Source organism: Papilio machaon, chromosome 10, assembly GCF_912999745.1.
Source record: "Papilio machaon chromosome 10, ilPapMach1.1, whole genome shotgun sequence".
In the NCBI taxonomy this organism is placed as follows: Eukaryota; Metazoa; Arthropoda; class Insecta; order Lepidoptera; family Papilionidae; genus Papilio; species Papilio machaon.
This window is the reverse complement of record NC_059995.1, coordinates 3198942-3304445: the sequence shown is the minus strand read 5'-3', so window position 1 is coordinate 3304445 and position 105504 is coordinate 3198942. Positions and strand designations below refer to the sequence as shown.

The window sequence follows — 105504 nt, the reverse complement described above, 5'->3', positions numbered from 1 at the left end:
AGAATTGTTTTTAGAGGTGTCTTTATAAAAAAATCTAATCTTGTATTTTCAAGGCCACTTGCATGTTACTTATGTTTTCTTATTTCAATCCTAGTTCACCACAATTTCTAGTTATTCAGGTTTAATTAATCACGCTACATTTACGTTGAAAATATATTTTTTTTTCGGCATGAAACCATGGCTGGATGGGATGACATGAAGAATTTCGGAATAAAAAAAATGGCGGCGTAGAACTTCGCCGTCACCTGTTAAGTTCGTTGAACTTAATTGACCCATTGTTTTTGATAAAACTAAAAAGATTAAATACTTTTTATTAACTCTTTTATGGTTTAAAAGAGAACGAATGGGACTGATGAGAGAAGGAAGAACGGCTAAGAAACAGTGGTTACGTGTCGGAAAGTAGGTACCCAAGGTGGGCCTTGGTTTTACTATTATTTGTCAAACCTTTTGCTTTTGGTCGAGATTTTGTCAACCCTTTGACATCTGGCGGCTGTTTTACAGGTCACTTCGTCATTGGTAATTTATCATAGACTTAACAATTTTAAAAACAGTTATACATTTACGAAGAACTAATATAAAAGTTACAATGAATGAATGAATGTGATAAATATATTAACAAGAAAAAAATTAATAGAGGTGAATGTTGCTGTGTAGTAAATCGTATAAAAAGTAACGTTAAATCGGACAAGTGAAATAAGAGCAAGTCGCTGCACCTTAAGACAATATTTTTTGCGCGAAGCAGCCCACTGCGACAGGACTATAAATTAGATGCGTTGAAATGTTTGTGTTGTGGCGTCCGCGGCGGCTGTCGCCAACGCCGCACGCGCATACATTAGCGCACAATGCCGCGGGGGGCGCCATTGTGCCTCACACTTTGGGATCCTCCTCATACCCCGCTCCCCGAAGGGCCCCGATGAAGGATTCAACCCAATATGAATCCGGTGACGCGTCTGACCATCTACAAACATGACACTCCTTTCCTGGACCTTATTTTTGTATTAGGGGGGAAATCTCCCCTTTCCAGGACCTAGAAGTATGTTTCTCTCTCAGTTTAGACATCAATGCCAGACAAACAATGCTCATTAGCAATTCGACTAAAATTTATTAATGAATGTTTGAATCAGATCATTGAACCAGCTTGCAGCTCAATGTTATACTTGCATAGAGTTACTTTGCGTTTCGTGCTGCGAAATGCGAGTCACCGGGCTGCTTGCGGCTCATCGGCTCACATAGTTATAGTATATATACAATTTAGTTGTTGAGCCGCAATTCAACTTTACAAGTCTATGTGACCTCAACTTTTGAACCGTTTCAGGGCGGATTTACACGCATCTAATGTTTATTGAAAACAAAGCAAATTTTAGTCATTCATTCGTATTTTGCATTTATTGAGTTAAGGCGTTGCTTGCTAACAGTTTAAAAAGAAACATCTTTTAAATTTATACCGGACTTGTATATGATTAGAGATACACACATACTAATTTGGTAGTTCCCGTGGGTTCAATGCCGACTAATGACCAGATAATCGGAAGGCAGGTGCACGAGGGCTACACGCTATGCGCACACGCCAAGCGCCAGACCCTCAATACGAAACCTATCAACTTTTTGTATTAATAAAAACTGTAATATCAACAGTTAGAGAACATTCGGGACAATCTGGAGCCGATCTGAATAGATACACACGACACACGCTTCCGTTCCGCGGACTAATTTTTTTTATCTATAAAAAAGCCTCACCCTCAAGTCCTGCCAGCGTTTATTAAAATTTTACATCTGTGCTTGATTGAATCATTTAAATTTTAAAACATTCATATTAAAATTATTCAATAGATAAGTAAATGTGACGTTGTGTATAACAATTTTTCGGTATGTCAAAGAACCCATAGTAATGTACCAACTTGTCGGTAAATCGTCAACCTACTAAACGGTTGCCGTGTGACAGCTGTCATATAAGTTTTGGCCGGGCCCGCGCATCACGTCATCATTCTGTTGCAATAAGCGTAGCGTTACGTGAAGCCGTCTTAAAGCTTCATGTAACGCTAAGTGCTACATGCGAAATAAGAACACTGCACTAATAAGTAATTAAAATAGTAATTAAGTAATTAAAAACAAAAAATACATACTCGTAATTGTAGATATATACATTTCGGAATTTGTCTTGAATATACATGTCGCAAATAGTACAATGATGATGAAACTGATTAAAGTTTATTTTACTTTCGTTATGCAAAAGAATTGCTACAGGTTCTTTTTTAGTTCATAAATTTTCTTATACTACCAAAATCACCAAAATACCAAATTATGTGAGCCAATTGAATATAATCCCATCTTAAGTTGTTTACTCTTTTTACAAAAGTACTTCGATACAATTTTTTTATGAATATTAAAATTACTTCCCCGCGATAAAAGCTTGGCTTTGACATCAATAGGACTGAATTATATAATCAAACATTGAACTTTATGCGTGTAATATTTACAGTCGTAGCAAGCTGTTACGGGTTTTTTCAAGACCACCTGGCTCGCACCCGCGCCAGTCTTAAACACAAAAACCCCAAGAAAAAAAAACTCCCTAATATTTGAATATTGTTACAAAAAACAATTAAGCTTGCCGCACGTCACCTGTCGCCGGCACGAGATACACATTTGCATAGAAACAAATTTCTAAGGCTGCCCTTTAACAATAGTCTTGATATTATGATGGGTGCGATAACAATTCCAACATTTTGAATAATAAATTAATTTTAAAACAACTACAAATCATTTTTATTCGTATAAACATCGTAAATAATTTTTGGTTAAAATATTCAAATAAAACGAATCGTATTCCAATTTATTATAGACAAAACAAACATTTATTTCTTGTATTGTATTAGTTATGAATGGACAAACGAGTTAATTCATATTTTTCGATGTTTTCGGTAAACAAGATAAACTTTAACAACAATAACAATGAACATCAGCTGATGATCGGTATCATTGTGTGTTTGGAGGTGCGGGGTGAGGGCGGGACGCGAGGGGGCGACGCGTGTTGGCGGCTATGTAAATACGCGCGCCCGTCGTCCCATTGTGATTTTGAAACAATCTACATGTTGTGGATTCCCCTTCGCTGACTAACCTCAAAATACAACTAGATGAGATCCACTTTTATCTATAACACTACAATATTTAGATTCGTTTCGTTTATATTTTAAAAGTGGTTAAAAGGATGTTAAACGATGTGTCTTTTTCAAAATTTTTAAATATACTCAATCACATTACAAACCGATATGACCCTTATGCTTTTTACGAAGATAGTCACAAATTTTATTTCTTTCTTGCGCAAGTAAAAAGCTTTCAAGTAAGCCATTATTAAATTGTTATACTGAAGATATAATTATCACAGCAGCTACATATTTGAACTGTGCATGCAAGCCCTTGCTGGGCAGTAGAAAGCGGTTAAAATAATTACAGTTTAAAATAAATAAGTACAGAAGGAACCTTAGCGCGTGCAAAGTGCAGTATTCTGAAGACTTCTAAGGAACGATTGATTCTATAATTCACTTCTCGGTATTTTTATAGAAATGGATAAAAGAGCAAGTAAACACGAGTATGTATATAATGTAAATAAGATATATATCTGCTAGTTTTTAAATAAAGGTATAAATAAAATATAATAAATTAATAATTTGTTTGTATCATTATTTCAATAAATCACCGAATTGAGGTTTGAAGATCATATGGCAAACATAATTGCAATACGAATTCATTCCATAGGGGTGCTGGAAAAGTAAATATGTACAAGTTTATTAAATCAATGCAGAGTATATAATATTTGTAGGATATCTGTTTACCAAAATACCTCTAACGAGTTACTTAAAATAGTTACCTTAATATGCCTCAGCTGCCGATGCGCTGCGCATTCCGCGGTTTTGCGGCTGAAAGAGCTTGAGACTTTTACTAAAGAAAATCGCACATAAATCAGAGCACTTTGTTATAAAATAATCTCTATATCTATTATTATAATGTTTAAAATCGTATGCATTATTATAATAATCGCAGCTATTACGAGATATCAGGGTACGGTAAGCAGGTGCGGCGGTCGCTTTGTGTGGTGATAGGCGCTGATCTACGGGTTCATACAAATTGCCTCGTTACAGGTACAGTCAGCAGAGCTGTCGCAATGAGCTGCTGAAACATTACTCTGTCACGGTTCTATGGATACGACTTACTATCTATGGCCAGTTATATTTATTATCTTATCTATAATTTAAATATATATTTTCTTTTGATCGGGAAACCTGAATTGTGAGTACCGTATCCCTAGAAAGCGACAGCTTTGACGTAGGACGTAGAATACTTATCGAATTCTTCAACATTGAACTTTCAATAATTAATAATAACAGAAATACACCTTTCGAAATAGTATTTGACAAAAGTAAACAGGATCGTTGATATTTGTAAAGTAGAGGTTATGTTGTTGTCGAGGCAGCACGGGCGATGCTCGGGGCGACGATGCGACGCGACCGACGAGTTTCGAACGCGCGTTTGACATGCGACCTACCCCAAGGCGATCAATCGTTATAAACAACTTTTAGAGTCAACATTTATTATTTTGTTACAGCATTTTTTTGTGGTAATCAGTTTGCTGGTTCCAATTTAATATGATTAAAGTATTTTTAGTACATCTGAATTCTTTTAAAATTGTTCATTATTAATATGTGTCAACTTAATGAAAATTCGTACAAATCATTTGTCAATTTAAAGCAACCTTAAATTAACATTTCTGAAACTATTAGATGAATACATCTAATATATATAAAATTCTCGTGTCACAGTTTTCGTTCCCGTACTCCTCCGAAACGGCTTGACCGATTCTCTTGAAATTTTGTGAGCGTATTGAGTAGGTCTGAGAATCGGCCAACATCTATTTTTCATACCCCCCCCCATTTTTTAAATGCGCGCGGACGGAGTCGCGGGAGACAGCTAGTAACTTGTAATATTGGAAAGCTTCATTGTCTACACCCCAGAAGGAACATTGACTATTGCAGTTATGAAATGCCATTTAATTTGTTCAGTAAAATTATTCCATACCTAGCCATTACTACTAGTAGTAGTACTTACTATTATTAACTTAAAATTTAGTAGAATAACGAACTTTTCGCGTTTGCAATGTAAAATTGTGCGGTCAGTAGCGCCGCCGCGGGCGCTCGTGCCGTTTGTGTTCTAATTTCGAATGCAAATTTTATTTAAAGGAAACAAAACGATAAATGTTACGCGCCAATAACCCCGTCGACCGAAATTTATCCGCGCTTGCGTGTCGGGAACGTTGCTCCTTACATCCATACCCTCGAGGTATTATTCAGCGAACTTCCTTTTTAGAAATCGATTTAACAAACACTTTCTAAACGGACAGGCTAATACCAAGTAGTTTTTAATTTGCACAATTCTCCCTATGTTATATTTAGCTTTAAGGAATTGACTGAATTTACGCTGGATTTTTAAAAGGAGTGTACAGTGAGCCGATCACGAATATTTGTGACAATCGCTATCGTATCGCTATCGACAAAATATTTATTAAAATTTGTACAACTTCGGGCGTAAAGTACACAAAAAATCTCAAACTATATTTATAAATACATATATAAAATATATTTACCTCTGATAAATAATAAAACAGGTCACACGCGACGCATTCTTACGAATATCAATAAAAATATAAACACGTAAGTAAATTATTTTCAGTAACACAGGAAATGAGGGCATTTTATAAATGTAAGAAATGTAAAGTACTCGTACAAGCACAACTGTGAAGTACTAACGCTGGAACACACGGATATAAAACAAACTGTCCTTACAACCTCCATGAAAATACGGATATAACTATGGTTTAATACGGATGTGTCGGCAGTGGAAACTCATGGGAGTTATTAGGCTTTTTAAAAGGCGTAATCATTATCTGTTGACATCCTTTGACGTGAGCCAGTTCTTAAAATAAGAAGTTGTCATAAAAATTATTTTACTTTCTGAGACCAAAATCCCTACATTAAGCATATCGTCATCCCTCTCATTATCGTTGACAAAACAAAGATAACAATAAATTTTATACTGGGATTTTGGTCTCAGAAACCAAAGATAAGTCACATTATTTTTATATGTATGTAAGATGAAAAAGAACTCACTGCCCAGCAACTAAATTCCAGTGAAAAATAACTTCATTCGTCATAAATAACCATTTCCTTTGACTACAACAAATGAGTCAAGACATTTTTTTATTTATCACCGAGCTTTATGTACAAATAAGTTTATAATCCATACAGTCTATATATAGTTCGATGACGTTCTTATTAAAAACTTAATATTATAAAAGCGGTAGCTTGAGAGATAAGTAAACATAGAGAAGATGCGCATGACACCGCAAGGCCGGCCACTAACTCAAGCCGTGATCTTAGACGTAAGGTGGTGTAACACGGACGTAGTGACTCACATCCCAATGAATCACTTTCACATTTTACCTCGCGAATGTACATCTCTATGTAGACATAGTGATGTTCATGTAAACACTATTATCGACCTTTGAAATATAATTAAAGCTCCTTATAAGAGTAGTCTTATCGTAATTTTTTTTTATATTATTCAAACTCTCGCATTACCTAATATTAACTCTAACTATACGTGAAATAGTTAACTAAAGAAACATTAATTAACCCGAATGACTACCTATAACTACAGGGATAAATAATAAGTCAACTATTTATAATTTATAGTTAGGTCACAATGAAATGGACATAATATGTACACGAAAACACTGACCAAAAATTAACTGAAATAAAGCTATTAACCGATTTCATTTATGATGAAAAATGTACGTTTAATTTTTAATTTTTTATGCGATAATGCTACATTTTTCCATTGTATAAATAAGTTTCTTACCAGTTTGCCCACCACGCGCGACCGTTCGACGAATTAACCGAACGAAATTACCGATCGTTTAACTGGAGTCCTTGTAACCGCTGACCGCTTACCGTCCAGTTTACGTATACGAACATTGTAATGACGTCTGAACAATGTGGAAGGCCCAATTTGTCGGCGTTACTAAATCATCCACACAAAGCGCCGCCTGATCTAAATCGATTTGTCCAAATTATGACCGGAAGGCGGTTAATATTACCGACACAGTGCGTCGCTCGCCGCTCGCTTAGGGATGAATGCCTTATATACACAAATATTTTACCCTAATTACGTTAGATATTTTTATATATACGTACACTATAATAACCACTTGTAATAAAAAGAACATATCGCCACCAAACCAGACGCACCGATTAAACCTACAAATCAAAATTTGAATGAGATCGAACTAACAATAATTGAATTAGATTAAATGAAATGACGAAATCTAATGATCAAACATTACGGAATCATTAACATTACAATATTTTTTCTTTTTTTACTTTCACGCTTAAAGAAAAGTTAACGTGCTTTTAAAAACTCATACTCTTTTGAGTTAATTGTAGTTTAAAAAAAATCGTACAAAAAATTAATCATTTGGCCTTAATTTCAACCGCTCCTTGTAACATCCTCCTTTGCGCAGAGTTAACAAGACAGGTAACCTACAAGTTAAATCATCTATAACATGCAATTGTATTATTAACTGCACTATTAATGATTAAACACTACAGTAAATACGCGAAGTAAAAAAAAAATTGCCATAGAAATCTAAACTTATGCATAGATGATAAGGGAAAAATATTTTTCTCATTGGGAAATTGTGAAAAACAAAGTATACATTTTTCTATAGTATAAAAGTGTAGCCATAAAAAATGTTATACCTCGATTTTAATAGATTGCTTTCACGTTCGAACGTTAGTAACATTTCATATACAAAATTATAAATCAATTTAATAATACATATTTACTCGTAGATTTTGATTCAACCTACTTATGTGAAAAATTAATTATGTTGATTTTTTTTTTATGAAATTCAACAAAAGCTTTCAGATCATGAGTTAAACTTGATTAAAAATATTCAAGACTCATACTTTGAAGCTATGAATCTGATAAAAAACACACTATTCCACGTGACCTAGTCGAAAAGAATCTATGATAGCACAGTCTAGCAGGTGGGCGCCATGAGGTCCGTTAATTTGCTTAATATTTATACGCAAGATGGCGTCAGCACAAATCGTAGGTCATTACGGGCGTCATTTGGCGAGGTGCCTCTGTTAATGAGCTTATGTTCACGTAACCGTCTGCTAGGGTCAAACTGGCAGGGGGCGGTTTTTTTACGTTCGGTCCCTCTGTGTTTTGACACTCGCAGAAATTGATACTAAAAAACGATAAGGTTTTTACATGTTTTTGCCATTTTGTAATTAATGGTGATACATCTTATTTCATTATTTTATTTTGGGAAACAATGTTTCCTGAATTTATTACTATAAGATATAGGTTTTAATTTAGGATAAATTCTAGGATCAATCATGTTTTTTCAAGCTTTACGCGTTTGTTAAATTATTTAATCGTACAATTTTGTTTGAAGTGTAATTTGAAATCAGCTAAAAATGTCTTCAAAATCAAATAAATTTAACAAAAAAGAAATGATGTTTTACCGGTCGCTTAAGCAGTTTCTTCCTATATCTTTCATAATTAATAACAAGAATAAGCAAGCAGGGTTATTTCTAGAACAAAGATCATTTAAGACACAGCATTCTCTTTGGCAGGTAATTTGCTTTCATAATTTTTAAACTAGCATCGTTTCTATTGAAAACCTGTAATTTACAATGGTGCTATTCGTAATTACCTTACGCCATATGGTCACCAGATGTTTCGCAACAACTATATAAAAGAAAAGGCTTTCACGCAGCGCCTGGGATAAACACCACCCTAAAACTTACCCCGAATATGTTGTAATAAAATTATTGCAAAATTAACGTTAACTCTTAATACAATAGCATTAAATTCTTACAAAATAATAAAACCTTTATTATATTAGTAAGTAAACTTTAAAGAACAAATTAGAATTAAAACAGTATAAATATCAAAAAACTGAGGCTGAATGGATGGATGGATGGAAATATCAAAAAAACATAAATTCCCTTATTTTTAACTATTACTTAGATTTTATTTTATTTTATTTATGTAAATATGATTGATACTCCTATAGGATATCCCTACGTATTAATTAAGCATTTTCCGCAGCTAATCTAAACGTCAATTTACATAACAATCGTAAAATAAACAGGCTAGTCGAAAATGAGAATTATATATACCCTGAATGAGGTTTTGAGATGCAGCATGTTGATTACTGAGTCACTTGCCTTAGCCACTAATTATACTATTAAAGTGTAATATTTTATTCATGTGTTATTTTGATGTAATCACTAAATTTTACAAAAGTTTTAAAAATACTTTAACGGTTGAATTAATTTAACATTAAAAATATTAAAGTGTGTTTACATTATATTATGTTACTGTTGGCATAACAGAAAGAGTTATAGAACCTTATGAATTTAGACAATTGTTTAAATAAAAACAATTGACATCGACGTCGGAAACGGAACACTCCTCAAAAAACAACATAATTTATCCACCACTTCTGAATCATAATAAAAAAATGGTCTAGTGTTCGACCCGACGAAAACCAAAGGAGACCCAACGCACGTCCAGCGTTCGGAACCGTACGATAATTATCGTACACATACGATAATTTTGTGCCCACATACGATGTACGATAGCATATTATTATCGTACGCAGATTGTACGATAATTTCTATCATGATGCAAAATTTGAGAATTTATATTATTTCACTCATGCGTTGATAGTCTAAACCGCAGTAGCATGATTTTATTTTGTCCAATAAAATCTTGAGAAAATACCGGGAAATACAAGTTCTTTATTCCTATTGGTCCTTACGATCCGCTCTACTAAGTTTCACCACTGCCAATACTGTAACTTTATCCAGCGCCTGCTGTACACGCTTTCTTATTGGTTAGTATAGCATCTACCAATGCGAACAAGAGAATATACCAAAACGGTTCAAGATTTATATAGTGACGCGGATGTAGAGGAATTTAATAATATTTTAATGCCAAACGATTTCTAAGTGGTAACACAAATAATTAATCTTTATGAATACCTTAATTATATTAAATTATTTTTTAAAGACTATATTAAAATATAAAAATTATATTTTCTGTTTTTATGAATATAAGTGTATATCGATATATAAAAAAAATTCTTTGATTTTTTATTTCACCACCCATTCATATCCATTTCTTCTTTATAAATACAAAATTTTGACGTGTTTCATACCCAACTTGCATGAGAACAGTGAAATTTTGTCTAAGTGAATTTTAAGTTTGGCGCGTTTATTGAACTTAAAGTGGAAAGGAAATCAGTTCAGGTCTGTACCACGTGTAAAACATTTGGGTTTCAGTGTTCTGTTGATTTGACAGCGGTGGTTTAAAAAAGATAAACTATAAAGTACTTGCATGCATATCAATATTACAATTTATATGATTAATTTACCTATAATAGACATTGTCCTAAAAAATACGATAATTTCGATCCATGTACGATAATTTTTACGCCCCTGGTACGATAGTCAGTCCACTTCAGGTTGCTAACGCTGCGCTAAACTAAACCTCAGTCTGGCAGGAGCGGTCGTGGAGTACGCATGTCGCTCCGGTTAAGCGTCCCCCTAAGATTCGGTCACGTAAAAATATCGTACTGATAAATTTATAAAAAAGTATTAAAACAGTTAATAATAATCTACCTCGGACTAATATTAGTGAATTATTAAGTGCACAATCGTTAAATACTCCAAAAAACAATTGATAATATCCAGTAACATTTCGAAAACTTTTTTGAAATGATGGGTAAGTGACAGTTTTGACTCAATATTATTATTTTTTCACTGTAATCAATAGTTCGTGATTTTTAGTGTTTTCTTGTCCGTATTATTGACATTCAAACTTTGTTTTAATTTTTATTTAGATTGCAAAATATTTTCTTATTATGGTGCGTTCAAGTAGCTCACGTTTTCACGTTAGGAGTTTTCATGTAATTGAATTTTTGTTTTGTTTAAAATTTATTACAAAAGTTGAGCCACCACTATTATTTTTTGACACAAACTGGTTTATATAGAAATAGTCTAATAATTATATAGAAATGTCTAGATTAAAAAAGACATTTCATTATAAATCGTAAATACGTAAAACTGTACACCATAATTTTATGTAGTAAAACCTACACATAATCGCAAAACCGACATCTAGCGTCTTTCGATAAGTTAGAAAAATACATAATTATGTATTTCATAAGGAGGTGCAAGATTACTGGCATGCCAGTGTAAGTAAAAATAACGTTAATAACTAAATTAATAATAAAAATAATAACTCTTTAGTTTTATATTTCGTATTAAGATACATGTAAATAGAAAATTACATTTCCACAATGTTTATTTCCAAAGCTCTATTATAAAACTAAAACATCGTTATATTAATTTTATGCTATTCGATATCAAATCGCAAAATACAATTCCATTGCATTTATTACGAAAAAAATATCGAAACCGTTCATTCATAAAATCGATTTGAAACTCATCGATTGTGTATCGATGTCAAGTAGCTAATTCCTTTTAGTTGGAAATCACGAGCGTGTATAATCGCCTGGGAAGCCGCAGCCTGATTTATGCTCTATTTTTTATGTGGATCGACCGCTAGTAACTTCACGGTATGACACCGGGTGATATGGATCGCAGTATACTAGCTGTTGCGGACTGCGGATAGCCGCCCATACATCCGAGTGAAACAATCCGGCACGCGAAACCGTATTCGGATAATCATATTAATTAAAAAATATAACAACATTTAGAACGATAACCTCAAACCCTACATATGCAGTTAAGACATGGAACACATTACATCCTCAGTAATTAGTTTCATTTTAAGGCAAAAATCTTCAATACTGAACTTACATATGAAACGGCATTGTACCTATACTTCAGAAGAAATCTGAAGAAATTCCGATTGTCCCAAACCTTCAATTTATCAGGTTGAAAAATAGCACTCTCTGTGGTTCGGCATTTTCCCGAAAAGTAAAAAGTTTTTTATACATCTGGATTACTTCATTGTTAAACATTGTTCTAATTCCCTGGCATGGGATTAATAAACTGGCCGACGCTATTACTACATATTAAGATGATTTGCAAATCAGAATCTGCGAATCATATACATTTAACAGGTAGTAACACGTCGCGACGAGCCGTTGTATGGATCAATTGAATAAATAGCTATTATTATGTATAGCTCATCGTCATTCATAATAATATATTTATGTATATTTGATATTACACAACCTAAAGCTCCCGTGTTGCAATAAATCTAATATTGAAGGTTATCTAAACAGAATCATCGATTTAGTACTCAAAAAAACATAATTGCTATCTGCATTTAAAAGTTTTAGACCTCAATATCATATAGGGATATAAATCTATTGCTTTGCTAATGAACTAACTTCTTAAACGTTGCGTATTTGTGCCGGTGTAATGTTTTTTTTTTTCCTAAAATTAATGTAATATTTTTTTTCTTTTTTTCCAATATATGTTGCCCAATGTTGCACGAAATAAATAAATAAATTAATAAAATAAATAAATAGTTTAAACAAGCCAAGTAGGCTGTAGAAAAATAAGTTAACAACTCTTTTTACCAGAACAGTAATAAAAATAACAACTAACATAGATGTTTTATTTTTATGAAAAGTTGGAAATACCGTTGATACGAGACGGTAAACCTCTTATTACCGTAATATTCTTTTCTAGCTTTATTTTTAATATTTTTTTCTAAAATTTGAGCATTTGAGAGATTTCTCTAAAAAACTTGTTAACTATTTTCTTTAATCGTCATGAGTCGTCTGCAAATATATTATAAACACTATATTATAAACTAATAATCCTTTTCCATCAAATTAAATAGGTATATAATCTTGTCGTTGGAAAAATAGGACAAGAATGCAGTTTATTTTCGACGGCATTATATATTTATATTAATCAGTCTGTTCCGAATAAGCGGTCCCTAATGTAAACAAAATTTAAGATCCAAAAATAACACTTCCTCCCTTGCAGAAATAGAGTGGCACTATTTTCAAACTACATTTGGAGAAGTTTTTACCGTCGTTTTTTCTTTACGAAGCGTTGTCAATAGTTTTTTGATTTTACGTAACGTATGACAATGAGTATTTGGAAACTGGTATCCTGGTCACATGTCCCTTTTGATAACTACTTAGACAACATACCCTAATTGACTTCTTTTAACAATTCCATAGAATTACCCATTACAAACGTTGGGGAAAATAATTTAAAATGATTTCCTCATCGACATTCGTTCCATTCTTCTGCGTACAAAGACAAATTCCGCAATTCGTTCGCTTCCCGCTTGCAAAACACATACATTGGTTACTTTCACGGCATCGTAATAATGCAAAGAGTTGAGGAGATTAGAACATAATGGTGTCGTAGTGGGCGCGTGGGAACTCTCCCAGCGCTCACGTGCCGTTACACTAAATCCAACATTAATATGCTTGATTTAGATAAAAGCCGACTCTAATGAAGACATCACTCCGCCGGAGAAAAATGTACCAATAGATCTTGGTGACGATAGAGGCGACAAAATAATGTACCGAGTTTCCGAAGAGTCGATTAATTATGAACAAAACAAAACGTTACGGCGTTGTTTAAATAGATAAAAAAAGCATCGACTTTTTCGTTTCCAACGATGGCCACGCTAGCCTGTAAATATTTATAAGGCGCTGTTGAATAATACAAGTGAATGAACCATCCGATTCGTATGTTGAGACATTCAATTATACTCCCATTCATAAATCGGCAATGATTCTATGCGGGCGTAGGTGTTGTTCATAAGTCACCGGACAATAAATCAGGCGCCCATACATTAAATGTTGAACAACTTAGTAACTAACATTGACTACAAAAATATAGTTTATAAATGTTTTATCTTTCGCAGAACACTAAATACCATATCCTGCCCATTTCGAAAACTGATGTTTGAGAAAAATTTATCACTGTGTTATTTTCAATAATATGTAATGACACGGGGTTTCCGGACGCTAACGTTGTTTTCATTTACGGCCGTCGGAACCTTTTTAATGTTAGGAACATCCTTAATTTAGAATTACGAGGATTGTTGATATTAGTGTATTGAATATTAATAAAAGTGATCATTATGTGTGGTGCGTCGCGTAGGCTCGCGCGCGTTTGACGTGCGCTGGTGTAGCAAACAGCTTTGTAGCGGGTGCTTCGGACAATTATTCACGAGGGCAGAACAGTAGACAGTGCAGTACTGCTACTATAGTACGAATGCTCTCTTACTGTTAAAACAATACTGTTCGCTCCTCGTGTGAAACTAGCATTAGTTATTCCGGATATATCGGACGTGTCGGATGTCGGGTGAGTCAGCGCGCCCACGAATCCGCGCCCACGGCCCGCCGGCACCCACAGACCTCTGCGAATCCTCGCACCGAAAGCTTGAATTCACTTCACCACACCGGTGATCGCCCACCACACCATTATACTTAAACTTTGCGCTACAAACGATAATATATGGAGTTTTATTTTAATTATTTAAACATTCATATATGTTACCGTCTTCCTTTAGAACCTTACAATTGTCAGATATTTCGATTACAAAACAAATCAAAGCGATTTTAGTTCTTTATGACATAGAGTATCATGCATATCAGTCCGAATAACATAACAAGGTAGACGAGTCTGAAAATAAATATTCCCGAAAGAACCTACGCGTTGTTAACGAATGAGATACATTGTGTCTATACAACAACTTTTAGTAGGCACAGGCATGAACATGAGGTTTGCTGAAAAGTGCAGAAACCTGATCTGAATGCACCGCGCCGAGAGGGTACAGCGACTTGTCGCCTGTACAGGCACACATCGCCGTCTAAATTAGACTCAGACTTTGTTACCGTGACAGATTTAGCGACGGCGTCTGCGACGCGTCTAGGCTATTTGTATTTGGGTTTTGGCATTGGGCATTTCGCATTTAGCAGTCTCGTGGGAACCCGGGTTGAACGACTCTGGAGACAATGCGGTCGCGTGGTGCCATCTCTTACCGGCTACCCGTAAGCCTGTCCACGCCCACGCCGCATCCACACACTATCTCTTATGAGAAACACTGCCGTTTATGTTTATTGCTAAGTTATACACTTAGAGTGGTTTATCTTATTGTGGATTAAAATTTTTGTTGCATTTTTATATCGTAAGACATAAAGATTAGAATCGCACTGTTTTGTTTCAATCTAAGTCACCGCCACGCTGGTAGTGCAATACATTTTCGATTAAATTGAAAAACCAAAAGTAAATCAATTCTATTGTGCTCGAGATTACTTTAACTTTTGACTTTGGCATTAAACACGTGCCGGCTTCGGCTACTTTATTAATTTCACTATCACATTACAACGGTGTAATAGCAAAGATACTGCTGACTTCACCGTTTAACGACAAAATTACTACATATAGCAGCGATGAGACGCAGTCTGGTTTAAAAAATGTATATAACAAAGTTTTATTTTCCGTAGTAACTACTAGTCTTTTACAGTTCTGTTAATTTTATTTTAGCTAACATCTATGTTCACGTTAGGCACAGAACAAATAAACGTTAAAACGCTAAAGTCTAGGCAAATATCCAAGGGCAGTTGCTGGCGGGCGGGGTCGATAGTTGGGCAGCGACTGGACGCGAGCCAGCGACCGCGACGCCGTTAATCCACCCTCGCAAAACTATATCACCGGTATTACTGGCATTACCTGACTGTCGAGCGATTACAATAGATTTAAACAACCAGACGGATTTAACCCGAGCCAAACGACTAAACTTCAGCGGTTTCCTTTCCTACTGTCAGGTGTTGACTAACTAGAAATATATTCCACTACTAGTTGTTCCCGTGTGGCTGAGAATTACTGTTACCATGGCGACCATCCATCTTTGCTGTTATTGGCTTGCAATTTTTTTTCCCTTTCTCGCATAATAATTCAATACTGTGGAAATATATAACCTAAAGATTTTTGTAAGTATGGGGCTTTTTATTACAAAAAGAATTACTCAAAAATATGCCGCAATTGCTACGATCTTACGTTATAAAGAAGTGTTTGTTTACGCTTTATTATATTAGTAGACATTTCTATTCCACCGCAGATCGGCTGCGTGCCATTGCTATTTCGTCAGTGCAAAACGAAACACCTTATGTGTTGATACTAAACCTTATATTAATTAAACATTATATAGTTCTCAGTTGATCGATGGTTGTAAACAACTATGCGTGATAAAGTGCCCCCTATCGTATGGTAATCGAAATCATCGCGACTTTCTAAAAGTCACGTTTCGGAACAGTTTCGGTGCGATTGCAATGTTTCGTGCACATTTGAATTTTAAATTACCGAAAAGAAAATCGTCACCGTGTAAATGATTCATTGTTGATTGCATGATCTTTTCAATACATTAAATGAGAAAGTCGCTTTAATCTAAGATTATTATAATATCATCTGTTTGGATATAAATGTTATTTATGAGTTATCATTAGTTGACTCCTTATATTTATATCTTCCCTGTTTATCTGTAAGAACTAACAAGAGTTAAGTATATTCATCAGTAACAGTCATCGGTACGAAACATAAATATTTATGTTTTATATAAAGATTAATATATTGTTTGCGATCCATTAAAAACGAATGTTTTTCTTGTATTGTTCCAGATGAGTGGCAAGCGCACGCGCAGCTATAGATGTGCCGTTCATCACAGAGATCGCGAGGTCAGCTCCGAAAACGACTTCCATCTGCTTCTTGAAGATCCTACATTTTTTGCCAGGTAGGTACAAAAACATTTACATGTTATCTGTTAAATTTATGTATTTTTCTAAAATTATGAAACATATTTTGTGCAAGGATTTTTGATAATTTATTATTTAGACCAAAAAGTTCGACCCAAAAAAGGCTTGTTGTGTTGGCTATTTAAAAAGTTTCGATACGGTATTGGTCAATATCCGGTAAGCCATGGCGTCTTATGTCATTTTCTAAATTACTCGTCATGTTAAATGCATATAAATTTTTCGTGTAATAAAATTTAAAATGTAATTGCAAATAAATATTTAAAATTTGCCAAAATCTAGAAGTGATATAGTTCATTATTTCAATGTTTCAAATCGAATTTATGTCTTTCTTATACTTTTTATGTTCAGTTATCGTGTCACGATGACATGTGGTGTTGTTGTAACGATGTAATAGTTTAGAAATTACTTCAATAAGAGCCAAGTGTATCGTGAAAGTAAGTCGATTGAATGCGATTTGCAACGCACTCTTACGAAAATCTCATTGTTATAAATGCTCTCTTGTTGCGACCGCCTTTGCTACATCAGCCAATGTTCTAAACGACTATAGAAATGATCTACTTTCAAGTGTATCATAATGTGCAAGGTTACTGAAAAAGGTTTTTCAAAATAGGGTAAAGGGGGCAAGTTTTTTCAAAAGGTAAGTAGGGTAAAGCTAGGATGTAAATTCCAATTAGAATCCTAAAAAATCTCATGTTTGTATCAGTTCTATTATGACCTCTTGTAGCCTAACAACTTGAATAGTTTTTAATGTGAATGTTGTTGTATTTTTGTATAGGATGGTGCACTTGGTGGCGATGGAGGTGCTGCCGGAGGAGAGGGACAGAAAGTACTACCAGGAGCGCTACACGTGCTGCCCGCCGCCGCTCTTTATCATCTGCGTCACTCTGCTAGAGGTAAACATACTTTATTATGAATAAACTATTGCTTGATCCAACCCGATGTTACGTGGTGATGTGGTCGAAAGATGGTAGTAAATCCTATAATAAATAATAATTCAATAAAAATTCAAAATAAATCCATACACATAAAATGACATTGTCAGCCAATTAAATTTGTAAATATAATTTCTCATTAACATTGAATTCGACTATAGTTTAATAAATGCCTATTCACCTTACTCTCCGAAACACTCGTGTCAGCACCTGTAGGCTAGGCTCCAGATACACTTAGAGGCTTGGCTAGGCTTGATTTTAGGTCTTTTCATCAGAATTAAATTAATAAGTGATAAAGACAATTTCAAACAATGTTAAATCTTTGTTAACTTTTTTCTAGATACAGGCTAGCTGGTAGTTGTTTATTTCATTACGGGATATAATTATTGTTTTTGCTTTTGCCAATTAAAAGGAAACGTTCGTTTTCATTTCAACATTTTGTCCTTGTAGAGTATCGTAGCTCTCAGTAAAATTGTTTCTCAAGTCATAAAACAATGCTTTATTTCGTTGGTTCTTGGGATAAAATTATCTGCGACAAAAACTGGTTAACAATATCTTTTCGTGTCTGCATCGTGGACTGAAAATGCATTTCATTTTTTTTATGTCAAACAATCTTTATCATCAACAAATCGCCCTAATGATCCGTCTCTTGACATCTTAAACCAGTAGACTCCCTCAACCAATTGAAGGTCCTTTATTAAAGTCTTAAAAGACCTTTAAATAAAATTATAAAGTTTATCCGTCCTGCCACGAGGATTGTGTTGACTCTGCCGTAATTTTTTTTATTTCATTTCGGTAGGCATTGTCTCTGTATGTGATGCTACACGGCAAAGAACATCACTTTCTACGAGCACCTAATGCCGTCGATCCCCGCTCCAGTTGGCTCCGTTAATTAAAATGTGTAATTGCGGATTTCACATCGCGCCAGCGTTGCTTTACGTGAATCAACAAACTTCGCACGCATCAAGACTACAAGTTGATTCATTTGACCACAAAACGATTTGTGTATGGCGTGTAGTGTTTCCCCTTGATAAATAATATAATTTAAAATTATGGCATTTCTTGCCGTGGGTTTCTGAGACCAAAATCTCTGTATGAAACATATCATCGTTACCTTTGACAAAATTAAATTTGAGATAAGATAACAATATGGTTTAAAGGGACATTTTGGTCTCAGAATTTCACGGTTAGTAGGGCAAGCTTACAATTTATCAAAAAGCTTAATCAACTCAAAAAGAAAACATGTTAAATTTTATTTAGTCATAATTGTCCTTTAAACATTAGATTTCTTACTTAAATTTCTTGCAAATCGTGCAAATATTGAATGAAGATAAACACTTTCTAATTACGATTTTAATTGCAAATTTCAACGCTAATTTACTGCGTGTTATAAACGGTTGAGGAAAACGTCGCCGGGAAATATGCATGACACAGATATGAGACATGTGAAACTGACAGGCTCTGAAGATTTGCATCGGGACCACTAACATGCAATGAACTATGTTCTATTACTTAGAGAGGTTGGCGCTTAGTATTGTAAAGTAATAACATATTATCCACAACTTAATGAGAGACCTCTTCCTGTATTCCGAGTCGTTTTTTAATTACTTTTATAAATTTGTTCATGCTTGCTTGAGAAAAATATTGAGATGTTTTTGTTATGTATTCGTGTTGATTAATATATGTATATATAGCATATAATTTTTTTATTTTTAAGTAAATTTGTACTTTGTCATGTTAGCTGGGCGTGTTCGCGTGGTACGCGTGGGGCGCGGGTGGCGTGGCAGCGGCGGCGGGCCCCGTGCCAGTGGACTCCCCGCTGGTCTACCGGCCCGACCGCCGTCGTGAACTATGGCGCTTCCTCACCTATAGCGTGGTGCACGCTGGCTGGCTACACCTCGCCTTCAACCTCCTCGTACAGCTAGCGGTGAGTATTTTTTACAAAACGCATTCTCTGTTATCATCTCGTGGTACTTAAACATTTATTTATTAAATAATAGGATGGTACATCTAAGGTTACTACTGTGTATTTATGTATTTAGTACTTTTGCACTCTTGATTTATAGGTTTTTAACACTACTTTATCCAGTTGATCCTCTTTTCTTCTTGGTTTTTACTTAACAAAATTGATATACGAGAAATAAAATTCGCAAGACCTCATTTACCAATGAAATAGCTCAGTTGTATTTGAATCTTGGAATCGCGGTATTGCTGTGTGTGTAACCGTTACACACATGATGTAGTTCATTGCTAATGCGGACACTGCGGAAGAAAATATGACTTATACTAAAACTGACTTATACTATCCTCATGCCTTTATCGACCGATTAAAAGGAATTATTAATATTAAAAGGAAATAAAAAAAAAACATTACACCTGTAATATTTCTCTTTCTTCCCCGATCGTCCTGAAACCAACATTTTCTTATTAACAGGTCAAGCAGTTATTGACTACATACATGCATAAAATTAATGATGCCTTTACTAATTAAACGAAAATGATACCTGAGTAAAGTTCAAAGTACCACAAATGATTAACAAAGTGGGATACAAGTGGTCGTTAATCACTTGACGGTCGCCGCGGCTACTGACGTTTGTCGACTTCGCTTTACTGTTGCGGTTTGTCATTGCCTCGTGTTTACGTGTAATCGGCATAAATAACAAAACTCTTATAACAGTTTCAATTGCGAAATGTCTACAACTGTTATTGTTTCAAAATGTATTTACTGTGTATCCACTTTGTCCGTTATTTCTATATTTGATTAGCCTCGGATTAAAAAAGGTGCAGGAAATTTAATGCAAAAAAAATGTCTGCGAATGACAACATTTATAATAACTATGATGCAATAGTCCGTCGCGTATTTAATTTTTTGTTAAATTTATTTTTGTCTTTTGATGATTTATAGATCGAGGTTATTATACGATCTATGTTAAGTACATATAATAATTTGGTTTGTCTTAAACCGAACCTTTAACCCTAAAAAGTGAGATCGTATTACTTTAATGGAGTGTACGGTGAAAGGTTGTGTTGTATGGTCTTAGCTTACTTGATGGCAGATAGTGAGGTCATCCATGTCGTCAGGTCGTCACGGCAGACCAATAAGGCTAGATCAAATTAAACTTAATGATTGTCTTAGCAATTACGCGAAATCTTATAATTCCTGAATTTATACAAAAGCTTCAAAGGAAACAAAACATTATAATATCAATTAGTTCAATTGCCATTTTTATTTTAATATTCAATTGATTGTTCAAATCATTAATATTTCTAGAAATCTCATGGATGTAAAAAAACTACATTGCTGCCGATATATCACGCAAGTCTGTTTGTTATGCATTGCGCTGTACAGTTAGTGATCGATAACCTTGTATGGTATATATTTTTTACGTAGATAAATCACGATCGACGTAGCAGTAAAATATACGCGGACACACGCCGCTATATCGGTAGACCGGAACGCGGATACCAAACCTAGCGGATTACAAACGGATCACTTACGGATCTATATCAACGTAAAGTGGAAACTGAGAGTAAAAATTCAATACACTAGTCATAGTACGAGTGCGAAATGAAATCGAAATCTCATACGTTATACACTTTGTGTGCGACACTGAACTGCGTGTTACAGTTAAAGTGTTCACGTATTGCACCGCTGCACTCGTAGCGCTGTGTGCACCCGACTGAGAACACTTACCGTTTAGTGCAATGACGCTTTTGTTACAATTTTTTTTGTAATTTTATTTTAACAGCGTTTGTACTAATATGCTATTTTGTTGGTGTGACAGGTGGGTCTTCCCCTTGAGATGGTACACGGGGGCGTGCGGTGCGGCGCGGTATATCTGGCGGGTGTGCTGGGCGGCTCGCTGGCGGCCTCCGTGCTGGACCCGGACGTGTGCCTGGCGGGCGCGTCGGGCGGAGTGTACGCGCTGCTGGCGGCGCACCTCGCCAACGCTCTCCTCAACTTCCACACAATGCGGTACGGCGCCGTACGCCTCGTCGCCGCACTCGCCGTTGCTTCCTGCGACGTCGGCTTTGCCGTGCACGCCAGATACACTAAGGTGAGTGTACGATGCCAAATATAGGACTAACCGGCGAGATAGAACCGATACTATCATCATAATAATGAAAGTAATGAGCAAGAACTTAAGATCCTGTTTTTCCGCCTTGAATTAACCACTGAGATTAATATAGTATATAGCCTTCATAGCATGTTGTTAATTTAATTATTTAAACAAACATTTTAATTTGATACAATGTTTTTAAAGCTATTTTCTATAGTGAAGTCTTTAACGGTCCTGTTGTGTTGTTGTGTCAGGAGGCGCCGCCGGTGTCGTACGCGGCGCACGTGGCGGGCGCGCTGGCGGGGCTGACGCTGGGCCTGCTGGTGCTGAAGCACGCGCAGCAGCGGCTGTGGGAGCGGATGCTGTGGTGGGCGGCGCTGGGCGCGTACGCCGCCTGCACGCTGTTCGCCGTGCTGCACAACCTGCTGGCCGGACCGGCGCCCGACCTGCACTACCTGCCCCCCGACCCGCCCAACGCCGGATTCTGATCGGTCAATACTTACTTCATATTATATTATCGGCGATCGCTTAGTTTCAATATACATTTATTCATAATCTAATAAATCAAATAAAGCACTAGAAGAAAATACACACTTGACGGGAAATGGTTCACCATTTCGCTTTAAATGTAGAAAGTTCTTTTGAATTCTAACTTGTGGCTCAAATTTAAATTTAACGTTTGTTTACTTAATTTCCAGCAAGGCGCTGAGTAGCACGGATCTCCGCTGCACTGAGCCCCCCCCCCCTCCCCCCCGGGCCGCGCGTATTGCTGCCAGACATCATACCTCATCATCACATTTACCAGGAAATTAATTAAAAGAAAAACTAATTCGATGTTAACTGGCAGCACTTTGGCACTCGCGACAAAATAAAGGTCGATGAAGATTTGTGTAAATATATTAAAGGTGCCAACAATACGCGCAGTTCTACCGACGGCTTTGAAAGTTTATAATTCACGGCTTTGTAGACTGTTATTTAAGTTGATAATTTTAAGGGTATTATGAATGATATTAGTAAAACTTTTTCGTTCAACTAGTCTCAACAACGTTATAGGTCCGGTGATTTTTCTATTCTCATTTTCAACTTTCATATCTTCTGATTTCACAATTTTAATTACTAGTATCATTTATATTATTCACTAGATATCAAAGCCTAAATGAAAAGTTCACGAAGCCAGCGTGACTGACTCAAAACACGCCTAGTCAATTTACCTTAGTGTGATACGCATAAGTAGTGTTATGATTGCAGGAGGCCCCTCCCCTTCCCTCCCCTCCCTCTACTCTGACTGCCCAAATAAGCTCATAGAATCAATCTATTATTTTTTTAGTCAATTAAATCTTTACTCACAACCTCCGATTATAAAAGGTCAAAGTACGTTCCCCAGCCGCCGCCTCCTCGCGATACTTAATTGTTAAGTAGTCTTAATTGTATTGAATAGGTGAACTATTTTTGTACCAACAGTCTGCGTCCGTAGTGTTTAGGTTTGAAGGCGTTACCGACTAAATACGTTCCCGTGTGGACCGCGGCCTTACTGCCTACTGTGGGCCTAACAACAATATTTGTGACAATCGCCATCTTAACGTCATCGACAAATACTAAATTTTATGCAGCCTTTTTCTGCTGTAAAATATACGAAAAATGTCATTCTAATTTTGACATGTTTGATGAAGACAATACGAAGGCGATTGTCACAAATATTCGTGCTAGGCTCACTGGATGCAATGTTGCTACGTCAGATGTCTTTTGTACTCAACATTGCGTTCAGGCAAAGGTCGACATAGTTACGGCCGACACACCAAAGATTAGAATTAAAAAAAAAAGTCGTCCAAGCTTAAAATAACGAAAAATGACACTTTTCCATCCTAATTCGATCGATGTTGTTTCAACGATAAACGTTTTAAATTCGATTTTTGCTCATTTTTAACTTTATCATAGATGCGCTTCACTGATTTTAATAAAAGTATTATTAATTAAGTAATACATTATGCTCAATTGCAATGATTTATTAATCTGTTTGCAATAAAGATTATGCTCAAAAGTGAGTTTTTGTTTTGTTTTGTGAGATCGATTGATTTATTTATTGTATTGTTTTTTTAAACTGTCAAGTGAATTCGTCCACATTCGGAAGACAACGCTAATTACCTATTATTATTTTTAGGTATTTCCATGTTTTAGTGAAATATCCTTCTACTCATTAGTGAATAGATTGTATTATAATAATGTGCCTGATTCCTATTACTGTAAACTTCATTGTATACATTTTATTGTAATCGAATGTCAAATACCGACTGAATTTTTGTATAAATTATTATTACAGAGTGTTTTCATTTAATTTATTTTAAAATTTATCTTAAGTGTGAATCAAATATAATAATTATGTGATTGTAAAAAAATAAGAATGATTACGATTAAAATAATTAAAAATTCAACTTGTTTTTTTTTTCAACTTTTTATGCCTTACTATAGTGAATCTTCGACATGATTTAAATATGACACTCTTAATAAGTGATTTTCGTGTTATTTCCAAATTATAAATATAATTACAAAATATAAATGAAAGTCAAAAATTATGTTATAATATATTTCAACAACATAATTATGTATTTACATCGTACTTAATACATCTCATGACGTCACAAACAATTACTATGAAACAAGTAATAAATATAGTGAACAAGACAAAATTAATACTGGAATAAATAAAAATAAAAAATCGGTAACAATAAAAAAATGTGACCCTGTATTTACTTGATACCCAATAATTTCATGGAAATCAACATTCTGTTATCTAGTTTTTGGAAATGCTTAGACATTTTAAAAATCACAGCTAAAATTTGTACAATTTTAATGCTACGATTCAATTTTTTATATTTATGTGTCACATTTGGTGCAGGTTAAGTTGGGATCTCAGAGTAAATAATTGCACACTCTCTTACAACATAGTTCGTGTATCTAACTGGCAAAAACTTGTGTTATTTAACAATTTCAATGCTACTGCAACTTTCACGTAGCAACCTAAACTGGAAGGGCGAGTAGATGATAAGCGCGTACAGCCGAGGACATTTATTTCCTACCCATTTTGGTGAAATGTCACTACTCTCATAATGCACAAAGACAATAACAACACAAACACGCTAAATGATAGATGGCTCTTTTGCTTTACAATACTAGGTCGTGAGTGGGAAAGAAAATTAATTAGTAAACACTAGAAGTATGTTCTAAATAAGCGGACAGTGGCTTGTACCCACAGCGGCGTCTCCCGGCTGTGCAGCGCAGCGCTGCACTCTGCCGCGTGCTGGTGCAGCATGTCACACTCTTTGTGGAGCCTCTCCTGAATGACAACCAAATGTTTCCAAAGTTGACTAGACTCATCATCATCAGCAGCAGCCAGCCCTTTCATATGTCAAGATTCTCAACAAAAGTAAATGTGAATGCCATAGAAATATGTTACAAAAGTTTTGTAATGCTAATCTCTGTAATTGTAAAATTTCACTGTTATCACTGTTTTTGGATGACAGTTTACATACTAGAAATACATTTCTTCGGTGGAAACTCATAGTTATGATGTTACCTGTAATTCTGATGAGGTGGTAAATATGGCAGCCTGCGCCTCGAGGTCTCTCTTCACGGAGCGCTCGCCGAGGTTGGCGGACCCGATCACAGTCGCCCATGGCCGGCTGCTGCCAGGTGGGTAGTACCTGCAAGTGGACATGAACACATGAATTTTTCTAAATTTATAAAATAAAATGATCTTTTAAAAAGGTACTTGGCGTAATGAAAGGCACCAAACAGTTGCAGTACTAGAAATTTTAAAATATAAGATTTGACCAATTTATCACAGTAAAATGTTTACAACATGAGTACCTTGACACTTACCATAATCCTTTAGCATGAAAAGTCCACTCTGGTCTCTCATACTCCAGCATTAATATTCTACTTGCTTGATTGGTATCAACAACTCTTTGCCAAAACCTGCAACATTAATATTAATGTAAGAATTAATAGTAATACGTATATTAAAATAGGGTTGACAACAGACAGGAGTCTGTAAAACTTGAAGGTTTATAAAACCTTGTCTGCCGACCCCACAGATTGGGAAAAGGACATGGAGATGATAATAATGAATACATAAATTAAAATAACACAAGAAATAGCATACAATCTTCTAATATAATAAAAAAACATAGAGTACATACTTTTGTGCTATTAATGAATATGCATGTGGAATTCCACCAGCCGGCCATGCTGCTCCCAAAAATCCATTTGCCTGAAAATATTAACAAAACACTTATAGTTTCAATAAATAGCCATTGTGTACTTTTGATTGCTATTGAACACTTTTAGTACCAAATACCCGAGAGTTACATTTATACAAAAAAAAACTGGCATGGAAAGTATTGTCACTTACATTTGGATGTGCCATTAATAAACTGATATTAGCCTTGCAATTCTTTAGCAAAGTATTGACATAATTTTCAGTTAAATTAAAATAACCAGTAGCCAATCTGAGGTAAGATCCTTTGGGGGCAGAGGAGAGAATGTTGCATGTTGCATATTCATCTTGAGTGATATCAAATTCTCCCATTTGTATTAAAGGAAACACCCATGTGTCTTTTGTACCTACAATAAATATAGATATGTGTATCTTTAACAAATTTCCTTGGAAAAAAAATAGAATTTTAAATTAAAAAATAATTTACCATCATCAATTGATGTCATTTTTGTAATTTGCTTGCTCTTCCATTTTTCAATTAAGCCTACAATATTTCTATTAACATCCTTAATTAATGTTTCCTTAGAATACTTGTTCACTTTTTCACCGGACTCTTGTTTACTAAACTTTGTAACTTCATCTGAAATAAATGGTTAAAAAAATTATTTTAAATCTAAATAATTATAAAACATAAAAACTGAAACAAAACCAAAAATAAATAAAACTTACACAGCTACGTCATACCTATGAGTTCTTGATAAAAATTTGCAAGATCTACATCTTCAATTTCAATATAGCGATCCTGTCTCTTTTGAAAATAATCATTGGAGCAATTAGCACCACTCAATAAAACTGAATCATCAGTAATGTATAATTTCATGTGTTGTAGTCCCAAAATTTCATTATAACGAGCAGGTAAAATTTTGGACCAGGAGCCTTGAAGACGAGGAGTCTGGTACAAGGACAATTTACACTGATCTTGTGCAACCTTCACTAATTCTTGCACCATACTACGAGAATTGACTTCCCCACGAGTACCTCGCTGATAATCCAATAATACATCCAATTGTAATTTTTTATTTGAGATAAGATTTTTCCGTGTAACATCCAGTAATTTCTTTTCCAAGTCCCCTGTACCAATGTACAAACTGGCCACTGATATGCGACGATTGGCATTTTTAAATCTTTCACACAATGTATCATAAAATTTCCTTGGATCCGTTATTATATTCACTTTACTACTGTTTACAGGAAAACATGGTGAGATATTATAAAACCAATTGAAGCAATGTAACTCCGTCGACTTAAATCTAAGCGACATATTTTAATTGAACAACATATTTAGTATGTATAAGGATTTTCAACACTAAGTTTATAGATCAATTTGAATTCTCTTTGGCGTTATATCACCCTAAATCATACATTCAGATTAAAATGATAATTTTGAAACCATTTTATATCGATTTGACCTATTGACATTTGAGGTTAACATTTGACGTTGACATCTGTGGTTGACTTTGACACTGATTCTGAGAGTTACCAGAATATGATCTTGAGTTCTACCTAAATATTAGGTCCTTACATATGAAATTGGCGTTTTGTATGGGAGGAACAAAAAGTCGAATATTTTTTCATATAATATATTTAATTAATCAAAGTATAAACCATTATTTTCTATGCACTTTAGCCATCTCATAGGTAGTTCATTGATCCCTTTACTAAAAAAAACAGTCGGACGGGAATCAATAAAATCTTTGAAGGCGATTTGGACTGCCCCATCGGAGTTGAATTTTTTCCCTTGCAAGAAGTTATCCAAATTTCGAAAAAAATGGTAATCTGTTGGAGCAAGGTCCGGGGAGTACGGAGGATGTCTTAGACTTTCCAATTGAAGCTCTTCTAATTTAGTAGCCGTCTGTTGCGCAGTGTGTGGTCTAGCGTTGTCGTGAAGCAGCAGTGGCGTGGAGCGATTGACCAGCCTAGGTTGTTTAGCCGCTAGCTTTTCCATCATGGTTTGCAATTGCTGACAATAGACATCAGCCGTAATAGTCTGGCCAGATTTGAGAAAACTGTAATGAACAATACCGGCACTAGTCCACCAAACGCTTACAAGTAACTTTTTTGGGGTTAATTTTCGCTTGGGGCAGGATTTGGCTGGCTGGCCAGGATCCAACCATTGCGCTGAGCGCTTCCGATTATCGTAAAGAACCCATTTTTCATCACAGGTAATGATTCGGTTTAAAATACCTTCATTATTGTGCCGGTTTAGTAATGTAACGCAACAGTCGACGCGCGTTTGCCGGTTTGCTTCAGTCAATTCGTGAGGTACCCACCTTTCAAGCTTTTTAATCTTGCCAATTTGCATCAAGTGAATTAAAACAGTTTTATCACTAACATCGCAGCCTGCAGCTAACTCGGACGTGGTTTGCGATGGATCCGCTTCCACAATAGCCTTCAACTCTTCATTATCAACTTGAGTCTCAGGCCGTCCACGGGGCTTGTTCTGCAGATCGAAATTTCCAGAACGAAAACGTTGGAACCAAAAACGAACTGTGTTTTCTTTTGCATCACGACCGCCATACACATCATTCACCCTTCGAGTCGTTTCCGCAGCACTAGTGCCACGGCGGAACTCGTACTCGTAAATAATGCGATATTTTAAGTTTTCCATTTTGTAAAATGAGTGACGCAAACAGAAAAAAACAGAAGAAAAAAAACAAATGAATGACGGTCATCGAACCACAAATACATGAGTCTATAGCTGTACAAATTTGAATTTGAAATTCCTTACCAAAGAGGAGAAATTCGTGATTAAAGTGACCAGTACGAAAAACGCCAATTTCATATGTAAGGACCTAATATTTGAAAACTACACAAGTTCGATGTTTTGAAGAAAAGTTCTCAATTTTTTTATCAAATCCTCAACTTCTTCTTTCCAGTCACGTGACGCCCACTGCTGGGCATTGGCTTCCCCCAAAGATCGTCGCGATGGTCAGTCCTGTGCTACCCGCATCTATGATACTCCCGCAACCTTGATTAGATCATCGATCCATCTTGCGAGAAGCCTGCGCACGCTGCGTTGATCTTGTTTTTTTCAGTGGGACAATGCTTTATGCATTCGTTGAGGGAGGACGCAGTAGTTATGTTGGGTTATCTTCCGGATGGGAAGCATACCTACAAAACCTCTCTGTTACTTTTACAGATGGTGGCGAGGCCACGATCACGAGGCACGCTTGTCCTCGCCAGCGTCAGCTGCCGAAGCAGCTCCCACTATGGCCGAAGCAACTCCCACTATGGACGCTGCTTTGACTTGTCCGTGGCCGCCATTTCAGCACTTTGCAGCCCCATCGGCCGTCCGTTCTACTATATATCGCAGTCCTGAAGGGCTTTATTTGATTTTTCATAAAATATACTCATTTTAAATTGAACAACAAAAATTTGAAGTTCAACTACTGAACATTTCATACAACTGAAAATCGATTAGATAAAATAATACTTCATAGTTTATCAGTCCCTTAATTGATTTATTATAAATAATTTCAAATATAACACACATTGATATTTATATAAATCTCAAATTTATTAATTAGTAAATTCGCTTTATCACTTATTTGCAAAAAATAAAAATAAAATGTAATGCATATAAATCTGTATCTTCAAACAAAATATCACTTCACATAATTCTCTTCAAGAACTTCGCCCTGTTCAATACCATAGAACAACTTTTCATCTTTAATGTAAGCCCAAGACATTCTCTTAGAGGAAAAATATACTCCGACATCGCCATCCTTTGATAAAGTAATTGCACCAGCTGTGTTTTTCAAGCGTGTTGTCATAGCTGTAACAAATTAACATAAGCAAAAAGAAATCAATTAAGAAAATGAGCCTCATGTTTAACAATACTTATTGTAATTTTACCTGTAACTGCCTCTTTTGTGGCTGTTTCTGCATCAACTCCACTTTCCATTAGTTTTATAATACTATGAGCCAAGCAGACCTTCAAAATTGATTCTCCATGACCTGTATAAATATGTAATAACACTGTTCATCATTTGAAAAATTAAAATTTTCTCATAACTCTTAAATAAGAATGAAGATTATAAGTAGTGTAGCACATCTACAAATGCGGATTTCTATGGGCAGGCCAATTTGCTATTTTTAGTAAATTCAGGTGGCCGCTTTTGCTCATTTGCCACCTTATACTATAAAAAAATATTGGAACCTCCACATACTAATAAAACCAAAAGTAAGGTCATTATATACGATTTTATGCATGCACTAAGTTTTGTCCGCGACTACGTTAGCGTGGAATTTAAAGAAAACTTAATAAGTAGCCTAAGTGTTCCTCCAGACTATGTTCAACAGATGTGGCAAATTTCAAATAGATCCCCTGAGCCGTTTCGGAGATACCTCCAAACAAACTCCTATTAATCCATCCATCCATCTACACTTTCGCATTTAATAATACTAAAGAGCCAAAAAATTTTTCAGTAAATATAATAAAAAAATATAAAATCAATACAACTACAATAAATTTTGCCAACTTAGAAGAGACCATGGCCTTATTTATACACAGAATGTACATGTCTGATAAGATAAATTCATGAGAGCTTATTGTATCTCGTATCATATTTACTGTGATCACAATATTTGTCAGGAAGATTGACAGCCTTAATTCCATTACTTATGTCAATAAAACACTTAACATGAGTTTATCAATCTATAGTTTTGTTGATATACACACATTTATATTGAAGTTAAAATCTTCACAGCAACCAATAGACTATTAAGGTAAATATTTGTTCAAAGTTGTCATATTGTCTTCTGACCATATGACATAGACATAACACTTACAAAGATAACAATTAAAATACCTTTAAACACAACAAATAAGTTACTAATGTTCTGGAATAAGGTTGGCAAATTAAATAAAAATATTTGTTATTTTGATACCTGTTGTAGAGACACCTCCAATATTGTCATCAGCATAAGTGCCACTGCCGATTTGTGGAGTGTCTCCAATACGACCAACAACTTTACCAGTCATGCCGCCCGTGCTTGTTGCTACTGCTATATGCCCATTGATGTCAATGGCTACAGCACCCACTGTTCCAACACCACCCTGTTGAAAACATTCAAACTTGTGAGTTTCAAAAAATCAAACAGAACTTTTAATGATTGAAGTAAACAAAACAATTTACTGTAGTATTTTAAACCTCAAGTCTACTGTTTAGGATACAAATTGTAAAATATAAAGTTGTAGATATTTTACAATCTGTATCCTAAAACTTTATTTATTATTTTTCACACAAATAAATCGTACATTTTTAAAAAATAATAAACATACTTGTTAATAAATTAAACAACTTACTTCTGCAATGCCAACTTCTGTCTTTCCAAATTCACCACCTTTCTCCAAAAACTCTTTTAATGCAGCTTGTGCATTTTCACTTATTAATGATTCTTGAGGTACCATTGGGAAGCCCTAAAAAATATTTGCAATCAAATTAAAAAATATGTGTAATACAGTATTTTCTGAAAGTTTTTGCTACAATTACACAGATAATTAAAACAAACATGCTATAAATTAATTCTACCCTTACTTTATCTAAAGCAAACTGCTTTGCACCTTGTCCACCAATCAATGAGTGCGGTGAGTCTGTAAGAACCTTATGAGCAATGCTAATAGGATGAAGAAAATCTTTTATTAATGTCACTGCACCAACATCAAGATTTTCTCCGCTCATTATGCTTGCTTCCATTTCCACTTCACCAGCTAGATTCAATACTGAGCCATATCCTAAAAAAAAATATGTTACACTTTAGAATCCTACTCATGTTTTAAAAGTAACTTTCTTATTTATTTAGTGGAGAAAGCAAAGCCAATATTTTAAATTACATAGTAACCTTAGGTTTATTTGCCTGTTTCACAAAAATATTAGTGCCACTGAACTGGTTTTGAATGCTATAGTTACTAAAATTCTACATGCTAAAATGTTAAGCAAACCTGCATTAAAATTTTCATCCTTCTCCATAGATACAACAGCTGCTTCAACTGCATCAAGAGCACTACCATTATGCTGTAAAACTCTGTAGCCCTCCCTCACTGCTAATCTCACCCCATCCAGTTTGCCCTGCACTCTGCTTTGGGCTATGTCACCTGCACCCCCATGGACTATTAAAATTGGTTTCATTGCCTGAAAATCCGTTGTAAAACAGGTAATATAAGATTTTAAATTATATCACAATAAAAAAATACAAATAAATCTAGTTTAAAAATATCCAAAACTACCTTCAAATCAATCATTCAAATTCAAAGAGATCGGAAGGATGAAGTTAAACACTTCACACGTTAAACATAAAGCACCACGAAATATTATTCATTTATATAATATATTAACAAGATATGCACCTTAAATAAAATTAGGTCGTAAAGTATTAAAATTAATGTTGCGAATAAATCAAACATAAGTTACTTATCGTGTTTCACCAGCGCTTCTTATGCGTTCGTAAATATTTACATATAATATAACATATTAAACAGACATAAAACTTACAGAAAGTTGTTTTATACATAACATGGCAGTAACAAATAATAATACATTTCCATTCATGGTTTCCTTATTTAATGTTTATAGTTGATTTAAAAAAAAAAATGTATCAAGCAACAGTCCAGTTTCTGTGCACTGTACACCTATAAGTACACCTGTGCACACAAAGAATTACAAAGATAGAAATAAATATACGCATAAGTAACCGAACCGCATATTTATCTTACATACATAAATTGGTTGAATTTCGATTCCTCCAAGAATATTTAATAATAAAGCCTAGAGATATGGATACGCATCTGAGATAAAGTCGCAAGAGCTTGTTTGCAAAGATAGGAAGATAAACATTCATCTTTATCGAGGACGAATGATGAAAATGGACTGTAAAGTTAAAAAAAAAAACTATCGGTTTCTTCATTGGTATTATTTAGTTGACTCTAGACTAGGAAAATAATATAAATCTTAATATATCCATTATAATATCCGCTACCCAAAGGGGTATGCAGAATTTTAGACTTTATCTCTGAGTAAACTGGCTATCACTATTCGCTACCCTGTTTGATACCAATAATTCGGCTATTATTTTTAATAGTGAAAGTTTGACCAACTGTGTTATGTTTTTTACATTTGAAAAATTTTATTTAAAATTCGTCTTTAAACATCAGGTGATTTATTTTTCTTAAATATCAATATTAAACAAATATGGTATAGAAAATCAACATGTGGCAAACTGGCAACACTGATGTGATGGGTAGACAATGTACAAAATGAATGAATAGATAGAGGCGAATATTGCATTGCATTTTGCATTAAAAAAAACAAATTGTAATAGAAATGGTGGGCAGACTTACGAAGTAGAAATAATGTCAATTATTTACATATAAAGTTATTGTGATGTGTTGGTGAATCATTCAAAACAATGTCCACACCAGTGTCAAATCGAAAATATGGGGCACAGAAAATTCGACTCACAAGTATGCTCTTCCTTTCACAAATTTTTACTATGTTGATATTTTTGATACATTTTCTAATAATTTTATTATTTGATTTTGATTTTTAGTACTATGTGCAAGAAACTTGGTCCGGAGGGATCTTTTCCGTAAGTAAAACATATTTAATAAACCTTGTTTTGCAACAATTATGCTGTTTCCGTTGTATTACATCAAAGTTAGCTAATGCATTGAAATATCTTGTACTGCTGATTATATTCAATTATGTTACGATTTTATTATTTTTAGTATATTTACAAAGTTATTGTGGACATGATAACGTCGACTAAATATTTATTTCGTCGTGAGATGCGATACTTTTATGTCCCCAATTATAAATTCATTCTTATTTTTATGTTTTATTTAGTAAAACCGCAAGTTTTAATAACCTGAGTACTTTGGGATAACAATGTCTAAAGAACTTCTAGTTTTATGAGATCATACATGATATTTACTAATGATTTTATAAACATTTAGAGGAAGTAATATTTCATGATTGCCTTTTTTGTATTACACTTACTGTACCTTATAACTATTTCAATATCTTGTAATTATTTTTCATGTTATTTGTTTTCAATAAAAGTTGATAACTAGAGATAGAGACCTTGACCAATTTTTTTGTTATTTCAAGGCTTACCAGACCCATTTGTGAAAATATCAGTTGATGGCAGTGGTCAAGTATATTCTACAAATGCAGTGAAAGCGACTTTAGATCCAAAGTGGAACACCCATTATGACTTGTATCTCTCTAAGGGTGATGGCATCACAATTAGGTAAAAAAACTATAACTTATTCTTTATGTTATTTCAACATTTGTTATATTCTTAATAATTGAAATTCTGTTATTTAATTGGTTATTTTATAGTAATGATTTAAATCTCTGAATAAAATAGCATGATGTTTGTGCTGTACTTTTTATTAATAACAACTATTTGCTCAATGAAAATTAACCATAAAAGAAGTGAAAAGATTAGAGGAAACCTTCACAAATAAAAACCATTCATTCAAACAAATTATTGCAATTAAAATGTAAAAGAATTTTGTATTTTCCAGTGTGTGGAACCAACGAAAGGTACACAAAAGACAAGGGTCTGGTTTTCTTGGTTGTGTACGCATTCAACCATCAACAGTGCACAAATTAAAAGATACAGGCTGTACGTAAATTTGTTTTTTTAACAACATTTTACATATTTAATGTAAAGAAGGACAACTCCCATTCAGTACAAAAACTCCATCTCATAATAAATGTCATTAATAAGTTTATTAATAAATAATAATAATATTGAGTCCTGTGCAGATACAACTTTTGCATACCATTTCTACTCTTGGCTGTGATTCGATACTTTATCTTTTATTAGATCAATGTTTGGAGCTATGTGAAGAAAATCTAGGAAAAGCTTGTGGAGTTCGAGGCCAAGTTATTGTGTCTCTGCTATCAAGAGATAGTACAAGAGGAGAACCAGCCTCAGCTGCCGGTGAGGGCTCCCCACTGGCAGTAGTGGGACCTGCCGGAGAAGTTCGTGCACCGAGAGACCCACCAATTAATAATACGAATGTTTCACATTTACCTCTGCCCCCACACTGGGAAGAGAGATTTACATCAAGTGGCAGGTAATTGTGTTAAAATTATATTCTTGTATAGATAAAACATAAAATCTAATTTCAAAAGAGTTATTATAATGAATCTACAAGTTAACGATAATTTTCAGGCCATATTATGTTAACCATGCACTCAGAAGGACCCAGTGGGAACGACCGACGTCAGAAGACCTGAGCCCTGCGACCACGCAGCCCAGCTCTCCCTCTCCGCCCACACTCGCCTCACCCGCCTCCCCCGCCTCGCCCATGTCCCCCAGCTTACCTGCATCCCCTGCGTCACCATCATCACCTGTCACCGAAACGGATGTATCACTTGTCACATCAATTTCCTTGAGGTAAACTTATGACTTGTATTCACATTTTTTCATTTAATACCTGCTATGTTGAATATCTGTAAGTGATGGTTCTAAACTACAAAAACCCAAAAATGGGAAAGGCCTTTCAAAATAGTTAAAATTATTATATTTTCCAATCATGACATAACATGCCAAATTAAAATTCCAGACCGGAGCCTCAACCGCAAACAGCAGTGCGTTCGCGGCAAGTGCAGAATCCGTCTACGCCCACAACTCCGTCGACCACGCCCTCCCCCACGATACCTATAGCAGCTACGGACTTACCGCCTGGATACGGTGATTACAAATTATCTGATTATACTTCCAACTACCTTAAAATTCATTTTTATGTGTAATTAAATTCAAATTCAGCAAATGTATCATTATTATTATGTATAATTCAACAAGAATTTTATGGCAGTCGGAAAATATGTGAACATATATAAAATAAAGGAATGGCACGGTTTAATGTTGCCATTTTCACAATTTTTAAATTCCATAAAATTATCACCCATGATATTATTGGTCCGGGAGCCAGCGACAGATTTGGCCAATGGCCAATCCCCTCCCAATCGAAAATTCGTAAAATGCATAAAGGACTTATACTATGAATACTCGCGACCGTCAGCTGCGACTCCGTGGGTGGGGTGGGCAGTGGCAGCCTCCCAAACATGGAGAGAAAAAAAAATTTCAGTCATTTCCTCTCATTTGAAAATTTATCAGAGTATAGTTTATGTAGTATTTTGAAAGAAAAACATAGTCAGCGGACCATAACACGGTGGATTATACGTCAGCTGGCTCCTTAACATGAAAAAAATAAATTTGTTTTTCAGTGATTTCCTCTCAAATAAAAATTTACCTGGTGATCGTTTATATGCTACTATGAATGAAAATTAATGTCAGCTTGCTGTACCTCGGTGGAAAGTTTGTCAGCTGGCACCTTGAAATGACTTATGACTTGTTGGATGACATATGATTTGTTGGATGGTTAATTTGCTACAGTGTTTGAATGTATCAATTTAAGTATGTATAGTCCGGTCGCGGAGCAGGAAGAATTTCGTACAATGACCTCTTTACCTACTGACAGAGGTTACAAATATTTTTGTATTTAGTGCGGTTTACATGAATTATTTGAAGGAGAAAGAAAAATTACCAACTTATAAAATATAGTTATTATTATTATATAAATCATTTATTTAGATTTAATAATACAAGTTATAAAAATCTAGACAAGTATCTAATAATAAAAAATCAAAAATCAGAATCCGATTACTCTGTTTCGGAGTAACTGTTACTTTGCTCTATTGTTCAATTTCGAGAAGTGAAGAATTCATTTGCATAATATTTTAAAACCAAAAAGTAACTATCGGAAAGCCGGCAATAAAATAGATGATGTTGCCTGCACTTTCGTCTTTCAAATATTCGTTTCAATTGTTCATTTCGAACTATCCAATAATTAACTTTTTCGGTAATCCTTCTAACGGAGCCCATAAAATTTTTATTATGCAAACAAACAAACTAAAGGTTTACAATCCCTGAGTATGGCGGCCTTTGTTTCTGTGCGAGCGAGACTAATTGTATTTACGCGGGAGTGACAGAGACAGGTAATGCGAGTTCAATGTACGAAATTCTTCGTGCTCCGCGACCGGACTATAGTATGGAATTACTATGAGAAATTAAGTCATAAGTTGCAAATCATTTGCTTTGAGTTGCATCATGGACGAATTTCGGAAGAATTTTTAAAAAAATTTGCTCACTGGTAATCCTTAAATCTAGTAAGTAATTACAAAAAAAAACTTCAATAAGACCCATGATGATGTCTAAGCATAATTTGTTGTACATCAATAATTTTTTAAATTATTTTTTTTTTTATTTATTATAACGCGTATTTGCATAAATTGTTGCAGAGATGCGTACAACAGCGCAGGGTCAGGTATACTTCTATAACGGTGCGACTGGTGCGTCATCGTGGCACGACCCTCGCGTGCCTGCAGCGCTGCAGCATCGCGCAGCTGCAGCCGGCCCGCTACCTCCTGGCTGGGAGATGCGTCTCGCGCCCTCCGGCAGACCCTACTTTGTGGACCACAATCATCGCACCACACAGTTCACTGATCCCAGGCTGGCACTATCTGCTCGACTGGTGGGTTTATGTAGTAGACATGTATGCAAACGTCAGTTAGAGAATCTTTATTTTAAGTTTTGTGATGATTATAGGTTTTTTCTGTGATTATGTGCGATGGTTACATTCACAATTAAACCTATTATGGGTATTATTCGTACTTGATACCGTTTTTTTTTAATTGTGTCTTGATTAACAAAAGATCGCTTTACAGGGTAATGTTTTAATTTCGCAGCCGACATCTGACTCGTCTCCAGCATCGGCGTCACCTGCAGCTAACGTCACTGCGGTAGTCAGTGCTAATGGAGCTGTGCCCGGTGACCCGGAGCCCGACGCGCTGCCTAAATACAAGCGCGACCTAGCCGCTAAGGCCCGCGTACTCCGAGCTGAGCTGCAAGCGCTGCAGCCACAAACAGGGCACTGCAGGATTGAGGTACAAATTCATACCGTCCTGTCCGATACTAGAATCAAGCTTAGCAATATGCTTAGCTAAGCTGTCAAAATGTAAACGTGTGTCATGTCAAGCTGTCAAAGTGTTTAAGGGATTGAATCAAATTCACTTTTTTGGAAAATGGGTAAGCATTGTATTATATATGAACAGGAAAGACGAAGAAAAAACATTTCACATTGATATTTACAAAATTTATTTCTTTTTCGATGTGACATCTAACTCTAAACTATTGAAACTCTTTAGACAAACAGTCTGTTCTACGGCATCATCTGTTTTAGAAATTTTGCTACTAAACTTGCTACTAAGTATCTCTAATCATTAACATGTGCTGTAATAGCAACAAACAAAAAAATTGAAAATTTAAACAAAACGACAGTAAATAATTATATTTGTATTTCAGGTATCGCGCAACGAAGTACTAGAAGAATCGTACCGTCTAGTGATGAAGTTGCGCGGCAAGGAGTTGAGGAAGCGGCTGCTGGTGAAGTTCCGCGGCGAGGAGGGGCTGGACTACGGCGGTGTGGCGCGCGAGTGGCTCCACCTGCTGGGCCGCGAGCTCTTCAACCCGCACTACGGGCTGTTCCAGTACGCCAACTCCGGCGATGACAGATACGCGCTGCAAATCAATCCCGATTCCGGGGTAAGTGGTTACAATTACGTTTATTAGGTATATGTATATGAGAGATAAAAAATCGAATTTTGTTAATACCGTTTCTCTATTTTAAAGTATTATTTAAATTTATGTCGCAGGTAAATCCCGAACATCTGTCGTATTTCCACTTTGCGGGGCGTATCCTGGGCGTAGCGCTGTTCCACGGTCACCAGCTGGACGCCGCTTTCACTGCGCCCTTCTACAAGCAGCTGCTCGGCCGCGCCATCACGCTCAGGGACATACGCGATGTCGACCCCGAACTGCATCGCTCCCTATCTTGGATGCTGTGAGTTTCAACATTCTAACCATCCAACTACAAGACCGAGTATTCTGTTTTCTGACTGGAAGATGTATATACTAATTATTTATTATGTTCTGACATTTTTCAGAGAAAACAGCATAGCAGGCGTTATAGACACGACATTCTCGGTGGAATGTGCGTCGTTCGGCGCAGTGAGGAGTGTGGAGCTGCGGCCAGGAGGTGCGGCCGAGACCGTCACCGACGCCAACAAGCGCGACTACGTGCGTCTCTACGTCGCACACCGCTTCACGCGCGGCGCCGAGCGGCAGTGGCTAGCTTTGCAGCGCGGATTGGCAGATATTGTACCACCGCAGTTACTACGCCCACTATCCCCTAAGGACCTCCAACCCCTACTCGCAGGTCGCGCCGACCTAGACCCAGTCGACTGGAGGCGACACACGAGACTCAAACACGTAGCGCCCGACGCACCCATTGTCAACTGGTTCTGGGAGATCGTCGAAGAATTCGATCCAGAAATGAGAGCTAGGTTGCTACAGTTCGTCACCGGCTCCAGAAGAATTCCTCTAGCTGGCTTCAGAGCGTTACAAGGCTCGACCGGAGCCGCGGCGCCGAAGTTGTTCACTTTGCACTTAGTGGCCGACGCCTCGCCCGACTCGCTGCCCAAAGCGCACACTTGCTTCAACCGGCTCGATCTACCGCCATATCCTACTAAAGAGAAAATGCATGATAAATTAAAACAAGCCGTCCTCGAAACTGCCGGCTTTGCTGTTGAATGATACAAGGTTTTTCTAACTTGACTCTTATTTCTTTTAGGAATCTATGATAAAAATGGTGATAAAATTAACAAAGGCAGCAGAATCTTGTTAGAGTCAAATTTATTTTTATTTCTAAATAAAGGACAGACCAAGTTCATATAGAAAAATATAAAACATCTTCTACACAAGAATCACCTGTAACCAACAGGACGATCATTTGTAATTGTGTGTCAAAATCGCGCCAAGAGGAAGTCTATAATCTACCTACCCCTATTTTAGCCGATTGCCGTTTACTGGATTTTACTGCCTTTGTTAATGTTTCATATAAAAGTAATTATTTTTTACTACAATCTTAAATATTTGAAACAAACAAGCAAAATTATGTAAAAAGTATGTGTAATACGAACAATAAGAAACATTAGTAATAGACATAAATTATTTGTTCTTTTGGTTGTCGAATTCATAAAAACTGGATTCCATCATTGTTTATATGTAGATCTTTGGTAAAACAGAGTAAAGGTTAAGAGACTGATTGGACAGGGAACATGACAAAATTATTATTTTTTATAATTTCGATTGACAAATTGTGTTCAAAATTTACTAATTAATAATATGGTGAAATGCACATAAAACTAACTACAAATATTTAATATAAGTAAATTAAGATTCATCGAAAGATGTATCAAAATAAGAATGAAGCGTAAATTCATTTGCATGCCAATACAGAGAGCTTACTAAAATTCAGTTTTGGAGTTAGATCTTAGAATGTTGGACAAGGACATGTCTGCTCTAGGTATGTAGGTCATGATTAATGCTTTGAAGTCTAGAATCTATCTGATGAAATAATGTACGCATAACATAGTACGTAATTACTCAGGAGGATTATGCTAAAAATTTTAATTTTGAAAAAAAAAATTAAAGGAATTTATGCGCGAATCGTAATTTTGACTATATAAAATTAAATTTAGTTTGCCTGCACATCTAAGGTACACTTTATTAATTTAATTTATAGTAGGTATGTAATAAATGGTATTCACATTTTTGTTATAATAACGGCACATGTGCGTTTATTGCACGTATACTTTATGTTAATGTAAGTTAAAGCTGCCATGTTTCGAGTATTAACGCAGTGGCTACGTTTTACCTTAGTTTGTATAACAATTTATATTCAAATACGAAATAAATTAAGATTTTCATGTGTTCGATTCATGCTTCCGTTTTAAAAAAAATATGTCAAATTGTTTTGTAATATTTGCATACATTAAATTTTTATTAGATTGTACTTTTTACTTTTAATATAACATTAAAATTAAAAAGAAAACAAGCTCATAATAAATAAATGAAATTGTCTTAATAAACAAACTCCAATGTTAAAGTGAAATATATATAAATAAAAGTTTTTTAATAGACTAATAATGTATATGGACTTATGCAATTGACTTTAATAATGCATGATAAATATATAAATATTTTTGTAGACATTACTGCCCAGTACAAAGCACAAATAAATTGCACTTAAGAGTATATGCAAAAGGAAATAATCTTACAGAAGCTATTGCTCATGCTATAGGTGCCTTATCATTTGAAAGCTGGATTTTTGTATATATAGATTAATCAGAATTACAAAATAGATAAGTGGATATTCCATTTATAATATTTAATATGTTTTTTGAATGTACCGTAATTAATTTTATATAATATATAGTAACTGTGAATGTATTTATAGTGTTAAAATAAGTATACATATAATTGATACTTATTAATATTTATAACGAGGATGAGTGCCTTTTTACCTGTTAATGAGTAGTCGTATTATTGAATTGTATGACTGTTAGTGATATGAAATGGTTTATTAGCTAATTATAATGGATTTTATTGTATTGAAAAATATATCCTGATATTTTTGCACAATATGTAAGTAATAGTTTTATTTCTTTCCCTCTAGGATTAATATATGATAGAGGTTATGGAAGAGTAGTACTTGTGCCGACCCTCCATAGAGAAAATTGAGGATAATAATTTCACTTCTCTCAGAATTTCATATTATGTTGCTCTCGAGCTCTAAATGTAATAGTCACAATTTTATAATCTAGCATGGCTTATAACAATTTAATCAAGATACGTTTTATTGTGTTACTGTTTATCTATCCACTTAACTTTATTTTGATTGTTGAATACTGTAATGAAAAGTTGTCGGGATTTTTGTTTAGCATTAAATACTCGTTATTTTAATTAAATTAACTGTACTTTTCAGAGATTAAAAAAATAATCTATGTTGCGTATTAAATGTATTTTCACTATGATTTGAATAGTGTGACCAAATTAAGCTGAGTTTGACGATTTTGCTGAATTAGAAGTCATTATTATTTGTCAAATTTTGACGCAGATCTTTGCAGGATCATATTAAAACCTTTAAAAATAGGAGAATTAGACATAGCAACTATATTATTTCGGTACTTACGCTGGATCTTAGATGTTGGTAGGATAATTAACAAAAAAAATTTAGACAAGTGGTAGAATGTTGAATTTTAGGACTGGTCACACCGTTACTTTACCATAAAATTTCAAACTTTTTATTTTTTTAACTTTCAACACTGATCAAAGGTATTGTCATTTTACGTTAGTCATACAAATCCGTCTCATTCGTGCAATCGTTTATCGTTTTATGTTGCTTCTGATCGTTTTTAATTTTTATAATTACTAATCGGCAGTTGCACAAAGAACAGTTAGAATACATGCAAATGTTAACTTATATGTGAAGTGGTCTTAGTCCAAGTTGTATTTTGTAGTGCAAACAATACTTTTGTTGTTAACGTTTCCTGAGAACCTCTACAATGCCGACCAGTGCCGTTTATCAACCTACAACAGTGACTTACGAGCAACAACCAAATGATCAGCGATGGAATTGCCCCATCAGCTACTTTTCACGGCGTGTGACAAGTAGTCTGAATAGGGGTGTTTGTGTGCGACTTGGATTATGTCTTTTAGGAAGCACACTGTTTATCATTGGTAAGTTTTGTACAAGTAAACAGTTTATAATTAATAGGTACATACGTTTACAATGCGTGTTTAATTATTGCTTTTAATTACATCTTCTTAAGTTTTCATACAGAAATATGTTTATTAATCTTATTGGCACATTTATTCAAATGATCTTTAAGTACTGCTGAGATGGTTACTTAAAGTATCTTGTTAATCTATATTTTTCTACAACAAGGTGTTAAAATTTTTTGAATAAATAATCTTAGTGCTCCTTGGCATCTGTGACTAAAGCCACAGTTGAATATCTGGTTGATGGTTGAAAATTATTTATTGCCATGTATAGATACATCAGTATTTGCTGCCCTATGATCTGCACTGTATTGATTATAACCTCATTGCAAAATACAAAATAAGCCATCCAGATTTGTTATTAACTTTTATAATTTGTATTTTAAATGTTCTAAACTAAGGATTCCTAAAGTGGTTGATATTGACCACTTACATCAAACTTAAAGAATTGCTAATCACTCTGTCTTCTTTTTCTTGATTATGGCTCTCCCTCAGCGGATTGGGCCAGTGTCGAGCTGTCTTCTTCTATTGACCTAAGTCAGAATGAAAAATAATAATAATTCATCTTAAAAGTAGGTAATTTGGCCTTGGGGCTCTGAGGTAACAGTTAATTTTGGAAAAGGGGTCACTTGTCCAAAATAGTTCGGGGATCCCTGTTCTAAACCATCCAACATAAGGAGATCTTAATCTATTTTGATAAAAAAAAGTAATTTAGAACAAGAATTTGTGATTAACTACAATTCACATAAGTGCTACGTAACAATAGGTATGCAATAAAACAATTCTTTATTATATCTCCAAAAACTTATGCCATACTTTAATTTTTTTACCTAACTAAAGTTTGAAATATCAGAATGTAGCAGTGAGTAGACGCATCCTATGAAATATAAAAGACATATAGACATTTTTTTTTGTAGAATGTTGGCATTTTTACTAATAACTAAATGTGAGAGGATAGATGTTTCAATAAAAATAATAATAGGACTTCAAGGTGCCAGTCCCCTTACCCTTATTGTCTATTTATAGTTGTGTATTTGTGTATTTTTAGGGTGAGTATGTTATCTTTATGTATTTCTAGTATTTCAAAATTATTTTGTAAATTTTTATTTCTAAGTTTTATAAACAAGTTATGTATTGAATTTGTTTTGTCCACATTTACAGTAATATACCACTAGTAAATGTGTTTGATAGGGGGAAACAATTTGTTGTAAAATCTCAGTCAATGAATGTTATACAAAATTAACATTTTCCTACAAATTCTTTTTCAAAAGCTGTAAGTCTTAACTTGATTGATTTTTCAAATGGATGATTTTCAAATTATACACCTCATATATCAATATGAGTGTGTTACATTTAGCATTGTACAATATATACAAATTTATTATAGTCCACAGAATCTGTAACAATTGTAGATTGATACAGTGGGTGGTAAATAATATTAGTCATTCACACTGCTTTCACTTACATTAAACTCATGGCATATCTAAGCCTAAGTTACATTACAAATAGAGAACTAATATTTGATATTCCTTTGCATTTTTTAACTTTCTATCAATGTTTACATGTTTTAATGATGGGAGTATATATTAATGTGATCTTAATAGTTTATTTGTGTATATTATTCTCAAGAAATAAATAAAATAACCAATTTAACATTTATAATGCAAATTTTGTAGGAATATATTAAATATGCCGCATGCAAAGGCAACTTACTATAGACAATGAAAATCTATAATTCTAGACAGTTCATCTAAAGAAAAAAAGTTTTTTTTTTTAATTATTAAAAGTGTTAATATGTTGCATATGAATTAAACACAAATATTGAAAATTATTTATGTAGGATCCAATGACTAGCGAAATGTTTTTGGACGACATAACTCTTAACCGGTTATAAAAAATTATGAAAATCGTTTACGTCACTCGCCCAACACAAAGTTCGATGTTTTAGTGAACAATAAAATCATAAGCAAGATGAACGAAAGAATGTGGGCAAGATTAACGTTCACGAATTAAAAAAATGACTTCACGCTAACCGTTTTCTTACAGTACGAAACTTTTTAATTTGTGAATATAAATATCCTTCTGTCTCTAATTTTACATTACAGAACTCTTGTCTAATTTTTCTTATGGAATAAGGAATTTCTAGACTATCTATTACTCTTTATTAATCAAGTCCAAGTAGTCATAGTCCAAGTAATAGGGTTAGCAAATTAGTTTTTTTTTTTCCTTATAATAGGATATAGTAAGCTTTGCCTGAAGGTTAATAAAAAATAGATGAGGTAAAAAGTTATTGGAATCTATTGTATTAAATCAGCATTGTGTCATTTTTTTAATATACATAATTACCTTGACGTATCTACTTCAGAGTTTGAAGGTGATGGTTTTAAATAGTTAAATTTTCCGCGGTAAAAAAAGCCTCAATTGGAATATCGAGATCAAATTTTAATAGAAAAATTGTTTAAAATTTGTTGTTTTACTGATCAGAACGATTCTTTATACAATCTGTTTTAATGTCAAAATTACTGCGCGTAAATCATTAAATATATATAATATCTTCGTTTTGCTCAAGTTTAACAAAATAATTTATGCGATTCTGAAGTGTTTTTGGCATTGAAGCTCTGTTTTAAAATAACGTTTATTATAATATTAAAGTGTATAATAAACATAATAAAGATGCGCACATTTGCGTATAGTTTAGTATAACCTACAATTTCTCAGGTCATAGGATAAAATTTATGCAGTAGAAGAAATTGAATAATTTCGTTAATAAAACCCAATTCAATGTACACAATGGCTCTCGGTCAAAATATATTTACGTTAATTAAAATGGCTATGAGAATACTTCGGATACCGTACAATCGTCACATTGTATCATTTTGTTTGATATTGGATCTGGGCGTTTTATTCCTTCGAATAGTAGGACGTCTGAATCAAAGCCAATTCCTTCAAGGTACTGTCATACAATACCATATTGTAATTTATATCTTGTACTTTATATCACACTAGCTTTTGCCCTCGACTTTGTCTGCTTGATTAAATCTTTATCTAGTAATGAATATAGCCTATGTTACTCTGTGATAATGTAGCTTTCTAATGGCAAAAGAAATTATGAAATAGGTCCCGTAGTTTTTGAGTTTAGTTTTTACATACAAAATATAAAAATGCAAATCTTTAAAATATTATTATATAGATATTATATACTGTAGATTGCTTGAATTGATTCCTTCCAATATCCATCCATCCACCTAAACTTTCGCATGTATAATATTAGTATTAATAAGATTATAAAGGTACTAAATCAAGTGACAGGTTTGAAACGCGCTAATTGATTGTCTAGACAGCGAAGAAAGCGGGTAACGACTATTCAAAAGATATGTAAGTCCTTTCGACTTAAATTAAACGGTGTGTTCCTTTTTTTGCAATGGGTTGACATACAAATATCAGAACGAAGAAAGCGGTAGTTAATTTGCCAGTTTGTCAGGTACTTAAGTTCGAGAAATCAATTTTGCACCAACCAATTAACGTCTTTCATATCCTTAAACTTTAATAGCACATCTTACTGCGGGTTTCGACTCGTACGCAACATATTGTTGTCTTAGTTTCTTTTCAAGAGTATGAGAGAGATGACTAATGTGTTTTAGACACGGTTACGTACATCTATAACAGTCCTAGTTTTATTATTAAATAACGATAATGAAATCACCTTCCATGTTATTGAGAAGCCGAGAATGAATCTGACCTCGATTATCAATTAGTATTAATGTTCATTCAACCTACTTATTTCTTAGCCTAGTTTTTTACTTCCAGACTTTTATTCTCAGTTGCTAATATATTCCAATTTACCTAATTTCAGTTTCAGGAATATTAGCATGCTTTTCAAAGAAATACTTTTTTTAAATAAGTTAAGTAAATTAACCGGAATATTTTTTATTTATAGATAACAAAAATTTATAGTTATTGTTAAAAAAAATCTTATATTAAACAAGTTTTAAGTTACAGTTAAATCAAATTTAAAGCTCGTTTGATACTTTCGTATAAAAATTAAGGAAGTATTAACCTTTTGCGGTTTTTTGCACTTTAAACGTGGCTTAAGACATGGAAGTCAGGTTAAGTTACTACGCGAGTACATTTTACGGAAATGTGGTACCTCACTGACGGGTTTGTCGACCTTCGAGTTGGTTGTCGTTGTAGACATACGATTATCACAGACATCACAACTTTAAAAAAATTAACGTGTAAATGTTTATCAAATTACTAAAAAATAATAAAGTTGCTTAATAAAGCTTCTGTAACTCGACTATAAACTTGAATATTTTTCCGTGTGATCTTTCTTGGCTAATATTAAATAAACATTATTAATATTTCTTTAAAGCAATTTAATATATAAATGCAAACTAAAGGAAATGTTAAAAGGAAACTTTATTTTTTATTTAATAATAGTAAAACTTGAAGTAAATATTGCTCTATAAATACATGTCATAAACATTACTTGAATATAATTTTGAAATCGTTTCGAAGTATCGCTTTGTAACGAACGTGTTAATACAATAAATGTAACCAATTATGAAACTAATAATCATCCTGTGAATACCCTACATTTCGTCCAGTACATGTGAACACACCTTAACGGACATACTCGCCATAAACATAACCCTCCTGTTGTAAAAATGTATTATAAAAATTGTGTTTGCCGCCTCTGTGAGTTTCGATCTATGGCCAGTCTCGGGCAGATCACGCAGCCGCCGAATGAGTCACAGCGCGGGCGCCGCTCCGTCGCACCACCGCGCCGTGCACCCGCCACTCACTACCCGGCATCGGTTGCAACGCGCTTTGTGTCAAATACTAGCCATCGTTACAACCGTCGCTACTGTTCAATGTTGATAGCAGCTTTGTAGATATGAAAGTACCCGTTGCGTTATTTATGTTACGATCTTTAGAATAGCGATAGAATGAGTGGAGTGGCTTTGACTTACTAAATCAAATAATATAAAGTTTTGACTTTCATATTTTTATTAGGCTGTTAAAGTGTTTTTCCCATTTAACTTATAAAAATGAGATGATTCATACATCATTTTTAACCAAAAATTAATTTATATTTCTGCCACCATCATTTTAAATTTTTCTTCAACAAATTGGCATTAAAATAAACTTAAAAACTATCTTTTTGAATTATCAACATTATCCATGAACGAGTCGTTGCACTGTACGGTCACAAACAGGATGTTTTTTTTTAGTACGAAACGAACATCGGTAATTATTACGACTGATATGAGCAGTGTTGAAGAATGAGACGGCGAATGATTGTAATTAAATATGTGCCCTATCCACTTTTTACGATTTCAATCATGGCAACAAATAGATACATTTATGGTAGATGTACCAAACCGTTGTGAAGAAAAAAGCAACTAGTAAAGGAAATGAGAATATAGTTTGTTTAACGTTTACACCGAGACACCCATCAGTTTTTTAGAATCTGTTTGTGGAAAACATTTGTTGCATGGCGGGACTCGAACCCATGATTATGTACATTCCAAATCAACCACTGCGCTATCGACGCATTTACTTTTCCTTGTGATGTAACTTTTTTGCTACTAATTTATCTAGTTCTTTTAATTAAAATGAAATATGAAAGCGCGAGCGTGTGAATATTTAGTAAGAGACGCAGTGCGGTGTGGGTTGGGCCAGTCCGGACTGCAGATTACCTGTAAATAGAAACTTGCACGAGCACCTTTTTTATTTGTAACCATATAGAGTATCGTGTGTGCAGTATCTTAGGCCTTCGACATATTAATATACCTTGTAGCATGTATATAGCAGTGGAAACTGGTTAATATGTAACGATCCGTCATTTAAAGTATTATACAATGATTCATGACTCTTAATCATTTTCAATATAAATACTATTATGTATAGACAGTGTAATAATAACTTTTTTTCGCCAAGCATTTGTGACTAATGCTAGCTAGTTGCATGTCCTTTTGTCATCTTCATTTGTGCAAAAATCTCTGAAATTTAGACTATTGTGATTTATTATAACTTTTAAAATGTTTGTTGAACTTTATTTGATTGCACTTAACGCATAACTTACTTTAACACGGTTAGAGGATCTCGAGGCGTTCGTCTTAAAGGTCGGCGTTTTTCGAAACGCTTAAGATCTTATTACTTTTTTTTATATCACAAGGTGGCAAACGAGCGTGCGTGATGTGATTGCTACCACTGTAAAATCCACTATATCATCGATCTTTAACAACAATATCAGAGTATCAATATAATAAGTATTTTTCGATACGTTTCAGTTCAAGCCAATCTGCACCAATTACTTGCAGAGCTCTAATTTTGACCCTCGTTATTAAAGGTTGGAGAGAAATCGTAACTTTTATAAACCTAACTGATCACGTATCCGATCATAAAAAAATAAATGAAGGCACGCCAAATCTTACTGCTGAGTCACAATTACTTTTCATTGTGTTCATGTTTTTGTATAGATTTTTGAGTAGATACTTGAGAATGGCGCGAGAGAAACTATCATTTCACATTTACGTGACATATTTTTTACATAGAATATAAATGAAAATATACATTCACTTAATATTTGTCTGAAAGCTTACAGTTTAATAATATACCCATGTGTAAACTCTTCTTGTAACTATACTTCTTCTGACGTCAAAATTGTCTACGTCACACGACCGTCTCGAAGTGGGTGGTCTTATAGCCACTTGGGAATATATTTCCTGCTGCCAAGTTCTAACAATAGACCTTATTATAGTTATCAGTATCTTCTTAGCTCTAAAAGGAAACGGAACCCCAAAGTAACAACGCTTACAGCGTTAACAATTACATAGCGGACTGCAGACCTTACATAAGCAATGTGTTGTATATAAGCTTTGCTTATAAAGTAAATGCTCTATATAATAATTTTATTTGATTAAATTATAGGTTGGAAGTTGACTCTTAGTGACACTCTAGGTTTTTAATCTTGATGTTAAGTCTAAATATAATATAATTACAATAAATACATATATAATAGTAGATTTGAATAGTAAATCTTTGGTCAACAATACATGTATAATGTTAATCGAAGTTTTATAGTTTACTAGCTTTTACCCGCGACTCCGTCCGCTCGGAATTAAAAATAGAAAACGGGGTAAAAATTATCTTATGTCCTATTCCTGGTTCTAAGCTACCTGCCCACCAATTTTCAGTCAAATCGATTCAGCCGTTCTTGAGTTATAAATAGTGTAACTAACACGACTTTCTTTTATATATATAGAAGATAGATTACTGAATTTTAGTGTATCACTTCTGTTATATAAACAAGTATGTTTATAGTCAACGATATGTCTTTATGTCAATATTTATAGAGTTCTAATATAATTCCAATAACATTGGGTTTGCAATGATACTAATATACAAAATATGTATGTAATTTAAATTTATTACAATACACTTTCGTATCTTTTCCACTCTATGTATGACTGTGAGGTACAGTTTTTTTTTTTATTCGGAAGAAGAATTTCTTTTGATTATAATTACTGTATGTAGGGCATCGAGACCGGGTATACCCGGACCGAAAAAACCCGGTTTTTCCCGGTTCTGAGGATTATAAAAAAACCCGGGTTTGATTTTGAAAACTCGGGTTTATCGGGTTTTTTTAATACTTTTATTTTTGTGATTTATTAAGTTTAAGCCACTTCGAATGCAATAATAAGTAAATGGAATAAAAATACGCTTTGATAAATTATTAATTACTAGGTAAAACGTAGCTTCGTTGCTATGAATTGTGCGATATCATTCGATGAATGGACATCTAATAAAAATAGAACTTATATAGGGCTCACTTTACATTCACCAAATTTTTCAAGGGATAGGAGTTTTCGAAATCTAGGTCTCATACGAATTCACAGGTCCTTGAATGCAGCCTCATGCGTACAATTGATTTAGGCCAAGTTGGACGAATATGGGGGTGGCTGCATTAGGGAAGTCCCTTAAGTCATACCATCAGCTATGCATCGCTCATGCCGTTCAGCTGGCAATTGTGGATGTGATGTACAAACACAATGCCGGCTTCGAGGAAAACGTCGCTCAGCTTGCCGAACTTGACGAGGATGAAGATTTACCTTCATCAGTATTGGCTCAAAGACTGCGAACTGTAGAATTTAACGACGACACAAATTCTACAGACAATGACGAGGATGGTGTTGAATTTAATAATGAATCCTCGTTTATGGGGTCTTTCAGTTCACCATATTTTAGACGTCCTGCAAAAACATGTCAGAGCTGATTTGGACAGGAGTACTCCCTGCTGTTAGATGGGAAAACGCGCTGGAGTAGCATTTCTGCCATGTTAGGTCGTTTTCTGAAATTGAAAAGATCTATTACAAAAGCTTTAATTGCTTTAAAAACAGACATTGCATTTACTGATGATGACTGGAGAAATATAGATGAAATCCATAAAATATTGGATGTTATTAAAACTGTCGTCGAGGCGCTATATCGACGCGATGCAACTTTACTTACAGCTGATGTTTCCCTAAAATTTGCTTTGAAGAAAATGGATCAAATGAAGACACCACTAAGTCACAAAATGGCAACTGCATTGAGCAAACGGTACGCAAAAAGAAGACTAACTCAAGCAGCAACGCTACAGTACTTGACTAATCCGGGTATTTTGAGAACATTCAAAATTAAGATAAAACTGTTTTTATCGGCCTACGGGTGATGAAATGCTAAACGAAATTGTTAATCTGATTAAACGCACAACCAAAAAAATACGAGTATATATACCTCTGGAAAATTTGCCAGCGCCAGACCAAGACCTGCGAGAAATTGATATTTTATTTTCCTTTATATTTTGTATTCATTGTAGGAAAGCGATATATAAACGCAGATTAGTGTATTTTAAAAAATTACAATGGAAAGATCGAAATGCTCGAAAAAACCGGTCTACCCGGGTTTTGATACTCTTAGACCCGAAAACCCGGGTTTTCAAAATTGAACCGAGTTTCGATGCTCTAACTGTATGTATTCATTGTATGACTGTATTCATAAGATCGAGTGCAGATAATAAAACTACTTTGATAGATATGTAAGTAGTAAGTAAATCATAAACATACTCGTATGCATTACGTCACCACTATATCATTATTTTATTTAAGTCTCGTCAGGCGTGCATTGCTTTTTAAAAGCTCATTAGCATACTATATTTAAATGTACTTAAACAGGAAACGACGCGTAATGAAGGTACACAAGTACTCAGTACTCATGTCTGTTGTACGTAAAAATGACTCATTGACGCATTTCTACGCAGTATCCTTTTGACATTGTTACAATATTTAATTAAAAAATACAGACAAATTGAAAACCTCCTTCTTTTGGAAGTCGGCTAAAAACAGAAGTTTTTGTAATTCCAAAAATAAAGAAATCAGTGAGAATTCTCTGCTGCCTTGACTACTTTATATTATGTGTCCAGTACAAATAAAAATAATATACTTCTGTATAATCTTTTGTCAGAATAGAAATGCATCGTTGTCTGAACAATTTCCCACGACATAATTTGCGTTTAATACAGTTTTAATCAAAATAAAAATTACTTGAATTGCAGGACTTTGACCGTTTCTTGTGTTTTGTTTGCGCGCGATATAAATGAAATTTGACATTTTGCGATCGTGACAGTTATGTTTGTAAATGTTGTCATTTCCTAGAATGTATTCAATCAATCAGCGGTTAATTTAATCACGAATACCTATATAATGTCAATAATACAGTTTTTTTTTTACTGTAACTCAAAAACTACTATAGTCATGTTGCACAAAGAAAGGCGATAAGTGAGTAAGCAGTATATGTACTGTTGTGATTAAATTTTATGTTAATAATGAGTTATTCTGATGCTTCTGTGTTTCAAATGTTGGTCGAACAACATCTTGCCAATAAGTAAACATAAAAGATAAAGATAAATTTAGCTCTGCAGTATTTGAATCAATGGATATACGGAGAAGTACACCTTTACGTCTTCTTACAATCCAATTGGCATTTTCTATCTCACTGCTAATACATTGACCATTCTGAAATGATAACATAATTCCTATAGTCTAGTTAAAAACGTAATCAAAGAGCATGCAGGTAGGTAGCATTAGGAATTGTGTCAGAACATTAATTTTAATTTTAAATCGTCAGCCTCCGCTCCATCGGCTCAAGGTGAATCGGTTCTGTTAACGCCTGGCGACGATTTCATTTTAGATTGACGTACATATGTTTAACCTTTACAAATATAAGTCATTTTAAATTGTGTTAATTAAAACATCGTTTAAACTTTTCCTATAATGTTACCAAAGTGAGAAAGTCATTAGATAGAGAAATGTTAATTGTTTATTGGCATGATCAAAGTATATGTAATGCAGGTTTATGTTAGTTACGATAAATATAGTTTTAAATATTTCCTCTCTTTACATAGTTCTTTCTCTTTATTTAGACATTAAAGTAATAAAAGCTTATTGATTACAACAATCGCAGTTAATATTACCTTGACACAACTCATTCGTCTTTCAATTTAAAGATCTTTCGTATTCTTAGACAAATTTAACAATTCTCAAATAAATTTCTTTTATCTAAACTATAGACATGCTATTTGCTTGATAATTGAGTATGTCATCATGCTATCCTATGACCGGTTTTAGAAAGCAAATAAAATGTAATTTTCAGACATCTGACTCATACTCCGTCACCGTCTCATACCAAACTTACAAACGAACTTATTGTGAATGGACGAAGTGTAGCTTTTAATTAATGTACTTGTTCGATGACAAAATCATAAGAAAATCTAATATTTTAAAGAGGAAATATTTCACTTATTGTTTGCATTGAATATGCTCCGAAAATATTAAACGGATTTGAACAATTATTTTAGGTACTGTTGGAAACCAATACTATACGGTTATATTGAGTTAGGCTATTTTTATTACTTGTTATTTTTTATTCCGCGCAGGCAAAGTCGCGTGCAACTATTATACTTAAAATAAATAAGGAAAGTCAACGTAATAATTTTACCGCCTTGGTATTTTTCTATGGAAAAATGTCTTTGAAATTACTATTAATCAATAACTTATACCTAACGGATTATAATATTAAAGGAAGTCTACAAGTATCCCTAAAAGGTATCCGTTTATTGTCCTGACATAGGCAAGTCACGTTGTCACAAATTATGGCGCTACTTTATCCATTCATGACCAACGATTTGAGATGGGCTATGAAATACGATGAATATCCGTTTAACTAGTGTTTTTACTTTTGGCTTGTTACTAACTATATATATTACTATACTATACATATCAGGCTACTGTTAATTAGGATAATTTTAGGTGGAATCTATATAGGTATATATTACACTCCGTAGAATTAAGTTCTTAATTGTCCTGTTTCTTGTTGGTATATTCTATTGCACTATAAAGGTTGTGTGTCAGTAATAATCTTACTAATATTATAAATGCGACTGTTTAGATGAATGGATCGATGGATGGATGTTTGTTTCCAGGTATCTCCAGAATAGCTGAACAGATCTTGATGAAATTTGGAATAGATGTAGAACATAGTCTGGAAGAACACATAGAATACATATTAAGTATTTTTTTCATTACCACTCGGGCGGCCATCTCCAGCTAGTAATTAATAATACACTTCTAGATATTCTGCAAGTTTGGCGCCTTTCATACCTCTCCCAATATTCAAAGTTGATTCCGAGTTTTACAGCCTTTTTAAACGTTACCAGTAAGTCAAGTAAAAATAAATCCATCTTGGGCGTAAGATCCAACTTACCATAAGAGAAGACAGAATAATAAATTATGTCTGTAGTAAGCCGCAAACGGCTGTCTTTGTCTTTTATTCAAGCTTTCCAAAAGCATTTATTAGTTAGCCGATGCCCTACTTCGCCAACGCATTGTGCCTTGCTCTACTTATACTCATATCATATTAAATATTAAGTAATATTACAGTGTATATGTCTGTAAAATTTATAACTAACAAGTTGACCATTACTATATTATTCTAGAGTCTTCTTGTATATTAATTAGCTAGTGTTAATTTACTTGAATGTTAGATGCGATTGAGTTCTAAGGGTCTTATACGAGAAATACAAGTTATGTAATTAAATCTGGCTAATAGTCATTTACAATCAAGTATTAAAAGATACTTCCGCATCTGAACAATCCGCACTAAATTACTGTAGAATTATTGTTTTAGCTCTCATAGCGGAATTAAACAAATACGTTATAAGAAATATGGAGTAATATTACTTGTTACGAAACAAAGGCCTGCTCTGGTTTCTTTGCCGCAAACACGTCTACATTTTATTTCTGGTGTGTTAATACAGTGGCTGCCGTCACTTACATGTTTTATATAGATCTGTTGTATGTTTATATGTGTTTTATATACTTCATCAGTGTACAACCGAAAGATTCGATTAGATTTGAACTATCGTTCTCAAGAAGGTTCTCGTTAAAACGAATACGAAAGACGAGAAATTTCTTGTGACTTGTACACACATTGATGATGATGCATTTTAAAATGTATGTAAGTTTTGAAAGAAACAGTACATTAAACTTATTTTCCTTGAAATTTCGGACTTCAAATATTTAAGTTGGACAAAATTTTAATAACTTCTCAATGCAGTTGACCTACTTTTCGTTTTTAAAAAAATAATATCATACAGCGTTCACAAACTTATGCATTGGTTAAATATAGCGGTGCATTGATCCGTTTGTTAACAACGTCATCCTACGCATTGGGTACCTACTCACGAAAATGGCGACGTGTGACGCAGAATACGATATTGTTGTGCTATCTATATTTTATTCGACCTTGTAGAGAGGGTCTAGTGTAATATTAATTAATGCATAAATATATTTCCTCACTATTTTAATCCACCGTCTGACTTTTTCAACGTTGCTTGTAAAATTGTACAATTTCCGTAATGTTTGTTTAATAAAATAAAAATGGTTTCATCGTTTTACCATGGTATTAAAGAGAGATAGAAAATTTTAATATGAAATTAATTGCTGACAATACACCAGATATTACTAAGGTTTTTATTGCATGCGTACAGTACCAGTGTTAGTAAAATTAGTGTGCCAAGAAATGCTAATGTCCGATCCATTTGGCAGCAGATAGGTTTATTTTAAACCGCAGTTAAATAGTCAAGGCCTAGTATTTCAGTTTTTTTTCAACAAATATATTTTTAATTATTCAAATGCCATGGTTAGGAAACTTACGGCGGATTAAAAGAAAAGGACATCTATTTGTTACCTTTTCTTTTTTCTCTAATTCTGAATACAACTTTTTTATACAAAAGTCTATGTAATGTTATTATAAACTCGTTTAAAACATGCACTTCTTTCAAGGTGTATGTCGTTCTCTAATTAGGACATATTACGCATAATTTGAAGTCGATAGAAGTCATTGTAAAGTAACAAATTATTACGTCACCTATTATGCTTCATAAACTTCTTTATCTGTAACCAATTCATTTATACGTAAAAAGGTATTTTGTGTTATTACCGTTACTACACTATCATGTTCGTTACTTTATCGCTAAATACATTAAGCTTAATTGAGTTATTACTATAATCAAAGTAATATATAGTAAAGATATTGAGAAGAATAAATAAATTCGGGACATTTCAGCATCAAGAAGACTTCTTAAGTTTATTTTTCGGATGTCCTTAGCAAAATTGATTTTATTTCATCGAATATTTTTAAAAGTCTCCCACCACATTATTCAAAAACACTTATTTTGGTTATACACAACCACAGAAATTGATTTTTATTTTCACCTTGTTGTAATAAATTCAACATTGTTTCTCGCAGGTTTGGCTCTACTGATAGCGGGCGGTGTTCAGATGTCAAATGCGACCCCATCACCGCAAGGCTCCGATGACGGACTGGGCGCTCTCGTCGCCGGCGGAGTTATACTGTTCTTGGGACTATTGATTGCAGGTTAGTTTGATATATATGAACTTTTTAATGTAATTAATTGCTTCATACAAACGTTGGATAAGTATTCTCTTACCTTATCCATTTACTTCTCTAAACTATGGACACCGCTTTTATGCTCATTGGAATCCTTATATAGGTGGTTAATATACAATTACATCAATTACTAGCTTCTGTTATTGTATTTAAACGAATATTAAATCCTTTATGATAGATAATAAAATTGAAAAAGGCAAATTTCATTAATAAAGAAAGAAATGTGTTTAACCTTCATAGTATAATCCCACCTTGGGGATTGTCTTCATTTATTCAAGTTAATGAATAAAGTGGTTCCTAATTCTATTGTTAAAACACTTCGATAGTTGGTATGTTGATGAAAAACAACTTGTTTAATTTATTTTATTCATTTTATATCTAGAAACCTTTAGTAACATTTCCTAATACGATATCGTAATTTTATACATATTTCCAGTAACAGATATATTAAATATGGGGTAGTTCAACACTCCTATTATAGACTATGACTAAGACAACGGTATAATTTGCCTTTACAAAATGTATGTTTATACAAGTATTCCTGTTTACTTTATAATAGTACATTACTGTATTAAGGTATAGTTTATAATATATGTGTACACTCAAAACCAGTTGATCAGTTTGTTTAATTAATACATAATTAGTTATAATAATCTATATGAGCTTTATAAAAACCACATTTAGATTTTAAAACCTGCTCGGACGATATCTAAACGAACACTAACACAAGTAATATTTATACAAAAATGTTTCGCATAGAAAAGATATCAGAAACTGATTAATGCTTGAAGTAGGTTTCATTTCGATCATTTCAATGTTTAAAAACATTCATTTAATGCTTTGTCACTAAAGGTATTTAATCTTTTAACAAGACTATTTAATAATAATTACTTATGTTATAAAGAAGTATGTAACCTTGACAGGCGATGTAATGCCGTGCCCACTGACCACTGACCTCAACCTTAAGGGAACGATAATATCACCAACTGTTCCATTTTATTGATAGAAAAACGTTAGGTTGCAAGTTCAGGTAGTGATAACAAAGAATCATATATTGCCGCTGCTGCTATGTTCTATTTCTAGTTCAATTATTAATATCTGGTTCGTGTTAACTATAGAATTAACATTTGTTAAGCATTGCTCCAAATGTACATACACATACGTATTTGCGTAATGAATTGTGTATTTTAGAACTTTTTTTAACATTATGGTCCTAAATGATCATAAAATGGCTGACTATTTATTCTAAGTTCTTGTCTACTCTTTAACAATGACCGCTAACAAACAATCAAAGGTAATCGACAATGATTTTTAATAGAGTTAAGATACCGTTGAATTTCGAATAAACAATTCAGGAAGCGGAAACAAGGAAGGAAATGCGTACATTAAATCAGTAGTGGCCAGGAGTGTGTGAGTGTAATTATAATCTACGGTCAACGGTATAAAAAATCGGGAACCTTGATTGAAACGTTCTCCGCAAACAATTGACCGTTGTATTTATTTATTGCAACACGTGGACCTATTGTGCAGTCTATCCGCGTAAAAATATAAGATTCTTAGGCCCGTCTATAGCTCTGACTCAAACAACTCTCACTGCCATATTTACCGTGGGTTTCTGAGACTGTAATATCCGTTTAAAACATTTTGTTACCTCTGTAATGTCAAAGATAATGACAGTGATATGTTTTATACAGAGATTTAGGTCTCAGAAACCCACGATTACTCATTATGTGCTCTTAGTTAGTGTACCTAGAACTAGTGTGAGAAATTACACAAAGAGACTCCCTTAGAACGGAATAACCAATCTGAGTGCGGGTAGACAAATATAGGTTATCCGTTATTGATTGTGGTCTCTACTGTACTTAATTTTCATTTCACTTGAATGAAATCTCGCTAGTGGGCAGTGAACGGAAGTATGTAGGCGACCCGCCTACTACTGATCCGATTGCTTTGTGGTCTGGATTATTTGGTTATTGTATTGAGAGGTCGACATGATGTTTGTTTGTGTAAAGGCAAATTAATAATTCGAAAATCTTTTTATCCCAGTGAAAGTAATACGTTTGCCAATTTTTACAACAGATAGTCTACTCTACTGTTTATACACACGTTTAAACTATATCATGTTTTAAACGGATGACGATGTTTAAGTGTTTGAAATGTTTAAACTTCTACAATACATACGCTGATGCAAGATAAACTGATGAATGGTTTCAGATATGAATAGTTAAGTTACAATTATTGTGTCACATAATTTTTCTCGTGGAAGGCGTTATTCCAATCAGTGGGCAGACAAAGGATGATGAACATGATAATATGTCCCGTATTATGGGGCACTAACACAGATATATCAATAAAAGAGGTGATAACTCAGACAATTTTTTATTGAAACTATTTAAAAAGTACGTTATAATGGACACAATCTTATTGAATATAACCCCGATCTAAACGTGAATAACACTTTACAAGCACTATACAAACTGCGCTTTAATTGCGTCGTTTCTATAAAGTGGATCAGACTCCCAATGACACTCGATTATCTGTTCTCGATAATCTAAGGTCGGAACCATCTTGAGCGCTCGAGATGTCAGCTAACGTAGGTCGATCGGAGTGTTCTAGAATAACTACTTCACTCTTATAAAATCTCCACAGTTTGTCATTAAAAGACTGTACACGGACAATTTATCCATCAGATTTCTGACCTAGTGACTTCTTATTTGACAAGTCAATGTATACGTATTTTTGTTCCCAGGTGTCGGCGGCTGGGCCTGGTCGGCTAGATGGGGTGGCGGCAAGGAGGCTCCAGCCAGCGGTGCGGCAGCCCTCACCGCGCTCAACCCCTCTACAGACCCTCTGGTGGCAGCGCAGTACGCACCCGTGCGCGACGCCCCGCCCGCGCCTGACGACGAAATGCGCAATCTCATGGATAACAAGGAATGGTACGTATTGAATAATACGTCTCTCGATACGTCGCACTGTTGACTAGTGTGGTGTACACTTTAACATAATTTGTTCTACACAGTTGTTTTTTTTTGCTCCGAGTTACAGATGTAGATTTAAGTAATTGCTTTACGTCGTCTGTGTTATTGAATTCCCTGCTGTTTAAATGTTACTAACATTTCTCCACAAGTGATCAGACATTTTCATTGTCGGTCCTATAGACTGCATAACGCAGTGCAATCACGAGCTAATAAGATTTGTCGCAATTGCCACTTTTGATGATCGGATTATCGAGTGCGATTAATGTTTCAATGATTTCACTAGGTTATAGAAGATAAAGTTAACAGTAACATTTCTGCAATCATTTTATGGTATGATATATTCTTGAAAATCGTAAAATCGAAGATTTTTATAGTGCTAATTTTTAGTCCTGTGCGTAACCGCTTTTTATCATTGAATTTCTGTCTGTGCGACAGGTCGTAAGTTTATTTTGTAACATTGGGCATTTCTTTGACCAGGGTCAAAATAGCTTAGTGCAAAGAAATTATATGAGAAATCTGTTTCTATTGGTTGACGGCGAGTAACTTGTCGCTAAAACATATAAGTAAATGGTTTGTGAAAATTAAATGGTTTTATCCACGAAGTGAAATAATTAAAATTTGAAATAACAAAATATGAGGTCGTGCTCGTCGAGGGCGACGTCGACCAACAGAGCTCGAGGCTTGGAAGTTAAGTTAAAAATAGAATTAAGCTGACCTTTTCCATTTTGGATTTCGAAATGCACAGCTGCTTTCAAGCCTTTACTTTAAACGCGGCTTTATACAAAATAATCGTTCTTTCAATACCAACAAATTACTTCAAATATATTCGAGTTAATAAAATCGGAATTAAATGATTTCTTATAGATGATAACTTATAGGCAATTTGAAAATTTTAATCTATAGAGATAACGTTTTCATTGTAGTGTAAATCGCATTTACACTTTGAAATTGAATACGAGATACACGTTTTTAAGACTCGACTGCACTTTGTCGTCACCTGGTGCTTGTAATCAAAAATCAATCTGGTGTTAGCCCAGTTGAGGGCGGCGGGTAACGATTTCCGCTCATTGTCATCGATTGATCTTTTATTTACACGAACGTATGTAGCATAAATACATGTGATATGAATCCGAGTTGTTGGTACACGTCGACACAATACCCGGCGCTCTATTGTGGCCGCTCTGTCGGCTCAAGGCAGGTGTTAATAGTTCACACAAGGTATGCCTTTGTCTTTACGTGTTTACATAAATTTTACTTGTATTCGCAACGAACGAACACCGAGCCAAGCTTATGCTAAACTGTTTATACAAATCTTGTTAATTGTCTGACTTCGGAACTAATTAATACGTTCCGCTGATTCAAAGCGTAACAAAGAGGTACTTATTTATTTTAATATTTCACGGTAGATTGCTTGATGGATGCCTCCTTGTGTTTTAAAACTTAGAACTTATTTAGTCCAACAAATAAAGAATTACAAGGAGTTAAAGGAATGTTAATTTGCATAATTATGAAATAGCATTAAACCAGGTTTTCTTTGTTTTCAGCTTAAGCAGTGCAGAAGAAAGCGATAAGATGTTGGACGGCCGGCCTTCAGTGGCGTAAGATATTGATAAAAAATGAAACCTCAGGCAAGCCCTGGTTATATTTCTGTCCCCCTATTCGTCAACGTGTTCGAAATATAAACCCTGTTACATAAAATATTCATAAGCATAGAACATATTTTCGTGGTAACCCATTTTGATGCCCTTTTTGATCGCATCTTAACTTTACAATTTATATGGCTACCCTTTAGGGGGCGCCATTATTATTAAGCATTTCATCTTCTGCATGTGTCCTGTCTCAATGGAACATTTCAAGGTACAAAACTAATACGAGAAATATGGCAATGTTTGGAAACTTTATGTGGTTTTATTGTGTGATAAAATATTTTATGTACGTACCTTGATATAATCGACTTTAACTAAAATCGAGAACATTCGAATCGAATTATTTTCTGTTATATTTTTACCGTGTTTTAAATAACACTCTCTTCTATTTTACTCGTATGTCTCAATTTATGAATGTCTTCATCTCTAAGACATTTTATTCTATTAATCCGTATTGTAAGATTAAAATAGGTTTCATTATTGTATGTACATGTGATTTAGTAAAGACATGTGGCCAAATTATCGTCCATATTCTTAGGATTGTAATACCCATATTCTTGATCTGTCGTTTCTTTATCTTTCGAGTAAAGGAATTTAGTAAATTACGTTGTGTTGGAAAGTTACTTTAAATATGTAACTTTTTCAAAACACTGCTTTTGATGTATTCTTCATTAGTATGTGATATTCGCCTCGAGATACATAAGAATCGGTTTCGTCAAAAATTTTGTATCTATTTTGTCTTTTAAATCGCTTACCGGTGTTTGTAAGTTCTTAAGGATATTAAAATAATGGGCGAATGTCAAGCAATAAATAAAAATCGCCTAAAAATATAAATAAAAATATTGAGTCGTCGAAATAGCATTTAAGTGGCTGCGTATAACGCATATTAGAATGTTGGGGAAAGGGATTTGCCCCCAAATACTTTGCAGATTTTTTTTTGGCGTGTACGGGTCATTAGCTATTTTTTATTGAGCCTATGTTCGGACGACTCAAGAATATTTGTATTAATTATACATTTCTTTGCTTACACATAGCGAATAGGTTAAGAAAAATGAAATTTTGCTTTAAAATCATTGTTTGCTTTTTGCAAAACGTTTACTTTAAGTGGTATTTCTTAGTCGTGTCGTCTTATATTTTTCTTGATTTATGTACAATATTTTATATTTTATGTTGACACCGTCCTTTTTAGATTTAAGTCGTCCAGATTCGTGAGCTAAGCCCTACATATAAAGGGCGATGTCCAAGTAGATGGATTCCATGGCATTTAATTTTATAGAAATCTAGGATTTTGGATTGATATTATTTTTGTTTTACAGCTCTCTTTATTGCGTGCAAAACGAATTATTTAAAGCTAAACAAACAATGTAATCTGTTATAACGATCATATTAAAGTTATAAATCGTACGATGTGAATGGAAATTTATTGTATGTAAATAATTTCATTCTAGATAAGAGAAATGTAGTCGTAAGCTGCAGTTATACAAAGAACAATGGCAGAAAAATAGTTGAAAAAAAAATTAGCGTCTAGAAATGTCATGTAGATAAAATTAATTTACATATTTTTTTAATAATTTACGTAAATAATTCTATTTTTGTTGAAGCCACAGAAACATTACAATAATTTAAAGAATGTATATTGACTAATCGGATTATCACCCATTAAAGTGTTCCCACCATTTAAAGAATGCCGTATTTTCGGAATTATATTTAGCAAAGTGTACGAATTAGAAATTGTTATCATGTATGATATTCCAATACTTACTTTCAAATAGATACTTATTATTTATATAAGGTGTATACTTAGTGAAAAAAGATAGTTCTTTGGGCTTCAGGCATTTTTAAATGAATGCAAACCGCACTATGTTGTAACTATTCGCTTTTATGGTTATGGCAACATTTAAAATGTCACGCACGTCACAAATACTCCGCCTTGTGTCGGTTGAGTTCGTGTGGCGCTCGTAGCAAAGAGTACCAACATGCCGCGTGACAGCTAGTGGTAACTCTTATATTTTTCGAAATCAGCCACATAACTACTCGTAACCACCATCTGCCTGATTTATAACGATACAGTTCTGATTTAATATACAAAAAAAATCACGTACTAGATATTTACTTAAATAACAACCTTCATTGCGAATTTTCTCAAGCTGTCATTATGACGTAACCTTAAAAAACGAAAAATTAAAATCAAAATATCTATTTTTTGCGGCTTCCTCGGGCCGAAATTCTTTCAGATATTTGCTCCGCAACTAATTCTTATCGTTTTAAGATATTTTTCATGCTTAGACGCTATCATTTAGCCTCAACTATTTTGATGTATGGGCGGCTGCCATTGTTCTTTAAGTAAAATGCTGAAACTTTATTTCTTATTCGATTCATTTTTTTGTAAACTATTTTTTTTATGTTCCTTTATTTAGAATAACCATATTTTACAATGTTGCAAGTGTGAATCAATATATTGTGCGCGTTATATTTTAATTTACAAATATATTTATAATTTATTTTTAGTACTTGAAGTACATTTTTTTATTTATATGTACTTAATATATCTTCAGTATCTGTCTGTATCTCTAATAAAGTTCTGTAAGGAGTATGTGTAAGTGGTTTTGTTTTATTTTATAATTCTGATCACAGGATGCTTCCTAAATTTCATCATTTCATAAAATTCTATACTAAATTAATTTTTGGGATAATTAAAAAGTGAAACTAAACAAAATACATTTGCAAAGCGTTTATTATAAGATCATTGTTTTTTTATAATTTGGACACAGAAAATAAAAAAAGTTAATAGTATTAAATTGTAAATACATCAAAATATAATATACTTAAAGCTAATCAGTCTGTAGCAGTGCGGCGCCACCAAGGAACTCCTGTTACGTCGCCATCTTCACACACGTTCACTGTCGGCCTGACAACAACACAGACACAGTTATCGTCATTTTATTATAAACTAGCTTTTACCCGCGACTCCGTCCGCGCGGAATAAAAAATAGAAAACGGGGTAAAAATTATCCTATGTCCGTTTCCTGGTTCTAAGGTATCTGCCCACCAATTTTCAGTCAAATCGATTCAGCCGTTCTTGAGTTATAAATAGTGTAACTAACACAACTTTCTTTAATATATATAGATGTTTAGATAGACGGATGGATGTTTGTTTGAAGGTATCTACGGAACAGCTCAATGGAACTTGATGAAATTTCGCACAGATGTAAAACATATTTTGGAAGAACACATAGGTCATTTATTATTATTTTTTTAATTCCGCGTGGACGGAGTCGTGGTTGATGGCTAGTATATTATAAATATTTCAATGATACAAAGATTTGACAATAATGTGAGCAAACAGAACTTATCGCTGTGAACGTTGAGAGGCTACACATAACTAAGACCAGAGAGACTAACATAAGTAAAAGTGGTCTTTCAGGTGAAATTATTATTAAAATTTTGTGCTATATAAATATTACACTGACCTGTATACTCGGCTATGAGGTAATGTTGAGGATGTCATCAAAGGGCAAGCTACGGCTGGTGCTTCCTGTAAGTCCAAAACACAATGTTTTCTAATAAATCACACACACACAGTTACTTCTGTTTTGCCTACCATTGAAATAGAACAAATTCATTAATTCTTCATAAAGAAAACTAGTTAAAGTAATAAATATGTGGGATTAGTTCCAGTAACAAAAGGTGACCCTAATAACTTCTAATTGTTGGTGATTTCTTTTTATTATAGTGTAAGTATGCAAATGAGCAGCCATCAAAATTCACCAAAGTAGCTAATTTTTGTTGATTCCAAGAAGCCGAAATATTAAGCTCTCTATTCAACTATGAGATAACATTTTATGGAATGTCACTTTCACATTCTTAAAGGAACCATAATTGCTTTAATATAACAAATATTTTCGATTAGTACCATACCTGTATAGATTGCATTGGTATATGCATGTTGGCTCGTAACTTGCGCTGGCGCATCTCTCGTCGCACGCAGCACTGCACGCCCAACAGTACGCCGCACACACACGACGCCAAGCAACCTTCAAATATTCATTAAAGTATGTAATTTAGTACATAGTGAACAAGAGTACTCTTGTCACTCAAGCATCAGGTAAAAATAAGCTAACAATTGATAATTGACTGGAAAACAATATCAAACTCAAGTGAATATTCTTTCTTTTATACCCTCGCCAAATTATCTACACAAAAATTGGCAATGCATACATAAAAGGTAATGAAGCCTCTTTAAGCTAATTTTCTGTTATTTACCATAAAAATTTAAACATATTTACTTACCAATATAAACTAATACTCCGAGATCACCATTGCGGTTTGTGCGTCTCAACACAATGCCAGCAATGCATAAAGAGATTCCAGTTAATATACCCACAACAAATATCACCTTTAACAAACAATAGATAAAAATTAATTTCTTTAACAACGAATTACATACATGAATTATTAACAAATACATATTTGTAAACACAAAGAACTGGGTATGTGCCAAAATCTCCGTTATAAATTATTAAAGTTAGCCAAATTTTTACAAATTATACTACAACTTATCTTGTTGCTAAAAGTTTGGCATTCTTAAACTTATATAGGCAATGATAATATAAATATGATAACAATAGGTTAATACTAACTTGCAAAATATAGTAGCAGACATATTCAAATCCAGGGCAGTGTCCTCCACAAGCACCAATTATAGGAACTTCTGGACTAACAGATGGCAGCGGCGGAATGGGCGAACGATTTACAGGATGTGTACGTGAATCAGCTTCACATAGCTGCAGGGAAAATGATGAAGCGCAGGGAGGGAATGCGTAAGTATCTGCGTTGTGAACTGGTACTTTCTCTCCTCGTCTATAATTGCGCCAGGTACCAGTCGCTGTGCTATATGGTGTTTGATAGACAGGTGATGGTGGCCCATACTCCCTTAGAGTTCCATTATAATAATGTGGAAGCTGAAAATTTAATGTTCAAAAATTTTTTGTTTCATAAAATAATCACAGCATTCATTTACTGATGGACAGGAAGCTAGGCAATGATATTAATTCAATGTTTTTTAATACTTACATGGTAAGCAGTATCTGACGTTGAACTGTCCGCTGCAGCGACTTCATAAACAGGTGTGTCTTCAGTCCACGGGTATTTTATTCTTTGTTGTGATGCTGATGAAAATTGCTGTTCACTTCGAGGTACCATAGTAGTTTGGTAAGGGTGAATAGTTCTTGGAGACAGTTGCTGTTTAAACATTTTTATAACTACTATCTAAACTAAAATTGTTTGAATCGGTAGAGTATTTCATAAAAAATAACATGATGTTTGTGTAACATCATAAAAGTTTACACCCATGTGACAGTTTCGCCCCCATTTGTTGATTACATTATTATTTGTGATTCTTTGATTGTTTTAAACAAAATAACACAATTTTTTATTAAGATAAACATTTACTGATTAATGATTTTAAAATATTTATTACGAACATTATTTTCACACAAACAAGTCACCATCATACTCAAATCAAAGAGTATATATTTTGATAAAAATTTTAACTTTATTTTATTTGTCACAGAGTAGCGTTTTAACTCTGTAAAAACTAGTAAAGGTGTCCAGAAAAATACGCCATATTGCGGATAAACTACGAAACTATTTTTTTGTAATGGCAATAACTGTTTGATTTGCAATTTAATTTTTTTTTTAATTACAATTACATATTGTTGATTAGTTTATCGAAGTATTTTAGTAATCGCGGGGTAATTTTTGAGTTGTGAAAAGTTATAGGCAGTTAACGTATTATAATAAGTCTAAAATACTGGATTTATTTTTTATATGACAATAATTCGTTTCGTTTTGACATAAATGAAAAGTGTTGCAATATCAAAAGAGATTGTGGAGCCCTCATATCAAGATTGTTATAATTTTGTTCAGACTTTAAATTTCGAAATGGTATTTACAATTATTATTAGAATACTTTAAATGAAGTAATTGCTAAATATAAAACTTTACACCGATATACACAACTTTTTCTATTATCTGCTTGTTTTTACAAAACCATTGAGCTGAATTGAAATGTTCGATACATCGAAAAATGTAAAAACTACCCATAACCATAACGCGAGAGAAGAGAATCAAATCAAATCAGACAGTCAAAAAATGAAGTGCTAACTTCTATAAGTTTGCCATAGAACTGCATTTTAAATGAACACAGTATAATTGTTGTAGGCTCTAAAGAGTAATATTATGGGATTTATCTCAGGAAGTCAGTGTTAATTATACGTGATAGGAAGAAGATATTTTCAAATAAAATGTAGAATTCCTAGTTTAATTTACAGTGCATTGATATGGATTTTTTATGGAAAATTATTCAAGACAAGGTACATTATTCCTTAACCGTAATTGACAATGGAGGCAACTAAGTCAAATCTGTTCAACGAAGTCTTATTATCCTATGAAATAAAGTAAATGATGATTGGCAAAAGCGTTACGACTCCCGACGGTGCGATGAGTTTGTCAGACGATGTTGATAGTGCGGCTCCAAGCCTAAACAGATATTGTAGAAATTTTATCAGAGGATTTTGCTTAAGAGAAAATTGTAGATATTTACACGAACTACCACCGAAAGCTCGATTAAAAGAGTTATTTCGTTTCTGTCATGATTTCCAAAACAAAGGATGTTTCCGAGCGAATTGCAAATTTGTCCATAGTTCTGTGGAAGAAGAAGAACATTTTTATGCAACCGGAACATTTCCACGTGATCCTCGTAACATAATACCGGTCTGCTTAAATTACATACATGGAACATGTCCTAATCAAGATTGCAAGTTATTTCACCCAGAAGTGGTTGGTAATGAGACAGTTCCTATATTGAATGCCCCACCTCCATCATATAATCGTCCCCCACCTAATATTAGAGATGACGATTCACCTCCAGAGGCTAAATTTAGACGATTTGCTTTTGAAGAAGCCACACTTGATAAACAAGTTTTGTCACCATCAAATATATGCAACAATTGTGAAGCTTTGAATCATAAGGTCAAGTTGTTGCATGATAATATTAGTGTTTTATTGACAAAAGTAGCTGACTTGACTGAAAAGAATGTGCAATTGACTTCCATGAATGAGTTCTTGCTTGAGCAAAATTCAGTAAGAAACAACCAACCATGTGTGATCACATCCAGACATGGAACTTCAGCACCTGTGTCTTTGGCAACTGTCAGTGTGACCCCAGTGGTGAGTTTAGCTGGAGCGCTGCCCACTTTGGTTCCCGCTGCAGCAACACCTAATTTAACATTGGCACCGGCAGCATCTCGGGCCCAACTTCTAACACCAGCGCCACAATTACTTACAGTGAGCACAACTCAGCAATTAATGGGCAATTCTGGAGCATTGATTGTGACCAGTGCAGGAGCACAACAGCTTATGCAAGTCAGTGATTCTGGTACTTTGATGGGTGGGGGTCAGACTGTGGTTGCAGTGACACCAGCACAATTGACTTTAGCCCCACCCACTCAACAATTGATGGGTAATGGCCCCCAAACTGCCGTTCAACAACTTGTCCAGCAATCTGCATTACAATCACAGCTAGCACCACAACATCAAGCATCACAGTATGCAGCAGCACAGCAATCTGTTCAACATTTGGCAGCCCAACAGTCTGCTCAACATTTAGCAGTGCAACAGTCTGCTCAACATTTAGCCGCACAGCAGTCAGCCCAACTAGCAGCACAACAATCTGCTCAGCATTTAGCTGCTCAACAGTCTGCCCAGCACCTAGCTGCGGCTCAACAATCTGCTCAACATCTAGCTGCAGCAGCTCAGCAGTCAGCACAACAGTTAGCTGTAGCCCAACAGTCAGCTCAACAAATGGCAGCTCAACAATCCGCTCAACAACAGTTAGTTCCCTCTGGGCAGCAATTAGTGCACCAAACATCTACTCAACAAATAACAATATCCAGCACTAGTCAACCAATGGCTCTGACAAATTCTCAGACTCAGCCTATGACATTTCCAATCATATCTCAAAGCATTTTGCCCCATTGAGAATATAAGTTACTCATGGCATTATCTTTAGCCTAGAAGTGTGGAATTGTATAAGGATTTGTGACTAATATAATCAATCATTAAATATAACATTAGCTTATCTTAGACATTTTTACAATTCAAATTTATTGTTTCAAAGCAAGATGAATTTTGTTTTAGTGGTAAATGAAATAAAACTTAGATAAACATACTATTTCTTTATTTGTCATAATTGTTTATATGTTAAGGATCTGATGCACTCCATTATTGTAATAACCACTGGTTTAATTATGACCAACATGTTAAACATATTACAGTATTAAATTATGGAATAATGTATTACAGTATTTGTTGAAGATATTTTAAATGAATACTGGCTATAAATAGGCACTGACCTTTTAAACTTGTTTTTGTGTGTCAAATCACTTTTTACAGTAATAAAACAATTATTATCATAAGGAAAATGTTTCACCTCATAGATGCATTGATTAGTTATATACAAGTTGTGGTTGTTTTGCTTGTTATCACATAAATGCCATCTTAAGCGCTGCTGGTTTATTCTGTACCTTTGAATTAGGTAATTTATTTTTATTAATAAAATAATAAGGAATAAAAATGAGTTTATTTATATAAAAGCCATATATCATTAAAAGCTGTACTGTGGAAGGCATCGGGGAAGGTCTATGTCCAATAGTGAGCACTCAAAGGCCGATGATGATGAAATATTTTTTAATCATTTCTTAAATAGCACTGATGCTTTTTGTAATGCAATAATTTACCAAGTAGCCCAAGTACGAAATTACCATCCTTATCAAAAGCAATGGCTGAAACCTTCTCTGGTATGTTATTTATTATTTTCATAAACCTTGTGTCGTTTTCATGAAAATATGTTAAGTTACTGCTGGCTACAAAAACTCTTTCTTTATAAAACGATATCTGTGCCATTCCATCATATGTTACATTTCCAAGAACAATGGGCATTGATAATGTGGATTTTAAAACAAACAGTTTCTCGTCTCTGATGAAATAAAAATTATTTTTATTGTCTATAGCCATTTCGTCCAGCGCTTCGAGTGTTTTAAAGCGAATTTTGCTTTCACCTACCAAGAGATATACTTCTTCAATTCCATCAACATTTTTCGTCACATATTTGTTCCCATCTTTATCTATAGAGATCATATTAAATTTAGCAGTCGGCTTTGACATTAACGTGGCCTTTTGTGTTTCGTAATCATAAGAAAAAATGCCATCGCCTGTACTGAAATATACTTTTTTATTATTTTTGTCGATTGCGATGGAGTAGCTTATCCCGTCAGGAAGACCTAGCAAGCAACACATGTAATTATTTTAAAATTATTCGAGAATCACCGAAAACATACCGCAAATACTCGAACTACTTTTTTTAATTGCTCTAGTACATTTACAATAGAAAAAGTTATATTAAAATTCCGGGAGTGCAACCGCATTGCGTAGACGGCATGTAACAACATTCATGCATTGTTGGCCTTTTATATACATTTTTTCCCACTTTTTATTTGGTATTTCATAATTAAACAATGTATGTGACTTATTTCAACAATACTAATCAAGTCGCACAGGTCCGGATTCCTGGTTGAGTTGAATTATTACTCATGAGTAACTTGTTCTCCTACTAACTGGTGTTGGAACCGTGGAATAAGGACGGGAATGGAAGATGAACTTGACGGAGGAAAGGATGAATGGATAAAGGAAATATACTTTTTCAGTTTGTAGATAGCGGTCACTCTAATGGTTGCTCGTTATGATATAAAAAATTACAATGGAACAAATGCGTTGCACCTATCCGAAGATCTGTGCCTCTAGCATAAATGAAGAGTTTTGGTGATTTCTGTCAATAACTGCTTGCTTAAAAAAACAGATGAGGTATACTTTACCTGGAATGTTTTGGGGCGTGGTCGAGTTCAACGGTATTATTCTCGCGTTAAAGTAATATCCATTAAAATTGCTGCCAGCTTCGATATAGAATATGTTTCCGTTGTCATCAAAATGGGCATCAGTTGGATATCCACCATCAGTAAGGTAAGTTTCCGAAACATTATATTTGTCGTTGTCTATGCTCAAGTCAGATTTGCAACTTGTTGCGGGTACATCGAAACAAAAACATGTTTTTGTTACCAGTATTAATATGACTAACTTCATTTTAAAACGGGATTATTTTTTGCAGACTAGTACACTTCCGAAGATCTTAGTATGAAATAATTGTAGGAATACATTACAAACAACTTAATAATGGTCTATTATTTTTAATGGGATGCTATTGTCCTGCAGTGAACTGTGAGATAAGACAAATGCAGCAATGTAGTATAATTGATGTTCTTTACAATGTAATTAAATAAATAAAACTATTTATTTATACAATAAGTTTTATATTTATCAGTCACTTTTTGCTTAATCAATAAAATAAATAGATTGTAGAAGGGCATTAACATTTAAAATGTGATTATTGATTTAATAAGTTAGTGGCATAATGGTGTTACCATTTTCCTCGGGCTCTTTGCATTGTAAATATGAAGGTATTCGTCCGAGTTTACCTCCTTTTATTTTGTGTATCTTCCATCTATGCCCTTGTAAAATTTTTCTGTAACGAAGAGCAAAATCAAAAAATTATATAAATGTAGGTAATCAGAAACATTTAATTTAAACAATTAATGTATGAAACTATCTTGAAAATAAAGGCTAATTAAATTAAATCAGAAACAACAAATATTTTATGAGGTGTATTTACATTTAGAAAGGACACAATATTCTTTCATACAAAGACATTTGATTGAGTTAGATATTAAATATTATTTTGCTAAAGTGAAAAATGGTTTGTCTATGATACCATCTATTATTTACAAAAAAAAAACTATGATAACTTACTTTGTGTTAAATTTCTTAAAACACACATCACATTCAACCCTTCCCTGTCTTAAATGTATATCTTTGACATGCCTCTTCATGTCATGCTGGTACGAGAAAGCTTTGTCACAATAGCTGCACTGGAAAACAATTGTACAGTGGTTTAATATACCCAGTGCCACCGACTAGCCTGGCAAGTTCACTTTCATAGGAAAATTATTGTCCCCTACATATGCATCCAATCCTCAGTCACACTTCCCCTTAGCATTCTTATAGAAAAGGGTAGAAAGGGAAAGAATTAAATAGGCCTCTATCATGCACACTCATCAGACAAAATGTAGAATTGCTTTCACTTCACGCTTGTATTCTGTGTTGTCTTGGTATTTCACTGGTTGGGTCAGCCAAGTTGTGCAACAGATGTTGATACTGTGCCATTGTTACAGTATAAGCTATACTGAAGTATAAAAATTACATACCTTATATGGTCTATTGGTACTGTGAACATGACGCATGTGTTTAGCTAGATTACTAGTAGTGGTTGTTGCTTTGGGACATTGAGAACATTTGTAAGGTTTGTCCACTAAATGTGATCTCTTGTGCACTTTAAGTAAGTCCATTGTCCGACCCTGATATGAACATTCATCACATTTAAATGGAAACACATTTTCGTGGATAGCCCTGGTAAATTAATTTTATCATTATATTAGTACATAAAGCAAAAACTATGAATAAATACTTTCAGATATCTTAGGGGTTCTTAACTTCGCGTGAGTCGCTGCGCCGGACATGATGTTAAACAAAAAATTCTTTGATTACTGATTTGATTGGACTAGTGTGGTTTTCGTTTTTATTTTTCTAAACTGCTGTGACATAGTTACATATTAAGACTACATTACCTGTGCACTGCAAGACTCCCTTTAGATTTAGCTATTTTACCACAGATATCACATAAAAAGGTCTTATTTTTAGCTTGACCATTTTCTTTTGGATCATCAGTCACTTGTGATGTACATTTATTTAAATGGTTATTGTAAGAAATCTGTAAAAGATATTTTAAAAAGAATAAATAATAATAACTAATTACATTGTTTTTAATAGATTTTGTGTATGTAGTGTAGAAGATAATGACTAACCATTTCATAAAACTTTTGACCACATGTTGAACAGTCCCAAATTTCTGAATTGTCTTCAGACAACACAGGTGATGGCATATCGCAGAAATCCTCACAATCCAATAAAATATTGCTTTCATTATTAAAGTTATTGTATTCTGTAACAGATTAAATACATATTTTTCTACTATAGTAGTACTAAATTGAAAGAATTAGGGAGTAAATACTAAACCATTTTATTAACAACCATTATTTGCTTACCTTCCTTAATTGATTGTTCTATTTGTAATTTATTATTATTTTGGCACATATCACGGAATTTAATACATCCATTCAACAGATCCAAACAACCTTGACACATGTGTTTTGGTAAATTATCATCACGGTTTATCTAAAAATAGGAAATAGGTAACTACAAAAAAAATATTGTATTTTTATGAAATATCAAGTCATTACAAAGATGTATACAAATTGAGTCCTAGGCAAAAGTAAAATTTAAAGATAAAATTTAGATTAAAATAATTGTGCTGTTTGGTTAGAGAAGAGAAGGGTCTTGTTGGGAGAAGATTATTCACATTGATTACAAAACAATCTTAAATGTGTAATCAATGTTAATTTTAATCTTGTTCAAAATAATCTTAAGATAATACTTACTGTTACACCAGAAAAGTGTTTAATTTCTTCAGGTATATTTGGATGATCTTCATTATTAAATATAGAAATATGCCCTTTCTCTATATGGCATATTCTACATCTTTTCAATTTAACTTCTGACTTAATACTGTAAGTAAATGAAATAAAAGATATCAATAAAGGTAACAAAAGTCATTCAGAAAAGGAAAAAATAGGTCTTTTATGATCAATTTAAGGCTTAATCTTCAAAATCATAATATATAAAATAATAGACAAAATTCGCTAATTTTCCCACTACTAAGTATGAAGTTAGTTTTAGGCGCAAGTATTCAAAATAGTGAAATAATTTACAAACTTACATTTTCTTCTTTTTCAATAGTTTTTTCTTTTTACTTTTATTCACAATACTTGCGAATAACATTGATTTTAAAATTAATAGAGACGTCATTTTATATAAAGTTGAAACAATGCCTATAAGGAATTTATATTATATGAAAATTTTTATCACTAATATACAAACAAACATGAATTATCTATTTGTTATTTATTTATTTGAAATGTTTTCAAGTTAAATTTGACATTGACATATTGACAAATTGCTTCTAACTTTCAAAGACTAATAAATACAGCTAAACACCTAGGTCAATCCATCAAAAATATTTATCTTTTAGTGGAGGAATACGCCAAAGCTGCAAATCTTAGTGTAAATAAGTCAAATTTTAATCAAATAATCATTCGGTAATACATATAAATTTAAACAATACTTAACGTAAAATCAAATTGTTATTTATATTTCAGTAACAGAGCCCGATAAATTTTATCATGTTTCTTATCAATAATCTATATTGTCAAATTTGACAAACGCTAAAAGGAAAATGAGTTGATAAACATTTCATTTCGAAACCAACAACAGATATAATGAATTTATAGAATTTTGGAACTATTTCATTCGGACTAAATAAAAATGAACATTAATGCAAAGAAATAAAATCCTTACCCGTTACCATTTATTTTTAATAGGTGGCTTCACAATTAACACCGTAATTTGTGAAATTATTTAATACAATACAACAATGTCTGTTTATTTAACTAAATCAATGTTATCGAAGTTAAATAAGGTGAAATATTCAATTTGTGACTATAACGAAGATGATTGCGGTAGTGGTGATCCTTGGCAAAAGCTTTCTGTTGATGGGTATGAAGTTCTATTATAGCAATAGTTAAATGCATTACTGGGATCAGAAATTTATATATTTAAAACAGTAGATTCTTGTAAGAAAACATTATTATAACTACTAAAAGTTTGTTTTTCGAATTCCAGTAAAGTTACAGTACAACTAGCAAAAGATACAATATGTAGGGTTTGTGCAAAGAGAGGATCAATTCCACTAAGCAATAAACTGAATGGTTATGATATAATGGGAGCTCTCTGCAGTATTACTAACATTTCAGTGAGTATAATTTGATTGCTATCTATTTCTATGAGGTGGAATTTATTGTGGCTCATAAAAAATGAGATCTTGAAGACTACTAAATCAACAGATATAGACAAATATAGTGGATTTGGTGGGAGAGGGCACACATACAAATGGGTAATACCCTACTCCTCTGTTTTCCATTTCTGCCAATAAAGGTTGCTAATTCAGGATGCCACTGGCTCTTATAATATTAAAAAAAATCATCTGTTTTCTTTGAAGAAAATAAACTACATACATTTTTCCATCACCAGAACATTTATATTACAAGAAAGTGCGTTTAAATAATTTCTTCAATTTATTTCTTCAGATCAGTCCTGATGATTCTTTGCCAAAGTATATTTGTAATGAATGCCTTGAAACTTTAAAAGTTGCTATGACATTCAAGAATACATGTGAGACAACTGATAAAAGATTTAGAAAGATTCTAAATCCTTTAGGTATGTAATGAACACTATATTAACATATTGTCTGCTTGTAAGATGGTCACCTTAGAACTGCTACTTATTCATTAAAAAAAAAATTAGAAGCTTTAATAAGCTAACAAGGTGAATAAACTGAATTTTACGACAACATTCTTAAAGCATTTCAATATATCAAATAAAATTCATGTTTTTAATTATAAGTCTTACAATATTTATTGTTATTATTACAGGAGATCCACTATTTCATTCATATCCATATTCAAAACATGATTTTCAACTAATTTTACATCAAATGAAACTGAAAAGAGTAAAAATGGAACAGAAGAGGGAGAGGGAGAGAAAAAGAAAAGAAAGAGTGCAACAGAAGAAAAATCATTCTAAAGTAAAGGAGATCAAGTGTTCTCCGTGTGATATGGTGTTTGAAACTAAAGTAAGTAGGACATTAAGCTTCTTAATTCTTGATGGAAAAGATCATTGAAATTGTTTTAGTATAAGATTTGAAAAAAACCTTAATAAAAAACACTAATTGTTAAAAAAAAATAACTAATCCACAGACACTCAGGAAAACAATATGTCTATAATGACGTCAGACTTGTCACTTAGACCACAGTAGGTAATAATATAATTGACATACATGCAAACTTACAAACACAAGAACATATCCATTTCATTAGTTATGTAAAAATAATAATCATAAATACTTTGTATGTAGGAGCACCTAGCTGCGCATCGTCGTGAGGCTCAATGCATGCGGCGTGCGTGTGACGTGTGTGGGCAGCTGGTGCTCAGCATCGGCCAACACATGCGGCACATACACAAGAGATCAGTGCCACACAAGTGCCCAACCTGTGGGAAAGAGTTCCCTATAATAGCACGCCTTAAAAGTCATATGTGAGTCTTACAACATATCATTTTATCTTTGAAAATTTTCAAACTCAACCCAACAAGGTAGAGATGGATTATTAAAAAAATAAGTAAACAACATATCGACGCCCCCATCGAATAACCCCGTAATAGGAAAAATCAAATTTTTCAGGAGAAGCAAAAACCGTATTTCTTTAATAACTTCATCAATAATTATTGTACAAGAATCTTTAAGATAACACAACAAAGCAAATTTTTATAGCTACATTGTATTTAATTTTCATTCATGTATTCCGGGCGTATTCTGTGCTATGAAGGAAAAATGATAATACCGGAAATAAAAAAAATCTGTTTCAATAATGACTTTATTTCCGTAATTAACATTAAGAAAAATATTAAAAAGAGTTCACAACATGTGGTAGGACCTTTAGATGCCGAATTCGACGAAAAAGCAAGAACCCGGTAAGAGTGCATTACAGGATTATTCGATGGGGGCGTCGATAAGTCCTAAAATTATAATAATAGTAGTAAGAGTATAAGATTAATTTTCAGTGTAATTTGTGTAAACAATTTACCCATCATGTTTAGCACAGCCGGAATACTCTTCTCTCAAAGTAATATTTTATTGATCATTTTTTTTAAATTACAGATTTTATCTATATTTATAAAAGAAAGGCGTGTTACACTATTTATAACTCAAGAACGGCTGAATCGATTTGACTGAAAATTGGTGGGCAGGTAGCTTAGAACCAGGAAACGGACATAGGATAATTTTTACCCCGTTTTCTATTTTTTATTCCGCACGGACGGAGTCGCGGGTAAAAGCTAGTTAATAATATTTTGTACACCAATTTTAAATTCAAAGATTTCTTTCTCAATTTCTAGATATAATTTTTTTTATTCCTGTAAAACTTATTCCAGGCTAGTGCATACAAACACGTTTAATTTCTTCTGCGACTTGTGCCCGTACAAATGCAAGCACAAGTACTACCTGGTGATGCACATGCGCACTCACACAGGGGAGAAGCCGTACAAGTGTGCTCACTGTCCGGCTACATTCGTAAACCCCTCCAACTTGAACAAACACAAGCTGACACACCAGGAGAAGCAATTCAAGGTAAGTGGAAAATTAATTTCATCAGATATTTATATTAAGATTTTTTTAAATCCTAGCAGACGGAATCGCGTGCGCCATCTTACTAATATTATAAATGCGAATGTTTAGTTTAGATGGATGGATGGATGGATGGATGGATGGATGTTTGTTTGTTTGAAGGTATCTCCGAAACGGCTCAACGGATCTTAATGAAATTTGGTACAGTTGTAGAACATAGTCAGGAAGAACACATAGGCTACTTATTGCGTTTGCTTTTGATTCCGTGCGGACGGAGTCGCGGGCGACATCTAGTATGTAAAAAAAGATAAGATTTGTTTGTTTGCATTGAATAGGCTCCGAAAGTACTGACCCAATTTGAAAATTTAATTCACTGTTGTGAAGCAATACTATCCCCGGGTGAAATAAGCTATATTTATTTCTAGTTTTTTTTTTAATTCTGGACGGACTCGTGGGAAACTGTTAATTACATAAATTAAAAGTTATGTGCCCGTAGTTAGGAGAAGGGAAAAATGGTTATTGGCTCTGTTTAGTAAGTCACCAATAATTAAGTAAAGGTTTATTTTGTACAGTGCATGTTGTGTGAGAAGGCATTCCGCACTAACGGAGCGCTGCGTGAACATCACGACGCCACGCACATGAACATCAAGCACACCTGTGCGTATTGCGGACGAGACTTCAGATACAAGTCAGTACTATTATTACTGTTCATATTTTTCTATTAGTTATATCAGGTAATAAGAAAGAAGAACACTGTTACACTTAAGTTAAATTATCTTCTTAGTTTCGATGGTTGGATGTATGGAAATTTGTTACAAAGTAACACAAATGTATCATAATTTTTAATATAGGAGTTTTTTTATTTTATTTCACTTGTACGAAGTCGACAATAAGTGTATTTTTTTGCGATTCATAGATCTGACTTGAGAAAGCACGAGATACGTTACCACAACCGCACGAAGCGAGCTTACGTTGGCGGGGAGCCGACATACAAGCAAGTGGAGAGGTTACAGAAGATGCAGGAGGAGAGTGAGATGGAGAAGTGGCGCTCGCATCCCGGCGCCGGCACCGTTGTGCTGTCGGAGCCCTATGTGGACCACAACAAGGAGTATGTGCAGACTCAGCAAGTCTATTTCTCTGACGTCATCATACAACAACCTACTGATGGTATGTATTACCGTCGATATAAACTGTTGTTAGACAAAAATAAATCAACGAAAGTAAGATGGCAATATTATTTTAATACCGGTGTAAGTTTTACGATGTGTGACTTCTAATATGCACTGTCGTTACTTTTTTGAAATGGTGGTTGTAGCCACATCATGGCCGTCGACAAAGGAAGTAGACCCCACCTAGAGAAATACTTCGAAAAACTATGGTGCCAACAATCTCAAGACCAACATAATATACAAATAAAACACAAATAACAACAAATAAACCATATGTTTTTATACATTCTCGTTGGAATAAAAAATAATTTTTTACTACTAGTCCTCCCCCTTTATCATCGGCTCAGGACGCCCTTAAGCCATAGTGACAATATTTAGGTTAGGTTTATAGAAGAAATATTATATTATCTATGGAGATAAAGATTTAATTTCGTGTTTTACTTTTTTTTAGGGCAACCGCAGACTGTACAGATAACATTGTGAGTATTAAAAATTTGATACGTTCTCTTTCTAATCGTAGGTTTCTGAGAACAAAATCTCTGTTTTGTCAAAGATAATGACAGGTATGACGTTAAGTTTTGTACAGAAATTTTGGTATCATAAACCAATGGTTACACATATAACCACATCTGTCTAATATTAACTAGCGTAATTTGAATATTTTCTAAAAAATATCTTTATTTCGCAGGCCGGAATTAGTGTTGAAAAAGGACGACGTCAAAATATACGAAACCGAACAAACGATTGCATATTTTTGAAATGCATTATGTTTATAAATCGCTGCCAATATTGCCGCTTTATTATGCACATTGTAATCAAGAAAATGTTAACTATACTAGTTTTAAATATATATACTGTGTCTGCAGCAAAAACAATAAAGTTTTACTACTTTTAATTCAATCAGGTTAACTGAAATTCAATAAATTGTTTATTGTCATAGACCCTTCGTACACAAGGATATATAAATTTTCGAAATTCGGTGAATTTTGACGCTAAGCTTGCTACCTTTTTGTTTTGTCAAGGTCGTCGTTTGAAAAGTCGCTGTAATTTTCAAGATGGCGGAGCACATTTATACAATTAATTAGTAAATTCGTGTAAGTTGTGGAGACGATTCGCGTCGACGATTCAACGTTGTGTATACGCAGAGCGCGCTACACGATTCTAGTAACGTAGTGTACAGTATCGAAGATTTAATTTTCATTGTGTACGACGGGCCTTACGTAGCCTTGGGTATGGGACTGACTTATACACAAATAATCGCTCTATATTGTTTAATGTATTTTATTTTCTTATCCGATACTATTACTGGGTAATTTTTTCAGGCGTATGTAAGTTTTTATATATATGTGGGTTTGTCTAAACGGTTTCGGCCTAAACAAGTGAACCGATTTTGACGTGTGAGTTGTCAATTGGTTCGTATTCCTTCTCTGAGTGTGATGGGGAATAGTCAGTCGGGTTTTTTTTTGAATAAACAAACAGTGTTTTTTACACAACATAGTTATATTATTTCATGTAGAGACTGCGCACAAAAACATATTTTATCTCTGTTTTTTATATTATGAGAGAATTGTCTATTTGTTTTTATGCATGTCGATAATGGAAACCCCCGGCTGTATTTATACAGGAGCTGTTTGAATAAATGTATTATTATGTATGTGTATGAAATAATTTAGATCGTATCATAATTTTATATGAATGTATCGATATATTAGTAAATTAATGGGTGATTTGTAATGAATGTAAGCAAGATATAAATGATGAAGTAGAACGAACGTTAAGTGTAAGTTTATCATAACGTAACTATATGTTTATATTACAGCCAGAAATTAAAGGATCTTACGAATATTTTTTCGTTTTATTATACTCTTCATAAATACATAAGTTATCTGTTTGAGCGAGTGTTTCCCGTTGGGCCGAACGGCCTATGAATTTTCCCAATGAGATAAAAATTCCCATTGGGCTGATTGGTCGGTTAGCAAACACCTATTTGAGTGGTACATTCGAACACAAAAAAAATACGAGAGAATAAGAATATTAAGGATACGGATTTAATTTGGATGCGGCATGGAATTATGTTAAGTTTTTCTTAAATAGCACGGCTAATAGAATTTTCTTTTGCCACATTCATTTCTTGCTTTTTGTTTTTTATGTACTAATTTTGCCAGTAGTAAGTCTTAAATTATTTATTAAGAAAGATGGAAGATTGTACACACAAATATATCAAATACGTTTAATTCACTTTAGAAACTAAAAAATCTAATGTCGTGTAATGTAACGCAACTTAATACTTTCACAATTTTAATAGGTTACACAGTAGTACATTTTGCGGTTATGTTACTCGTTACTCGGTTAGTGATTTACAAAGGAGAATTAAATTGAGTACAGCCGAAGCGTAAGGCCGTTAGCGACGGTGTGCAGTAAATTCAGCTGCTTTTAGTACCGCCATAAACATTATTTTGACGGTTACTGCCCGGATTTTTCCTTCAACAGATTTATTAGATGATAGTTTGTTTTATTACAAGTAACAATCATTCAAAGAAGTATATACTCTATAGCGAACTATAGCGAAACCCTTATATTTTACACATGCTTTACTCTAATATTTACGGTCGTCGTTCGTTTATTGTTAACTAGCTTTTATCCGCGACTCCGTCCGCGCGGAATAAAAAATAGAAAACGGGGTAAAAATTATCCTATGTCCGTTTCCTGGTTCTAAGCTACCTGCCCACCAATTTTCAGTCAAATCGATTCAGCCGTTCTTGAGTTATAAATGGTGTAACTAACACGACTTTATTTTATATATATAGATGTGAAAGTTTAAATATGGATGTTTGTTACTACGTATCCCCAGAACACGAAGTAACAGGTAAAAGCTAGTTACAAAATAAAAAAGACATTTTACGAGAATAAAATAGAACATGAATTTTATTTTGTCCAATCCTATTAAGAGAGGTATAGTTTGTTTCAGAAGCTATGGGGAATTTTATTTATTTAACTTCTACGATTTTTATCACGTGATCTGATTCTTTGGGAACGTGCTTCGGTATCAAGACGACGTGACGGAATTTATAGACTACGTTGGTTAGGGGTGACATGTCGTGACCGACTGTATCCTCATAAATATTTATTTGTGGATAAATTTATTACAATTTAGCAAAGGTGGCTGTCTATTTTAGGTCTTCGTAATTATATTAAAAAGCATCACAGAAAGTAAAGTAGTTAAATCAAATGGTACAGTGTGTTCGGACCCAAAATATCAATTGATTGCAAATACCAAATACCATAAAATAGAACTTTTTTAACATACGGATTTTTCATGTTATAGTGTTCAACTAAACAGAAGATAGTTATATTATTCAGTAGGTATATTCAGGTCAGTGAATAACTCGTAAACTCAAAGGTTCCTCGGAAGTCAGACGTTCTATGCTCAATGACCTTTAAGCTCTAAGAAATATGTATCTCTAATATAAATAAATAATATCGAGTCCAATATTAAAATTCAAATATGTTAAATATTGACATGGATTAGATAAATATAAGGAAATAAAACTTATAGGTGGAATACCTTATTCTGAGAAGAAAGTTATTGATGAACGACCAAAGGGGGAGGATGCCTTTTAGCAAATTGCCAAACCTTTATTTATTGTATCCTTTAAGTTCTTCTGATTACCAACTTTTCTTTCTATTCAAGGTATCTCAATTCTAAATGTCGTTGTATAGAAATTTATTTTAAGCAACCTAAATTTAAAACATCTGGAAAACTCGCCCACTCAGGTTAATACAATCAGTCTTCGTAGCTAGTTGAATGTCTACTAAACGTGACATTCGTACGACGATTTACGAAGCTCCAGATTTCTTTTAGATATTAAAGAACAATAAGATTAAGTAAATATAAAAAATGCTAAATAGAATGAGTGCTACTTGTAAGGTGGCATTGACTTCGATATATCGATGAAATTAACTACTATACTTATACGAGCAAATAATATTCTAACCTAACTTCAATTTTTATAAAGTGAAGCATCCGATTGATGATGATCCGATTTTCTAATAGATGCAATATCGCCATCTATTGCTTGCATTTTGAAACAAAAATTCATAAATTTTATCAAATTTAAAAAAATCATTTTTTTTTAATTTAAGCTATTTAAACTACACTGTTACATGTAACACTTTCTTTTTTTGAAATATAATCCAAACTATTGATAAAACGATTTAGCAATGTAAAAAATTCACCGCGATTGAGATTCGAACTCGTTTTTCACTACTTTAGAATTTTGATTCTTACGACCATTGTAATATACTTTGTGACACTCCGAGGAAGAAGAGGAATCGAATGACACTTCGATTGTCTAAATCGGTTAGTCGTTTAGGCTCTAGGCCGTCACAATGGAAAGGGGAAGTTTGACTTGACGGTGGCAGGGCCGCGTAGGAAAAGGATATATCCTCTTTCTGTGCGCCTCTCCTCTGTCGCTTAAAGGCAGGAAAAGCATCTGCAATTGCCGATATTTATGGGCAGCGGTCGCTTCTCTGTTTAGACGGACTTAGGTGACCGCTGGCATGCTGGAATATTTCGGTCACGTCGCTAGAAGATCCCCCGAAAACCCTGAAAACAATTATCACTACGGGAAAAATCAAGGAAAAGAGACCCAGAGGGCGCCGCCCTATGCGCTGGACTGACCAATTATGCATCGCACTCGACTTCAGCATACATAATGCCATCCACAGCGCCGAGGACCGCACAGAATGGAGAACCACCCTTCGCGAGATGGTCAAGAGGAGAGGTCGCGACCCTCAGGAGTGAGGAAACGATGCGCAGAGAGACAGAGAAAGAGAGGTGACCGCTTGCACGTTTGCCACGTTATGGTAATTAAAAAATATACATAAAAAAAAACTTAAATACGCTCCAAAAACATTACCCTCCTGTCAGTCGGGTAAAAGTTTAATAAAATAAAAAAATTGTTTGTCGCGACTTCAACTTATAAGTAGACGAGACAAATTTTAACTTGGCTAAGGTTATCTTTTATAAAATATTTTACTTAAGATCTTAAATATATTGTACGAAATATTTTACTTAGCAAACATTATATAGGTATAATTTACAGTCGTCTTTCGAGCGATTTGGTACGCCTCGCTGAGCCGAGTCGTTCACTTTGATGAATGGACCGTTTTACATCTTGAATGCACGTCATTAGAGCGACGTAGGCGGGACAAGCTCGCTACGCGCTACAAGTTAATCATCTAGCTTTTTTAAGTTCAATTTCTTTTTTTTTCAATAACATGTCAAAGGATAGTGTTGTCAAGTGTTATCTGCGAAATGCGCTGGTGGGAATTGCGCTAAATTAACTACTGTGATCTTTAAGTGTCACAATAGAACACTATCTAGTGGCATGGCAGTGTTCCCACCGTATGTACAAATGTACCAAAATAATGGATAACATGAATATTAATAAATGTTAGAAATCGTTGAGTTTGTATGTCGCAGTTTACCTAAACGAAGAAGAGTGTTTTAGAATGTTGTAAAATTATGTGAAATAGATAACCGTAATTTTTTATTGCCTCGGTTGTGAATATTTTTCTATTTTTATCAGCGTTACATCCAACATCGTTTTATTATAATATTATGGTAATAGCATTCAATTATTTTGTCCGTATTTGGCATAAATGAGGGTTCATGTTTATTTTTTATACGTACACTCCAACTCTTAACCCGGTAAAAAAGTGATTTTAATCAATACCAATGTATACAAGACAATCTAATTCAATTTATTGGAACAGGTTTTAGCTAACTAAAGCTACAAAATCAACGACCTCAAGCGAACAGCGAGCAGAACAATTTGAATAAACAAACAACGGATAAGCCACAACTACTCTGATTTGAAACTGAAATCCGTCTGGAGAGTTTGCATACATTACGCTAATCTGTAACGACTTTGAAGTCACGCTTCGCCTGCAACAAATCAGTCAGTTTTGACTATAAATGTATTACTGTCTCATAGGAAATAGGATATTACTACTGTTTTTCTTTCGTTGTAATGTACATGACTATTCTCTTTGTAAAAGCTAATTTCTTTAATTTTTGGTTAAATGTTTTATTTTTTTATTTACACAAACCGGAATAATAGTAAAATAAATTCATCACAACTGAGCGATACCCATAAATTGTTTGTTGTAAAGTAAAACCTTGATACGAAACGTGTATTCTGTTTTACGAAACTTTCCTACATTTTAGATTTCTGGAAATAATGTATTTGAAAAACGCTCACGTTTTTACAAAGTTTTCTTCATATTTCCAATATCATCGATATTCGAATATCATCCATATTGGAAATTATTTTCAAAGAAGGTGCATTTTATTATTTTCCAGTTTTACTTTAAAGCTTTCAAATTTTACCGAAGTATCCAACTTTAAAAAATTTACGCCTGAGGTGACAGATATGATAAGTGACGCTTTTTGTTTATTAACCTTTATGTTTTGTAAATAATTATTATAAAAATAACAAAAGTTGATATTGTCTCAGCTAAATTGTTAAAATAACATATTTAAGGCAAAGGGCGACGTGGGACTGTTTATGGAGCGTGTAAAATAATGCGGCCGAAAAACTTATATGTAGTTGTCATAAAGTGAGTTTACTGCTTCATTCATACCAACAATAAATAAATAAGAGTACCGAGTACGTAGTATTTTTGTAACATGACAGAAATAGTGCAGTTTATATTTCACTTAAGCTTTGGGATATATAATATATGTATATATATATATATATAATATAAGTCACCCCTAAATTGGGGTAGGCTCCGTGCCCCTCGGTGGGGACGTATAGTGAGCTGATGATGATGATATATATAAATAATATATATATATATATATATATATATATATATATATATTATTTCTATTTATAACAATCTACCCAACGCAAAGTTAACAGATCATTAAGGAGACCGTTGGTGATTTTTCATACCAAACTTAACACTGCAGAAAACTAGTTAAAACTGTGTAGACTAATCACAAATTTAAAACTATATTAAAAACTTATAATTTATTTGCAATAAATATATTATTAGCACATAGAATAATATCTTTCATAAATTCATAAACATTTATTCTATATCGTATCTATATTTCGTTTAATAGGAAATGAGATTTTGTATCGGAATTCGGATTAATCTTAACAGATGGTTATTGGATTTGAGTTCAGAGTATCTTGACGGTTCTTTTTCGAAATAGGCGTAGGTATTTCATAAGGAAAATCTTTACATTAAAATATAGCTTAGAGAAAGAGAAAAGTAAACTATCACATATTTTCCTAACATTTAAATATTATTACAAATTAATACACACTTATAATTCAATATAGAACTTTGGAAGTTGTCTGTTTTGATTTTATTATTTTTGTAAAACTCTTAAAATTCTCTTAAATTAACAGGGATGACGGAAAAAGTTTTTTTATTTATTCCAAGTCTCAAGTTTCAATATTGCTTTGGGAGTAAAATGTAATATTCATTGTTATGTTGTCTTTTTAAATAAAGACAAAGTGACACAACATTGGAATGAGAACATTTTTGATTATGCTCGAGTAATAAGTACTACGTCTCCCGAGATATTCGTACGTGAAATGTAATTTATTTTTTCATCTAAACGTTAAAGGTATTTTTTCCTGATAACATAAAAATCATTTTTAGTACAAATACCTAGGGGAATATTACTACGCGGGGAAAAATAGCGAACAAAATTAAAAAAAAATTAGTACATGTATAGATAGTTGCACATATAATACGTTGGGATATATACATTATAAGAAATAATAAAGAATGTCTTTACAATCCACGACATTTCAATTCTATCAAATTAACCTTTACACTGTTATGTCATTGTTTATTAATTTGAGTTGAATTTACTGGAAGGCTATGACTTCGATGTTAAATTATATAATTAAAATCAAATAAAAAAATTACAAATTAATGGAAACCGCCAACGCCACTCAATCAATGTCAATTAGCGATGCTAATGAATGCCATTCGGCAATTTAGCCGATATTTTAAATATATAGAATGGTATGGTATTTACTTTGAAAATTAAAACAAACAACCGATTCGGTTTGGCAAAAATCTATATCGTATTTATACAGTTTAACGAGAGATTTACAGATCATTTTAATAATCAATCCAATAAATAATAACCTATTTACTTTAGTTCTGCTTTAGTTATCGTAATAAGTGCACAAAAACTAAATGCAAGAAAAGAATCTTTAATCATCGTTTTAGGGCTAACGATTCAAATTTTTTCTTAGTCTGCAAAAGGCACTTTGGATATTTTCCAACACAAAACATGTATGAATAGATATTTGTCTACAGACTTTACGGCGTCGAATACATGCCCTTTTCTTTTTTGTACACACATTGATAATTAACCTCTGCAGCTTAGAATAAGCCGGGCTGTTATACAGATATACAAAGTACCATTTTATTTATAATTATTTACTAACAGCTTAGTTTGTTAATTTAGTGTAATTTGATATCATCTTTATTATTATGTAAACCGCTATAATGTTGTTCTACTGCGTAAAAAATATAATTTACCTTTCATTTTCATTTATTGTACAAATTCCTATCTATTGTTATTTTGTACTGACTAAAGTTTGCAACATAAATTATGATATCAACCAACAGCTGCCCTCAAAGTAATAATAAACTTGATTGTTCTCAATATAATAAATTATCTTCCCCAAATTGAGGAAAGATAGGAAATGGGAACATTATGTAAATGCCTCTGAGTATCTTGATTTATATTGGAAAATTTTCGGTATTTTTTGGCTTTGTATTGAAGGATGGGTCTAATTGAAATTACTTTTCACTTTCAGAGGTACAGAATTGTTTAATTGAATATTGCTTTTATGTACAAATCAACATGAAATAAAATAAACAGCTACCTTGATAATCGCCGACCTTCTCGAAAAGACGGCACTTTAAGATGAAGAAGATGAAATACAATTTCCAAAATCCCGAATTTTTACTAAGAAATACTTTTGATTGGAATGAAGTAAATTATAAATAAAAAAATAAAATATGAACAAAGTGACTTGTATGAAAAAGCAATAAAGTTTACGCTAATTGTATTGCTCGTTATAATTGTTCCAGTAGAACTTTCACAACGTTAAATTGGGAACGAACTAACTTTGAAGTTTTCATTTGTCGCGCTAGTGCATTATGAACTGGTTAGAACGAAGTGCATAAGGTGACTGTTAGAAAAATCGATTATGAATAATTAGCACATAAAGCTATTTTCATTAAAAATAATTGATTATTTATTATAGTCTATTTTGAACAACGGACGACCCTTAGTTCGAAATTAATTTTCGTTTTTATGAAAATGAAAAGAATAATTTTGATGCTAACATCGACTTTGTCTTAAATTGATATAAACTGAGTGGAATTAACATACAATTCCGTGAAAAGTATTACTCCCCTAAAGGGGTAAAGCGAAAGAAGTTCGAGAGAGTAGTTGTGACAAAAATGTCGTTCTTGAATTGGTATAACAAATTTTTATTTCATATTTTTTACTTACTTTTAATAAATAAAAGTTTTTAATGTATATATTGTGAATGATAAATTGACGTCCTTTAGGAACAAGACGGCCCTTGTTAGCAGTAATGGGTTCTCGGATTTCCTCGGCCACGGTCATATTACAGCGGTAGGGTAGGCTTTTGTTTTCTTTGTCGACCTTTCTCTTGTCGAACCGGACTATTAATGCTATTATTATCAGGAAAACCTATGGTATATTTTTTATCTATACTAATATCATAAAGAGAAAAGATTTTTTTTTGTTTGCAATGAATAGGCTCCGAAACTACTGAACCAATTTAAAAAATTCTTTCACTGTCGGGAATACTACACTATTCCAGGCTGACATAAGCTGTATTCATCAAGTACTAGATTTTTTAATTCCTCGCGGCTTAATAATAATAAAATAAAATGTAATAAGTAGCCTATGTGTTCTTTCAGACTATGTTCTACATCTGTGCTAAATTTCATCAAGATCCGCGAAGCCGTTCCGGAGATACCTTCAAACAAACATCCATCCATCCATCTAAATTAACATTCGCACTTATAATATTAGTAAGATAATGCTTATTTAATATAGTATTTAATAACTTTTAATATAAAAAAGTTATAGTACATACACGTGAGTAACTGAACAGTTACCATGCAATGTTTATATAAGAAAGTAAATGACTTCGTGCAGGTGCGGCTTTACAAGGTGAACTTACGAAGTAATAAAATCTGCTACGTGAATAAGTATAGAGAAGAGAAAATGTAAAAGATTTTGTAAGATTCTGTTATAAAAAATAACAAGTTAGTTTATTCAAGTTGTTAGTTAACTTTTGTATTACGGTATACTCTGTAAATTTAACTGTAAATAATATTTTTACAACAATTTAATCGAATAACGCGATAAAACTACGACTTATAAATGAAGTTCTTGTTCTCTTTGTCTACGACGAAATGTTGAGTTTATTATTCTGGTCGTGTATCGGGTCGTGCATTGTTTCGGGAACAATCTGACTTCAAAGTAAAGTACTCGCTTGTATCATTTCTTTAATTATGGTTCGTATTTGATTAACTACGTCTTCGATAATAAATAAACATTGTTAAGAACTAATAAACTGAAGGGAATCAAAGTACTCAACATAACTGAAATACGAATGAAAATAGTTTCAAAATAACTATGAAAAATATTTGAACGAATCGTACAACGTTACTGTAGCGTCAGTGGTGAATTTCCCCAGACACTGTCAGCTCCGCGTCCAATAGAATCAAAATTCCAATAGAATGCTTAATATTATGTTGTAATTAACTCGGAAATGTAATTTTAATTATTTTAAACATATATATTGCATACTTTAAATTCAGATTATATTGTACCTAAAAATCATAAGAATGTTTCAAAATTTAACTACAGCAAAAATAATTGAATTATGTATTACTAGCTGTCGCCCGCGACTCCGTCCCCGCGGAATTAAAAAAACGTCATTAGTAGTCTATATGTTCTTTCAGACTGTGCTCTACCTCTATGCCGAATGTCATCGAGATCCATGCAATTCTGGAGATACCGTCAAACAAACATCCATCCATCCATCCATGCATCTAAACATTCGTATTTATAATATTAGTAAGATAGTTTTAGTGTAAGTCGGTTCAGGGAAAATCAGACTAAGAAAAACTGATTGCATACTAAATCAGTACGTCGACTCTAACTAAATTGAATCTCCTTTATTCAGCGATCAGGTGTGATACATGACTAAACTGAACAAATGCAGTACGACTCAGTTTAAAAGACCTTGCAAATTTCTTCGCTAGAATTTCCTATTTACCTTTTGAATTTTGCTTTAAAAATATTTTTAGATGTTACTGCTTGTAAACTTTCTTCTTCATGTCGAAATGTTGTGTTGTGTACTAAATTAAACCTTAAACGTACTCGTTTGAGAGTTAGTTTACGCTCGATCAAAAGTGGAATCTCGTATATACAAATCTGCCTGTTCCGGTAATATTGTTATATGTGAAATAGTACCTGATTAGCAAAAACTATGTTACTAATTATTCAACTTTATTTTAACACAACTATTATAATATTAGCAAAGATAAAAGTATTGAATATTTTGTTTATCATTGTATTTATTAAAGTAACTCGCGCAAGATAACGCAGTAGCCATTTAGCGGTAGAGCAAACGTTATTAAAAGTCATTACAGCGTATTTCCTCGCTTCTGTATCATTAAGCTTACTTTGCTGATGGAAAAAGCTTTTAGTTAATACATGTTATAGATTAAATATGATTAAAATAGTTACATTTAAGCAGCAATACAGCTTACGCATGAATATTGTACAGGTTATGTTTATGCGTGTTAATAAAATGACAACTGAGAGAACACGGTAAAACGAGTTTAAACACATTTTTACTTTTGTTGAAAAAGCCTCTAGATGTAGATTATAATTTAAATAGAGTTTTTGTATACGGTTTGACACTACGCCATTTTAAGCTACGCCACTAAACGGTGCTACGGAAGTGTCTACGATTGCCATTCAACTTCAAAAAAGCTTCACTCCGACGATTCGCAAAGCTGGCAAATGATGAGCCTTATACTCAATGCGCTTTCTATGCGACTGTAAAATGTCATCTTTATGCACTGCAAACTTGTAACTGGCTGAACAGGTGCCAACATGAAGTGATCTGAACATTTTCTCGATCGTAATTAATAAACTTAAATTGGGACGGTTACTCACTTCAAAATTGTAAATTAATTTATAACTGACTTCTGTAAGTTTAAAAATTAAATAAGATTAAGAGTAGAAAAACTGTTTTAGTGTTAAAAACATTGTTATTTTTTGTAATGAACTCTATCGTAAAAATGATCTAGAAAGTTTAGTTTAACAAATGCGAAAAACAAAAAGAGTGTACCATCACGAGGATAAATATATTTAAGCTTTCTCGCAAATTACATTACGCTCTTCAAGAAACGCTTTGGAAAATAAATTTTAGCGTTGTTATTATTTTTCTTCTTTTTCTTTAATTGTTACTGTATTCTGCAATCTTACTAATATTATAAATGCAAATGTTAAGATCCATCCAGGATGGATGTTTGTTTGAAGGAATTTCCAGAACGGCTTAACGGATCTTGATGAAATTTGGCACAGATGAACATAGTCTGAAGGAACACATAGGCCAGTTATTACGGTTTTTTTTTTATTAATTCTGCGCGGACGGAGTAGCGGGCGACAGCTGTTCAGAATATTTTGCACTATGGAATGTAAATTAAATAGGAAAAAGAAATTATAAATGATGATAAGAAATTTTCACTTTTTTTTGGTACAACACAATAACCCAAAAGATACCTCCGTAATCTGTTCGTAATCTCGACAAAAACAGATTCAATTTTACTTTCCGTACTTGTTTTGGAATTCAACATGTTCCAGAGCAACTAATCGTGTCAACACGAGTGCGAAACAAGAGCCCCTCTACATCAATAAAGCGAGGAACTTTCTTATAATTTAATACCTCGCAGAGATGTGTCCTGTATTTTATGCCTAGTGCATCTAGATGCTTGATATTTAATACTTAAGAAATTTGGTTAATATACTGTAATAACATTAAGGAATAGTTATTATTTTTATGAGAACCACATAATTTTTTTACAATTTCATTTTACGATGACGTTTTATGTATAGGTATTCCTACGTTTTCATTAATTTCTGTTGAATCAATTAAAAATCAAAATATGTTTCTGATAAATATTACTTATTCTTCGTCGTGAACATGTTATTTTCAATTTTCTTTTGCGTTGTTCCACTTAGCACTTAGTGTATAGAGAAAAATAAACCGATTTTATTTTGTAAGAAAGTTGCTTGATCAGTAGTGTCAAGAGTGGAACGTAACTGAGTGAAGTGTCGTTTGAAATAGAAACGCTGACGCCATTTTTGTACTTGGGTGTTGAATAAAAGAAAATTATGAATATTAGTGTTGTAGATAATTTAATATTGAAGTATATTAAAAATTAAAATCATTTTATATTCATTGTTTTAATATTAGAGTTTTAATATACTTAAGGATTTTTATCAGGGATACATCGTAGCAGTGAATTCTACGTAGCACTAATTAAAATCGTCTGTTATTTATATTAATTTTTATTAAAATTAAACATTTAAATCTAATATATAAAATTCTCGTGTCACAGTTTCGTTGCCATACTCCTCCGAAACGGCTTGACCGATTTTGATGAAATTTTTTGTGCTTATCCGGTATCTATGAGAATCGGCCAACATCTATTTTTCATACCCCCCCCCTCCCCATTTTTTAACTGCGCGCGGACGGAGTCGCGGGCGACAGCTATAACAATATAAGAATAACAGGAAAAGAATGTGATCGTCTTTTTCTGATTCTATTATAAGAAGCCACGATACGCAATAACAAAATACGCAATAAAATTTACTAGATAAGTAACTAAAATAGCGTATATTCAGGCAAACAGACAGAAATTAAAGTTAAATGTTACTAATATTATATAAATGCGAATGTTTGGATGGATAAATGAATGTTTGTTTGAAGGTATCACCAGGACGGCTCAACGGATCTCGATGAAATTTGGTAGATGTAGATCATAGTCTGGAAGAACACATAGACTACTGGTTTGTATATAAAAGTGCATGAAAAAAGCGTTTGAATTATTTATTCACATGTGACAGGGCATAGATATGAAAGATGTTAATGGAACATTAAAAAAACATCAAGTGTTACGAGCGTGACGTGACGCATTTCCGCATTCCGAAAGCTACGTTTATGACGGAATATATCACTAGATTGTGTATGTGAAAAGCTACATGTTCTGTACGTGCATGTAAAGTTTATTATATTCAACGTAGTTTTGTTTGATGTGACGGAAATGCCAAAGAATACCGGGTAAGTAAAGTTGGTAGCAGTCATAATAAATCTAATTACAATGTAAACAAAGGCAATGCCTATGTCTAACAGGAACTAACACAAGGTAATGATGATAAAGCTTATACGCATCATCTAACAATGGAAACAGACAATTTTAAACTTGTATCTGATAAACGAATTAGTTAATTACATATTGATAGTTTGTATTATTCAAAATTAAACTTTTAATCCAATGTAGCTGAAATAGCAAGCGGGCAATTTGTATTAATGAATCGTTCCGGATAAACCGTAACAACTTCGGTTGATTTCGTCCTAAAGTCCGTCTAGAGAGTTTGCTTAATCTTCCTATTTGGTGGAGTGTTAATAGACGAAATCCATTCTTTCCATTACCAAAGACAATATTGAGTTGACAAAATCTAATCATCAAATCTTGAGAACTTGTTTATAAACGCATCTTAAAATCAATACATTTTTAAAAATCGAACCCAATCTAGACCATATTTTTAATATTAGTCAAAACATTTTTAAGACAGCAAATTATGCGTAACCAGTGAACTAAATACGGTATTTTAAAATCAGATATTCAACAGAAGAAATAATTGAAAGCATAAATTATACTGGTACATAATTTAAACAACGTTATAGCAAAATGACCCTTAATGCTAACCGACGAGACAATTACAAGAGAAGCAACAAAATGTCTAATAAATATGCATTAATACTAAGTCTTTGTAATTTAATTTCTCTAGCGATAAATTAATTAAGGGTGTGCTGAATTAAACATGTTAAGCTGATAATTTAGTTTCATTGATTTTAGATTTATAAGGAGGAAGGTCTATTTTTATGCACGATGGTGTATAACAATAACTGTAGAAAATAAAATTCTTTACTTTAATACATTACTTACTAATGTCAATATGTGTTTGATATTTCGGGCAAGAATAATTACATTTCGATGCATATTTATCTTGACAAAATAAATAAATATAACGATGAAATAAAAGTCGCACATTGAATGTTGAACATTACTTTTTTTAAACGATTGAGCGCTTTAACGGAGTGAAAACAAAAGCCGCGCAAATAAAGCCCCTTTATTGGCAGTCGCTTTACTAAAGTGGAAACTTAGGCAAAAATGGTCTTTTTTACAGAATTGTTTGTTACTTTGTTATCTTTCTACTTTTAAATAATTCTTTTTTTTCTTGTGTTTATCTGTGTATTATTTTATATTAATCGTTTTTAGGTAACTTGGCAAAATTAAAGAAAATATGAATATTTCACATGTACTATTTGTATATTAATCTTATTTTTTAAGCCTACAATACATTACAAAAAATTTGAAAACAAAAAAAAAACAAATTTTGTATCAATATTGTTTATGTGTAACGTTTTTGTGCACTGTTAGTGTAATACTAAACACTACCTTAACAAGAAAAGTATAGTTTGTAGTCATCAAAAGCACCCATAGCACAAATAAATGATTCCCGGGTCGCAGGATACAAAACATTTTTGTGTCTGCCCGTACATTGGGAAACGTAATTAAAATTTCGTCGAGGGAGAGGACTGTTTTAGTGGAATTTAATTTACAGGTTATTACATTCGTGCGTCGCATTTTATTACGGCCAAAATGGTGGAACAATTTTTGTGAAACAACACTTTTCAATTTATTTTTTAATATCAGCAATATAAGACCGAAATTGGTGATTTACTCTAAGAACTACTTATATTGTGCCAGATCCTAACATAAGTACTGGTAGCAATAACTACTTTTCACTTAAAACAAATTGTACAACGTAGAAAACGAGTAAGCGGTGGAATTGCTTCCACTTCACACCTGTCCTCTGTGTGGTCGTGGTCGTGGTTGTTGTTATTGCGTGCTCTATCACTTTTGACATCCTTAGTTAAATGATTATGAAAATAGAAGAAACATTAATAACGAGTATACTATAACATATAAGACATGATTGCTTTTAGTTTAGTTTGTGTTTCAATACATGCATAAAGGGATCGAACAAAGCATGAAGTAAGTTCATTGAAACGCTAATGTAAATCTTGTGTCCGCAAGTATTAGTCAGTCGGAGTTACACGCATTCCGGAGCCGTGCAATATTCAATCTTACTGTTTGTGATTTACGACCAAATCCTTGCAACATGACGCTATCATTAATCATTCGCACAATCATTTATCATTTTTTTGCGTTTCAAGTGGCTTGAAATGAACCTAATGTACATTTATATGTTAATGAAAAAATATATGATTATTTCTAATATGTACATATGTCGTCGTGACTAAAAAGGTGTCAATCTTAACAATTCATGATAAATAATGTCTCAGAAACAATATAGTTTCGAAACTAAAAAAGGTCTATAGATTTTCTAACTCCAAAAACTTGAATAATATCGATTGTGAAAATTTTAAAATGGTTAAAGTGTATCAATGGTTAGAGATAACTTTGAGCTTGAGGCTACTTACGTAGTCTGCATATAAATGCCACTCTTTTTTGTGGCTCGACTGCCGATGAGATAAGGTTTTTCGGAGGTATATATGAATAAAAACCCTGTAATTGCAAATTGTTTTGTTATATTTATGATTTTGAACATACGAATGAATGAAATGTCACATAACTAGTGCAGTGTCAGTGTACAAAAAGTGGCGTCGAATTAGCAATGAAAACCCATTTGGCACCAGTTCAAAATTCACACAGAGTGCAACAAAACTACTTTACCGACACGTTCTTTTGACAAACCATTAGTTAAATCACCGATAAAGGTGAAAATGTGAAAGAAATATTTATTTTCCACGAGTTTTTAATAGAAGTGTTATCTATATATAATAATTTTTACTTCTGCAGTTTTTGGTTTTTTAAAACATTTATTTTTATCTAAGTTTTTACAGTTTCCGATTTGGCTGCCTGAATAAATATGTCGAGAGTTGTGAATTATGATAGTTGTTCAGTTACAAATATTGTGTTTGTTTTTTAAATTGCGCAGTTGTAAAAAAGTAAACGCCACTATTTATCTTTGTAAAAGGCGATTTATGTCGCATTAAGTACAGCTGACTAGAGATATTACTATTTATCAATACCTTTGGCAACCAAGCTAACGACATCATTTTTAACTCTGATTTCATTTTATTCATATTATAAAAAGTCTGGTAAAGTTTTCATTTGTTAATGCAATTGGATCAAAAAACATATGAAATAAAAAACCTTTGTTTTCTAACCGATTGAAATAAGATTTTTCTTGGTCAGTCTAGATTTAGATGTAGAATAAGAATAAAATCAACATTTTTTTATTTATAACTTATTCTGTGTTTTGCCCTCCATGTATGCTGTCGTCTTATTACTTTAAAGTTAAATGAATTTGCTGTATAGAACAAACTAAAGTAATTAAATGTTAAAGTAGTATGTCGCTAGAACGCCGGTGCCCAACGTACCAGTAATTTACGACAGGTTTTCAAAGTTTCCTTCACTAGCGAGAGGGATAAGTGTAAAATGAAAAGCGTTACGTCTATGCAGCTATAATTTTACTAACATTATAAATCCGAAAGTATAGATGGATGGATGTTTGTTAAGTTCCGGGAGGACGGAGTTGCGGACGACAGCTATTTTGAATATAGAATTAAATTATGAATTATTAAAGTGGAAACTCTATGATTGATTATTATATTAGATGCTGTTAATTTGTGTTATACTAATGAATTAAGATTTAAGTGGCTTAGATCAAACAGAAGACAAGAACGAAATTCAATTTCATTTGTTCCCGAGTTCATTTGTTTAATAAATATCACATCTAAGCGCTCAAAACGTAGCATGAGAATGGAGAATTAAATATTTAACTGTAGATAGAATAAAGTTCAGAAGATCAAAAGCCGTCCTTATTAATCATTCATCTTAAAAAAAACTATTTATTACAAGAACATTTTTTATATTAGTGAAAACTCAAGGTAATTACGAAAAATAGGCATCTGATGTTTCCGGTATAATAAACGCTCTTAAAACATCACATGAATGAAAACAATTAGTTAATTTTCATAAAAGCTTATGTTCGTTTCAGTTCATCGTCGATGTTTTACTTTGAAAGCTTTGTTCTCTTTGCCGTCTTACTGTTTGCATAGTATTCAGGTTAATGGGTTCTTTCTTGTGCTCTTTTTTGTCTTCCGTGTCTGTTGTTTTAATTTCAGCGTTCCTTATAGTTCTAAAATGAGAAGGAAATTTTTAAATATATTTTTTAGTAGAAAAGTATCATTCAAGTTAAATAACAATTGAAAGATTTAATGAAAAACAGCTAACAGTATAAATCGAAAACAAATGAAGGAATTTATTTACATAAATATAAGTTTATTTGAAATATTTTATGGACGACTGTAAGTTCATTTTTTCAATTTTGAATAAAACCAAAACACATGCAATAATAAGTAAGCAAGTTTTCACTTAAAACTAGCAACATTAAAACATTTTGGCGGACATACAAATATTTGAAGAAAAGGTCGCATATCTAATTGTATAAGACGGTAGGGTAGTTATTACTACTGTCACTTTAGTAGCCATTTTCTAACATAAAAATTAAATATACAATAACGTCAAACGATTAAAAAACGCAAAAGAACTAATTTGAAAACTTACTTACAGTGTAACGATGAGAGAAACGAACAAATAATTTACTAATAAAAATCTGGCAAGCTGAAAATATTTTTTTGAAATGCTGCTTTGGATAAAATCCAATACATGTAGGGAATATGATAGCTAGCACTTTAGTACAGACATATCGGCGTCGGATGCCCTTAACTATAGAATAAAATTTATGAAAATATCGTACAACTTATGTAAGTATTTATGTCTTGGAAGGATTGACGAAGAACATTAGTTAAACAGTTTACGTTCCTTGTTAATAATTTTACTAATACTATAAATGCGATTGTTTGGATGCAAGGATGGGTGGTAGTACAAGTTTTACGAGGTAACTCTAGAATGGCGAAACAGATTGGAATAATTTGTAACAGAGATACATAGATCACAGTCGAAAATAACGCAACTACTCAGCCTGCTAACTTAATTTTTTAATTCCTCTCTGATGAATAAGTAAAAATATCTAACAGACCCTGAAATTAGATTAAAAAATTAGTTCCATTTAAAATATATTAATTAACATGACAAGCTCTCAGCGTCAAGATCGTTTTCTTCATTTTAGTTAAAATATCTCAGAAAAGTCTGTGCGTCAAGTTTTATTCGAAGCTAATAAGCTTTAGAAAGATTAATGTGCTTTTACGTATAACTTTGAAATTAGCCTTATCTTTTTAATCTAATTGATAAAGCGCTTTTCACTTTGTTTTCAATATGCTTATACTCGTACGTAAAGATCATCCCACTTAATCTCTTTGAGTTTCAGCCATTCATTATCGTATTAAAAAATTATGTAATAATTTATTTCATTGTAACACATGGCTAATATTTTTTTTCTTATAGGTATTATAAAAGTTAAATTTTATCGTCATACAAAATACCATGGTGTCTTCTTTGCTTTTTTTATTCAGTTGAAAAACTTCTCTTCTCACAATACAAGTTTTTAGTTTTATTCAAAGGTGCGGTAATTGCGTTATTCTTAACAGAAATGCGGTCAAATTCTTTCATAAATTGAGTCAATAGTTTTTGCATTTAAGGAATCCTATTTTTATTATACTATATATGTTAGACACTAGAACAATTATACTGATATAGTTAGTAAGAATATACATATTTTAAATGTTTGATAACAGTGACTCGTTTCTGTGTAAAGACAGATCACTTTACGAAGATTTTTGTATTTCAAATTTCATCGAAAGTAAAATAACAAAGTCGCAAAGCTCTCCCCTTCTCCCCGTATCCTCAGGAGGGCTTCGACATCGTTCGGCTAATGAATCAATTATTTTTTCCACTGAATAATTCATCTTGAATAATATTCCAATATTTGCTCCAATGAATCTTATTCGCATAGGATATTAAAATTACAAACAATTCGTAATACTAAGAATAAGAATCGGATGACACCTCACTCTTCCTGATCAATCAATCTTTATGTTGCAGGAGGTCAAATGAAAAGGAAATCAATTTTAATTGATCTCAAAGCAGTATTCTTACCATATTTTGGAATAATATCTTGTTTATGACTTGATTAGAGCTGATTTGAAACGTTTTAGACAACATAAGTACCAAACTACGTTCTCATGATAAACGCCGTCTTGTTAAGTAAAGCGAGTCTTGAACAATGCGATGTCAGTTGCAGGCCGACTCAAATATATTGCGCTTAAGATATTTCTTTCTCGTTTCCATTCCTTTTTGTTCCAATATATTTTTATTCTTCTGAAAATTTATAGGAAATGTCAATTTATTGAATTTATAAGTGTAGTATCCTACTGAAGTAGTATAGTGGTAAATGTCATTTTATGTTTGTATAAAGCTTTTAAGAAATGTTTAGACATGCAATTCTTCTTAATCTAACTTATCTTAAATTGCATCAATTACTTCGAAGGCAAAAAGACTAACTTATGTAGTAAAACGTTTAACTACAAGATCTCCGTTCTAATTATGTGACGTCCACTAATTCCTTTGTTGTTTTAATAATTACATCAAAACTGGGAAAATTCAAACTTTCTAATCACAATATTAGTATATCAAATATATTAATTTATTTTTTATATTAATTTCTATATTTTAACTAACTTAATTGAAACCAAAATCCTGAATAAGTAGCTACTTTTTTCTGTTTCGTAAAATGTGAGACTTTATAATCCAAATGATGCTTATCAAGTAAAAACTGTTTTTGTCTTCACAAAGGCGACTCCAAGTAATGTGTAATTACACAAGGATTTCTAAGCCTTAGTGGTTTGACGTCAATGTTTCCTTTATTGACATCAATCTACTTAAGTGGTTCAGTATGGTCATATACAAACGTTTACAAGAATATATTTCACTTTTTACATTGTATAACTTTGTTTTGAATTGAAAAGGCGGTTGAAGTTAAATTTATTTGCACGAATCGCTCTTTTCAGCTGGAGCCAAAGTTTTATTTATATATTTTTCAGCGTAAACACCTTTCCCGAGCTTTTACCAGGAAACTAGCTTTTATGGAAAAGATTTCAAAGCAGCCGTGAATTGCTTTAATGTTACCGGAGTCTAGGAAATGTTTATTTGAAAATACGTTCAGCTCGCGCTTTAAAAAAATCCTGCTACATATTTCACACTACATATTTATGGAGGTTGTCACCTCGATAATAATCTAAAACGATTTTTGGCAAAATAAAACTAAAGCAACATAAAATTTAAATAACATTTTTAAATTTAATTTTACAGGTACAAATAAATTTGTAAAGTTCTACGTACTCGTACAACAATGTATGGGGGAACTAGATGTTGTATGGTTAGTTTTTAGACCAAAATCTTTGTATAAAACATATCGTCGTCCCTCTCATTATCTTCGACAAACGAGATAACAATATGTTTTAGTCGAGGATTTTGGTACCTCAAAAACCCACAATAAATAGTAAAAAGTTATTTTTAACAAAAAATTTGTTAATGATGATGAAATAATTTTAATAACATCTACATTTCCACGGTACAATAGGTTGTATATAATTTATAACTCATCCGCGACTACGTTCGCGTAGATTTAAAAAACACTTAATAATAATATAATAATAGCCTATGTGTTCTTCCAGACTATTTTCTAAATCTATGACAAATTTCAGCGAAATCCTTTTAGCTGTTCTGGTGATACATCAAACGTCCATCCATCCATCAATACATGTACACATTCACATTTACAATATTAGTAAGATGTTAAAATACTTTTTCGTTTATTGGCCTAATTTGTTCTGTAATCTACTCGTATTATGTGCATCTCGAATTCAAGGTATAATTATGAATGTTAGAAAATGTGCTGTATATTTTCTTGATTTAATTACAACCAGTCTTACTGGCGCTGGTCGTACACATTACGGGGAAAATTATGAAAACAGCAGAATTAAATAAGGAAAGGTCGAGTTTTGTAATTTACCTTTGTTTTTATTTACCAAGAAATTCTTTCCATCAATATTTTTTCCAGTAGGTTTATTATAATAATGCGTACTTTTTAATATAATATAAAATTGTATCTTTGTATAAAAATCAAGAGGGTGTATGATTGCGGGGCAAAAATTGTCAAGTAATTTTTAGGCGACTGAGCGTAAGCTTAGGTCAGTCAACCTTAACATTGTCTATGAATTATTACATTGGGATGAAAATATAAGAAATTTAAGATTTATTGTTTACAAGCCTCACACACGTATAAACACAAAGAAATCACTTAAATTTTCATCTAATGTAATGTAACTGCTACAATCTGCCCTCTATATTAAATTTGCTAAGTTTTAACGAAAGTCGAAGGTTATTATTGGCTAAGGGAAGTTACCAACGCAACACTCTATTGCTTAAATTTGATTGAGGGATTGTTTACAAAAGTAATTTACATAATCAAAACTTTGTTTTGAAGATGGTGCACAATTGTTGTGCTAAGCAAAAGTTTCTAACATAACTCCGGAATGGAATATTAATATTCAGAACTCGTAATTTAGGAAAACAATTGCCGCTCAACTTTAAATATTATCGTTAAAATTTACTTTTAAATTGTATATTAAAGAAAAATCAAAAAACTCGATATCGCTGAACTAACAACACACAAAATAAAATTGAAAAAATACGATTACATTGAAATGTATTAAGATGTTTCTAAATATTCTCCTTAAAAGAAAGGAGAGGCTTCTCTCTACGATGGCCCAATCCAGAAAAGGAGAGATATAAACAAAATATCGAGTTGAAAAAGTGAAGTATTTTCAAACACGTTGCCGATTTTATCCGGTTAGATTCACAATATGGCATTCGGTCAACTCGTCGAACCGAACCAGCTATTTGCATAATTGTCAATCCGACCCTGTGAAAGCGCGTCTAGCGCAGGAAGCCGCTGCCTAATAATGTCTCCATAAATCTACGTATAATCCTCCTAGAAGCTTTGTAGCTGAAACATTCTCCTTCGTCTTAAGGTATTACTCTTAGGTCTCTTAAGAAACTACTATTATTTTACATGCATGAATATGTTTAGAACGATACTAGATTAAATATTTACAAAATTAATGTGATAAAAATCAATGATAAGCAATATTGATTGAAATTATTTTGAAATAAACCGAGCTACGCTTTCCCTGAATATTGTAAAATCTGTTGATTATAATTACTCTTCCACCCTTAATTTGAAAATAATTACAATACCCCGTCTCGCCTACGTAGCTCTAATAATTTGGTTGATTTTTCGCTTTAATGGACGACGAAAATATGCTGTAATAGGAGATGCTTCGTAATGAAAATAATAATAAATTCAAAAACAAATTTTCATACATTAGTGAGATATTTTACTTCATTACTTTTGAAAGGTGAAAACCTAAAATACTATTTGAAAATAAATATACACTGACTTTTAAAATTTAATCAAATCTCTACAAAAATTACGTGATAAATGGAATATAGAATACGTCTTTATACATAGTTAATTTTGCTCTGATATTTTCTTAGAAAATAATCATTTACTTTATTATCTCATCGTGGTTTCAATGATACTTAAAGTAAACGTTATTTCTAGATGCTTACGTCTTAAAGAAAGATTTCTATTTAGATTAAGCCAAAACTCGTTTTGTAGGCACTTTCTTACCACTTCATAGATTACTTTAGCCGATACAATGTTTATTTGTTAGAATTTAATCGAGAATACATCTACTTTTTAGTCCCTTAGGAACAAATTTATTATGTTTGAGAAATATGAAAAACAATTTCGAACAATTTATTTCGTAGCAGGTTGATTTTGTTATTGTATTGGCAGTGTTATGATTTTATTCTGTTTCTTCAAAGAGAGTGTTAAAGATTACAATTTGTGTCAATACATGTCTTAATAGCTAAAAGATGATTGATTAACCTCTGTCGATCTATGATAATGGAGTTAGAGATACTATAAAATCGTACTAGATTTTTAATTGATAAAAACATATCAAGAAATAAATTGAAATTACTGAGCCAAAATCCAAATCTGAAAGACTAATAGTCTCTTAGTAAAGTGTAACACAAAAATTGTGGGATCTCTGGGATGGGGGCTCTTTTCACTATCTCTGATAAATTTTGTAATAAATAAACTGAATCAAAATAAAATAAACATATTTTATGGTAGACTTATAAGATATTTATAGTGAATCAATCTCGAGGTAACATTGGCCCGCAATTCATTTTATATAAGTCTAAGACCTGACCCGATTTAGGTCGAAGTTGAGAAGGGTGTGGCTCACAGATTTATTTAGTGGCTACGGAGAATTGTTTTATAAGAGACAAGTGAAATTATATGCTTAAGCTTTAATCTACGTATGATTTAAGATATGTATGATGCCCGACTTTATAATCCTGTTCAAACTTCTTTTCTGGTAGATAAGAATAATGCTTATTTTCATATTAGCCAATGTTGGTAGATAACATGAGATATAATGTACATAAGGTCATAAAATACCTGCAAGGAAATTAAGTCGTCTTTATATTTCGTCATTAAAATGCAACATGTATTTAATAGAGCTCTATCAACAAATAATGACATAATTTATCAAGTGAACCGGCACAAGTTTCCCGGCCGGTATAGTGCCGGCCCTTGCCAGCACTATATAGTTTTAAGTTAAACTTTCAAAGCAACATTTAAGTACATTATAACTTTACGTCTTAACTTAGAATGTCGTAACTGCCACAAAGATATTTACTATTTTGTTTTTAAGAAAATAGTTTAACAATAAGATTTATTGACCAAAGAAAAGGATAAGATCAACTAAATTCAGTTTAGTTTACTTTAAGCTTACTAATTCATAAACAGCGTAGAGACCTGATTTTAAGAATGTCTATGCATTCGAAACATGATGTTTTTGTTCTCTTTAAGTACTATTGTTCTTTTAGCATTGTTGCTTCACTCAAGTCTATTTCCGTTGTTAGCGGAACCTACGTTTTAAAATCTTACGAAAATGTTACTTGATTTTCAGCAAATGTGTCAGTACGACGTTGACGTAGTAAAGAAGACGTAGTCGAAGAAGTGAAAGAACGGATGGAATATTTATTCTGTATAAAAATTGATAAACAATCTAACCGTGGATTTCCACTGCAAAAACACTTGTACAAAAACAAATTCTAACGACTTACTCTGTTTGATAAAATCTGAGTTTTTATACGTGTGTGTGGAAATTAATAATCAAAATAATGACTCTATAGATTGTTGTATTTTGAGATTATTATGTTTGTTTATGTGTGTGTAATATTAAATGTGTGGAACTTTACATAAGCCATTTCAAAATGATAGAAAATCAAATCAATTTGTGGCGAAATAATTCACCGGTTTCCAATTTTACTTGCTGCGGTACACTGACCGCATTCCGATGTTTCGAACATTGGATTATTATTACGTTGCAAAGATATCTATGGAGAACATTGTGTTGTATTTAGCAATACCAGTGATTAATGGTTTCCCAGTGCAAACAGTTTAAAATACATTTCAATCCAGTTGGAAACACAAAAATGTGTTCTTTAATTCACTAGTTGTGTAGTTGTTCTAGAATTCTGTTCTTTAATTCTTACAAGTGTTTGTATTTGATACTTTATTAAAAGCGTTTCAACAGAACCTTTTTTAGTTTCTTAGTCTATGAAATTAATATTATTTATCTCTTTTTTTTCTTTATAGCTTGTTTCTTTGAAACGTGTCTCGATACTTTCAAATATAACAGTTAAAATAAATTTCTTAACTATAAAATTATCTATTGTATTTTAGGTGCCTATATGTGAATTGCATTTCTATTCATTTTCCA

At 33.2% G+C, this 105504-nt stretch overlaps 10 protein-coding genes across 15 annotated transcripts; 5 read left to right on the top strand and 5 right to left on the bottom strand.

The window, feature by feature from the left end:
* Window positions 1-10638: 10638 nt before the first annotated feature.
* On the top strand, window positions 10639-23466 carry LOC106717468 (protein rhomboid). 2 transcript variants are annotated; one of them, XM_045679597.1, is made up of 7 exons: window positions 10639-10854; window positions 16757-16869; window positions 17667-17784; window positions 19565-19750; window positions 21609-21881; window positions 22139-22375; window positions 22583-23466. In XM_045679597.1, exons 2-6 carry the CDS (start codon window positions 16757-16759, stop codon window positions 22370-22372), a joined length of 924 nt encoding a protein of 307 aa, XP_045535553.1. In that variant the 5' UTR covers window positions 10639-10854; the 3' UTR covers window positions 22373-22375; window positions 22583-23466. The 2 variants fall into 2 exon arrangements, with proteins under 2 accessions (XP_045535553.1, XP_045535554.1); XM_045679598.1 differs by lacking the exons at window positions 10639-10854; window positions 16757-16869 and adding an exon at window positions 17191-17325.
* Window positions 23467-24622: 1156 nt separating this feature from the next.
* LOC106717502 (CDP-diacylglycerol--glycerol-3-phosphate 3-phosphatidyltransferase, mitochondrial) lies at window positions 24623-27491 on the bottom strand. The gene is made up of 7 exons (XM_014511374.2): window positions 26842-27491; window positions 26585-26737; window positions 26293-26504; window positions 26081-26151; window positions 25761-25856; window positions 25456-25582; window positions 24623-25215 (listed from the first exon to the last, which is right to left on the bottom strand). The coding sequence occupies exons 1-7, from the start codon at window positions 27416-27418 to the stop codon at window positions 25090-25092; spliced, it is 1362 nt and encodes a 453-aa protein (XP_014366860.2). The 5' UTR covers window positions 27419-27491; the 3' UTR covers window positions 24623-25089.
* A 2214-nt stretch (window positions 27492-29705) lies between these two features.
* On the bottom strand, window positions 29706-33638 carry LOC106717547 (probable isoaspartyl peptidase/L-asparaginase GA20639). 5 transcript variants are annotated; one of them, XM_014511428.2, is made up of 7 exons: window positions 33618-33638; window positions 32102-32291; window positions 31698-31894; window positions 31466-31579; window positions 31048-31216; window positions 30013-30114; window positions 29706-29932 (listed from the first exon to the last, which is right to left on the bottom strand). In XM_014511428.2, the coding sequence occupies exons 2-7, from the start codon at window positions 32286-32288 to the stop codon at window positions 29763-29765; spliced, it is 939 nt and encodes a 312-aa protein (XP_014366914.2). In that variant the 5' UTR covers window positions 32289-32291; window positions 33618-33638; the 3' UTR covers window positions 29706-29762. The 5 variants fall into 5 exon arrangements, with proteins under 5 accessions (XP_014366914.2, XP_014366911.2, XP_014366910.2 ...); XM_014511425.2 differs by lacking the exon at window positions 33618-33638 and adding an exon at window positions 32877-32970; XM_014511424.2 differs by lacking the exon at window positions 33618-33638 and adding an exon at window positions 32652-32805.
* Window positions 33389-40110, top strand: LOC106717545 (E3 ubiquitin-protein ligase SMURF1). Its single transcript, XM_014511422.2, has 12 exons — window positions 33389-33619; window positions 33706-33744; window positions 34266-34407; window positions 34688-34788; window positions 34993-35245; window positions 35344-35568; window positions 35738-35865; window positions 37476-37708; window positions 37923-38120; window positions 38539-38778; window positions 38889-39076; window positions 39180-40110. Exons 1-12 carry the CDS (start codon window positions 33565-33567, stop codon window positions 39826-39828), a joined length of 2451 nt encoding a protein of 816 aa, XP_014366908.2. The 5' UTR covers window positions 33389-33564; the 3' UTR covers window positions 39829-40110.
* A 2300-nt stretch (window positions 40111-42410) lies between these two features.
* LOC106717555 lies at window positions 42411-62913 on the top strand. Its single transcript, XM_014511436.2, has 4 exons — window positions 42411-42816; window positions 56713-56841; window positions 59624-59810; window positions 61397-62913. Exons 1-4 carry the CDS (start codon window positions 42642-42644, stop codon window positions 61452-61454), a joined length of 549 nt encoding a protein of 182 aa, XP_014366922.1. The 5' UTR covers window positions 42411-42641; the 3' UTR covers window positions 61455-62913.
* A 1352-nt stretch (window positions 62914-64265) lies between these two features.
* On the bottom strand, window positions 64266-66962 carry LOC106717510. The gene is made up of 6 exons (XM_014511382.2): window positions 66572-66962; window positions 66139-66459; window positions 65789-65894; window positions 65417-65532; window positions 64969-65033; window positions 64266-64406 (listed from the first exon to the last, which is right to left on the bottom strand). Exons 1-6 carry the CDS (start codon window positions 66749-66751, stop codon window positions 64334-64336), a joined length of 861 nt encoding a protein of 286 aa, XP_014366868.2. The 5' UTR covers window positions 66752-66962; the 3' UTR covers window positions 64266-64333.
* A 527-nt stretch (window positions 66963-67489) lies between these two features.
* Window positions 67490-69674, top strand: LOC106717488 (zinc finger CCCH domain-containing protein 10). The gene has a single exon (XM_014511357.2). It carries the CDS (start codon window positions 67961-67963, stop codon window positions 69536-69538), a length of 1578 nt encoding a protein of 525 aa, XP_014366843.1. The 5' UTR covers window positions 67490-67960; the 3' UTR covers window positions 69539-69674.
* A 485-nt stretch (window positions 69675-70159) lies between these two features.
* Window positions 70160-71762, bottom strand: LOC106717495. Its single transcript, XM_014511366.2, has 2 exons — window positions 71431-71762; window positions 70160-70839 (listed from the first exon to the last, which is right to left on the bottom strand). The coding sequence occupies exons 1-2, from the start codon at window positions 71693-71695 to the stop codon at window positions 70247-70249; spliced, it is 858 nt and encodes a 285-aa protein (XP_014366852.2). The 5' UTR covers window positions 71696-71762; the 3' UTR covers window positions 70160-70246.
* On the bottom strand, window positions 71718-74590 carry LOC106717497 (zinc finger protein 676). Its single transcript, XM_014511367.2, has 9 exons — window positions 74502-74590; window positions 74164-74290; window positions 73771-73900; window positions 73531-73667; window positions 73294-73436; window positions 72874-73075; window positions 72419-72537; window positions 72034-72134; window positions 71718-71828 (listed from the first exon to the last, which is right to left on the bottom strand). Exons 1-9 carry the CDS (start codon window positions 74588-74590, stop codon window positions 71800-71802), a joined length of 1077 nt encoding a protein of 358 aa, XP_014366853.2. The 3' UTR covers window positions 71718-71799.
* Window positions 74591-75122: 532 nt separating this feature from the next.
* On the top strand, window positions 75123-80240 carry LOC106717469 (zinc finger protein 91). Its single transcript, XM_045679714.1, has 10 exons — window positions 75123-75337; window positions 75464-75593; window positions 75928-76057; window positions 76273-76472; window positions 76755-76933; window positions 77828-78023; window positions 78593-78708; window positions 78937-79187; window positions 79641-79668; window positions 79878-80240. Exons 1-10 carry the CDS (start codon window positions 75216-75218, stop codon window positions 79945-79947), a joined length of 1422 nt encoding a protein of 473 aa, XP_045535670.1. The 5' UTR covers window positions 75123-75215; the 3' UTR covers window positions 79948-80240.
* Window positions 80241-105504: the final 25264 nt, after the last annotated feature.

Excerpts from the sequence above, each read along its gene's own strand:
- LOC106717468 (XM_045679597.1), top strand. The coding sequence starts at position 16,757 with ATGAGTGGCAAGCGCACGCGCAGCTATAGATGTGCCGTTCATCACAGA. Across the intron at positions 16,870-17,666 it reads GATCCTACATTTTTTGCCAG|GATGGTGCACTTGGTGGCGA; the intron begins GTAGGTACAAAA and ends ATTTTTGTATAG. Across the intron at positions 21,882-22,138 it reads TGCACGCCAGATACACTAAG|GAGGCGCCGCCGGTGTCGTA; the intron begins GTGAGTGTACGA and ends TTGTTGTGTCAG.
- LOC106717502 (XM_014511374.2), bottom strand. The coding sequence starts at position 27,418 with ATGTCGCTTAGATTTAAGTCGACGGAGTTACATTGCTTCAATTGGTTT. Across the intron at positions 26,738-26,841 it reads TTTTTATCAAGAACTCATAG|ATGAAGTTACAAAGTTTAGT; the intron begins GTATGACGTAGC and ends CATTTATTTCAG. Across the intron at positions 25,857-26,080 it reads TATTCATTAATAGCACAAAA|GTTTTGGCAAAGAGTTGTTG; the intron begins GTATGTACTCTA and ends TTAATGTTGCAG.
- LOC106717547 (XM_014511424.2), bottom strand. The coding sequence starts at position 32,708 with ATGAATGGAAATGTATTATTATTTGTTACTGCCATGTTATGTATAAAA. Across the intron at positions 30,115-31,047 it reads TGGAGGTGTCTCTACAACAG|GTCATGGAGAATCAATTTTG; the intron begins GTATCAAAATAA and ends ATATTTATACAG. Across the intron at positions 29,933-30,012 it reads CACAAAAGAGGCAGTTACAG|CTATGACAACACGCTTGAAA; the intron begins GTAAAATTACAA and ends AATTTGTTACAG.
- LOC106717545 (XM_014511422.2), top strand. The coding sequence starts at position 33,565 with ATGTCCACACCAGTGTCAAATCGAAAATATGGGGCACAGAAAATTCGA. Across the intron at positions 33,620-33,705 it reads ACAGAAAATTCGACTCACAA|TACTATGTGCAAGAAACTTG; the intron begins GTATGCTCTTCC and ends TTTGATTTTTAG. Across the intron at positions 33,745-34,265 it reads GGTCCGGAGGGATCTTTTCC|GCTTACCAGACCCATTTGTG; the intron begins GTAAGTAAAACA and ends TGTTATTTCAAG.
- LOC106717555 (XM_014511436.2), top strand. The coding sequence starts at position 42,642 with ATGCCGACCAGTGCCGTTTATCAACCTACAACAGTGACTTACGAGCAA. Across the intron at positions 56,842-59,623 it reads CTTGGGACTATTGATTGCAG|GTGTCGGCGGCTGGGCCTGG; the intron begins GTTAGTTTGATA and ends TTTTGTTCCCAG. Across the intron at positions 59,811-61,396 it reads CTCATGGATAACAAGGAATG|CTTAAGCAGTGCAGAAGAAA; the intron begins GTACGTATTGAA and ends CTTTGTTTTCAG.
- LOC106717510 (XM_014511382.2), bottom strand. The coding sequence starts at position 66,751 with ATGTTTAAACAGCAACTGTCTCCAAGAACTATTCACCCTTACCAAACT. Across the intron at positions 66,460-66,571 it reads CGTCAGATACTGCTTACCAT|CTTCCACATTATTATAATGG; the intron begins GTAAGTATTAAA and ends TTAAATTTTCAG. Across the intron at positions 65,533-65,788 it reads CGGAGTATTAGTTTATATTG|GTTGCTTGGCGTCGTGTGTG; the intron begins GTAAGTAAATAT and ends GAATATTTGAAG.
- LOC106717488 (XM_014511357.2), top strand. The coding sequence starts at position 67,961 with ATGATGATTGGCAAAAGCGTTACGACTCCCGACGGTGCGATGAGTTTG.
- LOC106717495 (XM_014511366.2), bottom strand. The coding sequence starts at position 71,695 with ATGAAGTTAGTCATATTAATACTGGTAACAAAAACATGTTTTTGTTTC. Across the intron at positions 70,840-71,430 it reads CACGCCCCAAAACATTCCAG|GTCTTCCTGACGGGATAAGC; the intron begins GTAAAGTATACC and ends GTTGCTTGCTAG.
- LOC106717497 (XM_014511367.2), bottom strand. The coding sequence starts at position 74,590 with ATGACGTCTCTATTAATTTTAAAATCAATGTTATTCGCAAGTATTGTG. Across the intron at positions 72,135-72,418 it reads TTTAAGAAATTTAACACAAA|AAAAATTTTACAAGGGCATA; the intron begins GTAAGTTATCAT and ends TCTTCGTTACAG. Across the intron at positions 71,829-72,033 it reads CAAAGAGCCCGAGGAAAATG|TTCACTGCAGGACAATAGCA; the intron begins GTAACACCATTA and ends CTTATCTCACAG.
- LOC106717469 (XM_045679714.1), top strand. The coding sequence starts at position 75,216 with ATGTCTGTTTATTTAACTAAATCAATGTTATCGAAGTTAAATAAGGTG. Across the intron at positions 76,473-76,754 it reads ATATGGTGTTTGAAACTAAA|GAGCACCTAGCTGCGCATCG; the intron begins GTAAGTAGGACA and ends CTTTGTATGTAG. Across the intron at positions 79,188-79,640 it reads CATACAACAACCTACTGATG|GGCAACCGCAGACTGTACAG; the intron begins GTATGTATTACC and ends ACTTTTTTTTAG.